The sequence below is a fragment of the Labrus mixtus genome, chromosome 7, assembly GCF_963584025.1.
Source record: "Labrus mixtus chromosome 7, fLabMix1.1, whole genome shotgun sequence".
Lineage (NCBI taxonomy): Eukaryota > Metazoa > Chordata > Actinopteri > Labriformes > Labridae > Labrus > Labrus mixtus.
In genome coordinates this window covers 26,643,542-26,745,715 of record NC_083618.1, presented here as the reverse complement: position 1 = coordinate 26,745,715, position 102,174 = coordinate 26,643,542, and the positions used below count along the sequence as shown (strand labels likewise).

The window sequence follows — 102,174 nt, the reverse complement described above, 5'->3', positions numbered from 1 at the left end:
ACTGTGAGTTTTAGTAAAACGGAAACAGAATATTTTAACTTTTATTTGCATTTTCTTGTTTTTTTGTTTTTTTTCGTATTATTGTACATCTTTATCTTTGCTATCATACTGCTGTGTAGTATAATAGCCTATTTAAGGCTTTAGAGCCGAAATGTTAAATTGCAATGACGATTTACGACGGTCTTTGAAGGTATTATCTAACCAGCTGAGTAAAGTACGTCATCAGTGTGAGACCGAATAGGGTGAAAGGTGTCCTGATAGTGGTTGTGTACATGAGCAGGGTAAAGTAGAGGTCTATACCAGAAGAAGAATGATGAATGTAAATAGATTAGTGGTCCTTTCTAAATCTGTTAAAATCACAAAGCGGCTCCTCGTCTCTCATGTGCGACCAGCTGGGAAACAAGAACTACAGATTCAACAACAGAGATCCATCAGAACTCACTCCAGAAACCTCGCTTATGCCAAAGATTTGTTCCTGGGCCAGGTGAACAAGGTGAGTGAGAACCACAATAACCTTACAAGACATAGATATAGATATATATAGATAGATTGTATATAGAGAGATTATAAGGAACACAGGAAGTTAATTTAATTGAATAAATATTAATTATTGAGCTGTGGAAAAAGGGGTAGGATTAAATAAGTTTTATACTTCTTCCTACTCCTACTACTTTTTTTGTGAAATAATTTGAACATTGTTTTGTTTTTTTGTTTATTGTATTTTCGTGCTTTTCATTTTGTTTTGTATTTTTGATATGTTTGATTTTATTTGATATGTCTGAAATAAATTTAATCAATCAACCAATCAATCAATCAATCAATCAATCAACCCTTACCTGGTATCTTGTTGGTTTTATCAAGTTATAACCATAACGCAACAGAAGCTGTGAGGTGTTATCTGTCAAAAATCTGTCAGTTTTAGGGGGATAGAAACACTGTTGGAAAAGGGGGATAAGATGTGGTTGTACAATCTGAAAAATATACGAAGCTGCGGGGCTTGACACAAACCAAACCGGTGACCTATGATGGCTTATTTGAACTAATAGCAACTTAAAAGCTGGTGGCAACGCATTTAATCAAGATGTTACTGTGTTATATCTTTCTCTTAAATAGTCAATTCATGTTTTATCCAGAAAGCCTGGAAGTATAGCCTAGAAAAATAGGACATGCATGAAGTATATAAGAAGATGTTATTAACAATGATACAAAGCAGTTATATTAATGTAGCTACACTAAGGATGGTATACGTATACCTCTCATCACTGTACAACCAGGCCCTGAAAATAATGGACAAAAAAACCTGTCCGGTGGCGTCACTGTCACATACTGAAAAAAAACACAATCTACTCAGTTTTGAGAGCTTTACGCACTTATGTTTCCTCAAACAAATGTATCAACAATCTGGCCCCTGAACCTCTCTCCAGATGCGTTCAAAGACAGGACGGAAACAGGGTAACGAGAAGCACTGTGAAAGGCGACCGTAGCGCACAACGTGGTAGATCTGCGTTTTGGTCAATCAGCCTTCTCCATCGAAGGCTGCAAACTCTGGAACACTTTAAACACCTGAAATCAAATTAATCTCCGACTTAAAATCTTTTACAAAACAGGCGAAATGCTCAAAGCAAGCCGGAGCTGTTCCCACTTTTAAATAGTATCTTCAAACTTTATTTTAAACTAGTTTATAGCATTTGTATTGTTGTACATGTATTTTAATGTATCCTCATATCGTGTTATGAATGTTGTACATTTTAATCTGTTTGTTTAGGCCCGACTGGGGACACGAGTTGGAAATTAGCAACAGCTATATACTCTTTATGCAACACATCAGTTTCATGCTTTGTATTGAAATGATGTTAAATTGCATTGTCCCTATTAAATAAATAAATTCAAATTCAACTCGTCTAATTTGGCATACTATAGTATAGTAAAGTTAAAGTACAATATAATATTGGAGCCCGACTGATTAATCTGCCAGCCGATAATATCGTCTGATATTGTCATATCAAGTGATTTATTTGTAACACTTTATAGTTTTCACTGGAATGGGATGTTTACTAAAGTCATAGACACACAAGCATACCACCAAAAACACAAGAATATTATTTTATATCTGAATATTTTTAGGAACTGTGTCACACTCTTACAAACTGAAATGTCTCTTCTTCATTGTGAGTGTGGATGAACCCTGATTGGTGCGTGGGGCAGCTGTGGTTCAGATGATAAGAGTCGGCCGTCTCTCAGAACAAGGAGGTTTGGGGTTCTAACCCCAGATCATGCAGTCACATGCCGAAGTGTCCCCGGGCAAAACTCCGAACCCCACAAATGATGTTGATGATGATGTTTATGAATGTGATTACTGATGGATGCTTTGCATAGAAGCCTCTGTCATCAGTGTGTGAATGTGACCTACGGTGAACAAATGGCTTTGAATAGTGAGAAGACTAGAAAAGCTCAAGCCCATTTACAATGCTTCATGAATGTTTTCCACTGAAGCCCAGCCCACCGTCTCTAATTTAGACCTCATTACAATACAAAACAACAATACAATACTTTATTGTCTCCCAGGGGGAAGTTTGTTTTCACAGCTTTGCAAAGTACACAGGTAAACATATATGATGATGATGATGACATTACACACACAGACCTCCCTCTACATGAACAGTAACTCATCATTTCCTCATTTTGAAAAAGAAGAGTATACTAATACTACTACTAATAATAATAATAATAATAATAAAACATTGGATTTATAAAGCGCTTTTCTGAATACTCAAAGATGAAGAAACACTAAACATTCAGTTCACAGCTATTCTTATCGTATCTCCTGAAGCTGGTCCAACAATGATTTAAGATAAGATGAGATAAACCTTTATTTATCCCAAAACAGAGAAATGAACAGTGTTACAGCCGCTAAGGGGAAAAAAAACAACAAAAAATTCAGTGACGGCAGGAACCGACGTAACAAGCAACCACTAGTGTGGCGCCGTCTTGAAGAAGATCAGTGGTAGAGTTTACTTAAAAATACAAAAATATATATAATAAAAATGCTTTTGGTAGCAAGTGTGAGTACAAGTTGTGCATTCTCCCATTTGAACTTTTATTAATATCTAATCAGTTATTTAGTCTCAGGCCTTCAGTATTTGACTCAAGTAGTTGGTAAATAATGTGTTAGTCTGAATTTAGCACACAGCTAATGGAATTGGAGTGGAGTTTCTAGGATGTGTTTGGATGAGACATCATTCATCATCTGCTAAATTCTGCCAAGTAATTTTGAGAGCCTAATCTAAATAATGTCTCGGGTATTGATCACTCTGCAGTTTTGCCATCTGAGCTTGTAAGTAGTAGAGCCCTTGTTAGCTTTAGCTGTTAATGGCTGTGGATTTCATTTCTTAAAGAGTCATTTTCCCCTTACAGGCCGAGGTCTTCCCTTATCCAGAGATTGGAAATGAGGAAGTGGATGAGCTCAACCAGCTGGTCGCTCCAGTGGAAAGATTTTTCAGCGAAGAAGGTGAGAGAGCAGATCTCGTGAATGCAGGAGTCAATTAAATAAAATTAAAAAAAAAAAAAGTAATTTGTGCCTTCAATCACACCATTTTAATGCAGGGATTGGGATCTTGTTTTATGTTGCCTCTGATTAATTAGATCATCTGTTTTTCTTTGGCCTGGTCCTCAGTTGACTCTGCAAAGATTGACCGAGAAGCCAGGATCCCTCCAGAGACTCTGAATGGGTTGAAGGAGCTCGGGCTGTTTGGAATCATGGTCCCTGAGGAGTACGGTAAGAGCTGTGTGCTTTACTCAAACTTAACGTGACTCATTATGATGGGAAGGGAAACGTGCATATTACACAATGAGTAGGTTACACTATGCAAACAAAGTCTTGATACAGTTACTGACATAGATTAAAAAAAAACTGAACGAGGTTAAACTGCTGTTATTACACAAAATGACATCAGAGTTACACGGTGAAGTAGATGTAATTGCTGAGTTATTTGCATTCTAAGGATAGAGAATAGATAAATAAAAGCTATAAAATAGTCGCTGATGACAGGCGAATTATCTGATTAAAAACAACTATCAGCCAATCAGCACCTTCAGGTTCTTATGTGGTGACCAACGTACCCTGAAGAGTCACATTTTGACTAAAGGCAGAGCTAGATGAAATGTTTCAGTGATCATTAAAGACTTCATACTGATGGGATCGAAGGGGTGTTGAAATGAATTGTGTCTGGGGCGCCGATAGCCCAGTGGTTAATGATGCGTGCCCCATGTACGGAGGCAGTAGTCCTCAGCACAGTCGCCGTGGGTTTGAATCCGACCTCAGCCTTTGCTGCATGTCACCCCCCCGCTCTCTACCCCCCATTATTTCCTGTATCTCTAAAAAAAAAGGCAACAAATATCTTTAAAAAATAGATAAATAAGTTAAAGCGTTTTTTGCAATGTGGTCGATTCAGCATCGGTGCAGTGACAGAACATAAAACCATTATTGCATCCTGACGTTGCTTGTAGATTTTCCAGCTGCAGCCGGACCTATATAAGGAATTTATTTTGGTTTACAATGTAAAAACACTTAAACTAGACCTTAAAATGGGACAGGCTTTTATTTGAAGTTTTATTATACGTTCACTTACCTGTTCATGTGTCTTGCTCTCTTTTCATCAACCGAGTTTAAACCCATTTCTGACTTTAAAACACCTCCACGACTATTTCTCTCATTTCTTTTGTTGTAGTAAGAAATACAGATATTATTTGATTAGCACTGAAGGCAGTTTCTCGTGTTTATCCTGCCAGGGGGTCTGGGACTGTCCAACACCATGTATGCGAGGCTGGCAGAGATCACCTCATTAGACGGCTCCATCGCTGTGACTCTGGCTGCACATCAAGCTATCGGACTGAAGGTAAAAAAAAAAAAAGCGGCAACATTGTATAACAAAGTTGTAAATGAGACTTTCTGGCAAAAGTCTGGGCTCATTATCTGCATGTTTGTTATGTGGACAAACTGCAGGGAGAGTGTCAGTCTATGATAACTACATTCCTCTCTGTGCTCTGCATGTGCTTGGTGTTTCAGGGGATTCTGATTGCGGGAAATGAGGCCCAGAAGGAGAAGTATCTGCCCAAACTAGCCTCAGGAGAACACATTGCAGCTTTCTGCCTCACGGAGCCTGGAAGGTAAAAGCTTCGACCCTTTCATTTGCATGTCCTCCACTGTCTGTGTAAATGATGTGTTCTGTTTCTCCTTTGTGTAAAAAAGTCAAAACCACTCTAGAGAAATGTGTATTTATATATTTGTTCTTTGATTTCAACCTCTAGTTTTGCTGTCATTTGTCACCAAACTGGTTGTTTTCCTTCTGCCTTGTTTGTCTTCCTTAAGTAAGCGTTCTGTCATAGGCCGAAAGTCACACAGCCAGAGAGCAACACAACACAAAATACACAGAACAGAAGAAGTAAACTCACTCATTGTTTTGTGGACTCTTATTGAAGCTCAAGTTTGACATTTTGTACATTGCCAACATACAAAGGCTAGGTTCGAATCCCACCTTTGGCTCCTGTCCTGCATGTCATTCCTCACTCTCTCACTCCCTGATTTTCCAACTCTATCCACTGTCCTGTCTCTACATTAAAGGCACAAAAATCCCAAAAATAAATCTTGGGGGAAAAAAAAAAACTGTACACAGAACAAGGCACTAGTCGGGTCACTGCTGTAGCGACCTGTCAGTCAAAGGTAGCTACGCAAGAAGCTGTAACCTCAGGTGTTGAAAACTTAATTGTCATTGCAGAATCGCAACAAAACTGCAGTTCCTTGAGTCTCCACTTGAGGCCGACTGCAAAAGCCAAAGAATCCCCATTAGGTCCATTGTTAAAATGCTCATGTTCACAGCAGAAATAAACATGTTTACAGCCTGGTTCCAAAATAAATTTAGTAGCAATAGCTCATTTCTTAGTTGGTACACACTGGGGCTGAACTTTGCTATAACTAATTTTGGTTTTATGAAGTTATGTTTTAACTTCTTTGCATAATTAGAGGGGTGGCTGAGTTGACTGACAGGTGGAATGCGTTGTAGCTGTTTTCCAGGAGGCCACAGCTCAAAAGTCAGGTTGAGATAGCATTTCCTTAATTGAAACCGCCATCCGCTCTTCATAAATTCTCTTCATAAACCAATGGATGAAGTCACTGAGACTGTGTCTATGTTTTATACAGTCTATGCTGTGCACTTTGACACACCCTGCTTTGTCTTGTATTTTACTCTAAATGGGACAATAATGTACGAACTGGACATCACGCTGTATTGGAAAGACTTAAAACTAGCAATTTACATAATAGACTCATTAAGAAAATACTAACTTAAAATAAAAAATCTACTTAGACCAAACTGGCATACTTGAGTTAAAAATTTCAAAGGAAAGATTGTACTCATTATGAGGCCTTCTTTTGGGTTTTCTTTTGACATGATAGTTTATATAGTCTCTGTTGAATCTACTCTGATTAAATGTAATAAGATCAAGACTCTGCAATCGTTTCAGGTTTCTTTACTGTTTGAGTATTTGGTGTATTGTGAGATTTTAATGGTCAAGCTGAAATTGTGACAGCATCTACATTTTTGTCTGCATGTGGTTGAATTACCTTGACTTACGCTCAGTTCCACCATTTCAGTGGAAGTGATGCCGCCTCCATTCAAACTCGGGCAACCCTGTCAGAAGACGGAACACATTACCTGATCAACGGCTCCAAGGTGAGAGGAATTCAGTTTGGACGTTGTTTAATCTGAACTTCAAATGACCTTTTACATTCTGTTGTTTTGCCTCAATTCTGAAGCTCCATTGTGTTTGTGTTTGTGTGACCAGTTTTGGATTTCGAACGGAAACATGGCAGATGTTATGACAGTGTTCGCCAGGACAGAGGTGGTTGTAGATGGTGAGAAGAAGGATAAGATTACCGCATTTATCGTGGAGAGAGCTTTTGGCGGAGTCACCAACGGCAAGCTTGAGGACAAACTGGGCATCCGGGGATCCAACAGTAAGATCTGCATTAAGAAAAACCTCTCGGAAGGATAAACTCTCAGCAATGGCTTTTCATACATTATGTGCCTTTTTCTGTAAATAGTAATGAAACTTTTTGCCTTTTTCAGCTTGTGAAGTGAACTTTGACAACGTCCCAGTGCCAGTGGAGAATGTAATAGGAGAAGTCGGAGGTGGATTTAAGGTAAGCTCCATCCTCTTCTTCATCACTGTATCTGGACGGTCAGATTCATTTGTTTACCTCATTTCTTCTTTGTGTTGAACAGGTGGCCATGAACATCCTGAACTCGGGGAGGTTCAGTATGGGGAGTTCCTCAGCAGGAATGATCAAAAAACTGATAGGTAAACGTTCTCTACGGCAGCTGAGATTTCTGTAAAAAGAGCTTTCATGCTTTGTGTTTTTAAAAACGTAATCAGTTTTACATCAGCTGTGTCCGGCTTTCTGTAGAAATGACCTCTGAGTTCGCAATGACCAGGAAGCAGTTTAACAAAAGGCTGGGCGAGTTTGGTATGATTCAGGTAAAGTTTTGCTGCTTTGAGTTGCGTGATCTTAACACCACCTCTCGGTGTGGTCAGAGGTAAAACAAGGTGTGTGTTTGCTCTGTAACTGTAGGAGAAGTTTGCACTGATGGCTCTCAATGCCTTTGTGATGGAGAGCATGGCGTACCTGACGGCAGGGATGATGGACAGACCGGGCCTTCCAGACTGTTCTCTAGAGGCCGCCATGGTTAAGGTGAGGTACCTTTCTGATTGAATATGAAACAAGTGTTAAACTGAAGAACTCGTTAATTTGAATTGTCCATCTGTTTCCTCAGGTTTTCAGCTCAGAGGGGGGCTGGATTTGTGTCAGTGAAGCTCTTCAGATCCTCGGAGGTCTGGGTTATACAAAGAACTACCCCTACGAGCGCTTCGTCAGGGACTGTCGTATCCTGCCCATCTTTGAGGTATGGTAACACCTATTCTGTCATTAAATCCAGGGCTGTAGTCACACTGCTTACAACAAATGTCATGTTATCACAGACTTTTGTCACCATTTAAAGAGCAAATAAAATAGAACATGTAAAAGTGATTCATTCCCAGTGTAGTGGAAGTAGAAAAGGCTCTTCAGGCAGCTGATCGGAGCACTGCAGGAGGAGGAACACCCGCCCACATGTGTGTGTGTGTGTTGTGCATGTGTGTGTCTGTGTATGTATGTGTGCAAAATCCTGTTAAAATAAAGTGGCTTTCTGATCTCAAAGTAAATCAGTGGAAAAATGCTAAGTTAAATGTTTTTACAATTACAGGTGTAAATGTGGGATTTGCTGAAAATAATCGAAATGTTGTGATGAAACTTACCACCAGTAACGATGTATAGCCGCTGTATAGACTTCTGTGCTGCTACTCGAGCAAGTTTGTCAATGTTCAGACCAGAATCTCCCTTAGGTAATAGACTTACTATTAACAAGTAACTCATACATCCCCACTTCAAAATATTTCCCCCTGGAAATTACTTTTAAACAACATTTAACTGCTAAATTAGTCATCCCTTTTTTGTTATGGAACAGTGATATGTTGTTCGTAAGTTAAAACTCGTCAGGTGAGAGGTACTTTGAACTCCAGTATTTCAAAGAATCCTGGGTTTATACATTTTGTTCTTCTTGTTGGTTTATAAAGCAGATCAATTCTGTCAGTGGCCACCAGGTGGCGTATTTAACTTTAGAAACAAAGTCGAGTGAGAATGAGAGTTCTTTTGAGTTGGGGCTCAATGATTTATCCATTCATGGATTAAGTAAGCCTGCAGCTAATGAGGCCTTACATTTTTTATATGTATCATACAATGACAATCAGGTGAGAATAAATCAAAACATTTTTTTTAATGTAATTATCCAGGTTTTGACCTCTCATATGATTTAAAGCCATTACGAATATCAAAATGTAAACTAAAGTCCAACTGAGTTGTGTTCTTTAGTGGCTGCATGAAGGGTATACTATAATGTAATACATAATAAGATGACATGCCACTATATTACTTAACATTGTTTATTTTTAGGGGACCAATGAGATCCTGAGGATGTACGTCGCTCTGACTGGAATGCAGTATGCCGGAAAAATAATCACAGGAAAGATAAAGTAAGAATATGATGACAATATGATGATGAGACATAAGATGACACTAAATATTGTGATTGTAGTTCGTAAAAAACATTTTGTTAAAAGCTGCATCAACCAGTTTTTTTTCCAATCTTTAGCCTCCCAGAAACTCACACATCTTAATATTCATATTGTAGATTTTTTTTGTTTTTGTCTTGATAAAAAATGATCACCTGATCCATCCCCTTTCACCTTGTATATAAGTATTTCCTTGACCATGGTTGTTATAAATAAAAGATATGATTTATTTACTCAGCTCATAAGCTTCTGATTATGAAGGTTTAACTTTGTGTGGCCACGCTAACTGTTTGTAAAACTCATGAAGGCGTCCAGTTACATCTCAAGCTGTTTTCTGAGACCTCCTTCTGCTCTGTCTGCAGGGAGATGAAGAAAGGAAATATAGGTCTGGCTATGGGGATGGTGGGACAGAAGCTGAGGACCTCATTAGGGGGTTCAGTGGACCTCGGCCTGACGGGAAAAGATGGCGTGGTTCACCCCAGCTTGGCAGTAAGAATTTTAAAATGAAACATTTTGTGCATGCTTTAAATCAATTTTGTTGTTTTGAGGAGACTCAGGAGTTTTCTGTTTAAAGGAAAGTGCAAAGAAGTTGGAACTGAATGTCAGCCTTTTTGGATCGACAGTGGAGAGCCTGCTGTACAGATTCGGAAAGGTAATATTTGATTGATTTTACACTCTGGAAAAAATACCCTGGGATGTATTTTCTTAAATGTTTCCATTTAGCCTTGAACAACATTTCCATTTCTCTCGAACGGCTGAATAAACAAGCTGTTGTAGAGATCTGTTCATATCTTCAGTGTCTCTTAAGTGTTTGTCATACAGCTGCTCCAAAGAGTTCTCTTTTTCTTCTTGGACCGGGCTTTTTGTAATCACGGCCTTCCCAAAGAAGCTAAGAATCCCTTGGAAACAGATCAGCTTTCCAAGTCTCCACTTCCTGTATCATTTAAATCCACTGAATCAGAGCATGAGATGTGTCCTCAGAGGGCCTTCCTCACCCTGCAGTCCTCAGCTGCTTTAAAACAACACATTAAACATTGAAGTTCAAAGCACTTATTTCAACATGTCCCATTTTAGGAAAATCACAAATGATAAAAGCCGGTGAGAATTTAATTCAGTGGGGGGATGGTAGCCTGGCGGTTAGTGTCGTGCCCCATGTACAGAGGCTTTAGTCCTCAAAGCGGGCAGCATGGGTTCAGATAAAAGCATAAAAAGCTCAAAAGCCCAAAAATGTATCTTTAAAAAAAAAACTGAATATGTTGTAGTTTGATAGCTCTTAGGCTAACAGTAAAAGACTTCCAGATTTTTCCTGATTATAGTAACACAAAGTATAATGTTGACTTCATAGAATCAACTTTTTTTTTGGACATAAAATAATCACCCTGAACTTTCCACTTCTTACCCCTAATGTCCTCAACTTCAGCTTAGTTCCTGTTCCTTTTAGCTGGAGTGATATGAATCACATTCAGGGTCTAATGTTAACATCAGTGTTCTATCACAATCTGATCCCAGACAGATCTATTCTCAGCCAATTCAAGCTTTTGCTTTAAAAAAAAAAAATTTAAAAAAATTCCCAGCCAGCAGCAAAATCCGACCACGTTTGTGGAAAAAAAGGCAAATAGGACCTCTTAAAAGAAAGCAACACTCTGTATAATACAATAACAGACATGCTAGACACACATAAGCAGAAGTAAGGGATCTGTAACAACCATCTGTGACCAGTAATGATCAGACATGGGACACGTATGATTTTTGGACAATCAGAGCACAAGTCAATCAATCAATCAATTTTTATTTGTATAGTGTCAACTCATAACAAGTGTTATCTCGAGACACTTTACAAAAAGCAGGTAAAAGACCTTACTCATTGTTATGTTACAGAAAGCAGGTAAAAGACCTTACTTATTGCTATGTTACAAAGACCCGGCCAATCCATCATGAGCACTTTAGCAAAGCAGCAGAAGTTACAGTGGTAAGAAAAAACTGCCTTATTAAAAGGCAGAAATCTTCGGCTGGATCGCCGGCTCATGATGAAACAGCCTTCACGGGACTAGACTGCGCCGGGCTTGGAAGGGGATAGGGGGAGAGATGGGATACGATGCAGGAAGAGGGATAGGGAGCAAGGGGGTGGTTCTTTTTCACCAGCAGAGGGCGGGCAGCATCATCACTCTCCAGAGTGTCGAGTGGTGACGCACGTATATGCACAGTTACTTTCCAGTTGAGTGACCATCTTGTCTTCATTATATAGCTTTTCCACAAGTTAGGGATCAACGCAATAAATGTGTTTATCTACATCTATCTACCTCTAGAGATATCATACATCTAAAAAAGATATCGTCCGATAAATCGATAAAGTATTTTTTCTCTCAACCAATATTGATATCGGTATCTGCCCAAGAAAATCTCATATCGGTCGAGACCTACTGTGAATTCATCTAAATCTTTACGGCAAAGCCAGGAGTACAAACTTCAGTCGACAGACAATCCACTAGATGAAGATAAAAATGTCTTCTATAATAATGGAAGATTATAACTGACAGTTTAAACTGGGTGTCTGTATTCTAACGATCTGCCTGCTCATGTTTCCTGCTCTCTAATCCCTGACAGAAGAGAGAGATTTTTTAAAAATAATATTCCTTTCAATTTCCATTTGTCATTATAATATTAGCTAGCAGAGGCTTACCTGTTTTTGCTTTATAAAATGTTATACTATGCACCAACACAGTTATTTATGTTGGAACAGTCCAAACTCTAAACCCCTCCCACCGAGAGGTCAGGTTTGATCTTAGGCCTCAGAAAGATTTGAAACTGGCAAAGAGAAGGGCATCCTGCCCCCCCCCCCCGTAGTTGAGACACCATAGGTATCACACATTAGCCGAGTATTAATCATGGTGTCTGTCTGTATGGTCTATGACTGAAAAACCTCCAAACACAGGAAGTCATTCATCACAACTTCAGAGCAAAATCTAAACTGTTTCCTGACGAGAGAGTGAGTGTCTGATGTAGGAAAAAGCTGCAGTCTTCTTGGTACCAACCACAAATGTGCCATTATTCCATGGCATATCAGAGACACGCTTAAGTAGAATTAACTTAATTCATTTCTGGGCTTGGAAATGAACGACGAGTGAAGTTTCTGTGTGTTTGTCGTCTGACGTTTTCAGAGCATAGTGGATGAACAGCTCATGCTGAAGAGGGTAGCAGATGTGCTGATCAACCTCTACGCCATGACAGCTGTCCTGTCCAGAGCCAGCCGCTCCATCAGCATCGGCCTCAGGAATCACGACCACGAGGTGAGAAGACCGATCGAACAGACTGCAGTCTTGTTATTAACGGTCTAGCTTTCGAAGTTAAACCATTTATTGGTCTAGCTACAAAATCACGTCAACAATGAACATCCCTTCAGAGCACTTTTCCATTCAGCAGATCGGCCCACACTTTTCCTCTAATTTTAGACAATTTCAAACTGACACTATGCTCCCAGCATTTATATACAGCCAATTTGGTGGGACATGCAGGTTAGCAGGGCAACAGCAGCAATTCAATTATCAGTTTGAATATTCTTAATTATCTCGAAATTTAATAACAGACCCATGGGACTTCATGTTTAAATTGTTCTTACCAGAGCTTCAGTTCAGGCCTTTGCAAGAAACAACAAGGCTACTTCGTGTATGGAAGGAAGGATGGCTGAGGCTTTCTAATTTCTGCTTAGAAATGTTGTCCTCTCTGAATAAAAAGCAGTACCTGGTTTCTGCATTGAAGTTAATATCAAGGAGTCCCATTAAAAGTTTGAAGGACAGCAAAGAGGTATCAAATCAGTCTGCTTTATCAATTAGTCACATCTGCCATAAAGTACAAGCGTAGTAGCGGGCAATATTTGGTCCATTTATTACTATTTACTTCAAATAACACTGACAATAAGTCACAAGTACCTCATAATTAGAACCTCTTATCATTTGCTTGAATTGTGTGGTTGGGTTCAATGGAGTGCCTCTTCTATTCGTGGAATCACACATGCATTACAGTCACGCAGTACCAGTAATGAGAGAAACCAGTTCATTAAGTGGTTTCATTCAATAACAAAGTATTAATAGAAAATCCTGTCTTTGCTAAATTCAGTGAAGTTTGGGGCTTAACTAAACACACATTTTTTAACAATAAGGTGAGGCTGGTTTCACTCACGAAAGCAAGTCTTAGTCTACTGAAAGCCATTAAAGCAGCTTGAGAATGTCACGCATGTTCATGGAGCGTACAGTTCGTATGAGAGCAGACGGAGGTGAAGGAGGACACAGGACGGCAGAGCGTAAACACGGACTGCAAAGTGGCCGTGTGTGTAATCAGAAACAGTGATGTGGAACAAAGCACCGCGCAATAACCCTCAACAGAGAGACATTAAAGAGGCCAGCGAATGCTTTGCGTTATCCTCTTTGGCAACACTCTCCTCTGTGTTTCAGATGGGCAGTCCACTGTAGCTACAGGCACAACGGACTACAAACAGGCAGTGGTCCACCCTTTTGTAGTTTATGCAAAACACACAGAGACTGCAGGGATCCTGTCCAACTGAATACCATCCAAAGATTTGTGACTTTAATAAGACTTAACGGTTTTGCCCGAGGATCAAAAAGAAACACAAGGTTCAAAGATGTGAATAATTTTAAAAGCAAATGTGGCTTAAAATAGGCCTCACTATGATTGTAGAGGATTGTAAATTTTGAAATATTTACATGACAAAGAGGAGACGTGTTGACCTGGTTTTATTTTAAATAAATATCAAGGCCAAGGTTTCTTTATTCGTCTCCCTAGGGAGAAATTTGTCTAGGATATGGGATATTTTTAGAATGGAGCATGAAGTTTTCAGTTGTTGTGTTGTGATGTTTTGCACCATGTCAGCGGATAAACTTGGACAGACCGATGTTTTCAATCTCATTTCACATTTGATTAAATTCTGCGCTTTAATCTGCCTCCTGCATCTTGTTTAGTCTTCTTTTTTTCCTGTTTGAATTCATGTCAGCACGGTTTGATGAATGGCTGTCCCTTTTTTTTTTTTTTTTTTTTAGGTACTTCTAGCAAACACGTTCTGCAGCGAAGCTTTCTTCAAGAACAACTACTGGATGACTCAGTTGCAAAAACGTAAGTACAATACATCACGGTAATTGAGAACAGCCACTTGCTTTTTTTTTTTTTTTTTTTTTTTTTACTGCATCTCAAGTACAAAAGACTTGCATGTGTTGCGGAATTTCCCCACCAAGACCACATACCAACACCCAGACCCCCCCGCTGCTTTTCATTTTCACACTGCGCATGTTTTTTAATGACCTACATGTAATGCAGGGCTTTCCGGTGACATGATCCAGACTTATGAGAATGTTGTGTTTCGTATTTAACCAAACGAAGGCGGCTTGTTTTGTAATTCTCATCTCAATTTGTTCCAGACGCTCCTGAGAACAACGATGCCAACATCAAGAAGATCGCCAGGGAGGTCTTGGAGAACAGAGCCTATGTCTGCTCTCACCCTCTTGAGAGAACATACTGAGCTCTCCCATGTCACTCTAACACTTTGCCTCCTCTATTCTGATTGGACAATATGAACAAGTCATATTAGAGATTCTAATTATTTGTTTGGGCTCTTCTATTCGGACTGACTTCATTGATATTATTCGTATACATTAAGAGATTTCTTGCTTTAGTGACTTTATTTTGTTAAACATTGAATCCAGATAACATCAGAGGTGTGATGACTTTCTATGAAGTTTAATCCAAAGCACTTAATGAGCTCACTGCTAGTTTTATTCCTCTGAGCCTATTTAGTGTACATGATCAAGTCTTTGTGGGTTCTAGCTTCTACAATGTTCCGTGAAGGCTGGACGTCTGTTATACGTGCCTTTGTCTCAGGTGTGTACTTTTGGAAGTTGAAGATACTCTTCTCCTCATCTGTCAGAGGCAGGGCGGTCCGTTTATACAGGAAAGAGTGCTGCTTACTGAATCCACTGTAAGAGTCGGCACAAAAAAAGAAACGAGATCATTGTGTATACTGTCTGCTTAGTGTGTTTGATCTTTTTGAATAAAAGTGGTAAGTTAAACTGACTTGTAGTGGTACTTGCTGTACTGAGAGCTGTGTCTGGGGATAGCATTGCTTTTGCTGCTGAGGCTGCAGTCCGCACAGGGGCCTGGACCCAGGGCCGCACTCTTGTCTTCAACTAGTTTGTCATCTTCAAAGTTGATCACAGACAGTTGGGGCAAAGGCTGCAAAACAAAACACTGCTGTTGGCTACAGACTGAAGATTATTACTGTCTACTGACCAAGAAAAAAAACAAACATGTGAACTCTGACCTGACACAACAATCTCTAAACTATACCTATTATAGAAATGTATTACATGGCAAGCTGTAAACAATGTGAAAGGGGTCACAGTGCAACATAAAATGTTTTTTAATGAACTTACATGTTTTAATGGGCATAGTATAATTATTTAAAAAATAAACTGCAACTTATATTTGTTTAAATTAACATTTTGAAAATGAGCTAGATTACCCCCTGCAGTTCTCTAGGTACTATCAATAGTGCTGTCTGAGAAATACTGCTACAGGTGGACTAATACTTTAGTGTCCCTTCATAGCAATTTGTCTTGCCTCGAATGCACAGAAATATAGATATCCAATTAAATGGTAAAGCAGCTGTTAACATTTTTGATTTGGAGGTTAGCCCATATCACCTGAAAAGGTTGATTCATCATCCCTGGAGCAGCCAAAAATGTGAATAAAGGTTTAAGAAATGTTCATTTGTTTAAAAAAAAAAGATGTCCTGGGACAAGAATCTGCTGCTTTAGACTCTGTACACTTAACACGACTTCCCATTTCTGTGCATTGTCTTTATTGTTTATGCCGAAATAAAAACCAGACAACAAATACTAAATGTGTTTTTTTAATGAAACTCATCAGTCTAAGGACAGAGGACTTATTAAGATGGAAATAATAAACATTATTCAGGGTTAAGTGTCTTGCCCCAAGGACAAATTAGACATGTTGCTGCAGGAGCTGGGGATCGAACCCTCGACCTTCCGGTTGAGAGACAATGACTATACTAACTGAACCACAGCCGCCCCCTAGAGTCACACCGATGTCTTAAATTTGTCATTGTCAGTGATAGATAACCAAAATATATCTAAAGTTAGAACATTTTAAATGTGTCCAGCATCCCAAAATGTGTCGCTGTCAAAATATAACTGGGACCTGAAGTTTTTGTTTTGTGCCATTTAATGCAAGCTCAGCCAATGAAAAACACTGTACCTTCAATGTCATGCCTGGTTTCCTGAGTGAATACTTCTTTGGCTCGTCTTTCAGTATATCCTGTGACTTTCCTCCCATGTGGCACTTAAACTGTGGGAACGGGGTGTTGAAGTTTCCTGGTGGTTTGCTGCCTGATAGTTGGGGAAGCTGCTCCTGCTTCAGATGGTCCCCTGAGGATCCAAAGCATAAATTTCACTGTACAGATCTAAATCTCTTTAGACTCAATGCTTCACTATTCATAAAACTATAAAGGTTATCAAGTGACTTCCCTTGCAGGATGGTTTGACAGAGACACCATCACAAATAGATGCAAATTCACTGCTGACATTTTTGAAGATCCTCCTTCACTAAATGTATATTTCAGAGTGGTGCGGCAGTGTGTTACCATAACGAAGACACTTATCAATATTGCCCCTGAATGCTGAGCAAACATTTACAGCCCAGACAGTTAGAGAAAGAATTCAATATACAACTTAGTGCATTAAATTAGTTTGAGCCTTCTCTGTCACATCTATCTATCAATTTGTCAGAAATACTGTGTGTCATCACACAAAGCACAACTGTTCAATGGTTAGTTTGAAACCCAACTCATCGTTGTCTAGTATGTGCACATAAAGAACTGTTTGTCCAAATTCCATTAAAACAATTTTTGCTTTTTTGCCCAACATGCCTTAATGTGTCGAAATCCATACTGTTGTAATTTTCTCCAAATACAGATCGGCCTACATGTGAGATACTAATTACTTAGCCTAGAACACAGTGGTGTAATACATTTTATTATATTCATGTCAGACTTTCTGCCTGACCACCAAGACTATCATGTGAATGCATTTAGTTTTGGGTGTAGTTGACTAGCAAAATATTTTACATGAAATCAAATGTATCAGTCTTGTGAGAGGAAGACCTAATTTCTCATCCTATCCCTCACCACATATATATATATATATACAGTATATACATATTCTCTCTTCCTCTCAGTACCCTGTTTAACATGGTTATGAATGCATCTGAACTGCACTTTTGTACTTGAATCAACTCCAATACTGTAAAAAATGAATTTCCGTTTTGACATGCATACAATTGAGGAATGTTTTGCTAATAGTTTCCTGAAATTGTAAAAAAAAAAAAAAAAACATACCAAAGGAAAAATACTTCCCTGACACAATGAGGTCTGAAAATAAAAAAGAGGAACTGATATTAAATAAGGATGTTGTACTCTGTTGTGAATGTTTAAAACCTTTTTTATAGTGCTTTGTTGTGGTTTTTTATTGACTGGCTCCATTTGCTGCTGTTTATTTCTGTCTGACAACCTGCCTGCTGGAACATTATCAGACCTAAACCTCTATCATGAAGAGGAGGATTTAACTAAAATACAAAACCTCAAAAATATCTGGAGGGCTTGAATGTAAACATAATGTATCTAAATGGGTGCAACTTCAATTGCAGTGTTACATGCCTTCATAAAAGTATTATTCTTTGATATTTCTCGGTCGTTTTCAATAATAAAGAATAGAACCATGGAAAAACAAACAAAGAGCAGGAATGCCTAGTATACAGTGGGCAACAGAAAACAGCTGTTGGTTCCTGTGATGGATCTCTACTTATTTGCCGGCTGAACTTCAGTTTAAAGAGCTCTTCTCTTCTGATTCTGACACCAAATGCTGACATTCACACCTGTGTGCTTTGATGGGTATACTGGACATATATATCTGTCTGACATGTGGATGTTAACATTTGGCCAGTTACTCATGGGAAAAGAAAAATAAAAAACATCATAAGACCAAATAACCCTGTACATAAAAGCTGCACCACGTTTAGCAGTCTCTAGTGTTTTATGGTGTAGTGTTAAAGTGTGTAACCTACCAGCCAGGTATATGGAGGCAGGAGATGGGCTGAAGAAAGTTGGAGGTTTGCTATAGAGCTGAAAGTCCTCATGGCGCTGGTTCCAGGCCAATCTGTCTCGTGAAAGTGTGGGCTTCAATATGTTGGCATGTAGGATGTTCTCTCTCCAAGGCTAGAAGCACAGTAAACGGTAATATTAGAACTTGAACCCTCAACAGTTAACTGGACAGCTCCAAAGTGAACAGTAAGGTTAACATTACTGACTATGTAAACAGCCATTAAAATGTTATCCATGTGCCAAGATTCAAGGAATGCCCATAAACTAAACATTCCTTTTCCTGTGAAAACCCACACTACTGATACATGAAGATCTCACCTTCCTCAGCTCCTCCACTCGAGCCTCATCTAGATGTCTAGGGTGCTCTGTGGGCCTGTCGCTGCTCGTAGTTGAGACCCAAACTGGAGTGGTGGCAGTGGAGCTGGAGTCAGGTTTAGTGGTCATGCTTCCTGGCTCCACTGTAGCACTGTGATACTGCTGACTGTAAGTGAACCTCCGCCCTGGCACCTGAAGTTTTCACCACAAAAAGCACATTACATTTATGGTCATTTCTCTGGACACATTCTTTCTGTGTCTGCAAAAAGATAGCCTAACAAATAAAACCAGTTTCATCTTTGAAGTTTTTTCTTTTTGTGGATTTATGTATAAAGGTTTTCTAATTATTTGGCCACCGTTACGGGATTACAAATTGATAATTAGTGTTTATACATGTTACCTTTTCATTGTGGGTAAATGCAGTCAAAAGCAGGAGCAGGAGATATTGGCCACTAAGCAGAAATGAAACAGGATTTGATGGCTTACCTAAGAAAACAGCTAATCTGTTACATGCAACTCAGTTCTCTCTCTCTGATTCTCCATCCTCGCTCCACCTGCTGCACACCTGAGTGCAATTTGCACTCAAGGGAGGGGGAGGGGTATTGAGAGGAGCAGGTAGAAGTGGGGGGGTGTTAGAAAAACTCGAGGTTTAAACTGAAATTCGTGGCGTCCTGATAAATTTCGGTCTCCATTTTCTGAGTCTTTTGGTTTAACCATTTTGTATTCCAATGCCAGCAGATGCAGTTTCTTGTTATTCACCGTCCTTTTAGCTCTTTTTAGGTCTTCACAAACTCCTGAGAGTAAAGTTCCCCACACTTAAGCCGCCACACTCTCCATTATGTTCACACTAGCTAAGTTAAATAGCTGAGGTTGTAAAACTTAACTAGCTGAAAAAAAACTACAGGAGTAAATTCGGATTCACTTTGCTGTTAAGAATTTTTTTTTTCCAGTTCCATTTGCGGATTCCTAATCGCTTAAAATAGTTAATCCACTTTTTATGTGCTATCCTAGCACTGTATATATCAGTAGCTCAATGTGTTACAGTTCATAACCACCCTGATGTCTGCAGCTGATTCTCTCTTCAGTTAGTTGCTGGTTGACCTGATGTCCTGTTGAGTACAAGCTGAGGCCTAATGAATGTATCATATAAAGTTACTTGTGATCTCTTTTCAGACAAAAACAAAAAACAAGAAGACTGCACAAACATGCAACTATAATCAAGCCACCATGCTACATCTCGATATATTAAGATGTGTAGCACCTGTAAAAGTACTTATTTTTGTTAATAATGTCCAGTCACTTTAATTCAACATGTTGTTAATTACATACTGTGACATTAATAGCTTCTGTTCAGTTAACTGTTTTTACATTCACCAGCAGGTGGCAGCGTAAGCTCTTTTGTGGCACATGAAAGTGAAACTTAAACAAGTGGCTGGAGAAAACAGTCTGAGCTGGTGCCGATGTACCTGGCTTCTATGTTTTGCCGTCCTTGCCTTTGGAGTAATAAAGCGAACGTTTTCTACACCGTGAGTGCCGTTGCAGTCTAAGACTTGAGACACTGAGAGACGCGGTAACGAGCCAACGTTAGCTACAGTTGAAGTTAAGCTAGCACGACACGGTCTCGTTTTGTTGTTTTTCAAGAGTTTCGAAGTGAAGACGGCGGTGAAAAGATGTCGGAACATCGAGAAGAGTTCATTTTGGAAATAGAAAAAAAAACTGTTGGAACTGACTGTTAAAAAAAACTGCAAAGAGTATGTGAATACTGCAATATATCAATCAATCAATCAACTTTTATTTGTATAGCGTCAACTCATAACAAGTGTTATCTCGAGACACTTTACAAGAAGCAGGTAAAATACCTTACTCTTTGTCTGTTAACATTACAATATAGCAGGCATAGACTCTGAGGGTATTGAAAATAAAACCCGCCGTGCACTGATTAAGCACATTACAAAGTTTTGTGAAAGTGAGGAGTTTCTGGAAAGGGAAGATGAGGGCATGTCGGTGCTGTTGGAGTTGAACGATGCACTGCGAGAGGACTCGTCGGAGAACAACGACGCGGGAGAAACGCCATCTTCTCCTCCACCGGCCGGCGCCGAGGGGGGAAAAGGACGCGGTTCATCCAGCTCAGCCGACGTCGGGACAACATCGAGGGGATGACACACTGCTCCTGCCGTCGCTGAAGAGACAGGTTCTGGCGAGAGGGCGAGAGGACTCATCACAGAGGCAGAGATTCCATCGGCAGCAGCTGCTGTGCTTCCGCCAGTGGTTTCAGAAAGGACTTCAGAATAAATGGACATGTTGGTGAGTCAACTTCAAGAGACACGTTGAGTTTCAGTAGCCTTGAACATCAAATTGAAAGTGGCCTAAGAAAGGGATATCCAGAATTGGAAATTATGGAGACAGTGATACGTTCTGTGAATCCTGGATTAAAACTGAGGAGCTATTTAGAAGGAAAAACTACTCTCAGACAAATATTAAGAACTCAGTATGCAGAAAAAGATGCAACCGTCTTGTACCAACAACTAACAAAAGCTGTACAAGGACCTGGTGAAACAGCTCTTGATTTTCTGGTCCGAGTACTTGATTTACGCCAAAAAGTCCTGTTTGCATCTGAGCGTTCCCAGTCTGGCCTGAAATATAACGAAGAGCTAGTTAAAAGCCAGTGTTCTCAGTCCATTATGACAGGCTTGATGAATGACAACATGAGGATGTACTTGCAGGATGAGAAAAGTAGTGACGAGGTGCTCCTGCAAAAGATGCAGATTGCTCAGTACAATGAAAGTGAGAGAGCCCAAAAGATTAGAGTCACAAACAAAGCAATACATAGGGCAAGTCTCAACTCTGTGGAGAGAAGTGGGGGATGAAAATGACCCTGTAGCAACATCAGCCCCACCTAAACCTAGTAAAGTGATCAAAGAAAATCCCTTATTTAGAAAAATGGAGGAGAACAACACGGCAATCAGAGAGCTCACAGGCAAAGTAGCGTCACTTGTGCAGACGTGAGAGGAAAAACTGTTGATGAAAATCTAACTAAAGCAACTGCGAATGCTTTTAGGAGAACCAAAGAGACAATGTGTAGCATGTCAGCAGGACAAGAAGGACTGTAGTCATTGTTTTAAGTGTGGCAGTGGGACACATTGGGCAAAAGGGTGTAGAGTAGTGGAAAGACAGAAACCGTCGGGAAACGGGCAGAGGTTGTGACTCGGGGACGGGCCATGACTTCAGAATTTAAGTCCCAGAAGGACGCAAAATCTGAGCTGAAATCTCAACCTGAGCCTCTTGAGAAGCCCACAGAAATGGAGAAAAAGAAAAACTACACACAAGTCACCCTAATAAAGAGCAACCCTGTCACTTAAACAAGAATGGCTCAAAACGTAAACAAGTCGCACAGCTGGTAGGGAAAAGGTGTCTCGTCTGGTTTAACATGAACAGTGTGAAGACACAAGCGTTGTGGGATACAAGAGCACAAGTTTCCATCATGAGTGAGGCGTGGAAGTCCAAAAACTTACCTGATGCGAAAATAAATCCTATAAGTGATTTGTTAAATGATGATGAACTGCTGGACTTGAGAGCTGCAAACGGCTCACAAATACCTTTTCAGGGTTGGGTCGAAGTTAGTCTCAGTCTGTGTGATCCCAAAACTAAAATGGAAAGCTCGGATGAGATACTAGTCCTAGTGCTAGTAAGTAGAGACATAATGCAGAGACCAGTAATAGGTTTTAATGCTATTGAGGAGATAGTAAGAGACAATGCAGACCAAGTTCAGCTAAGTGAAAGAGTAGCTTTGCTCAGAAATTCACTAAGGCTAGGATCAGGAAAGGCAGAAGCTCTACTTAACATCATTCAGGGAGCTACCAACGAAAATGTCACTTACCCAGTCAAAACAGGACGCTCATCTGTTGTAGTTCCGGGGGGACAAATAACGTGCATTAGCTGCCCTGTCAGAACCGATTTCAAAGTTAAAACTGAAATGCTCTTTGAGCCTGAGGAGAACCTCTCATTGGAGGAAGGACTTGAAATTACCTGTCAGTTGGTAAACATTTCCTGTTCCTCACGTAAGGTCAGTATCTATGTCAGAAATATGACACATCATGACATCACAATGCCAGGCAAGACAGTGATAGGGAGCATACAGAGGATAGCAGACTGTTACCCAGTGTACTCAGACGAACACCAGGTAAATTCAGTATGTGTTGAAGAGCCTCAGACTCCTCTAAACACCACCACAGAGACTTTCCAGGATAACCCATCAGATAAACAGTGGGATCCACCTGTCAATCTTGATCACCTGACAGCTGAACAGCAAACACTAGTCAAACAAATGCTCAGGGAAGAATCAGATGCATTCGCTAAGCACAAAGATGAAATAGGATACATCAAAAACTTGAAAATGGACATTAAGCTAACAGATGATGTTCCTGTTGCAAAAACATATAATGCCATACCTCGACCATTGTATGATGAGGTTAAGAACCACATCCAGGATTTGTTAAATAAAGGATTCATTCGCAAATCCACCTCCCCATACGCAGCTGCAGTAGTTTGCGTGAGGAAAAAAGACGAGAGCCTAAGATTGTGCATTGACTACAGGGGGCTTAATAAAAAGACAGTTCCAGACAGGCATCCTCGACCCCATGGGGGCTGTATGAATGGAACAGAATCCCTTTCGGCCTCACTAATGCGCCCTCAGCCTTTCAGCGCAGTATGGAAGAGAGCCTAGAAGGTCTCAGGGACAATATATGCATTCCATACTTAGACGATGTCTTAGTCCCCAGTAAAACTTTCAAGCAGCATGTGGAGGATGTGAGATCTGTCCTCCAACGACAACAAGCCTGGGGAATTAAACTGAGGCCAGACAAATGTGACCTGTTCAAAAATGAGGTCCGTTATGTTGGAAAAGTGATCTCAGCCGACGGCTACAAGATGGACAATAAAGAAGTTGCTGCAGTGCAAGCACTGAAAACAACCCCACCTACAAATATTAAAGAGCTACGGAAACTTCTGGGTTTCTTAGGGTACTACAGAGGGTATGTGCAAGATTTCTCTCATCATGCCAAATGTCTGTATGACCTACTTTCAACAGACACTGACTCAAGTCCTAAGTCTAAGTCCAAAAGGACAGGACAGCTCCCCCCACATCAGAAAATAGTGTGGACTGACACTCACCAAAAAGCTTTGAACTATCTTGTTGATGTTTTGACTAACCCACCTGTGATGGCATATCCTAGGTTTGAGGATCCGTTCATTCTACACATCGACGCCTCAGAGCAGGGTCTGGGAGCAGTCTTGTATCAGAGACAGGAAGGTAAACTCAGAGTTATTGGTTACGGCTCACAGACATTGACACCAGCAGAAAAGAACTACAGACTACATTCAGTGAAGCTTGAGTTTTTAGCACTTAAGTGGGCTGTTACGGACAGGTTTAGAGACTATTTGTTTTACGCTCCGTCTGTAACAGTATACAGCGATAACAACCCTGTCACTTATGTTTTAAGCACAGCTAAACTGAATGCGACTGGACATCGCTGGGTCTCTGAACTGGCCGACTTCAACATAACATTGAAATACCACCCAGGAAAAGTGAATACAGACGCAGATTTCCTGTCTCGAATACCTGTGAGTATGGACTCTTACATGAGTGAATGCACAGAACAATTCTCCCCTGAAGTTTTAGGTGCAATCCTCAATGCAGTGGAGACACAGGAGCAAAACCAAATTGATTGGGTGTCAGCCATCACCTGCAGCCCACAGGTTCAGGAGATAGGTACAGATAACCTGCCAGATATAGTGGTCACACAACAACAGTTACTGCAGGCACAGTTGCAAGATCCCGCCATATCTCTTGTTCTTCAGTGGAAAATGTCTGGGGGAAAACCGGACAAAAGAGATATGAAAGCACAGACACTTAAACAACTGCTGCATGAGTGGAAAAGACTGCATGTTTCACAAGAAGGCCTGTTAAAACGAAAAACATCAACAAGGACTCAAATTGTGCTTCCAGGAAAGTACAAAGAACTGGTCTACAAGTACCTCCACTGTGAAATGGGTCACTTGGGGGTGGAACGGGTTTTACGTCTCGCCAGACAAAGATTTTATTGGCCAGGGATGCAAAAAGACATTGAACATTACATCACACAAGCTTGTAAATGCAACTTTCAGAAAAAACCTGCAGTGCAAAGCAGAGCTCCCATGTGTCATGTACCTGCTACTGCGCCGTTTGAAATGGTTTCTATAGACTATCTTCACCTTGAAAAAAGCAGGGGAGGGTATGAGTATATATTAGTGATCATTGACAACTTCACTAAGTTTGCCCATGCCTACCCAACCCGTAACAAATCAGGAAAGACAGCGGCAGAGAAAATCTTAAATGATTTTTCACTTAGGTTCGGTTTTCCTGTTAAAATACATCACGATCAAGGTAGAGAGTTTGAAAACCAGCTATTCAGGCGTTTACAGAAATACACTGGCATTGCAAACTCAAAAACAACACCTTATCACCCACAAGGGAACCCATGTGAAAGATTTAATCGTACTCTGTTATCGATGCTGCGTACTTTGGATGAAGATAAAAAGGGAAATTGGAGTGATTAACAAATGCGAGAAGCATATGACATTGCATCTAAAAACAAACAACACAAGACTACAACTAGAGGAAAAACACATTATGATCAAAATAGGCAAAGTGCAGTGCTTTCCCCAGGTGATCGGGTCCTTGTAAGGAACATGTCAGAGCGGGGAGGACCTGGAAAATTGCGTTCATATTGGGAGGATCATATACACATTGTGGTCTCTCAAAAAGGTAAAGACAGTCCAGTTTATGAGGTAAAGCCTGAGCGTGGTACAGGAAGAGTCAGAATCCTTCATCGCAACATGTTAATGCCATGTAATGCTCTGCCACTTGAGGAGCACCCTCAAAACACTGTAAAAGAAAAAAATCCTCACACTCAACAAAAGAAGCGACACAAGGAGATTAGAACAGAAACATCAGAGGACTCAGACAGCTCAGATGAGGAGGAACATCACTGGGCTCATAGATTGAGACACCATCACCACCAGCCTGGAGAGCGAAGTTTTGAAACCACGCTGACTCCTGAAAGCATACCTCAGCCTGGAGTTGTTGCTGAGGCAGAGGAGCCCAGAATGGAGTGTCCAGTGCAAATGCTTTTGGACAGTGACACTGATGGACACATTACTGATGGATGTGACAATCAAGAGGTAACAGAGACTGTTCAATCTGCAGACCTGCCTCTTCCTCATGAATCAGAACCGTCTTTAACAGAGCCGCGCAGGTCAGAGAGAAAGGCGCCCTAAAGAGACATTGACCTATGAATCATTAGGCCAACCCAGCCAACGTGTGATAGGGCTTCATGCTAACCCAGTGTATGTAAATACATTGGCACCAGGATATGAACAATACAGTGTGCTCTGGCCTACTCCACAGATATTTGGGACACACTTTGTTTATCCAACTCTGATTCCCGTGGGATTCTACTGATAGGCTGTGATAAGATTCAATATGGATTCAGAAACATGGACGGTTTGTGAACTAAGTGGTTATTGTCCATTCTGAGTAATTTGGAAAAACTAGAACTAAGGTGAACAGTTGAAAAAGAGACACTGACCAAATGTGATGAAAAGGTATCTGTTGAGATCACACTGTGAAGAAAAACAGGGTTAGTGTGTGTTAAGGGTACTCAACTGTGTTATATAGCTAAGAGGACATTCTGGTCATAAGGTATATGATTTTGTCATAAGTAATGTCATTGAAGTAAGGGTAAATAGACCAAATGTAACACTGAAGTGTTGTTGCAGTAAAGTGTGATTATATCACATGGTATGTGATAATAGTGTACTCGAAGGGTTAAACCTGTTAAAATGCATTTAAAACTGTTTACTTCTTCCAAACTTTCAAGCGAAAGCAGTTGTCATTACGTGGTAAGGTTAACCCACCAATTTATCTTTAATGTTGCATTCATAAGTTGGGTATTATCTGAGTATTGTGAAGACATTCTATCCTATGTTTGTGCTGCATTTTAATGCTAATGTTGAGGACAACATTTATTTTGCAGGGGAGGAATGTAGCACCTGTAAAAGTACTTATTTTTGTTAATAATGTCCAGTCACTTTAATTCAACATGTTGTTAATTACATACTGTGACATTAATAGCTTCTGTTCAGTTAACTGTTTTTACATTCACCAGCAGGTGAAGGTTTTGTGGCACATGAAAGTGAAACTTAAACAAGTGGCTGGAGAAAACAGTCTGAGCTGGCATTCGGGCGTTGCTGCTGAGGCGTGCGCATGGTGCTGATTAAGGGTGCAGAAATGCAAAATGTTCTCTAATTGATTACTCTTCCCATTGTTAAAGCGAGTACTCGAGTAATCGTTTTGTAGTTCTTTTTTTTTCTGTGATTCTTTTCCTGCACGGGAGGCCCCGCCCCCAACTATGACGCGATGCCGACCGTATCTATTGATTAATTTGAATCTTCGGGATTTGAATAATTGTTAGTAAGGGCGCGGTCACACTGGCCATCCGTACCATGCTGTACCCAAGCACGATTGCCCCCCGCAGCGACATTCCCCCGCTGGCCGGCGCGGCCTGCGGTCACACTACACAGGACTATCCGTGCCTAAGCACGATTACCTCTTGTACATAACGTCTTAATACAACACATGCACGCTTTATGTTATTATGAAGCGTGCTCAGTTTACAAACAAGCGGACGAGAGAGAGAGAGAGAGAGAGAGAGAGAGACGTGCAGTGGAGTCCACGTCTGCACATCAGAGAAAAACACAGAACATGACAGCTACTTTTCTGACTTTACAGCTTATTTTAAGCCATTTTGATCAGACACAGCAATAAATAAATTAAAAAATAAAATAGACGCGAGGCCGAGTCCACAGGCGAGTCCGCAGCCGCACATCGGAGGACAACACAGAGCATGACAGCTACTTTACTGACTTTACAGCTTATTTTAAGCCATTTTAATCAGACACAGCAATAAATTAATGAATTGTTCTCCGATGTGCGGACTCACGCACGAACATCGGAGAACAACACAGAGCATGACAGCTACTAAGAGGTCTTTGTATTAACATTCAAATATGACATTTCTTACTTCAACAGACAATAAACCTCAAATAAAACTTCACACAGACGTATCTTATGACCGTTTTAACACTTTATTATAAATAGAGCAGTGAGTGTGGCGAGGAGGACGTGCAGACATCAATGCGCACTCATCGCACGTTGAAGCTGTTTTGACAGCAACATTCTGTTAACAAAGACTGCAGTCTGCAGTGTAGAGCACACTTTACTCTGGGAAATTAAGTTACAATAGAACAGGTGAACAATTTAAGTGTCTGTCTGTTCCATCTTTCTCCTCTGTGCGTAATGACACTTTCGCTCAATCTCGCTCGTCCGTCCGCTATGAGCTATTTCTCCCTATAAGGTTGTTCTGTTTTGTAGTTATTAAGAGAATAATCGTCTAAAATTCCAAAATATAGGAAAACATCTAGTTATGCTGCTCTGTCCTGGATGATCAAACGTCGTTGGTTTAGCGGAGTAAAGCGTTAATCACTGAAGTGAAAGTCCTTCTTTTTCTGTGGACTAAAAAGACAATTTGAACTGAACTTCCGTAGATCATATTTCGTTTGTTTGGGACTTTTTGTTCATTGTGAATTCATAGGGGGGTAAATTAAAGGGATATTTTTGTTAGGGTAGCAGCGTACGGATCAACAACAGACGCGTTTCAGCACAGAGCCTTTATCAGCGCTTTGTTTGTCATCTATTTTCTTTTTGCGCTCGTGCTCCTTGTTTTCTGTTTTGAATTAGACCTATCCTAGAACCCACAATGCAACAAGAAACATTTACAAAAATGTGGACTACAAAACGATTATCGATTACATTTTTTTTGTAACCGATTATTATTTCTCGGGTACCCGAGTACTCGTTTGCACCCCTAGTGCTGATGTACCTGGCTTCTATGTTTTGCCATCCTTGCCTGTGGAGTAATAAAGCGAACGTTTTCTACACCATGAGTGCCGTTGCAGTCTGAGTGGTGTGACAGATGCACGGTATGCAGTATGTACTTCTTCTATCGACCAGCTGTTGTAAATATTATACAACAAAATGATCGAACCTTGGCCATCTCTTTGCGGATCAGCTCCATGGCTTGTTCCTTTGAGTTGAGGGTCTGGATGCTGTAGTTGTGTGCTGGTCTGTTTGTGCGCTGGTCCATCCTTAACACTGCAGCTTCAGGCTTCTGCAACCGCTCACTTTCCTCATGCACCTTTTTAATATTGTCCTGGAAAATAACACAATATATAAATGGCTCTCTTAATAAGTTTGAATAAACCTCAGAGTGATTCAAGCCTACAGACCTGAATGAAGTCCTTGAACTGGTTTTGCCTCAGCTGCTGGCTGCTGTGCCTCCATTTCATGTACTCGCTGTTGTGCATGTCGAGCGACGCATGTCTTTTCATCCGGACAGGCAGAGAGGGAAGGTCAACCTCAGGTTCAGCAGTTGCTTTTTGCTCCCACTGCTCATAGTGTATCCCAAATTCTTTGCTCATGCTGAGAATCATGTCAGCTGTGGGGAAGATGTTGTACTGCATCACATCTTTAAGTTGGCTCATTTGACAAATCTGGCTCAACCTAGAAAAAATACAAAGAATTCTCAGAATGACATAACTTATCTTGATGAAGTCTACTATGCAATTTATATTAGATTTCATAACAAAACATGGCTATCCATTCAAATAATAATAATGCATGAGATAAAAGGAACATCACTTCTAGTCTTGGCCACTGAACTACAAATCAGGTGGATACCCCTAAGGACAGCGAATAATGTTTTCTTCAGACATGCTAGAGGACACTCTACGACACTTTCTCCACTGAACGGCACTCTTAAAGGCACACTATCATGCTTTATCTATAATAGGGGCATTCAGGGTATTTGTTATGCATTTGTTCATTATTTGCTTGAGGAAAAATTGTGTTATTCTTCATTTAAAGTAACACAGGTTCTTCATCTTTAAAAATATGTTATAAAATCTAGATGGGATTGTAGTTCACAACTTGAGAGAGTTTTAAACACTAAGTAGGACTCACTTAATAACAAATAAACAAAGGCAGTAACTAGCTGTTCAACACATTTGGCAGCTATGGAGCCAGTTTTTTCTGGCAGCAGAAACAAAATAGATGATGCTGATAAATCATAGTCATGAATTAGTGTTAAACATGCTCAATTGTGCTTACTGTGTAAACACAGTGGTATAATGTCAGTGTTGTGCTTACAGCGTGTTCCACTTCTACAAAGTGACCAAAAACCACTCTAGCTGCTTCAAACATAACAGCATGATGTGTTTGTGACGTAAAGTATTTTTGATTTGTAGTAAATGGGGTAAAACATTGCAGTATAACTATCTGACCTCGTACCTTGTCAAAGCGTGGAAGCAGGCTGGGGAGACTTTGCCTCTTATGTAGACCACTGGCTGTCTCATGATGGTCTCTAAAGACTCACGTAAATGAGTGGGACTCAGGCTCACATCTAATGAGTCATAGATGCGCTTGAAGAAACCCATGTCTGAGTTGTAGCGGACTATCACATGCTCCTCCACACTCCCACTTAGCCTGCAACACATCACACTGACTTTAGGATTCTCACTGGAATTTAAACACTCAATTTCAGTAGACAGAACAGCTGAAAACTGTTAGTTGGCTGTTTGGCAAGATTTAGTTCTTGTGCTTACTTCATCGGAACAGCCTCCCAAAGTCTCTTCACTGCTTTATGTTTCAGCCCTTCAAGAACAAAGATGTGCGTCCTCTTATCTACCACATGGAATCCGGTAACGAAGTCCAGATCCTGGCTCTCATCAAGCTTGAAATTCATTATGTCATTTGATAGGGCTTTCTCTATATTTTCCTGTGAGCCCACATGGAAGGCTGATGCATTGATTCTGAGGATCTCTGACCTCAGCTTGGTCATCACAGACAAGTTGTTGTAATCAAAAAGGTAGATGATGCGCCCAAATGGCCTGTAAAAGGGGTCTAATTCACAACTGTCATTCTTATTATTTAGTGGACAAGCTAGCTCAACCTTGACTTTTAGTGTGGAATTGGCCTCCAAATAATGTCCTTGTGGCATGGGCTCACTGTGTGCTAATGTATCTGACATAGTCCTGCTAGGTGCACTTTGCTCCCAGTGCTGCAGTGGAGTGGGTGGGCAGCATTTTATTGGCAAATGCACGTTAAGGCTTTTCTTTCCACATAGCAGCTCACAGAGGTTCAGGCTTGCAATTCCATAGGAGTTCATATTTGCTGTCGTCTGTTTTGATTGTGCCATACCACACAGGGTGTCATCATCTGACCCCATGCCAGACTTTACTGGAGGTTTCGGTTGTTCTTCCAACTTTCTGTCTCGATCATGAACCTCTATCTCAAGAGGTGGACCAGAAAGGAACAAAATGAGTTCTTTGGGACTCATCAAGCCAGTCAGGATAACATTCACATCTCTGAAGTAGATCTTGGCTCTGTGCTCATGATGATGAGTTCTGTGCATAGTCAAGTTATGGAACTTGTACTGACAATATACAGGCAAACATTGTTCCTGAGAATATGAAAAATTAATAATTATGTCAAGTCATAACTCCTTTCTAAATGTCCAAGCTAGCAAATCAAATATTATTGACACTTAAGACTTCACAATTGTTCTTAATAGTAAATGAGGAGACAATGTAATCAACACAAAAAACCTGAACAAGTAATGTTTGAGTTGTGATGTTGTAAATTCTGTAAACACTGAGTGTAAGGCATACCTGTAGTGTGTGCAAAGGGACTGGAGATGACGGCATTGAACTGGCTGACAAAATTGTGATTACCAACGGATTGAGTTCAGCCCTCAGCTCTTCAGATATTAAAGGTCTGTCCAAAGAGAAATTGCACATGACCTCAAATACACCAGCTGAACAGACTGGGAATTGATCAGTCAATGAAGTCGCACCTAGCAAACACAAAAAAATATATATTTATTCATTTTTTTGATTTATGTATTTTATAATTTAAAAAATGCAATCTGTTTTTTTCCTGCTAAGGTGAAAATCTGTGATTGGCATGTTGTTCAACTATATGTTCCAGACTAAAATATCTCAACAGTAATGAGATATTCACAGGGGATTATCCATCAGATTTTGTTCATGTTGGTACTTTTCCTTGAGCATGATTGTAGAATAGACTATAATAGACTTTGTTTCCAGTATTAAGTTTCAGCTACTTTAAGCTAATTCAATTTTTTAAATATATATTGATGCTTATGAAGCAATTACTATAACTTGCTAAATGTTGCTAAGAGCTACGCTCATGATGGATTAACGGTGGGTCTTTGTCATAAAGCAATGAGTATGGTCTTTTACCTGTTTTGAGATTACATTTGTTATGAATTGGTGCTATACGAATAAAGATTGATTGATTGATTGATTGATTGATTGACCTATGTCCTATGCCGAAAAATGTCATTGTTTCTCTAACCCAAAAAGACATGATAATATAGTAGGAGTGAGCAGTTATTCGGCAACTTGAACATTGGGCCCCACAAATTAAATCTGAGTGGTTACAAAGTGATGAACAAATAGACAATAGAAAAACATTTCTAATACAACTATAGTGAGGTTCAGTTTTTCATTCTTTCCTTTCATCTTGGTCCTTTTTAAATATAATTGCTGGATGATGTAAATATCTGTAGACCTCTCAAAAAACAATAGAAAAAAAGTGACCTTGTGGTTGATCTGGTCAGTCATTGTTTGTTTTAAAGTCTGGAAAACACTGTTTTAGGAGCTTATTGTTGATAAAAGCCTGACTCACCTGCCAAAAAATGAATGGGACTTATTTCAGCGGAGGCCGTTCCAATTTTGTTGATACTCTCAACGTCAGAAGTATCAACGGTGGATTTTTTAAAACCTGATTCCAAGAGAGGTGCAACATTATTTGACATCATAGCTTACAGCAAAGAACATTAAAATGTTTACTAGCAGGTGGATTTACCTTTTTCTTGCACATATGAATGGCAACCTAACAAGATATCTTTTGTTTTCTTTTTGGACACGTTTGGTTTCCTCTGACATGACCTTCTCATCATGTTAACCATAGACTTGATTCCACCTTGGACTGAATGAATCATTCCATTTAACACAGTACACACAATATGTATAATTTCTGGGTCATGTTGGGGCAAACTGAGATTAAAGCTTACTGTCTGTTGCATCTTCAAACGTATCCTGTGGCAGTCTGAGGGCTTTCAGTCTGTCATAGCGGGCTTGACTGGACAATTTGCCCCTCTTGTTCCATACCTGGAGCTTTATCTTATGAGATAGTAGACTTATCAGCATATCCCTGTTAACCCTGACATTGACTTTCTGTATCAAACCAATCCATATCTGATCCCCCTCATACCATGTCCTCAGAATCTGAAACAAAAGTCAATCAGTTATTGTTTGCATTAAAAGTATCTGCTGTTCTTTTTTCTTATCATCAATGTTTTGTTGAAGACATCATCATCCATAATTAAATGTAACTCTAGTCAGTGTAGGCGCTTTATCGTTGTTCATTCAGGATATTCATTAATTGTTGATTAAGTTGAAACACACAGACACAGTCATTCACCAGGTCATGGTTACCTTGACCTCATCCTCTTTGTACATTTTTGCCACTGGTCCAAACACAAGTAGATCCACTTTCACTGTCTCTGTATCACCGGGCAACAGCTTGTATTCAATATGATACAGGCTCTGAGCTCTACAGGTTTTCAAGACAACAGATGAGTCTTCATTAGATTTATTAGCCTTTTCTGGAGTTTCAGGGAAATCCGCCGCTTCCCCTAACAATGACAAAAATGGAATCATCAAGGATCAAGGATGAATTGAAGATTTTCCTTTGACTTGAAGAAATTAGAATTTTATTTTGTATTTAAGCACGCAAAGACTGACATTCTTACTAATCCTACTTTAGGTGTGATTATTATTTTTTTTTTTTACAAACTAATGAAAATTGTTTACACATTCTACGCAGCAAACTTACCTCTTGGGACAGCTAGGGCAATGTAAACTGTCCATGTGATGTAATAGGAGCTGTCATCTGTGTGTGTTGGGATATCCTCTGTAGAACCTGGCCTATTTTCCAAACCACGCTCTGTTGACAACATATCAGTACCAAGGACAATGGCATCTTCTTTTCCGCCTTCATCAGAGTCTGAATTACAACGACCCGTCTCTGACATGGTCTTTGATTCCATGGTAATACTTTCCATGAAAAACACTGTGAAAAGTGTAAATGAGAAATAACAGCAGGAGGTTGTATGTGTTTACAGTTCACATCAAGTCTGTAATAAGAGCAAACAATCAGCAGAGAGTTAATCACAAATGTTAGGCTAATACAAGCTTATAAGAAACCAAAAAAACCTTTTAAAACATGTAGTTTAACTAGATACACGCTAAACAGTTTTATATATTGTTATCAGAGTAAAATGTATGAGTTCATACATACATTGTCAGATTTGAGATAGATATGTGACAAATTAGTTATTTGAAATGTTGGGAATAATTAACTATGGGGTTTGATTTTTTTTGTTCAGGTTGCTTAAATTATATTTCAAGTGAAAATAATGAAATAGGAATCGAGTAACCTACCCTAATTTGATTATAAATTAAACAATGAAGTGATAATTATATAGCATGACGCTGTTTTTAAAGTTTTTCTCTACATGGACAAAAGAAGAGGTTAAAAAATGACACAACAAAAAATAACATGCGGCATAGGTGTAACACAACAATCAATCCATGAGTTTAAAATGAACTATTAATATACGATATTAACACTTTAATTTATTTTGTAGTCTTGTAAACTCACCTCAGCTTCCGTTGGTTAGAATATGTGACACACAAACATTACACCTACACTTTCTATAACTTTACTAACACAAAAGTCTAAAGATGATACCTCAGCGAACTAAAAAAAAAGAAAAGGTTTTCTGTCGTAGTAAAGACGTGAAGTGGGCCCAGGCTGTCACACAAACTTCAAGCTGTCCAACTATTTGATTTCAGTGAGAGCCCACGCGTCACCATGACAACCATTGTGGTGAAGTGGCGCGTTAGTTGCCCTCACGTGCTTCTGAGACTGTCGGAATTCCTCACCAACAGAAAGAAAACGATAGGCTTGAGTTTTTGTCCTTCCTGCATTCAATTCACGAAGATTTGTATGCCACATCAAGGAAGGAAAAAGTCTAAATAATATTCACAGTCTATGATTAGCCTAACTTGGCCTATATGCCGTAAAGACCTAGTTTGAACCTTGCGTTTTGACTAACAGGCTATGGCGCAAGTTCATTTATTAAGCCTATATTTTTTTATACTTTTATATGTAATAAGAAAGTAAGCCCCGCTATAGACTCGATTATGCCAGTTGCAGATGACATTATTGTTGTCGACAAATGTGTTTCCAAGATCATAATAACATGTGTTTAAACAATTAGATTCGGTGTTATAGTGTAGGCTAGTTGAAGGATTGTTACTGGGTCCATTTGGACGTGGAATTCACGAAGTGGACTTGAAGGCAGCACTGATTATGCTAATGAGGAGACATCGTTTTAATGGAAGTATGGATTAGGATTAGTTGTGGACTAATTGCCTATAGGCCTGTGTTTGGGGAAAATAATTGTTTGAGCCCTGAGTGCAGAGACATCTTATTCAGAAGTTGCGAAATTTTAACTTAAAACAAATCAGCTCATGCACAGGAAATGCTAGGGACAAATTAAGGGGCAAATAGTGCAAAAAATAATAATAATAATAATAATAACACAAGACTAGCCTATGTAGTAAAAATGCTTCCGTTGAAAAAGGACGGAGCACCTCTGCGCCACAGCATATAGGCTATTAGTCTCTTGGGTATCTTACATCTTAACAAGGTCTAACCCCAGTGAATGACAAAAGTTTACACACCTGGTAGCAATTAGGCTGCACTCCTGCAAACGGCAGTAAGAGGCCGTTATAGTAGTGTAACGTGAGGGTCCGATGTGTGGTGGGTGGATCACTCTAGTTAAGAGAAACAGAAGGATGGAGACGGATAACTTTCTCAGCAGCACTTTACTGTCATCCACATTGTTCTGCTACACAACAACAACAACAACAACAACCACCACACTTCCTCGTTACCCATCACGTCCCGTCATTAGCCAATCAGAGGTTAGGATGATTAAACTCAAGGCAAACATTATGACAAACACAGAAGTAGATTCAATATAATTTGGTCACAGTTACTAGGTGCTACTGCAAACATTAAAACATGTAAATATATCATTAACTATAATTATATATATAATAAACTATATATTAACTTTGTAAACTCAAACATGTAAATAGTTCACTGTATAAATGTTAACTTATTTTTAACTTAAACTTAAATACATGGATTAACTCAAATATATGAATTTACTTCACTTTTAAATCTTACAGTAGGCTATGTGTACGTTGCAGGTTCCTGGTTGGGACCCCTGCTTTTAGATTTGGGGGGCAGAGCTTAATTCAAATCTGAGCTATGTTTTAACACACGCCTCGTTTCTGCTGCGCCAGTCTGCTCCAGGTTTCTAGTGAGGGGGATGAACACGAAACACATTGGACGTTATAGAAGAAGCAAAAAAGTAACCGGGCAAAGTTTGTGGAAATATGATGTTGCTCTGCAGAAATGATGGATGCAAAAGACTCCATTGATCCATACAGCCGACCAGCGCGCAGGACACAATGGATAGTCAGCACTCTGGCTTACCATTACGGACTGGACCGGGGAGTGGAGAACGAAATCATTGTTTTGGCAACCGGACTGGATCAATACCTCCAGGAGATTTTCCATCATATCGACTATCAAGGAGGTGGGAAGATCCCTGTGGAGGATTTTAACATCTTGTGTAAAGTTTTGGGACTGAACAAAGACGCGGAGGATACAGAATGCGCCGGGGTGCCGGACAATTTACCCAGCGAGCTCACCTTCAGACACTTCCACGCCAAACTGTGCGGACACTTCAGCACCAAGGCGGGCTGTCAGTATGAGAACGGTCGGCTGCTGGTCGGGAAAGACAGCGAGCACATAGAGACTCAGATCCGCCTCAGAAGCCCTCTGAGGAGGCGAGAGAAGCTTCTGTCTGTGGGTGTGAGCGAGGGCTCGTGTTCCTCCACGGAGGGACGGCACGCCTCTGGCTGCAGACTTGGATCCTGCTCCAAAGAGTGCTATGAGGAGATAGTGGCACTGGAGGAAGCAGAGGACCGGGTAGCCAAACTGGAAGACGAGAATGCAAGTTTGAGGGAGCTGATAGAGGATATGCGAGCTGCACTTCAGAGCAGTGATGCCCGCTGTTTAGCTCTGCAGGTAAGAGTGAAGAGTAGATTTAACATTTAAATCCCTGCTCTAGTGTTGCATTTGATGTCCACATGTTATACGAATCTTATCCTGATATATTCATCCCCTAAAAGAACAAAATATAGTAAGGCTACACATTTTGCATAGGACCCCCTTCCTTACCTTGTGTGCGCGCGCGCGCGCGTGTGTGTGTGTGTGTGTGTGTGTGTGTTAGGAGGGGTGTTCCAAAATGAAGTTCTTTAAAGTGGTTATAAATGCCTTATGATTTACTTTAAATGCAACAGTGCAAACATTGGTAATATAGTTATTCCTTACAAGTTGGACAATCTCTTTTCTCTCATGATAAGTGATGCCCAGGTTTTATGATAATATATTATTTTAAATGTTTATGAAATGTGATGTTTTTTTTTCTTCATTTGGATGCCTTTCATGAAATAAGGTAACAGGTAAGTTCAACAGTCCACTGGAGGAGTGTTGAACTCAAGAGGTAACTGAACACACAAAGTCAAACTGTCATTCTGAAGGGAGGTAAACACCAGCCAGGGATTTTCCACATCCTGGCAACCAATGATTACAACTGATGTGCAAAACATTTGTAAATGGCTTATTTTAGATTAACTAAAGCGTCAATTACAACATAGACTCTTTTCAGAGGACAACATCCGGTTTGTAGGACTTTGCAAGAACATGTTATGGAATAATTGTCATCTGCAGGTTCAAAGCTTGTTATCTTTCTCACTCATGTTCCGACAACCCGAATTATGCTCTTATAAATGGCTTTTTACTCAGACATCAGGCATCAACTCATTATTAATTATCAAGTAATAAAGCATTAGTTGTAACTTATAAACCATCATCATGCCTTATTGAGCACTTTGTGCAACTCATGCAAGTTATTCAATAATTGTATGAACATGTATAACTGCAGATTTAATAGCTTATGACAATAGAAGCGAACAATCCAATATTTTTGGAAAATAACTTAAAGCTGAACTTTTTACAAAAAAAAAAAAAAAAAAACTTTAATACAAGGAAAAACTTTAACTCAAACATGTAAAATACAAATTTCTAGAATGTAACCAAGCAGATGCAATATTGGTTTTAGGGAATAACTTAATTTGATCCCCTGAATCATGTTACCTGTTTCATTTCTCTCCAGGTAGGACTATGGAAAAGCCACTCCAAACACAAACCAGAGGAGGGCTGTTTTGTTGCCCAGCAGAAACAATCTTCCCCGCAAAGTATGAGCAACACAAACCTGAAAGGCAGCACCTACAGTAACCTGACGAGTCTGCAGAACCTTATCCAAGAGATAGAGCTTCTGCAGAATTCCAGAGACAGACAGGTAGAGGAGGCAATGCTGTGCAGTCAGAGACTGGAGAAGGAACTGTGGAGCTCTAAAGAGACTGTGGCTGCTCTGGAGGACTGCAACCAGTCCTTGAAGAGGGAGCAGGTGGGCATGAGGAGGAAGGTGGAGGAGGCCAGGCAGGCGCTGCTCAGTGGCCTGAGTAAGGTGAAGGAACTGGAGGCCAAGGCCAGTCATGTTCCAGCCCTGCAGAGACACATCCTCCAGCTGGAATCAGAGCTCCTGTACTACAGGTAAAAACACTGGCAACACTGTGTTGTATTAAGCATTATAGTATCAACAAACCAAAAAAATTATACATGAATGTTGAAGCATTTGTTTAACAAACCAGTCGGGAATTTAGCAACTTAGCACTCCCAAGAGAAACTGGGTACTCTGTGAAGTCATTTCATATCAAATTATGCAGATTTTATTCTACAATAACCTGAATTCACACATTGTTTCACTTAATTCTGATTGACATTGTGTTCATGTTAGACATTATCCTGTTGTTAGGACTTTTGTTTTATGGGTTGTAGCCACTACTTTGTTATGTGGTCTCTTAATGTTCCCTGTAGAGTTATCTAGTAACACAAGTTATGTTTGGTTGAAGTGTCTTTGGTTTTTGATCAGCAGAACATAGGTGGCCTGATAAAAAAAGATTGGAATACCACCCATGAAAGCATTGCTCCATAACATAACTTGTGGTCAAAAACCACACACGGTACCTTTAATTTGTTACCTTGATTGTTGTTATTTCTGAACATCAACAATCAACCACTTAAGTTACATCTTGTTGTAAAGAGGCTGTATAAGAAAATCACATCCCAATACATCATCCTTCCCACTAAGCCTTGTTTGCTCACTTACTCTCCACCTGCTAGTAAAAAAGCACCAGACATGTTTGAGTAAACCTGAGATGAGAGTGCCGCTTCATTACTGGAACAAGGCTTATGCTACACAGTCACATGCTAACTCGTAGAAGATAACACTTAAAACCTCTTTTTTAATAGCTGAATTTGGGATGCGTTGGATGTTTTTTGTAATTTTTCCAAATCATTTTCAACTTCCACCACTTTCACTCAATAAAGTTAAACTCAATGTATTATGCCTTTTGTTTAAAGTGCTAATGCGCTATTCTTCTGGTGGTACTTTAGCTTTAGCATGTAGCTTTAGAGCTTAAGAGACAACACCACTACCGTAAAAAGTGGCATTACCAAATAAAAAGTGGAACAAAGCAGAAGGTGGGGGATGACATTTTGAAATAAAAGTAATTTTAAAAAGCTCCTCAAAAACCCAAGAGGGAATTATATTTCTGGACAATGAGTAGAATTTAAATAATTTAGTCAATTATTTCACATTTTATTGCTTTATTATATATTTTTAGTACGGCGCTGTGGTTGTTCACATCATTACTTAACTGTCCCATATTGTTCACTAACTCTGAAAACTAGTTTGTTTGAAGAATACTGAGATGTCAACTTAAAAGGCAGTGCAAAAGAAGACGGTGGTAAATGTTTGTGATTGATTTTAGTTCTTCCAAAATTACTTTGTAGTGAACTACAGATATTTTATGAGTTCACATTAATGATGCATCAAAAGAAATACTGCCCTAAAGTCAGAGAGAGAGTATATACACTTACACAAAGATGCTTTTATTTCCTCTTCATTTGCTCCAACAGGCTGTCAAACCCTGAGCAAAGCAAGTGTCTGGCTGTTCATCATGTCATGAGAGTGAGGGCTTGTTTTGGCTGGTTATTGAATTAAGAGGGCTTTTTTTGGCTTGAATGAACCATAATGAATTATAATTTGTCGTACAATAAAATGAATGAACGTTGTTTAGTTCTGGCATCATGCCTGGAAAAAATCTGCCATGCTGCTCACGATGGCTTGATGTGGTTTGCTATTGTAATTTTCAGCCTCGTTGTGATTTACTTTATTTAACAGGCATCGTGTGTGGCAGGTTGGTTTCGCCTGAGCTCCGCTACTGTTGGGAACTATTCATTTTGGTGGAAGTAAGGGTGTAATTGGACTTTTTAAGTACAAAGCTGTTGGTTTAATGTTTATCTTTGTGTCTGTTGTCCCTACTCCAACCATATAATCATTGTCTGCAGGTCTGGCTTTCTTACGTAACTGATGTCTCTAAATGGTGGTAAGATGGACCTAATGCTGTTATTATGAACTCTCAAACACAGTCAGACACAACCAGACACATATGATTGATGGCTACCTGCCTTAAGGTGATTCTAAATAACAAATCACATCAGCACAATACCCCTTCTTTAACCCAAAACTCCACTAATCTATGCAGACTGCGTTCCAAAGTCTTTTCACTGCCCTTCCATTGATACCCTAATGGCAAATAATTCAACACCACAAAGGCCCTGACTTGTCAAGAGAAAGCTCCATTGAGTGAGGACCTCAACAGACTGACCGTTCTCATCAATCTCTGCTCACTTCTTTTGCTCTCCTCCCCAGTGAACAATACCACATAGGCTCCCCGGTCTTATAGATCTTAGCAACCAAGCTCCATGAATATCCCCCCTTAAATCCCCAATGCTCGCTTGGTTACTTCTTATCCAAGGACATGGCTTGAGAGAACTGTATAGGTGGTTTTTAATATCTGACTGAGAAACTGTGTAGAAGACACACCACCGCTAATATACACTTTTATCATTCTGAATTTCCTCAAAATTAAGTGCATTTTCTTGCATCCAGCTGTCCCAGTGTCAGATGTCTCGGGTCATATGTAATGGGTTTAGAGAAGCATGTCAAGAGCCCTGATGAAACGATCGACTGTCACTTGAGCCTTGAGGCATATTCTAAACTGCTGTGATGAGAAACGAGATTAACTAAGATGTTTCTGGATCCCAAGAGATACTGGGTTGCAGGGCTGGGGGTTGTTTGGGAGCAGACATCGCTTCTTTGCTGTGGATTCCACTTGAACACACTGACGATGAAGATGAAGTTCAAGGATGCGAGCAGCCTAACATTTTGTGAAATAAATGTATTTTTGCAAGCGAAAATTTGATAAGAAGATTGAAACCACTCTTACTGTCGTTTCACTAACTATGAAGCTATGGCCAGTTAGCATAGCTAGATATCATATTACTGGAAATAAACAAGTCAGAGTGTCTAAAACTAATACAAGTTGCCTTCAGAAGCTCTTAAGCTAACTGGTATCCTCTGTATATTGTATTTGTTTGATGAGGTGTATGCTAGAGTGTCATGTCTCTATTCAGGCTACCTCCATTTTTCTGCTGCTATATGCTAAGCTAGCTCAACTGAACAAATATTTCTTATCTAACTCTTGGCATAAAACATATACGTAATCTTCCTTAAATGTGGAACGTGATTTTTGTCTTGATTTCCGCTTTTAGTTTTTCCATCTGGATGCACAATTTTCTCATCTACAAAATCCCCTTTCGACTTTCCGTCAACATCCAAGTAGAAGTCAGTTTATAAAATGTGGTCATCGGTATGAAACCTAAGATGAGTGGGTGTTGTTGCGTAACTTGTCTGTGATTTCTTTGGACTGAGCACTAGAACAGGGGGGCAGATGGGAGCTGCACCTTTAACAGGGGATGATTTGCACAGGGAGGTCTTTGTAGGCTGGAATTGTCTAACGGTGTCACTTTTAGGTTGTTGTTTTTTTTGTTTTTCTTACACCAGAAGGTAAAAAGAGTCTAAATCAGTCACTGTAGCCTATAGAGCTCTGCGGGCCAGAAGGATTAGACAATAGGAAACACAGCGAGAGGAAGAAAAAGAAATGAGGGGGAGGAAAGTCTACCATCTGGAGGAAGAAGCAAACACTCAACTGTTTGTTCATGAAATGACAGACATGTTTTTCAAGGCACACAGGAGAGGAATGGCTTCATTAAACATTCCATTTTCCTTTTGTGTTACAAAGAAACGATGTAGTTTTGAACTCCTTGAAATCAACTTTGCTCATCCGAAACTTTCAGTTAATGTCCATGGATTTCCAGAGAACTTACCCACGCACATGTGTCCTAAATTTAAGTGCAAGTTTAAAACTCAGGTCTCGTTTTATCGGCACGCCTGCAGACTTTTTCTCTGTATGCCGCTAACCCCTGGCCCACTGAAGGCAGGCCCCATGGGAGGCATAATCTCCCAGCCTTTTCATGCTCCCTGCGTGGCGCCTGAGAGCAGAGGGAAGAGGAGGGTCCAGCAGACCATTTATCTGCCGCTGCACAAGAGCTGCGGCATTGTGTGGAGCAGGTGCTGCCACGGCATTCCTACCCTTTAAATAACGCGGAAAGGACACACTCGGGAGACGTGTGGGACCCGTGGCAGTCTGCTGCTGCCGCCTTACTGTTTTTCTTGAACAGCCATCAAAAAACGTACACTGCCAAGTGGGCTCATTTCCACGTTGAGCAGCTGCCCTGCCCTCAGTCTCTCCGGTTTTGAAGTATGCTTACAACAGCAGAAATATATCACACACAAAATATCTTATAAACTTGTGCCACCCACCATTGTTGGACTTCTCTCTGTATATAGTTCCCTCTTCTTTTGATACCTTTGTTTGTTTGACTTTGGATTTCTTTGCCTACATGCCCTCTGTAAATGTTACTGCCTTTAGCTGTTGGATTAAGTCCCCCGTTTGCTAAACATCACTGAAGTTGCTTTATTTGTATCCCAGAAACCGCCTCATTGTACGGGTGTTTCCCAAGAGGACTTGATTAATAACCGTCAGCTATGAAAACATGACCCCCTCACCCGTCTCTGTCATGGCTCAGGGCACCTATCTGCGCTGAACTTCAAGTTCAAGCTCAGGTTTACAGCGTGCCCTCATTTGTAACCTCTGCAGAGCAAGAAGACTGTCATTGACCAATGACACCTGAAAGAGGAAACTGCTCTTCAGGGATGAGGGGAAACATTGAGGGAAAGGGGGGGGGGGGGGGGGGGTCATGTTGATGGAGCTTTCACTTCAGCTCCATACTGTAATAAACATAGAGAGGACTCTGGGTGTCCTGGCTGTAACAACAAACAGCTGTACAGGCCTCCACAGGCTTACAAATGGCTTTAGGGTTTTACTAATAGGGCAAAATACAGGATCCTATTAATTAGAAATCCACTGACAAAGCACAATAGAGCTCCTCGTGTAAAACTTCACTCCTATATGTGTGTGTTCCTAAGTGATGCAGTAATAATTATGCCCACAAAGGCTACAAAACGCATTAAATTATATCTAACTACATCACTGGAGCGTTTTCCTTCCCAGGGGCTCCAATTTGGTACTCCAACAATGTCCCAATCTAAGACTCATAGGATTATATTTTCACCTGCAGTACAGAGAAGTTAATACACACTCCTTAATGTTCCCTTCCTTTTCATGTGATTTTAATTTTAAGCCTATTCAATTTTCATTTTGGCTACAAAAGAGCCAAGAAGCTGCTTTGAAACAGGAATCAAAGACGAGTAGAGGACACAGAGTCAGAACAGGAAACGTTAAATTGATTATCTATACGCTCCAATTACATCCTGAAAACCACTGGTGTTGTACGCCACTAGATTCAGCTCTGATATGTTTGAGCTGAGAAAATTAAGTTTATTTTATTTCCGTGTTCTTTATCTTTCTCCCCTGGAGTACAAAATGCTATAAGTTCTTTTCCTCGTCATGCTTAAGGCAGCTGTAATCAGTTTTTGGAAGCACTTCAGTAGATTGAGATACACGACCCTGATGTTATGTAGTCACCATATTAAGCTGAAATTGACACTTGCTTGTCTATAGCAGAAGTGGGGTGACATTATCATTAAGTTGAAGTTGTGTCAAATGTGTTCGCTGTCCTTTTGGCTAGCTGCTGCTTCACATTGGAGTTTTGTCGATGCCTGTCTCTAGCTTCGTCTGTTCACTTGGCTACACGGTGTTGAGCTGGATTATCAGAACTTTTTTGTTTTTTTATCAGCTGCTGTGTTGCAGCTAAAGAGACCAAAACAGCTTGCATGAACATTAGCATTGACGTCACACGCCTCTGTCAAATCTGGAGGAAATGTTAAGCTAAATGCTAGCTAGCCTTTTTTTTAAATCAGGTGACAATTCTCTATGGTCTATATTTTGTCTGTGTAAATGTACGTTGTGTTTACAAATACAAGAAGCTTTGCATCTTAGCTTCCTGCAGCACACTGTGCATGTAATTGCATCTTTTGTCCTCTAGAGGTCTTGGTGAATCTGTAGAGTATCGCGGATACAGTTGAGGTAAAGAGTAAGAAGAGATCCATGCAGGATGGAGTGTGACACGTCCGGTCCATTGCCCGACTCACCAACATAACAAAGTATTTCATTTTGCAGTTTTAAGTTTTATCAGTATATTTAAAAAAACATGCACAAATATTATTGTGAAAGTCTAAAATGTATTAGATATCAAAGATGTGTCATTACTCACTCTTTGTGGGAATATGAACTCTCATATAACACTTAACAGTCTGCAGTGTATTTGAACTTCTCCTTCTCTTTAGGATAGGCAAACAAATTGATATTTTCATTTTGGCAGGTCAAACCCAGCCATGCTGGTTTTGCGTTTGGTCCATTGGCAGGAGCTATCATGCATGTCTAATGGAACGTTTATCAAATCATGCCTGTGTCTACAGCATCCCGCAGTTTGACTGATATCCAGGGTGTCTGTCTGGACCACTTTCAGGTGTCTGTGTTCATTCAGTCGGAATTCCCATGATCAGCAATACAACCAGACCTCTTTTGCTGTCAGACTTTGTGATGAATTACATGCACAGTCAAACTAAACCAGAACTAGTTTTTATGTGACATTCGGGATACTTTTAACCAGCATCAAAAGCATTGAGGAATTTTTTTTGTACCAAGGCACAAAGCAAGACTGATTTTTCAACCTCCAAACATGTCAAAGGCAAGAGCCAGAGGCTGTGTGCTCGCTACAGTATCCACTGGACACAGGCTTCAGCCTCTCTCAAACAACTGTCAATTAAAGTGCAATTAGTCACACCAGAGCCTGCATTTGAAAAGGCCCTCAGCTCATTCCAGAGTCCCAGCGTCTCCACAGCAACCAGGAAAGTTTTGTGTATCTTCACGTCTATGCACCAGTCTCACGTTGGCTTGCAGCTGCTGGCCCTCATGAACTAGCTCCTTCTTTCCTCCAATGTGGCCCCCACTAACTCAAACATGACTCTCTGATTGATTGCCTGAAATCATGCTGCAATTATTGACTTTCACTGAAGTCAGTCATTTCTCGCCAGTTTTGCACAAACTGAAGTAGTGCACAAATGTACAGTTGAAAGTTGTCTTACAGCATAGTCAGTCTTGTGCCAAGAGGATATAAGCATGAATGCTCAGTTTTTTTTTCTTTTCTTTTTTAAACACAGTCAGGCTGTTGAAAACCTTTTTTAGATTTTCTTCTTTTTTTTTCGGCAAGACATCATCATCTGGAAACACTTACTCTGTGATTTACGAAGGCCCCCTATCGGATTTCCCCCAACACAAAAGAGTAGACAGCAGGAGAAAGCTAGAAAGCTAATTCAAACCATTACAGAACAATTGATCGGCACAAACTGCAGTCTCAGACTTTTTTTCAGTGACAGATGTTTGAATGTGTCTTTGCAGTAAGGAACTACATGAGATGTTGAATAAACCTGCTACAGATCTTGTCAACAGCAGACGTGTCTTAAAGATTTTTAATGCACCTAAAACCGTCTGTGCTCTCATTTTATTTCACTCTTTTCCAGAGTTTTTAGCTTTCATCTTGCAGTGCGTACTGCACTGTAACAGCGCCTGTCTGCCATTGACCCACTTTACTGTAAAAATGCCTTAAAGATACAATGTCTGGCTTCAATTACCCCACCCAGATTTGGCATACAACATCACAGGCCTCTATAAAATTATCATGGCGGTTGTAGATGTGCCTTAATACACACCGCCTTGTGATACTTGATATGTTCTCTCAGAAGTCCACAAATGGTTTGGACTAAACTTTTCTCATTGGTGAGAATTTGAAGAGCAGTTTGAGCCCCTTCATCAGTTGAACGTAGCATGAAGACTTACAGTGCAGCATTTACAGACAACATGCAGTCACACAGCTATATTAAACTTACAAAAACGCTCTTTCAGGTCGGAGGTGACAAAACTACAACTCCCAAGCAGCACCGGTGCAGCGCCGCCCCTGAGTGTTGGCAGCAGGCCGGGCCAAAGATGCTGCTCGGGGTCCCAACATGACCGCTGCTCACCAACAGGACGAGCTGTGACGACCCCGGATAAGAGTAAGACATGTTTGTCAAGCGCATCACGCAGTGCTAATGTCTCATTACTGTACAGGGGTGAGGAGAAGAACCAGGTGATTTATGATTTTTACATTTATAGGAGTAAAGTCAGAAGTCCTAAAATTGTATACAACCTTGGTACTGTTGTTAATAAGATGAATAACATCGGATTGGGAATTAGCAATCATCTTACGAAAGTTACCCTTCATGATTTAAGAACCAGTCTTATTATTTGTAAAAGGTTGGGTGTGCTATTTTGATCAATACCCTTTAACTAAAATTGAGTAAGTATCTCCTCATGGTGTGTTAACTCTCCTTGTACACAGCCCTCTCTGTAATATTGACAACAAACAAATGGGCCTGTAGCGAGTCCTCTGCCAGCTGCTCTCCTTATGCCACTTACTCACTGACAAGAAAAAGAAAAACACCATTCTAGCAATTGGAAATTCTTCCCTGAAGTTTCCCCTGGCAAAATGTGTTATATATTTAAGGGGCGGAGGGAAGGAGGTAGTTGTGAGGGCTTGTGGAATTCGTATATCAACAACATTTCTCCAGAATTGCTTGCCACATGATGTTGAAATTGCCCATGACACACTTGGATTTTGCACAACATTTGTTAAAAGGTATTCCGTGGCATTTTTGTAGGGTTAGTCAACACAGGTGCCCCAAAGTGCTCTGCAACAACACTAGAAGCATTGGTTTGCAGAACTCAGCTAAAACTTACTGTTTTTTTCTTCTTTTATAAACTTTTTAATTCCTTTAATGCTAAATCAATCCAAAAAAATAAAGAAAAGTCGTGAACATGAACACATTGTAACCTCATAGAGCCCAGTGTGCAGTCTCCTTGTTGAATGAACAGTAAACACCTTAAAAGTCAGCTATTCAATACACAAATCTAGAAGCTGGAGGAAGAGAATGGATAATACTACCTATAAAAACAGTGTAAACCAATTAATGACATCATTCATCTAAGTAGTAAACTTTTTAACTCACCAGCTTCAGTTTCTACTTTGCCATCAGGACTTCTCCACTACAGTCCTCTGTTATAATGATAATAATCTATATATGTGTGTTGTGGTATTTAGTGGAGGAGCAGCTTTTTCGGTCTGTGGAGGGCCAGGCAGCTTCTGACGAGGAGGAGGACAAGTGGACCGGAGATCAGCAGAGGCAGGTGGCTGAAGTGAAGAGGATCTTAACCAGGCTGTCCTGCTGTGGGGAAAGGTCCTGCACATTCATATCATCACTATATGTTAAAGCAGCGCACCAGATTATAGAAAGCTAGTGGCAAACCTGGCACTACTTTGGTGTTGCTCAGCTTGCTCTCCATAACAGGATAGCTACAGCTCAAGTATTTACATTTTACATTTTAAACTCACTCAGATACATAAATAACACATTGTTTTAAAAGCTGCATAAGGCTTGTGGCAAATCTGGCAGAAGGTCACCAAAACACACTGACAGACACACACAGTCTAGTTTGATTAATTTGCATATGTGGCAAAGATGTAAGCAAACGATGTCTATACACGTCCAAGCTCAGGACAGAATGAGATTCATGCAGAGTCGGGCTCTGTTTGACCAATTCCTAATAATAATAAACCTTCAACAGCTAGCTCAGCTGCTAGCTTTGCTTGTTTGATGCGAGCAGGTAGTGTACAGTGTTTGTAGGTGTCAGTGTATGTAAATGTAAACGTGATGAGATAAATGGAGCTGACTCACTAAACTTGAATGAAATCAGCTGCCTTTTGGTGATAAAAACAAGGTTGATGAAAGCTTTCAGCAAAATGCTAAAAGAGTCCAAAGAGCTCAGTAAAATAGCTGCATTGAGTCACAATCATTTCTCTGTCTAGCACTCTGAATGTCTACATCTTATTCCATTTATTGTTAATTGAACTAAATGCTGACATGAGTAATACTGAACACAAATAATACTTTTGATCCGGGCTCACAGGGCTGCATGTATACTGACACCCACATTCACATTGTCATTCACACCTATGTGCGAACATATATTTCACTTTTTGGTCTACGAGTCCGCCAGATCAACAACTTCAATGGGAAATTGTGAAAAGTTTTTTTTAAATTGAACTTGACAAAACATCTGGAAAACATAGCTTCAATTGTAATATTTTAAAACAAGTCAAAAGACTAACAACATCGAATTTTTTCCTATTGTGCTTCAATCTTGCACAAGAAACTGAACAAAGGAAAACAATGTCAATGTCTTTAACTCAGACTTGACTTTCCACAAGAAACAATACTAAACCACATCATTTGAAAACAAAATGTGTCAGTCTTGATTATGTGACAGCTACTGAAACTCTCAGCTTGACTTATATTCTGTCCTGTGCTACATGTCGTTGATCAGGTGCGACGATAAGGCATTCAAGAAGCTGATGTCTAATTTCGGGAGCTCGAGGAGCGAGGAGAGCTGCAGTGCTGTGGTGGAGCTTCTGGAGAGAGTGACCAGGTTGCATAAACAGCTCGAGCTGAAGGAGAGCCAGGCAGAGATCGACATGGACCAGGTACAAACCACCACTGACCTCCTTCTCGCCAGGGTGGGCCGCCTAAGTGTCCTCTGAAAACTGTTTCTTTCTGGACATCTTTCTGCCCTGCTTTACATCTTTAGTCATTTTGTGGCTGTTTTTGTGGTGTTTAACTGGATTAGAGAGGACTGGTAATGGTTGTTATGACCGTGGAGGGCTTCAAAGACTAAACCACAGCTAGAGGCTCAATCCTGCAGCTTCAACTTAACCAAACCACCAGCAACGTCACCAGAGACACAGGGCGTGTGTGTGTGTGGGTGGGTGTGTTTGCAGCTGCTTCTCACTGGAACCAACCACAGAAACACTCCCCCAACATTGAGGAATATCATAAATTAAAGCTCTCCCGTTACAGTCGAGTAGTTTTTTCACAACACAGGAAGACAGACAGAAGGGGAACAGTGATGTAATGTGTTCCCAGAACGCCTCAGCACTCGGAGAGGAAAAGTTAAAACTAAACAAAGTCCTGACTGTGAGGCTTTGTTTATGTTCAGGATGTATGGGGTGAGACCTTTGTCCTTCAATACGCTTTGACGTAACGGCGCACTGCTGGGATTTCCAACTTTTTTGGAAGGCCAACCCACGGTACCATAGTGTGGGCCAAACACGTGACTCTAACCTCGACATCTGACATAAATTTACAGAGGATATTTATTTTGTTTTAGCATGTTTAGCAGACCAATGTTGTAGCATGTTACATCTGGAAGAGTGACATACCCAGTTGCTCTTGTAACAAGTCTGGGTTGGGTCTTTTAGGCATAAGGCTGATATTATTTTAGGTTTTTCTTATTTTAAACAAATCATCAAGTATAAAAATTCAGAATCCAGCACTGAATTAATCACATTAACAAGTACTGGTTATGTTTCCAACATCAAATGTATCTTGTTCCTTTGTCCAATCGTAAAAAAGACTTTGAAAAAAAGATCTTTGAGTTATACATTTTTGCACTTATACTCATGTTCATTCTTTACCTTGACCAACACTACAGCTCCAAAAGAACATCACTCAGCTCAGATCTTATAATCTCATGTTAGTTTGGGCCTTTCCATGGATGTTGTAGACTTTGTATAAAAATTGTGCTTTGTATCAATTTTCCCACAATGGAATTAGAAAATAAAGGAGTTGCTCATAGTTAAAACAAAAAAAACACAGGAGCGCTGGTTGCGCCAGTCCATGTATGAAGGCCATGGTCCTCCAAGCAGGCAGCCCGGGTTCAAATCCAACCTGTGGCTCCTTTCCCACATGTCATTCCCCACTCTCTCTCTCTCCCTGATTTCTGATTTCCACTCTCTCTATCCACTGTCCTATCTCTGCTATAAAGGGACAAAAAGCCCAAAAATAAATCTAAAAAAAGAAACATAGGGGAGATATTCCCAAAAAGATTCTCCCCCCCCCCCAAAAAAACTGAAATCTTATAAATGAAAAAAAAAAAAAACACTATCCATACTTTACAATATGATCAAGTGTTAGTGCTCCAAGGTCCAAGTTTGATTGTTGCCAGTTGACTCACATCTTGTTATTGTTGTTTCTTGTTTTGGTAACTGAGAACAGGGAAGGACAATGCTTTCTGGTATATAATCACTCAAAGAAGCAGACTGCTATGAAAATCATTTTAAAAATTCACAGCAGACATTTGTGTCGATGACATGGACAGTAACGACCAATAAGGTAAAAATAGTGCAAAAACAAGAATTCATTAAGAAAAACCTAGACCAATAAACCATGTACAGAGGCTGTAGTCCTTCAAGCAGGCGGCCCGGGTTCAAATCTGACCTGTGGCTCCTTTCCTGCATGTCATTCCCCACTCTCTCTCTCTTCCTGATTTCTCTATCCACTGTCCTATCTCTAATAAAGGCATAAAAAGCCCAAATATACATTAAAAAAATAAAAGTCAGGTTACAATTAAATCGTCATAAGGACTGCAGTTGTAGAGTTGAAGATGTTTCACCTCTCTTTAAGATGCATCATTACTTCAGGGCGCTCACAGGCAGTTAAAGGCATTTTTAAGCTCTCTGGGTTGTACCACCATGATGTCATATGAGTCTTTTAAAGCTATTAAGGCCACACGACGCTGACTTCATAAATGACTTCTTCAAAATACTAGTATTAGGTATAAACTGTGTTTTTCGGGTGTGTGCTATGTCTTCCAGATGAAGGACTCTCTGTTGCAGGAGCTGCAGCAGAAGGCCGAGGAGACTGAGCTGCTTCAGATGGAGCTGCAGATGCTGGAGACAGAGAGGGTCCGTCTGTCGCTGGTGGAGGAGAAACTGGTGGACATCCTGCAGCTCCTCCAGCAGCTCAGAGACCTGGTTAGTCACAGTACATCACTTATCAGTCAGAAGAGGTCGAAGCTGCTAAACGTAAAAGCTGCGTGTTTATACTTAACAGCTTTCTACTGTTAAGGCTCAAACACATTGTTTTGATTTTTAACACAATGAAAAATCTTGACAAAAGCAGTTCTTCATCATGTGAACAGAAACTCTTCACAGAAACTGAAGTAATGAAAATCAGTTCGGCCCAGAGTTTAGGGAATTCCACCCACGCTGCACGGAAATTATTTTGTTCTGGTGAATACAGAAAGTATCCTCTAGAATGTTTCATCAGAGAGAAACTTATTTCTATTTTTAGAAATAAGAGTCCACTTTAAGCCATTAAAAAAGCCGTGTGATATACTGTACATACATGCCTGTCACAAGACTAGCATGGGACTTTGTTTATACCATCGTGATGTAACGCTAACAGTCAGGGGTTGATTAAAGATCTGAAAGAAAATTAATTTCACTTGTTCGACATGTAAGAGCCTCTGTGGTAACAAGAGTCAGATTGCCTATTAAAGTGGCTGTTAATTGCCTGAAAGCCATCTGAGAATTCTCTCTCTGTTGGTACAGAACGTCTCACGCAGGTCTCTGGGGAAGATCTTGCTCAGCACTTTGGAGTCTTGTAGCGACCCGCAACACGGTAAGTAGAGCTCACACGCCCCAATAAAATCAATACAAGTCCTGTGAAATGTGATAATGACATTTTACGGTTACCCAGGGCATGGAATTGAATTGAATTCTCGTTCACTCAGCGGCCACATCTGTTTTCTCTTTTTGCACAGGGAAAGCCCACATTCTGGAGGTGCTCAACGCTCTCTATCACGAACTGGCTGCCTGTGAGATTCTGTCAACTGGCGGCCCTTTGGAGCGAACACAGAGTCAGCAGTCTCTGAACGCCCTCATCATCTCCTGCTAAACATCACTGCCTCCTGCTGGGCCAATCACCAACCAGCAGCCTTTTTAAAGGACACTGAAAAGTTGAACAGTTGTCATAAACCAAGCTAATTACTGTGTATAGTGTATCATATGTCTCATATATATTCCTCAGGCCCTATTATCTATAAAGGGATGTTAGTCTAGAAAGTTAATTAGTGCAGCAAAAGACTTTCTACATATAAAGGAAATTCTTTCTTATATATTTTTTCAAGATTTTTATATTGCACATAACTCATTCATGTTTCAATAAGGATTTTTCCCCCAGTGAAGAGTTCTGAATGTGAATATGTTGATTTAAGCTAACCCTGATGTATCATGTCAACTGGTCTGTGAAATGTATCTGGACAAAAACATCCCTTATAGAACTGAATAAATTCATCTCAATCTTGGAGATTCATCAAACATGCCTGCCTTTCAAAATCCAATCTGTCATCTACAGAGTGCGACTGACGTTTGACCAACTGGGGGGACTGCCTTTTTTTAAATGATCACTAAGCGATCCTCTTGATGCCTCAGGGTTGTTCTGACATCAATATTGCATTCAGGGGTTCATATTTTTGCTATATATACACCCCAAGAATATAGGTTAACTTAAAAAGTACAACAAAAACACAAATACTGACAATTAAAAACGTGTTTCTGTCTTTAACAAAACAGTCTATGCATAAAGTCACAACAGTTATATCATAGTAATTGTCCAGTGTCAGGGGAGGCAGCTTTCTGATGCTTGAATAAGTTATTTTTACCATGTGGGGGTATGAGGGTGTTTGATGAAAAAAACACTCACTTGTAATATAACATTGAAGCCTTTAATTGACAAAGTTTAGATAATTCTTATTGATTTAGGACTGTGAAAAGCAATGGCAAGTATTTTGTGGGGCTGTTTGCCTTTTACAGGTTAGCTTGAGAGAGACTGGAAATATTGGGAGAGAGTACTGGGACGGTACGCACCATATAGCTGCAGTGCCAGTAGTCTAACTGGAACCAGTGTGACAATGACTGTAGCCTCGGTACATCACATGGGGCTCCCTGCTGTACAAACTGAGCTCAACCAGCACTGCAAAAGCAATGTCTTAACTCCCCTACCCCTCCCCTCCCCCACAAATAACTCCCCCTGCTGTCAACTTTAATAACTTGATTCACTTCCATGCTGCAAGCATTAAGAAAATAAATGAAACATTGAATACTTAAGGCAACATGACACACCTTTACAACAGTTACATGTTTGATCACTCAATTTATAGATATTTTTACAATCAATAACACACAACCTTTAATCAAAACTTATATTGATAACAAATGTAACTGTACTCAATGGATTTTCTGGTAGCCTATACATCCTATGAAAGATGTATTTTAGCATTTATTAGTAGGAGATTCACATTGCTGTCTGCACCTTGATATGTTCTTACAACACCTTGATAAGTTCATAAGTTATGTAATGTCCTGTCCTTTGACTCCTTTTCATGCAATACAAATCACACGAGCATTATTTTACTTCTACTTGTTTCTACAATTCCACTGGATTCTACAGACACCTTCCAAACATCGGGTCCTATAGAGCCAAAGGCACAGGTAAAAGACGGAATTAGGCCTTGATCCCACAAGAAAACCATGTCAATTGCTTCATTATCCAAGGACCTTAATGGTAACCTTATTTTCAACAAAATCACAAAAATATAGCCTACTGCAGACCTCACATAAAGTGTCAGAAATTAAAATAAGAATATTCCTTATGCTAAAAGGGCCTTGTGCAGAGGATATATTTTTATTATATTTTAATTACTCCAGCTACAAACTACTAACTTTAGCCTCAGTGATAATTGTAACAATGTGCATTGTTATTAAAAAGGTTTTTGTTTAGAAAATCTCAAACAGACTACCAGGAAGGTAGGCTATTTGTTGGCCTCGTGGTGTGAAAATACAAATGTGTTGATTAAATATGATGAAACTCTCTATAAAGGTGTAATGACCTCAAAATTGAAATCATTAACCTGCTATGCTAACTTTACATTTTCCCACTGAGGGCTTGCAAGGATTTAGCTGAAATAGTTCAGCCTGTCAGTGATTAGAAATACGTCGCTAGGCAACGGCAATCCTGCGAGACGAAGCATAACAAGGCGTGAACCTTTATAATAAATTGATTAATAATTAAGGCTTTACTTGAATATTAGGTGCAAAGAAAACACATAGAAAAGTTAAATTATTGAATTTAAGATGTAACAAGAACTGCTGTGGCGAAGGAAATTGAAAACAGTTGCCGTGTGGGTTGCCTAGCGACCAGACTCTAACCACACCAGCAAGCATACCTGCCAAGGCGCGTTTTGCTCAGAGTGACGCTCGTTTCTGGCTTTAAAAACTAAATGCATGTTTATCAGTGGAAGAAGTTTTTGCATTACCTTTGTTGATTTAATTAATTCAAACGTCGTTGTGTAAGAAAAATGGCCTCTGTCGTCGCACAGTCTCATTTTATCTTCGGCCTACGGACAGGTGTGGGTAACAACTTGAGTTTTGTCGATGAGCAAACTGTAGTTTTCCCGAGCGGAAACAGCTGTGTGTGCTACAACACCGTCCAAAGATGTCAGAGATTCATTCCAGGTATGTTAAATTACTTTTAAGCCCTTTTTGTGTTTTATATATAATATACAAGTTAATATTTTCTTTTCTGCCTAGTTTTTAAGCCCGTTTTTTTTTTTTTTTTTTTTTTTTTTCACCCTATTTATGTAATTTCCATTGTTTTTGTGTCTAACAGGTTCAGAGAAAAGCCGGGCCATGCATGCTCTTGCCATCAGTGCCAACCGGCGTTACCTGGCAGTATCAGAGAGTGGAGAAAAAGCCACCATCACTGTGTTTGACCTGCAGCATGAACAGGGCAGAAAAAGGAAAATCCTCACTGTAGGAGACATGCTTGTTCAAGAGTTTGTTTGCATGGCTTTCTCACCTGACTCCAAGTACCTAATAGGCCAGACAGGTGGCCCGGATTGGATGCTGATCTTCTGGCTTTGGGAAAAACAGAAAGTCCTAGCCACAGTGAAGACCAGCAGCTCAACCAATCCTGTGTCCCAGGTGAGACATTCATGCTAAATCATAGCAGCCTGCAGCTCCCTGTAAACACAAACATTCATGCTCTGAGAGTGTTTTTATTTGTTCATGTCCCATCAGGTCAGCTTCAACCCTTACAACAACATGCAGCTCTGTGTGAGCGGAACTGGTGTGCTCAAGCTTTTCCGCTACGCAGAGGGAGCCCTCAAACAGAACAGCTTCCCCAAAGTCGAGTCCATCAACTTCCTGTGCCATGCCTGGACGTCAGCAACACGGGTGATTGCTGGGACAGACACAGGCAGGCTGCTGGTGTTTGAGTCTGGAGAGCTGCGAAGAGAGATCGACCTGGCTTCTAAGGCTGTGCAGGATCCGTCTGATAGGTCAGAAGGTGGACTACATGAAATCCACACATAGTCGACTCTTACACATGAATGCTTAATGTAATTGTGTAGCATAAGCCAGGTGTTAAATGTAATAAGAGTACAAATCACTGACATGGAGTCAGAGGTATTGCATTTTAGACTTTTCATTTTAGAAAAATAATTCAAAAATATAATAATATAAATATAAAACTTGATTTAGTTAAGGTTGCATGATTACTTTTTAGACTTCAAAAAGCCAAGGTGTTGTAGAGTCGACTCGTTACTTCATGGCAAAGACCTAACACTTATTTGAGACTTTTAAAAACAACATCTTAGTCCCACCTCTGCTTTTGATACACTAATACAACTTTATTAATCCAAGGTCAGATACATGTTACATGTTACCCCACAAACACCCCTGAAAAATTGTTTTTTCAATATATATCTAACCATGGGAAATGTGATCACACTTACAGATAAGCACAAGTATAACAGAGCGTTCTCAATCACAGCTGATTAATCTGTATACAATGATAAAGATAGTGAGTGAGATGTTGCTGAAAGCTCTCTGACAACATGAATTGATCCTGTGGTGTCAAACTGATTATGGGTGTATTGACAGATTGTTATTAAACTATTTCAATTAAGCAAATTTTAGTTGTAAATCAATAATCCACATAGCTCTAGCAGTGCATCCTAACTTTTGCAGAATCTCACTGTTGCTAATTGTATTCATTCACTGCACAGACAACTGGATATGAAGAAGATCAAAGACGATGATGTGGATGAAGGTCCCGATGTGCCTCACATCACAGCCATTGTGTCGTACTCAAAGGGCTTTGCATGCTCTTTCGGGCCAGGCACTGTCTGTCTTTTTGAAAAGAACGAGGACGAAGGTTACAGGAGAAGCAGCGAGATTCAGGTACAAGTTTATTCAGGTAGCAATACTACAACGGGCTCTGTGTGTATCACAAGTGATCATTTGTATATTTCTCTCTCAGATCCCTCCAGACCCAAACTGCAGTGAGCTAACCCCGGCTGAATGTCAGTTGATCGACACAATGTGCATCAGTCCAGCAGAGGAGACTTTGGCCATCAGCACAGACAGAGGACAGCTCTACAGCTTCAGCCTGTCCTCTGTGGAGACAAACAAGGTATAACAGTCACACCTACCAGTTTACTGACTTTGTCTACACCATCACTGTTAGTTTGTTTAAAACAGCCTCCTTGTTTAATAAACATGCTACTAAAATACTTTATTATAAATGTCACTGCCAAAACTAACATTGTGCACATTAGTCTCTAATCTAAATATCAAGTTAAAGTCAGTTATGTAGGTTTCATCTTTGCCTACCCTTATACATCACAGAATCACTAACATGGCTCCAAAGATTTGTTCTTCCCGTCTTGCTCTGCTCTTCCTCTCTCCTTCATGTTCTAAACTTCAAATTAACTTGCACTTAAAATCCCTACGGTGAATGTAAAGTTCGTCACTCAGGAGGAGCATTTTGAGTTCCTGTCGCAGTCCTTCCACTCCAAGTCAATCACCGGTTTGTCCGTCTGCGTTCGAAAGCCTCTTGTGGCCACCAGTTCTCTCGACCAATCTGTCCGCATCTGGAACTATGAAACAAAGTAAGAAAGTAAGAGACAGAATCACACCAAAATCTGTTGCTTTACCTATGTCAAGTGTTGGTAAGGCATTCAAATCTAAACAAAGTGGACTGAAATATTTTTTTACTGCATATTGAAGTTTGATGAGGCACAGAGGTAAGCCTGAGACAGAGTTAAAGAGGGAGTTATTTTAAAGTCCTGGCTTGTAGAGGCCCCAGCAATCAAACAGAGCTGTTATCAAAATCTGATGGAAGACAGCAAATTTGCAGCAAATGCAAAGCCCAGGTACAGTATACTAAGAGCACATGTGTCTCTACATTGCCTCTCAATGTGAATTGTCACCAGAGCGTTGGAGCTGTACAAGGAGTTCCAGGAGGAGGCCTACAGCGTGGCTCTGCACCCCACTGGCCTCTTCGTTCTGGTGGGCTTTTCGGACAAACTAAGGCTGATGAACCTGCTCATTGATGACATCCGCACGTTCAAGGAGTTCACTGTACGCGGCTGCAGAGAGGTGGGATATATATTTTGATTGTGTGTTCACTCAATTTGTATATTGTTTATTTCACAGCCACATGATGCACTTATCAGCTCTTAACATTTGTCGAATCTTCTCTCTCCACACCTCAGTGTTCTTTTAGCCATGGTGGCCACATGTTTGCAGCTGTCAACGGAAATGTCATCCACATTTACTCTGTCCTCTCTTTTGAGAATATTATCAATCTGAAGGGCCACAATGGAAAGGTGAGTTATGCAGATGTGTTTATCTCACAGCAGTGAGTTAAAAAAAATAAGTTGAGCACCTTCCCAAAAAGATTTAGTAAAGTGGAAACTTTTTATGCAGGTGCATGGCATTGAATGGAGTCTGGATGACAGCCGGCTCGTGTCATGTGGGGTGGATGGTGCAGTGTACGAGTGGAACATCCAAACTGGCAAGCGAGAGTCTGAGAGCGTCCTAAAGTCCTGCAGCTACACTGGTGTTGCCTTCTCCTCAGACTACAAGACAATCCTGGCTGTGGGGACAGACTTCACACTGAAAGAGATCCAAGATTGTCAGGTCAGTAAAAAAAACATACTACTCTGTCTCTTCTGAGACATAAATGAAAAAGCTTTGGAGAAAAAAGCTTTGGAGAAAATCTGAATTTTTGACAAACATTCTTCAAAGGGAGTTGCTAGTGCAATTACAAAAAATTTATTAAATGTATTTTGATTAAAAAGTGTATCTCATGAATTACAGGCTTTGTGATAATTAATCACATTTAATTGCATATATAAATCAAGGAATGCATTACAAATAGATTTACAGCTTATCTAGTTTCTTCTTAGTTATTTATAGCTTCCACATTTGAATTTCACTCTGTTCTTCATGTTTGTAAGAGGTAATTATAAATAAAAGCTCTCTGGGAGTTTTTAAACATAAACTGAAGACCTGCCTTTTTAATCTGGCTTTTAATTAGGAGTGATTTTACTGCTTTTACTTTTTCCTTTATCATTGTTTTTGCATTTCTTTTCTCTCTTCTTTTTATGTCGTTTATTTAATGTCAATACAAAAATGTCAATTCTTTGTATTTGACCTTCTTTGTGTTTTAATTCTGTTCTTTTCTGTCTGTTCTTTTGTGAAACACTTTGGGCTGCATGTTTTCATGTATGAAAGGTGCTATATAAAGAAAACTGAGTTGACAAACCACTTTAATCACCCTACACACACACACACACACACACACACACACACACACACACACACACCCACCCACACACACACACACACACTGTACTGCTTGTCTCGCCCCTCTTATCTGTTTGCCTCTCTCTCACTTCATTGATGTTCTTAGTCTCATGAGTATAGTTTTTTTTACACGTGATTGGTTTTCACTGCACACTTGGAAGAAGCCTCTTGTGAATGATGTAATGACACTATATATAAGAACGTGGTTTTGTCATCTATTTGACATCAGAACTTTGTACATGCTTTTGAACCAGAAACAAGAGTAGATTTATTTTAAAGGGGAAAGATTGCACATCAACAGATGTATTGTCAAAGTTTGGACGTACCTCATCAGGTCTCTATATGTCTGTGTGTGCGTGCCTCCTCGACTGTTTAATCAATCTATCCTGGATAACATTGATCTTCTGGACAGATAAAATAATAGAAATCAAAAAACCTATGACATTTTTAGCATATGTTTTCATCAAGTTTACAAAGTTCTGTTGATGGTTATATGATCACTGATGTATGGCATCAGAGTGCAATTAACCCTCGTCAATTTTTTTGAAAATAAAGACAACCTTTAGAACACATATGTATGGACTTTTAAATGATTATGTTATCTGTTGGCGGCTGTGGCTCAGTTGGTAGAGTGGTCGTCTCTCAACCGGAAGGTCGAGGGTTCGATCCCCAGCTCCTGCCGATGTGTCCTCGGGCAAGACCCTTAACCCCGAATTGCTTGTGTATGAATGGGATGAGTTACTTATGATGATCACTTTACATAGCAACCTCTGCCGTCAGTGTGAATGTGTAGGTGTGACCTGTGGTGTAAAAGCGCTTTGAGTAGTCAGACAACTAGAAAAGCGCTGTACAAGCTCAGGTCCAATTACCATTTGTTGGATGTGCTGGTCTTTGGTCCACAGGTCCTCAGGGAGGTTCCTGGTGATGACGTAGCTCACACGGCTGTGGCAGTGTCTCACTCCGGAAGGGCTGTCTTCACTGGGACTTCCAGTGGAACCATCAGAGCCATTAAATACCCGTTACCCATCCAGAAAGAATGGATCATGTACCAGGCCCACTGTGGCCCTGTCACCAAGGTTGGTCTAACACTGAACTGACAGGAAATCAGTAATCATTCATCTTTGAGTATTGGTTGAAAACTATAATGTTTGAGAACTACAAAAAAACAGTTATGTCTGCTGTTATAAAACTAAGTCCATCAGCTTACCTGGTTTGCTTTCAGATGGTGATCACTTTTGATGAACAGTTCCTGCTGTCTGCGTCTGAAGATGGCTGCCTGTTGATGTGGAAGATCATCGATAAAGAAGGACGCGGACTGAAGAGCAATAGGCAGATGATCCACACTGAAGAGGTCCTTGTCACCAGGTCCGACCTGGAGGAGAAGGTCTGTTGGTGTGTATATGTGTGTTATACCATGACAGACAATTCCGAAAGCTCTGTTCCTGTGAACCTGTGTCTGTGTTGCAGATCCAGAACATGCTCGAGCTCCGGATGCGTCTGGAGGAGCTGCAGATGGAGAACGAGTATCAGCTACGCCTGAAAGACATCAACTACAACGAGAAAATAAAGGAGCTTTCTGACAAGTTTTCTCTTCAAATAGAATCTCTGAATGCAGTGCAACAGGTCAGCTGATTGTCGCTACCACACAGCTGTGCTTGTATCAGTGAAGGCCTCAATACAATACAATCTAACATGTACTGTATGTTTAGGCCATGGAGATGGAGATGGAAAAGCAGGAACGTGAGCACCAGGAGACTTCTGCAGAGGTCACAGTGAAACACTCAAAAGAGCTGAAGGATTTGGGTAAGAGAAGGACAGGATAGTAGATATGATCAATGTCAGAACAATCCAGGGACAGTGTATCTTTGTCCTACATGGATAAATCATCTTGTCTCTCTGTCTGTTACACAGAGTTATCCTACAGCCAGAAGCTGATCGTGGAGCACGAGAGGTACCAGGGTCTTCAGCAGAAATATGAAAAAATGCAGGAAGACAACGAGAAGCAACTGAAGGCCGTAGAGGAGAGCAGAATCCGAGCCCTGGAGGAAGTGACGCAGATATACGAGGCCAGGCTGCGGGCGAAGACTCAGCTCCTGTCTCAGGTTAGTCAGTGGGTGAAGTAGGAGGAAGTGGCAGAGCTTTAGAGACATCATATAGAGCAGTGGTTCTCAACCCGTCTAGCCTCAGGACCCACCACCAACTGATAAACAGCGACCCAAATTTCTGATATTTTTCAACCAATCATATTTGAAATAAATAAAAATGTTGCAGTTTGCAGCTTATGTCGTATGTTTCGTACCTCAGATGGTGCAAAACATCTGACAGAAGCAAGAAACTGAACAAGACAAACGTGTTTAAAAAATAGTTTGTACCAAACATAGTCGTGACCAACTGAAAACAGCTCCGCGAGCCACCAGTTGAGAACCACTGATATAGAGTATGACTTCTTCGATTTTCTGCAGTGTCAGGAGGAACCGCAGCAGCAGATCCGGGAGTTTAAAGAGATGATAAGACAAGTAGAGGAGGATGAGGAGAGGAAGATCCATGACATGCAAATGAAGTATGAGAGGAAGCTGCACACTGAGAAGGAGTTCAGCACAAATCTGAAAGCAGAGACTGGTATTGTTTCACAAAAGGTGAGCCAAGCTCCTGCTATTCACTAAAATCTGAACTGTTGTATTTTCAACCAGGCTTCTTCTTCTCTTATATTTCACATCACTATACCCCCGTTTGCCTCCTCTGTTATTTCATTTCTTTTACTGTGGGTATGCTTCTTCTCAGGTCTATACTCTACAGAAACAGATCGATGAGAAGTGCACAGACATAAACAAGATGAAGCAGGAGCGCCAGAGGCTGACGGGATTGATCCGCTCACTGGAGAGTGACATTGAGGAGCTGAAGCGGCAGATCTGTGGACACGAAAAGACCAACCAGGACAAGGTAGCTGATATCAGGGGTTTGACAGTTTAAAATAGATTAGATTAAATCCAGAAGAGTTGTTTTTATTTTCATTTAGCGCCATAACCACAACATACTGCCTCTATCCCCCGTATCCATTTTGCTCTAAAATAGTTTTAAGCTAATCATCAACCAAAACGATAGACAGAAATGTAGGTAATCCACTACATATCTCTCCCTCTTACAGGATAAGACCATCTCCAACCTGAAGGAGAAGAACCAGGAACTGGAGAAGCTGAAGTTTGTTCTTGATTTCCAGTTAAATGAGATGAAGAAGCAGACTGAGCCTCAACAAGGTGACATCAATAAAAAAAAAGAGAGGATCCATCTGGTATGTTTACAACCCCTAAGTGTTCTACAGAGCTGCTAAAAAGTTAGGCTTCACTTCCAAAACATATTAGAGTTATGTGTCCATGTTAGGGAGTTTTTTGTGTTTTTTTTTAATCTGGTGTTACCGCTCCCTTGGACACCACTGATACCCCTGCATTACTTTACATTACTTAATGCCAAGATGAACTGAAACGTTCTATTGACAGTGAATTTGTGTTTGACAGCTCGAGGAGGAGCTGGTGCAAACCGACAACAGCAATACTCAGCTGAAGCTCACTGTCTCTGAGCTGAGGCTCAAACTGAGGACCAGAGACAAGGAGATGCAGAAAGATATGCAGAAGGTAATGACACACACTGTTGATTATCTAACCAAAACTGCAATGTAAAACTTACTGTTATAGTCAGGAGTGTGATGTCTTTGAAGATCAATCTGAGCCTGTTAATATAAACATGAGCTCTCTTAGTGGATGTTCTAGTTCTCCCTGGACGATTACTTTGCACTGTAGCCGTTTCAATTCATGTCACCAATGCCAGAAAGCGTTGTTCTGGGACGATACAAATACTTTTTATCATTGGTCAATTTGAAAGCAAAATATTTTTTTGACCAGAACAAAGATTTGGAGACACAACTCCAGCGGATCAAGTCAGATCTCCATAACTGTGTTGGCTTCATCCAGGAGCCAAAGAAACTAAAGGACAGTGTGCAGACCATCTATACCCGCTATGTACCACAGTCTGATCGGGTAAGTGCTTTACATAGAGCACTATATGTTAACAGCTTATTGCAGTGACAGTATAAAACTGTGAGAGTGCAGGATATACTTATTAAACATGTACTTATTTCCACATTACTTAAATAGTCTTCTTAAGAGTTGTACTACATACTATGTGTGTGTGCTGTTTCCAAGGTGGAGAAGAAAGCTGTAGACGAAGATATCCATAGGGCCTTTATTCGTCAGCATGATCACATGGAGAAGATTATTGGCAGTCTGAAGACGAGGCTGGCAAAATCAGCTCAGGATCACGAGAGAGTCTATGTCAAGATGATGAAGGTAAACTATAAAACAAAGGGCATTACACGGACAATTCTTAAAAAAGTGTATGGGTATTTAAGACTTGTGTTTATTAGAATTACAGAAACAATATGATACTAATTGCATTCAGCATGTCTTCTTCCAGTGATGAAAGTCTGAGCAGTTTTATGTATTTTTTTTAATATGTTTTCGGCAGGAGAATGTGACTCTGATTGCTGAAATCAATGAACTGCGGAAGGAGCTGTGGCTGATGAGGACTCAGGTCATAGACTACAAAGCTCAGCTGGCCTTCTTCAAGAGGACCAACAAGAGGCATCCTAACACAGTGGAAGGACCAAAGATGGCGCCCACACACGAAGACAGCCACTAAAAATGATTTGTAAAAGACGTAGCGGCGATTGAAAACACAACTCCCCTCAGGAGATGTTAGTAGCCCACAGTGAGACATGCTGAGGATTTTACTCTGTTATGCTGTCACAAACACACGACCCACAGGCTCTTTTTTTCACTACAGGATTTTCTTGCATTGATTTGCCAGCACACGACGGGCTCTCCAAATTAGAAGTTTTACCTTATGCTTATTTGTCTTGAATGTACTTGTAATTAACACTTTCTGGATAAGTGATTGATATTTTTAGCAACAAGAAACCAAAACTACCCCTCCCCCCTCCTACTTACTATGGAAGCATTATGAAGATAAGAATATTACTGTATTGAAACCATTCTTCCATCGCTTGCCTTTATTTCAGTCAGACAATTCACACCTGTAATGGTATTAAAATAACATCACACCTTGCAGCTTTATTTCACATGCAGAAATCTGAGAGGTGATGAAATAACATTTGAAACTACGTAGCCAGAGTCTGCAGGTGGATGCTGGAGGGGCTGAAGGTTTGATCGCAGTACTGGTGTAGGGCGACGCTGGCAACAATAGAGCAGAGAGAGAGAGACCAGAAATCTAACAGCTTAAATAGAGCGCCAAACTGGGAGGATGTTTGCCAGGTGATTGTGGTGAATGACACGAATGTGAAATAAGTGCAGTATGAGTCACTAGCCAGAACTAGTACTTAAGCGTTGATTACTTTATTCACCATGAACACCACATGGGACCTCCACCAGCAGCAGGTCTCAGAAGAATGTTTGGATTTCTAGACTCTGAATTTTCATTGGAATCACAAAGATCTATAGATAAAGAAAGCTATATAGATATACTGCAGATGTTATACATAGATCTATTTATCCTTATGTGAAAATAAAATACTGACTGAATACAGACTCTGATATAGTGTCTGAAACCAACTTCATCTAAATATCCACATCAGCTTCCCCCTAAGTTTTATCAACTTTTTAACCCTTGAATTTATGGATACTTTTCATGACTAATTTGCAATGATGGCTGTGTTTGGACTGCTGGTCAACCTGTTTTTCTTGTAAATTTATTTTTAAATTGGTATGTTGCGTAATCCATTGCCACCTTTCCCACCAAACAACTGGAAACTGGTTTCTACCTTGGAATCTTGAAGAATTTAATCACTTCATTTTCAGCGGATTTAAAATGTGATTTGAATGACTTATTTATGAAAGACTTTGTTGTCAGTTGAAACCAGGCGGTTAATGCTCAGAGTCTCAGTCAGGGAAGATAGTTTAGAAAAGATTGTTGGTCTTTTCTTGTGATCCTCAAATAATGAAGAAATAACAATGTAGATCTTGTGCTTCTTGGGTTCCTATAGCCCGTTTAAGCACATTTTAGTTGCCTGTAGATATTTCATTTTTAAATAAAATAAAAAGACACTTACTAATTTAAAGTATTAAGTCATTTTAGATGTTTTTGCTAAGATTATGAAGGTTTTAGAAAGTATTAACTCTGAGCACAGAACAAATGTTTAGAATCTATGATCTGTACTGAAGAGTAAAGATTTATTTACATTTGAATACAACTATATTTTAAATTGTTAAATATATAGAAAAAAACATCAACAGTTTAAAACGTTAAAAAAAACACATTAAAAAGAAGTTAAAGACCACAAAGTAATATCATGAGAGAGGTCGAGGTTTAGATCTATTAAAAGTTTACAGACATCTTTGTGACGTCGAGCTTCAGGTCGACCACATGCATCTCGATCCTCCGGTGCAGCTCCTCCAACGAGGTTGACAGGGTGTCAAACAGAGCCTGCGCACAGTGAAGTGACACGTTAGTCTTAAGTATTGAATGAAACAAAAACAAAACGCGCAGAGGAGGAAGTGGTGGTACCTGAGCTTTCTTTGTCTCTTTGCTGCAGACGTCTCTCAGGCTCTGGATCTTTGCCTTCAGCTGCTGCGACTCTCCGGAGATCTCCTGGATTTTGTCAACCATATCTTCTCGTTTCTGATGGATTTGGTTACATTGCCTGGAGAACAGGAGAGGATTGTCATTGTTTTATTTTTCAGATTTATAACTGTAAATCATGCTATTGTAAAAAAAAAAAAAAAAAGGTTGTTGTGACTAATAATGTGGCATGAACATACCCCAACACGTCTTGAACGTGCTGCTCCTTTATCTCCCTCCTCTTCTGCCTGCGGATGTTCTGTTTGGACTCTTTGTCCAGCTTCATGCCCAGAGCTCGCTTCAGCTGACCCTCCTCTATGCAGAGGTTCTTCAGCTCCTTCTGCTTCTTCTCATACTGAGCTGTCAGCTCCTGGTGCTGCACACAAACACATGAGCAAGGCAAAAATAAAAACACTACTGCAAACAATTCAAGACGGCAACCTGTTCAGAAAAGCATTACTGATGGGGCTCATGTTTCTTGATCAGTCTGTGTCACAACAATACACTGATTTCTTTTTAGAAATAAAGTACATCTCTACAGGAGGCTGTATATCTTTACATGTCTGCACTTCTGATGTGTCTTTATTATTATTATCAGTGTTTCCCACAGAATGACGAGATACCTGAGTGGTGGAGTACTCGTCATACTCTTATCTTAGGGTATATATCAGGTTTGTATTTATATCAAATGTGTTTTCCTCTATAAATCAGTTTTGTTTTTGCAACAGACAACTTTAATCTGCTCAATTTACCCACACACACCCGCACAGACCCAAACACGACGACTACCTACGCCTTGCGAAGTTCCACTCGATATTCTGTTATTTATGAGTCCAGCACAGTATCAGCAGCAAGCAGCTGCACATTAACATTTTTAAGCCATGAGTTTCAGTTTTGCACGGAGACGAGAGGAGATGGAGCTCTCTCCCGTACGCGCAGCAATTTTATGAATAAATGAAAAATTAAATAAAAACAGGTCGGAAATATACCCATACATTCCACAAACTGACCCCATAGTATCTGATCAGATTGATATAGAAATTGATATGTGCCTATTATCTAACAGATTTGGTTTAGGAGACCATCAGAGTGCCTTTACTTACCTCCTCCTGTCTCTGTTTTGTCTTGTTCATGCTGCTCTCCAGGTCCTGCAGCAGATTGTACATCTGTTGTATCTCAGTGTCCGTGTGGGTCACACTCTGCACCATGCTCTGCAGCTCCACCCCGCGCTCATCTGTTTCTTTCTGGAAACAACACCGTCACAATCACATGACACAGGTGAGTGAACGATCAGTCACATACAACAAAGTGACCTGTCCTCTTTTCTACTCACAATGGAGTTCTTGATGTTCTTGACATTCTCCCTCATCTTCTCCATCTGACTCTTCAGCTCCTCTGGAGACTCCACGATCTGAGACTTAAGCTTGCCGATGTCTTCTTTCAGGTTGCTAACATCAACCTTCACCTGGGCCTGACACACACAGATGCACCCAGCAAACATCAGACGCCAGGCCACAAATTGTTTTAAATCATTTTTAACCTAAAAAGAGAGTGTTAATGGTTAGTTTAAAATATTTACAACACAGCAACCTACCAGTTTCTGAGTCTTCTCTGCAATTTTGGTTTTCCACTCTGCGAGGCTGTCATTTTTTGCATTCTGAAAGAAGAGGCATTTGTCACCCAAAGGCACGGAAACACAACAATGGTTTTAATATTTTGATGTTTTTTTTTTTTTAAAACCTACCACTTCCTGGTATTCATGCATGGTGTTGGTCTGCAGCTCAGAGAGAGCTGCTGCCAACTCATCGGCCTCGGCCTGCTGTTCAGGAGGAATGGTCCTAAACAAGCAGCAGGAAAAAGTGAATATTATTATTATTATTGAGACATTTGGCTTATGATCTTGACATAACATTGATTTCAATTGATTGCAAAATAGATTAACCTTTAATTTAAGTTTAGGGATGCAACTAAAACATTATTTTTAAAGTTACTGTCATCATCTGTAATGATACAAAATGTTAGAAAATGTGTTTGAAATTGTCTTAAAATAAAGTTTATATTCAAATTTCCTGGAGCAGCGTCATATCAAACAAGAATAAATAAATCACATGAATTTGATCAAACACTTACGTCAGCATCTCGATCTTCCTCTCTGCTTCCAAATTGCCTTTAGTGTAAGCCTGCAGCCTGTCCATATCTGCCCTCTGACAACAGACACGAACTGTTAGAATACCTGCAACTCCACATACACGCTGAAACCTGGATAAAACTGACAGCCTTGACCATGTCTTATGAGGACTAAGATAGCTCAAAGGGGCCATTATTTAAAAAAAAAAAAAATACAACTAAAAACTGACATCAATTGTAGGTTTGTGTATGTACACTTGTTAATCTAACATACAAATTTGGCCTGCTTCTCCAGGATCACGGCCCTTCTCTGCTGTCTGAAGTGAAGGAAGTTCATGATGGCGCTAAGCACAGTCAGAGTCTTCTGCTTTTCTGGAAAGAAAGAACAACAAACGTTATCCAGGTTACCTTGAGATTTTAAATTTTAGATTAGATGTCAGATGTGTGAAGATCTCTGGAGTGAAAGAAAAAAAACATTCTTACTTGGAGCGAGAAGATCATTCAGTGAAAAATCATACACCAGGCACATTGGCAGAAACTGACGCCTAGAACAAAAACCCAGTGTTGTTAAAAAAACATGAATACAGGTGAACAGTACAGTTCATGCATAATATAACGCTGAAACACGATTCTTGAGCTGGCAAAGTGTTGACATTAGAATGACAGAAATGCATCTCTCTGAATAAAAATCGTATGTTATCAGATACATCATCAAACACTTAATCCTGTGGTGGTTGGTTCATGTTGTGTAACATCCAGGAGAGACCACATGATAACTCACATGCGCATGTAGACACTCATGATAGCAGTCGCCCCCTCATGATAAGCTGGATGCTGAATGTTCTCCAACATCGGAACCTGTGGGAGAACAAAAAGGAAATCAGGCCCTTTAATGAATGAAAGTCAGCTTTTACGTCTATTTTACAGACAATGTCGTTGTATCATGTGTGTGTTATTTCCTAAAAGCCTAACCAGGGACAAGGAGCCATTGGCAAGACGTCATACATACATCGGTTGCACTTTAATTAGATGTAGCAATGCCTACATGTATTGTCCTGACAAATGAACAGAAAATAAATCAATTACAACGAAGTGTGCGACAGTGACTCATTTGTGATGTATAAATGGTACACAGGCTTAGATGTCAGACAGTCAGATAGCATTACAGTAATGTGAAGGCTTAAACAGATTTTACGCGTTACATTAAGGCTCACTGGACTTTGAATACCTCACCTTTTGTCTATTTGTGTTTTTACATTGTTTATACTCTATTAAAAATAAGTAATTGCTTCTTCTATTTTATTTGTATTTAAGTTCTTGATATTTTTGCCTTAAATTTCCTTAGTTAACCGTTTTGCACAAAAACACCAAGTCAAATTCCTTGTATATGCAAATGTACCTGGCAATAAAAAACAATTCTGATGTTAGCTGTCAGTACTTACCATCGAGTGACACTCAGGTCTGAAGCGATACAGGAGATGCAACACTCTCATGTACAAGGTTTGGACGGTCTCTGGCTGTAAGAGAGATGAAGAAAAGGCGATGTTAATGTGTTTGTAGTTTATGTGAGCACAGAGGACTGACAGCTGAAGCTCAAACATCAAACATTGAAACTGGCTGTGAGTGAGATGAGACCAACAGTAGCAGTCAGAGAGTAGGCGCAGCGGCGACAGAATAAAACTTGATTATTGACTGATCCCCTTAAGATGTTAATCAAATGTTTTTTTTGGCATGATTTAAGCAAAAATGTATCTTAAATTGAATAACTGATTGAAGCTCTCCAAGTGTGATAAGATAAGATATATTAATTTACAGGAGCAAACCTGTAGATGCCTTATAGAAGAAGTGATATGTGATTTGAAGCTTTTCTGCGTGATACCTTATTGTAAAGGTAGAGGAGGAGGAGGAAGAGGAGGAGGAGAAAGAGGAGGAAGAAGAAGAGGAGGAAGAAGAGGAGGAGGAGGAGGAAGAGGAGGAGGAGAAAGAGGAGGAAGAAGAGGAGGAAGAGGAGGAGGAGAAAGAAGAGGGGGAGGAAGAGGAGGAGGAGGAAGAAGAGGGGGAGGAGGAGGAGAGGAGGAAGAGGAGGAAGAAGAGGAGGAGGAGGAAGAGGAGGAGGAGAAAGAAGAGGGGGGGAGGAGGAGGAGAGGAGGAAGAAGAGGAGGAGAAAGAAGAGGGGGAGGAAGAGGAGGAGGAAGAGGAGGAGGAAGAAGAAGAGGAGGAGGAGGAGGAGGAGGAGGAGGAAGAAGAGGAGAGGAGGAGGAGAGGAGGAAGAAGAAGAGGAGAGGAGGAGGAAGAAGAAGAGGAGAGGAGGAGGAAGAGGAGGAAGAAGAAGAGGAGGAGGAAGAAAAAGAAGAGGAAGAAGAGGAGGAGGAAGAGGAGGAAGAAAAATAGGAGGAGGAGGAGAGGAGGAAGAGGAGGCGGAGGAAGAAAAAGAGGAGGAGGAGGAGAGGAGGAAGAGGAGGAGGAAGAGGAAGCGGAAGAGGAGAGGAGGAGGAGGAAGAGGAGTACCAATAACCGTAAACAATAACTATTGAAAAGTTGATAATTAAAATACATATTTTATGATGAAGGTTTAAAACGGTCTGATGCTCTAACAAACGTGAGAGATAATCGTTGACACGGATTGTTTAATTTCAGATTGAAATGTAAGGACTTGAACGCAACATCGTCGTAAATGTTACGTTAAAAAAAAAGTATTTGTCTTAAAACTGAATATATATTTGAACATTACCGGTTGGTGAGAAACAAAAGTTAAAGTACTCAAGATATCTTTTTAATTATTATTAATAACAATAATAATAATAATAATTGTTGCCAGTATCTGTTAGTAAAGGTAAAGTTACCTTGGGAGCAGGCGTCAGGTCGTTTTTCGTGAAGTGTTTCGCTTCTTGTCCGGTCAGAACTTCTGTTCGGTAAAAGTTCACGATAGCGTCCGCGGTATAGACAGGAAACGTGTTTTCAGACATCGTCGCAGCGTTTAGTTTCGATGGAAAAGCTGGAAAATTAGGGTACAAGATACAGAAAATGTTTTCCAATCCAGACGACGAAAAAAACAAAATTGGCGCCTTAAATCCACTTCCTTGTTGATTTCCAGACTGCGCATCTGATTGGTCACTTACTTCTTCTACTGATGTTTGACGGATGATTCAATACTTTCTACCGCCCTCTACTGCATTTACGAAGAAAAAGCTTAATTTATTTCACCTCTTAATTTAACCTTTAGACCTTTTAAAAACACAGGTTTACAAAGTGCTTTGACAAACAGCAAAAACAAGAACAAACTAAACCAAACACAGAAGAACATAAACAACAGCAAGAACATAACAAATGTAAAATACTAAAAATAATTAAATACAATTCAACAGAAAAGAACCCAAAGTGCACGATACCCAATAGACATATATAACCCGACCATCGCAAGAACCATGATAAGAACCCAGGCAACACAAGAACCCAACAACACGAGCTGAGACCAAGAGGAACCAAAGATTTAAAAAGATGTAAGAAACTATAAGAGCTAAAAGCAAATAAAAAGATAACAGCAATAAGAAGGTAAGAGCAGTAAAAGAAATAGAAACAAGTGGATAAAAAAAACTATAATATTAATTTAAAAAATAAAAGTAAATATAAATATAAGACATAAATAGACAAAGTAAGTAAGATAAGAAATTACCAAGTTAAAACATAAGAGGAGTTAAGATAAGAGCATAAAAACGAGATAAGAGCATAAATAAAGAGCATATGTATATGTATGTTCTGCTTACATACATACAACTAAATAAAATACATAAACGATTCAATAAAGCATAAAAAACAAATCAAACACAGCATTGCACAACCTCAAAACACACATGAAGCTATGTAAAAGGGATATAATCTACCATTTTCAGTCTTTGGGGGATAATAACAATGCCCCCTTTCCAGGCAATAGGTTGATGAAGACAATTAAGGAACAAAAAGCCATTATAGTTTGGTAGAGAACAGGGATAGGTCTGGTGCCCTTTTTAATTTTATGACTGTACAGAGTCAAATCTAGATTAAAATACATTTGATTAGACTGGATAAGTATAAACCTTAAATTCAGTTTTCTTAAAGGCTGTTTTAAAACTAATCGTATAATACCCTTTGCTGTCATTACATTTCCACATTTTTTGTTTTTACTTCTCCCATTAATATAGAAGTTGTATTAATTTTGTGATGTGTTTTATTGATGATGATGACCTCTTTGAGTCGTTTTAAATGTAATTGCAATGAAAAGCCTGATAAAATTAAGATTTGTGGTTGAATAACTCTGACACGCATGACTCTCGGTCCTCACTCCAAAGCAGCAGGGGGCGCTGTTGTCACTGTGCAAACATGAAATATTCACGTGACACAACCACAACAAGGAACCCATCGCTGTAGGTCCTCTGGGTTGTCTCGGATGGGGGGCTTTGTGATCATTTTAAAGTTTAAGTTTACTCTCTGTTATTACTTTTATTGAGTTGTCGATGGTGACAGTTTCCACGTCGCACAGGTTGCAAATTTTGAGCCATAATGGCGGCGAACTGGGCCGAGAGGATCTCCGTTTTCTCCAGCAGCCCGTCTCGCTTCCTCTCCGGCACAACAGCTGACGCTTTCCTTGCAGAGCTGCTCCGTGAGCTCCGAGATGACAGAGCCAGTTACAGTGTCAAAGTAAGAGGGAAATGCCCTTAACTTTACCCCCTCCCTTAAATGTGTGCCTGATGTTAATCTCCATTTTTATGTGTAGTTGTTTTTGATCTTCTCTGCAAAGCACTTTGGTCAACATTTGTTGTTTTTAAACGTGCTGAATATGAAAAAAAAAAAAGACAGGTTTTTTCTGGATGTTTATTGACCAATTGGTTCTTTCTTTTTTTACCCCATCTCAGGTCCTCCTGTTGTCCCCCATATGCGAGTACCCGACTCTGCTGTGTCCATCAGACTCAGTCGGAGAGGAGACCGCCCTGGAGCTTATGTCAGTGTTCGCTCAGTGTCCTTCCAAATATGTCCAGTTTCGTTGCCAACTCCTCCTGGCCCTTACCTCTGCGCTCATCTGTACGTCCTGCGTGAGCAATCAATCCCGTGCGTCTCAAGATTTCCTGGACCTGCTGCTCCAGGTAGCCCAGGACACCAGTGACCTTCAAGGCGATGGAGCTCTTCGGTCTTTACGGGCCGCCGCCTGCGACTGCCTGCGGGAGCTGGAGGCCTGCTCTCCAGGCCTTCTCTCCCAGCACTTGGAGCTCTTGGGCGGGCTACGTCAGCGGGAGGGCTCCAGACTCCACCAGGCCTATGCTGGACTTCACACCCTGGTGCTCAGAAATTCTGTGTATCAGCTCACCCAGGAGGCTGGAGCCGGTGCTGAACATCTCAAGGCTCTTCTGGGAGGAAACACGACCGTTGCATGGGAAGCAGAGCAGGACTCGGGCCGGACGAAAAACAAAGACTCCGCCCTCTTGGCCTCGGTCATCCTGGGGCCCATGGGTACAGTTCCTACCCTCCAGACCGGCTCGGATAGTAAGGAGTTGCGTTCGGTGCTGTCCTCTCTCCTGGAGGAGTCATACCTCCTCACTCCTATGTGCCAGGCGTCACTGCTTTACAGACTGACGGAGGTGGTTGCCATGGTCCCTGGTGTTCCTCCATCTGTATTCAGAGCTCAGCTGCTGCGACTGCTGGGCACGAGCGAGGTTTGTGTTGAAAAGAAATGAGTGAAAAAAAGGGTCTCTGATTTTTATTTAAGATTATTTTTGGTCATATTTATTCAAATCAGTATCTCAAATTCTCTGACAGTCGCTGCCTGGCTGTTGCAGACATGCAGACCTACCCCAGTTTTAACTACTTCTATTGAAAGCTGTATTCAAAGAGGTCAGCGGATTATTCTTTGCAACTATGAAATTGCCTCAGAATGATCTGCTGTTGAATTTCAAGCACCAGAGATTGACATTTCAAAACCGTGCCTCAACTTAAAACAATATTCAGTCTGCTAAGTTGGTGTATTTCATGTAAATATTTGTCTTAAAGAGCTTTAATAGCATGACAGCTTCTGTTTTGACAATACAAAATAAGAGCAGCAGCTTCCTTTTAGAGGGCAGTGAAACAAACTCCAGCTAAGATGTTCTATAATTGGCCTTTCATGGACACGCCATCTGCATCCACCGACCGACTTCATGTTGCTAATCGAGAAGAAACTCTCAAAAAGCAGAAGCAGAAGTAGGGAACGGTTAGGATGGTTAGGTTACGTTGCTGAGTTGAGTTGAGTTGTGCAACCTGTCGACTCTCAGTGGATCCTGCAAAAACATTTCTTTAGGTATTTAAAACAATCCAGCGTGTCTAAAGGAATACATTATTAAGAGATTTAATTCGATTTTTAAATTGATTGGCTAAAATGTGCAAAACCACTGTCTGACATTTTTAAGACTTAAAGATATTACTTTGCTTAAAGTATCTATTGAGCTGATTAGTCCATGAAATCTTGAAAAAAAAAATAAATAAATAAAAGCTCTCACGATGAAAAGTGCAGAAAATGACTTTTTGGTGAAAACTGTCAGATGCTTTGGGTGAAAAACATGTTGTGGTTCCTTTGGCTGTTTCATAAAATCAGAAGTGTTTTGTTAGATTAGAGAAGAAAAGAATGTAAATACATTTATGACACTAAAATAATTTCTTCCCTTCTCTGATCTTTGGTTCACCTCGCTGCTCCCTCCAGGTTTGCCTCCTTCACGCCACTCTGCTGATGAAGTGCGCGTTCACAGACAGCCTTTTCAGCGCCGAAGACGAAGCGTTCATCCTCAAGCGGCTGGTGGTTCTCTCGCAGCACCCGCTGCTGAGCACGCCCGAGAAGCTCCTCTACATGGACTGTATCCTGCACTTCCCTGAGAACCGGCCCATCGGCTGCGGCGACGGCGACGAGACCCTGCCGGTGCTGCTGACCCCCCGGCTCGCCTCGGCCCTGCTGCCCACCGTGTTTAACGACAGCGCCACCATGCTGGCTCGCCTTAACCTGCTGTCTCTGGTCTACCTGGAGGAGGGCGAGGAGGGCGAGGAGAGTTTAGGGTTGGCCTACCTTTACGAACATCTGAACTCGCTGCTGCACATCGTGGAACACGGGGGCGGCCGAGAGATGGTCGTCACCTTCTTCAGAGCCACCTTCCTCTTCCTTTTCTACTTCAGTCACTTGGAGCGCTTTGCCAACAGGCTGCTGGAGAAGTTGTGCACACTCTACTTTAGCCACACCCACCTCGCTCCACAGCTCATCAACCTGGCCGACCAGACCCAGGAGAAGCTCCCCGAGTCCAACTGGGCGCTGAGGCTCCTGAGCGCTCTCCGGGGAGTCATCACCGAGGCCCCGCTCGCCCAGCTCAACTCGCAGGACCTCAGCCAACACCTCAAAATGCTTGCCCGCGTGGCCGAAGAAGGAGAAATCCCGCAGCAGAGCACCCTCAGCTTCCTCTCCCGCATCCTCGCCCAATCGCCTGCGTCGCTTTTCATGAGCGGCGACTGGCGTCTGGGGAACAGCCTGCTGGGGATTTGTCGCCGCCTCCTCGACCACCCCAGCCTGGACTCGCTGCTCATCCCTCAGGCAGACGTCCTCCAGCATCTGGCCTGCAGCTACGGGGACACAGACATCCAGGACCACGCGCGCCTCTACTACGCCCTCCTGACCACGCTGTCCCGAGAAAAGCTGGTCAGCGTGTTGGCACAGGGTTTGACTGAGGGGGGGCGGCAGGTCAAGAAGAGAACACTGTCGTCCATTATGGCTGATAGCGAGGGGCTGACGAGCACGCTAAGCATCCACCAGACAGAGAAGGCTATAATTAAGCTGGTGGAGGCCCAATCTGAGCAACAAGAGGCAATCCAATCGGATATGGACAGCGACCAGAATCAGACAGAGAACTGTCCCAACACACTGACGGCCTACAGAGCTCAGTTTGATGAGTCCAGCGTTGCCTCTGATGTCACCTTAAACTACCTGCTGATGTGGGGAACAGACAACTCCCGCTTTGATCAGCTCTTCAGCATCCGCCTCCACTTCACCCTCACCGATAACCGCTATGAAGAGCTGAGTGATATCAGTGTCCCCTGTTTGTTCAGAGAGAGACCGGCGCCCGTTGTGAAGCTGAGACTGAAGCCGAAGCGTCCGTACCCCACCGTCCTCCGGGTCAGCGCCATCTTTACCACCCAGGACGGGCTCTCCTGGCTCACCGTCCTGCCCGATATCCACGTGGCTTTCCAACAGACCTTCTTGCCTCCACCCGTTCCCCTGGCCTGGGGACGTGGCAACAAACTGAGCTTGTTTGAAAGTTTATGGGATGAAATAAACTCTGAGAGTGGAGAGGAGGACCTACAAGACTGTGCCACCAGCCTGTTCTGCTGCCAGCTGGAGGAGGACGCTCTGGTTGCTTTGGTGAAGGAACATTTCCTTCCCTTCCTTATATCAAAGTTTGAAGAAGAAGAAGAGACCAAAGTGCTTTTCTTCCTCCCTCCTCAGTCTCACGTGCTGCTCAAAGTCAAGTCTGAGGAAGACGCTGTGCACTTCAAGATCGCAACGGACGACTGGCAGCTTCTGCCTCACATAAGTTCTTATCTGCTGACGATCACAACCTCACAAAAGAATCTCAGAGTCGACTGTGAAGCATGACACTGGCTGGTTTTTAATTAGCAGCTTACTTTTAACAAAGTCATTTAACTCCAATTGGGCTTAAAGCTTAACTGCCAAACACACATGATTGAAAATAACATTTTTGCACTTTAATTTGTTGCCAATGTAATAATAAAACCAATGCTTAAAAGCTGATGTTTTTGTTGATCATTTGCCAAATAGTTGGGGGAAAAAAACTACATTTTGGTTAGTGTATAACTTAGGGTGTCACTGATATAATATGGGTTGACCAAAATTGCTTTTCCCTTCAACAAAATAAACAGCTCAAGAGTTAAACTACAAGTTGGCAGTGGGATACATTTACCAAGAGCTGTCCTACAACAGTCAACATTTTAAACTATCATTTGAGATTTGAATATCTCAGCTTGTTTATCTTTTTTTTTTTTTTAATACTATCACTGTACACAGAGCAATAAAGGAGCAAAAGCATCCCAGGCTAAAACTTTTACAAAACAGACTCCAAAAAATGACACTTTGATCTTCATCTTACACACGTTTGTATCCCGGAGCTGATTTATCCACCACAAACAAATCAAGTGATTTAAACAGATACAAATAGGAATACTAATAGTGTACTTAAAATAATATTGAGAAAGTTGTCTGCTGGAAACATTTTACTGTCCAGTAGCTGGGAAGACCCCTCTGAGGTCCGAGTTTTTTTTGACTGTTTACTATAATCCACATTTTAAGTACGCTAAAGAAAAAAACTTTTCACCATTTAAGTGCCTGGTATTGTTTTTTTCAGCACAACCTCACTTTTATGATCAGACCATTCATTAGTACAGTATATCACCTTGAGATACTGTATCCTCACACAGGACCCAAACACACACACACACAAGAAAAAGATTGGTTTTAAGAAATTGATAATTTTTTTTATTCTGAAAAAATGAACTTCAAATCTATAAAAAAAAAAAAAAAATATCAAAAGTACATTTAGAAAAAAATGTGAATTGATTCAACTATTTACAAAAAAAAGCAGCAAGTGTTTTTATTTTTATTTTAAGGTATGCCACTACTCCAAAAAGTTCCTGCCACTGTGACATAGCTAAAATAATAATAATAATAATAATTAAAAGTAAATGAACTTTGGAACAGAGTTGAAATGTGTGTGTGTCTACAGATGCCACATCTCAAAGCAGTTCCTGTCCACTATAAGGCAGAGTGATATGTCACAGGCCTTGCACTTCCACGGTGTCGGGTTTGTCTTTTGGTCCTCTAGGCCGCAGCGATGACACTTTCTTCTTTCACACTTTCTTTCTGCGATGGGAACGGGAAGATGGTCATAGCTCCTGCTGCTGTTGCTGGGAACACCCTTCTCGTCTGTCCCACACAACTGGGCTGTCAGCTCCTCTAAGAAGTTCTTGCGTGTCATTGGCTTCACTTCTTTGGTCTTGCTGATGTCACAGTGGAGGACGTAGGCATTCGTCGTAGCACTGTCCAAAAAGTGAAGGAAGAGGGTCTGATACCAGCGAGATGTTTTGTGATGAGAGGAATAGTACTGTGTCAGTGGGTCTGAGGGGTCAACTCCCCCCATGGACTTCATCTTCTGATTATAAGCCGTGATGGGAATGGGGAAAGGAATGTCTTTCGCACTCCAGCGTCCATCTCTGCCCTTGACTTTCCTTTTGACCATCTCACCAGAGAATGCTTGGTGAAGTGTGGAGCACATGGACACCTCATGTGTGTCCATCCACTTCAGAAAAAGCAGGGGGTCCTCTCTGATCCATCTCGTCGATCCTCTCTGTGATTTGCTGTTGAGTGGACTTGCTCTTCCAGAGGGACAGCCTTTCCTGTCGTCACGGTAAGCACCGCATGCTCCAATCATGATGTCATTCAGGTCAGTAAACAGTTTGGGACTGGTATAGAAACTGTCAACATAAAGGTGATATCCAGTCCCAAGATATGATGGTGTGATCAGATCCATTACACTGTCATAGGACAACCCATTCCCACTGTGCGACTGTTCTTTCACGGTGTAACCATCGCTGGAATCAAGCAACACAAAGAGCTTGAACCCCCACTTTGGCGGCTTACCCGCCATGAATTGCGCCCGTTTTTGCTTTTGTTGCCTCCATCCGTTCATCGATTGACCAAATTGATCCGTGGGTGGTACTGTGTCTGGCGGGAAATGCGGATCTCATCCAGCAGAGGCCTGAGTCTAAACAGCTCGTCGTGCTGTGGAGTTCCCTTCTTCTTGTCGTTCTCAACATCCTCATCTGGATCGCTGAGATGACAAACGTGATGATGACAATGATAAACCGATCCCTTGCCATGATAGTGGCTGGAAAAGGCACTGAGAAGATATGGTTCCTTTTCCAGTAGTCCTGGACATTAGTCAGTGTTAGCATTGAGGTGAACAGCAGGAGACCAATGAACTTCAGCACTTCAGCAACTGAAACATCTGTCCATTGGTATTTTTTCCCCTTTGCAATATTTTTAGCTGCATTTTTGTTGGTGTTTTTGCAGAGTGTACTCAATGTGTCCAAAGAGAAGAAAAGCTGGAAAAGGTCCAGGGGGGATTGTGGTATGGTTGTATCCACCTGGACCCCGGGAGTTCTGCGTGGCTGGAATGTGGGTGTTTTGGGGCGGATATCCGGGTCCTTTTCGGTTTTCCATGCCTGTGACGAGTGGTCTGGCCGTGTTGGCTGAGCTGTTGCAGATTCTACCCGACGACGCTTTGCACTCTGTCTAACCCTCGTTGCGGGGGGGGAATGGATCTCCTTTGACGAAGCCTCATAGGATTAACATTGCTCTTTGCATCCCTAGGCAGATCATCTTCCTCTCTGTGGATGTAAAATGTCAAATGCAAAGAGAGCACTAAGCAAAGGTTTTCCATAGTAAAACAACAAAATATTTCTTCTTTTTCACGAGAACATTATTAAATAATTATTTGAACATAGAGAAAAAGTGTATGATTTAACTTAATGCAAATATTTCAACAGTACAAAATGTATTTCAACAAAGTAATGATAAAATAATAATTATAATCCATAAGACAACTTATAGAAAACACAAAGCAAAAATGTGTCTTACCTCTCCTGGAGGGGGTCAATGTTATCCACAGGATCAAGGACTTCGCCATCACTCCCAGGATCACCACGGCTGGTTGGGATAGCTGCTGCGGTCCTCGGCTGGTCATCTTCCTCTCTGTACATAAAATCAAATGTAAAAAGCTTGTTTACAAAGAGAGCACTTAGGTGGACTGAAACTTGGACAACACAGTATTTTGGACACTTTATCTTCCCACCCAAAGTACATGAATAAATACTTAAAGATCACAGACAATATATAGGCATCTCTCTCTCTCTCTATATATATATATGTGTCAGGGATGGGCAACTTCGTTCACAGCAAGGGCCACATTCATTTAATTCTCACTGCCAGAGGGCCAAATTGTAGTATACAAAAAACGATTACAGTCAATTATGTCTCAAATTTAACACATACCAGTGATCAAATATTATTATGGACATATTTCTGGTTTTCATGATTTCATGGCAGATTTTGTCATGTTTTCTTCATGTTTCCAATTCATTGATATGTAAAAATTGACCTGAGGGCCACATTGAGGGGTTGATGGGGGCTGCCAGTTGCCCACCCCTGATCTATATATATATACCGGTATATATATATATTTTTTTCTTAGGTTGAGATAATATACATTATTTGATTTAATGCTAATTTTATTTATATTTACAATTTGTACTTTACAAGAGTATCTGTTTGATATGATGCACTGTGCCTTTAAGGTTACCCATGGTTACGGTTGGATGAGTGATATTGCTTTAAGACAAGTAAGGTGTCGCTGTTGTTGTTGTTCAGTCTTGATGTCATGCTCTGTATACAGGTCGACTAAAGACAATGTTCAACAAAGCAATAATATAATATTTATAATAATCACCCATGAGACAATTTATTTAAAAAAACAAAAAAAAAACAAAGGTGTGTCTCACCTCTCTTGTAGGGGGTCAACACCATAGATTAATTCGTTTGCTTCGTCGCTGTCCTCACTCTCTGGAGCTGAAGATGAATTGCCAGAATCTTCTTCTTCTTCTCCTCCAAGTTGGCAGGACAGGTCGGTTCAGTCGTCGCTGCATTTTGATGCTTGGATGTTTTCTGTTTCCTGAAGTCAGCTGACCTGTCTGCAAACTGTTGTGTCGCTGTTGTTGTCGAAAGAAGCAACGTGTGTGTGTGTGTGTGTGTGTGTGTGTGTGTGTGTGTGTGTGTGTGGGTGGAGCCGTATAAAAGCGGGAATACTGGTGCATTCACGTGGTGTCGGACACATCGGAAAAAACAGCTTCCGAGTTGTAAAATGCACATAAAGATAAACTTTATTGATCCCCGTGGGGGAAATTTGTGCATTACAGCAGCTCCAGAAAACAGGAGAATATAATCATTAAAAAATAAAAATAGAAGTTAAAATCAAATCAAACATATTTACATCAGTTAAATAAAAAAATACAATAGTGTAAAATTACACAGTAACTACACAGGAAAGGGTTATTGTTCTTAAAAAAAACACACACAGTGTGTAGCATGAGGTGGTGATGCTGTTAAAGAGGGGTGAGAGGTGAGAGGGGTTGTCCATGATGGATGTCAGCTTCACTAGCATCCTCCTCTCACCCACCTCCTCTACAGAGTCCAGAGGACAGTCCAGGACAGAACTGGCCCTCCTGACCAGTCTGTTCAGTCTCTTCCTGTCTCTCTCTGTGCTCCCTCCTCCCCAGCAGACCACTGCATAGAAAAGTGCGGACGCCACCACAGTGTCATAAAAAGTCCGCAGCAGAGTCCTGCACACTCCAAAGGACCTCAGTCGTCTCAGCAGGTACAGTCGACATTGGCCCTTCTTGTACAGGACGTCGGTGTTGTGTGACCAGTCCAGTTTGTTGTTGAGGTGAACACCCAGGTATTTGTACGTCTCCACCCTCTCGATGTCCGAGCCCTGGATGTTCACCGGTGCAGTCTCCTGCGGAAGTCAATCACCATCTCCTTTGTCTTGCTGGCGTTGAGCTGAAGGTGGTTGAGCTCACTCCAGTCGACAAAGTCCATGATGACCTGCCTGTACTCCTGTTCGCTCCCCTTAGACACACACCCCACGATGGCTGTGTCATCGGAGAACTTCTGCAGGTGGCAGCTCCCAGAGTTGTAACAGAAGTCTGAGGTGTACAGGGTGAAGAGAAAAGGGGAGAGAACTGTCCCCTGAGGGGCCCCTGTACTGCAGACCACCATGTCAGACTCACAGTCCTGAAGCCTCACGTACTGTGGTCTGTTGGTGAGGTAGTCCGTTGTCCATGCAGCCAGGTGACAGTCCACTCCCGCCCTCTCTAGCTTCCCCCTGAGCAGTGCAGGCTGGATGGTGTTGAAGGCACTGGAGAAGTCAAAGAACAAGACCCTCACAGTGCTGCCGGTGTTCTCCAGGTGAGTCCAGGATCTCTGCAGCAGGTAGATGACGGCGTCATCCACCCCGATGTTCGGCTGGTAGGCGAACTGCAGAGGATCCAGATTTGAAGTCACCAGGGGGCGGAGGTTGTTGAGGACGATCCTCTCCATGGTCTTCATCAGGTGAGAGGTGAGGGCCACAGGTCTGAAGTGGTTAGGCTCCCTGGGGTGAGATGTCTTTGGGACTGGCACCACGCAGGACGTCTTCCACAGAGTCGGTACCCTCTCCAGTCTCAGGCTCGGGTTGAAGATGTGCAGAAGGACCTCACAGAGCTGGTCTGCACAGTCCTTCAGGAGTCTGGAGCTGATGCCGTCGGGACCTGTGGCCTTCCTCGCCTTGGTCTTCCTCAGCTGGCTTCTCACCTCATCAGCTGTTATGGAGAGGCCGTCGGAGGAGGAGGAGGAGGAAGAAGAGGAGGGGGTTGTTGGGGGGTCGTCTGGGGAGGAGGAGGAGAGGGCTGTTGAGGGGGGTGGCAGGGTACTCAGGGTACTCAGATGAACACCTACTCATGTCGGAACAACAACAACTCGGAAACTCGGAAAGCAATTAGGTGCCCGACTTGCCGTCAGAATCGTCATCAAATGGGGGGCAAATCTGTTTTCTGAATAGTTACATACCTTTTTATTAATTAGCGTATTGCACATCAACTTTTTGCTGAAATATAACTTTCCACATAACTTCTTCGTAGCGTCAACGCTGTTTTTTTGTAGTTCTTACAACATTCCCACTTTCCAAACTGACATCACGAGAACACACTGAAGTCGGAAGAACGACTTCCCAACTCGGAAACTGAGACCGACCGAGCAGCACATGAACGCAGCATTGGCTCTTTGTTTCCCCGTCGTTCAGATTGGTTCTCTGTAACCACATTGTCGGGATCTACATCAAAGTCGATGAAAACAAATGACGTAATTTGGAAATGCGGGCGTTACCGCAGACCTCAGAGGGGGTTTTAAAAAAATATATGACATAATACCGGAACAGAAGCTTAAAAAAATGTTTCCTGTAGTTCAGTATGGCATTTGTAGTTTTCGTGATTAACCCTTTCAGTCTATTGCCATAGAAGCCATTTTTGTAAATATACAAAAAGTAGTCCAATGTCATATAAGACAGTATCATTAAGTGAAATGAATGTGTACATTTTTATATTGTTTTTAGGCTGTTGTATTATTTTGTTTTCCTAGTTTTTGGATAGGTTTATTAGTGTGTGCGTGGCTGTCGCTACGTTATATACCTAACTAACCACCTTAAAGAACAGTGGGGGGTCCCCAGTTTCTGTCACCCTTATTTTGGGGGTCACGACCTGAAAAGTTTGGGAACCCCTGATTTAAAGGATTACAAATGTTTTCTTACCTCTGAAATAACTGAACTCTAGCAGTATTGCAAGAAAGATTAGTGCTGAACTGTCCACATTTTTGTGGTTTTCATTTCTGGCCCTTGTTTATTGTATGTTTCTGTCCTTGCTCCAGGTTTCTATCTGATTTCATTTGCCTGATGTATAATATTTAAATAAAATAGTCTTACTTTGTTTAACTTAGCTTCTTCTTTGACTTAAATTTGTATTTTTCTGTTGTATGTTTATCCTCTACACAAATTTTTAATAGTATTATTATATATATATTATAGTATTTAATATTTGTTGTATGTTCTGAACATAGACTGTAAAAATATTTTTTTTAATAAAGTTCTGAATGTGTCAATAAAATAAATAAATGAAAACCACCACAAAATTAAATCTGTGATTATTCTCCAAGTCTGCAGATTCAGCAGGTGGTGACGGCCAGCCCTCAGACGGTCGAATGCATCTCACAGGAACAACATGGAATCGTGTAGGCCGAAGTGTGGCACTGAACAAATAGTGAAGGCGTGCTTCAAAATTCAATTTAACTGACTACATTGGAGGTACCTTGTGAATTACTGTAGAGGAATTTATTGATTTGGGGTCATTTTAATCATTCAATTATAAGGATCTACAGTCGGGGCATGCACAACCTCCAACAAAATTAGTGAATAAAATTACTTCTGGCACACAAAACTACGTAGCCCTTGAAGCCCCGAAAAGTAAAAAAAGAAAAAATGTGCACAATTTAGATGACATCAAGTTAGTATCTTGCGGACAATATGTGTTTTGTGTTTCAAAACACAGAAGCTAAACTGGACTTTTTGGTTTTCAAGAAAACTCGACAGGGTGGTCTTAAATCTAATCCCTGTAATTAATTTAAGATCACCATTAAAACACAAGTTAAACAACTAAGATAAAAGACTAACTGACAGGAGTTTTAAAGCTTTATTTGTTGGTGTCCATTCACAGGCTTGTCCGAGAAGCCACATTTGAGATTTTCAGAAAAGCATCCTGAGATTGAAATGATGAACATCCAGCATCAGACGTTGATGTGCATACAACAAAAACTTGCAGTAATGTATTATACACCGAACTCAGTGTATGAAAGTCACCGTGTTACGTAAGTATGTTTTCACTCTGTTTCAGAGAAAGTTGTAAATGGCAAAACACAACAAATTACAGAAAGTCTAAAGGACTGTTTTGATTTCAGCGATTCCCGTCCATCGATGGCGTTGTCAGTTTGTATATTAATGTTAAGACTATAGTCAGCATCTGCATGTCCTTTAAAAAGTATTGTCCTTGTTTCCTTGTAGTCCTTTAGTCAGAGAGGCCCTTGAAGCTGGGTCCTGTGTACGGCGGTAGAGCTGTCTGCTGGCTCAAAAGTTTGTCCATGATGGCGATCTCCGAGTCCCTCTTCTCCACCTCGTCTATGGGGGTCCAGGACATGTCGTGCTGAAGTTTGAATGCACCGACAAACGTGTGAGGGCAACTTGGACCCCATTCCTTTAGAAGAGAAGGAAAAGATATTTGGTGAGAAGTCACACATGAGAACTATTTTCCTTCAGAATTCACTGACTTTCCTTTAATTATCTGACCATGAGAGACCCTCTCTTTAACTGCAAAACAAAATAAACAAACCAGTCTTATCCCTCCTGAACGGCTTGCCTTTTTGCCGCTTGCTCACCCTAACCTATCTGAGAAATAACATAGACTTTGAACACCTCTTAATCTCATATAACATTCACGTGCTCGCAGGTGTACCGTTATCTGTGCTGGTCTCAACCTGAGAGGAAGATAAGTAACAGGTACTGTGCATATGCCATACTCAGTGTAAACACAGAGTGACATAACGTCAAAGGCAGATAAAAAAAAAAAAACATCCTTGTAAATGCATCTGCACCAGTTTGTTCACTCACATTAGGAGAGATGATAGAAAAATATTTCTGTCCCGATTGCCGTTCGTAGAGGAAATACATGTTGCCTGGCTTTTTCACAATGTTACAGGCAGCATGGTGGAGGTCAGCATCTCTTTTAGCTTCTTCTAAAACCTAGAAAGAGAAGGACACAAATGTTTACTGAACAGAAAGCATGTCTTCTTTTTTCCCTACAAATAGTTTATTTCTGTAGTCTGTTTTTTCAGAATGGCTGATGATACAGATCTAAATATTATCCACTGATATTTTTAACAAGCTCTCTCTGAGACACAGTTTTATATAAAACACATCTTGTCCACCAAAATATTTATTTTATTTATTTGTTAGGGACAGTGCATATTAATGAACAGCTGTAACAATTACAGCTGTAAAAATGCCAGATTATCGTAGAAGTGCTAGTTTCCATCTGTAGATTTTTGGGTGGATTAAACTTTCAGTTGATGCATTCTGTCTTGGTGAGCTAAAATGCAACAGAAGTAAGATAAGATAATCCTTTATTTATCCCACAACGGGGAAATTTACATTGTTACAGCAGCAAAGAGCAAAGACTGCAAACAGAAAGTGAACACACTACAATTTGAATAAAAAAAGAAAAATTAAGAATGTACAAAAAAATAGATAGATACTAAAAAATAGATTTAAAAAAATAAAAAATAGATCAGCTATTTGACAAAAGTGTAGTCCGTAACATTCAGTGTAACACAGACATGCACATAAAGTGTAACATGTTATTGCACAAAGTGGTTTGATAAACATAATATAACATTAATATAACATTATTATTGCACAATGTCAGAGTGAATTGTCCAGTTGTGTGTGTGTGTGTGTGTTTTGTGATCTACTGGGAGCAGATATTGGCAAAAACAAGGTTAACAGCAAAATGTGTGTATGCTATTCATATGAAATGGTAGTGAACAATCACTATAATATTCATATGAATAGCCTGCTCAGCGTACATACTCTTACCTTTTTTGCCTGCTCCTGTAGGTATCTGATCTGATCAGCGATGACTGTGAGTCTGTTGCAAGCATTGGCTTTAATGAAATCATCTCCCTAAAAAAAAAAAAAAAAAAGATTTATATATATATTTTTTCAAAGTCAAAGTCAACTTTATTGTCAATTTCAAAATATGCCAGACATACAGTGGGATCGAAATTGCGTTTGTCTCCGTCCCGCGGTGCAATACAACCAAAATAAGGTAAAATAGATCAAATATTTTATATTTATTAACATCAGGATGTCATGTAATGATTTTTTTCCCCTTTATTCTCAGTCCATACCTTCTGAACTTGTGCAGCCAGGGACACCAGGTCCATGGGGTCTCCCACTCTGTGTGTCTGGTAGGAGCTGACCAGTTCCAGCCCGCTGGGGGCGCTGCTGCTCTCAACCAGAGTTACTAAACACACACAGGGTTACATCACAATTAAGGTTACATCACGTTAATAACAGTAACAAAAGTAATCAGCGAGGGGAATGTCACTGCAAATGTTACTACTACTACTACTACTACTACTACTAGACTGTTACTGCAGCTGCTGTAATCCCACATCCTCTGCGACTATTTTAGCTTGTAAAGGCAGACATGCCAGAGTAACATGACCTGACACCAAACTCACCATTCAAGTCATTTTAGCCTCTTGTGCTGTCGCGCCTTTACTTGAGTATAATTTTAAACAACAAAATTAATAAATTGCAGCAAAAATCCAATGCAAAAACCAGAGTTCAAATAAAATTAATAATTCACATGTTATAAGAATTGTAAGCACATACATGCATAATGACAATAATGACAACAAACGCTCAGTGTGCTGCACAGGGAGCTGTAAAGCTTTCACATTATGTTTAAAGTGAGAGTTTTATGTTACCTTTGGTGGTTTTGTCCGGCTGGTTTGGGAGGCTGACCGTCCTGTCCATGTTCTCCGACTTCAACTTTTACTTTAAAACACGACTGTCGGTCGGTTTTCACCAATTTAAACACGCTCACCCGGCTGGTTTTGTAAGCAGCAAATATTTGACAAGAGGCGTTCAAGGGGTCCTTAATCTCCGCCCCCATTCTGACAAAATGGTAGTCTTGATTTCTGCCTGGCTCATATCATAAAACAAATAGGGCAGGTTTATCTATAAGATACAGTAATAGATTGAACATACATCATCGAGAAATTAGTGTTAAAATCAACATTTGTGCTCCAAATTTTAATTTTTTAATCCACTTGCGACTTGGTTTTGTTGTCAGGCATGCCAAAAGCAGCTCAGCTTTGGTATAGAAATACTAAAAACAGAAGATGTGTCATAACTAAGAGAACAACGTGGTAGTCTTGTGAAATAGCCTAAATCATTATCAGCAAGAGAGGGTCACCTCTCCTACACTTAAAACACTTTTTCTCTCGGTTTTGTGAAATATGTAATATAACATTTACTTATTGTAACTTTCAAATGTGATAGCAACTTGATTTTTGGAAACTTTGTTTAAGATTTTTCTTTTGCTTTTAGAAATGCAGAGTTTTTTTTATTTTTATTTCTGTGCCCCTTCATATCCTGCTACCTTTAGCCTATAAGAAAATAGAGCTGCTCATTTCTCTCATGAAAATATGTGTTATAAACATGTAATAGCCCACCTGTCCATTTCAGCCTTATAACTGTATGTTGACATTTTTCACAAGAAGCCAGGCTACAATAATTTCTTTGCAGACAAATGTTATTCGTCTTGATCAAAATGATTAGATACTTTAAACACAAGGTTGCATGTTACAAGTTTGGAGAGAGGGGTGCTCTATATTTCAAGACATCATTTTAATTGGCTTAGTTGATTATGAAAGTATATACACCTAGTATTTAGCAGCTTATGTTCTGTACTTGTTTTATTGTATTTAAAAAAAAAAAACAGCTGTTGCATTTCCATTGCATGCTTTTGCAGAGAGAGTTACATTTGAGAACAATAATTTGCATAAAAAGCACTGTTAACAAATCATTTAAATTACATGTCTGTAGGCTGAAATGGAAATGAAAGCAAAACTGAGCTCATAAGGATTGTGTTGTCTCGTTTTTTTTAATTTTTGACTCATGGTATCAAACTTTCAAATAGAGCTGCGCATTCAAAAACAAGAATAATTCAAGCAAGTTAATCATGTTTTCTCTGCATATTTACTAACCCTCTATTAACATTTAATCCGAATTGTCTATTATTACTCTCCTACTGATCTAAATCTAAGTCTCTAAGTCTCCATTTAAGGAGACAAAGTAAAAATTAAAATGGTTCCTGGGTAGTAAATGTGACTTTAAATCCCTAAAACACCGTTTTATGTGACAGCAGTAATAAAACCTAAATGTGAGAGATTCTGGGGGAAGGGGGAGGGGGGGGGGGTCCACTGTTGAAATCCCACCTCCAGTCCAGACAAGTTGCTGCTGGAGAAAAGTTTCACCTCCTCCTCTCTTTACCGGCTCCTATAGTCCTCCTGGCTCAGACGCCGCCCCGCTGCTGCAGGATCCCTGACTTTTTCCAGCATCATGGAGCTCCGTTATGTACTCATATGCGTCTGCCTGAGTTCTCCTCTGTGCTTTTCGGACAACTCTCAGAGCAATCGCTTCGTGTTGGAGCCATTTGATTTCCTCTTCGACACGGCGGTGGACGCGTACAACAAGGGGGAATGGTTGTCGGTCATCCTGAACATGGAGAAGGCTCTCCGGAACAAAGCTACGGTGCGCAATGTGAAGGCTCAGTGCCGGCTCAGCTGCGCCAACCAGACCGCTTTCGGACAGCGCCTGGACGGCCCGGGAGTTCCCATACCGGGGGCCGGGTCTGTAGAGGACCTGGGCTTCTTCCAGAAAATCCTGAAACGGGCAGACTGCGTGAACTCCTGTGAGTTGGAGAAACTGGGTTCACCGACTCTTCATGAAGTCACTGCAGAAGTGGAGCTGGAGTTTAAGAAGAGGACCCCGTATAACTACTTACAAGTGGCATATTTTAAGGTATAAAGTTTCCAGTGGACTAGAAGCAACATGCGTAAAGCTGGGGCTGCGATCACTGTAGCAAATCAATGCATCACACATAGCAGATATTAATCTTTTCTTGCAACTTCTTACTAAACACATTGATGAATATGAACATTTAAATCCACGTTGTAATCTCACTCAAACGTTCACTCAGAGTTTATGTGGAGTTGGATACTGTAAATGCCCCAACCCCCCCCAAAAAAACCAAGACTCCCATGCCACGTCTTAAGGTGGAGTCTGCTTCTCTGTGTGAAGTCTGACGTGAGGACGTCGATGTTTGGGATCCAGCGGTTTAAAGGCCCAAGTGCTCAAACTGAAGTCCTGAATGGCTCAAACTTGCAAAAAAAGCAAATCAGTTATTGCTTCGTTTGTACATCGGGGTAGCAGGGTTTTACTGGATAGCAAGATGGGCCAATATTCTAGCATTAGGCTGTACAATTCTTCTTATACATAGGCTGTGTCTGTATTCTAAAACACTAGTTTCAGACAGAACTTGAAAGCAGCTGCATATTAAAAAAGAGGAGGTGCAGAATTTAAATCTGTGCAACTAGAAGAAATATCTTCACACTTTGCATTACTGAAACAACTCTTTAGTTCAATCGTGAATCAGAAAAGACGTTGAAAATGAAAACAACACAGACTGCTATAAAGCTGCTTAATCTCAGATTTAGTGAGCATCAGTTCCATTGGATTGAAGCTCAAAGCCATGTTGGTCTGGTCCCTGTTGTGAAAAGACCTCTTTCTTGTTTGTTTTAATTATAGCCGTAAAAAAAAAAACCCAACCTAAAATAGTTGCTGTATGATTATGTTGAAGGAAATGAGTGGTTACAACCAGTGGTGTAGCGGTGCCTGAAGAAGCCTACTCTTAATGTGTCCCGTCCAGCAGAGGATAAACGGCCTCTGTTATAAACAGGGACATGTAGGACTCCTCTTACATTTTAGTCATAGTCAATTAGAGACAAAGAAAAATTGCAGCATACTACTGAATATTGTGAATCAATAAATGGTGTGAATCAGAGGTTTAGAAGTAAGTATATCTTATAGAAACATCACTGGTTACAGCTCTTGCAGGTCACAGTTAGAGGTCAATATAATGTTAGCCTTCTTAAATGTCAATTTCAGATGAACTCTTTTGCAGCCACAGGTCTATTCATAACTTGAACAGGCCTGATTGGCTTCGACAGCATAAAGTATCTCTATTCGACACTAAAGTGATGAAGTTTAGTTTCAGTTTAGTCAGGTTCATTTGACAAAATAAGTCAAATCCTTATATTACGGACAATTGACTAATGACTATGTAGTTTAAATAGAAGTGGGATTCAGACCCTGCTTTTGGTTTGACCTCCCTCTGTACACTTTTGATTGACACTCAATCCTAACATTGTTTTTAACAAAAAGCTCTGAAGTCACCCACTGTATGCTTGCTGCCTATAACGTCAAACAGCAACTCGTGAGTAACAAAGTCAGCAGAAAAGGTCCAGGGTCTGTTAAGTATAATGCAATTAAGCAGCAATGCACAAGTTATATATTTAAATTACTTTGTATTGTGAAAAGAATGAAGGAACTGTCAGCCCTTTGTTTTAGTTTTACCCCCAAATTTACAGTTTGGTTTAACTCGCTCGCTTAGTATTATTTCCAGTAAACGGCTCTAAACCCTACAGAATGATTTTCTAAATAGGCCAGAGACCAAACAGCAACAAGCAACTTAAAGCTCCAGCGAGGAACTTTCTGTTTTTACATTGGTTTTTTTTCACAACCATAAAGTTGTACCTCTTTTCTCTTCTCTCTCTTTCTTGCCCATACATTAGTGTGAAAAAAAAACTCCCCCTTCCCTCTTTACACAGTCAGACGTGTCACTCAGTGTGAGTCTGTAGAAAACATTAAAGAAGGTTGTAACGGCAGCATGCTGTCACTCAGTGTGTCTGACACCTGGCCAGCAGGTATCAGTTCTGTCATTTGTCGTCTTGTTGGCTTTTAAAGGTCAAATAGAGGCCTCTGTTTTATAACCAGCTAAAATTAATTACAGGAACTTTAAGAGAAACAGAAGTAGCATACAGGTTAGGTCTTGGACGTGCTGTAGTGACAGGTTCAAAGAGAGTAAGTAACTTATTCCAAAGAGGACATAATCGACTTAAAATGAATGATATTGTTGCTTTGAATCTTCTAAAATTGTCGTTTTCAGTTGCATGTTGGCTAATGAACTTAATACAGTCATAACAGGGTTGTGTTTATAGTTTATTCCATGCTCCAAGGGGGGCGAAAACAATTTTAGATCTGACAAACACGTTTTGCCAAAGCGCCTGTCAGTAAGGGTTAATCGGCTCTTTCTGATTAAAACACCTTCAATCAAAGAGGATGAGCTGAACCCGTGTTTTTTTTTTGTTTTTGTTTTTTTTTCAGATCAATAAGCTGAACAAGGCGGTGGCAGCTGCCCACACATTCTTCCTGGCCAATCCCGATCACGTGGAGATGAGACAGAACCTGGAGTTCTACAAGATGATGGCAGGAGTACAGGAAGAGGACTTCAAAGATTTAGAGGCCAGGACACATATGGTGAGAGCAAACCCCTCATCTGATGACTTTAATGGGATTTTTTGTCCTCAAAGCTAGGGTTGAGTGGGGGAGGAACACCATGTAATTCATGTATATTTTTGAGTATGTGGTGATTCTTTGTTGCATGCTTTGCAGGAAGATAACACACGGTGTCATGCTGCAACCGGCCAACTCTAAAGTTTTAAAATAACATAACATGTATGGCCTATGGGATGATGACTGCAAAGACAAGTTGCAGAAAATGAAGTTAAGAACGCACTTGACGAAGGTTCACAGATGATGTAGTAGAGTAGTGTGCAGGATTTTTCTTTAGAAAGGGATAGTTTGATGTCCTACGCACAAACTTCATGAGTCATGAGATAGTTGTATGAGCGAACACCTCCTTTAAAATGTAGAAAAGAAAGTTAAAATGTCAAAACCACATAAATCCCATAAAGGGCCTTGTGTGCACTTTGTTTTTCCTGTTGTTGGAGTCAAGAAAATGAGCACGGAAGGATTTGAAAACTGAATTGAAAGGATGCTCTTTTACAAAAACCCTCCTCTGTGATGGTGACCACCTCATTGGATGCCCACTCCCTCTCTCGTCAGGCGGAGTTCCTGCTGGGAAAGAGCTTCTACAGCGACGACTCTTTCGGCCTGGCGGCTGAACACTTTGAAGCGGCGGTGGCCGAGTACTTCACTGCCGATAAGGAGTGCAGAGCGCTTTGTGAGGGAGCGTACAACTACGATGGCTACAACTACATGGAGTACAGCGCCGACCTGTTCCAGACCATGACAGGTGAGAGAAAAACACTTCTATGTTTTTTTTGCGCAGAAAAGATTCACATAAAAAGTGGAGAATTGAGATTTCCTTGTTTGTGTTAATGTGTTTGTGTGTGTCAGACCACTACATGCAGGTACTGAGCTGTAAGCAGAACTGTGCGGTGGAGTTGGCCACCACTGCTGGAAGAGAAAAGCCATTTGAGGACTTCCTGCCGTCTCACTTCAACTACCTGCAGTTCTCCTACTACAACAGTAAGTCTGTCGGTGTTCTTCTGTCTGGATCGGGGGGATCATTCATGTCTTTATGCAATGTCCTTGACAACAATGGAAATTACACCCTAGAGCCAGAGACATTGAAAGGATAAGTAATACATTATTGGAAAATTATGAACAGAATTAGGCTTTTTTTTTAAATTATGAAAGGACCTTCCTGTAGAGTTTCCACAGCTCTTTAGATATTTGATAAGTTTTTCTCATTTATATAAAAAAAAAAAAGTTTGATAGATTGGTAAAGGGGAGCCGTTTTTGTAGGCTAGATGCAGGGTTTTAAATTTGATGTGAGCAGTAACTGAGAGCCACTCACTAGCAAAATGATTTAATGTTATACCTTAACGAAGCAGCAGGGTCATTTTGTCCAAAAGTTACTTGACTGTCGCGTCATTGAGTTGCATTTTTTATTCAATATAAAGTATGCACTTTTAAGACATTTCTACTCTGGTTTCATTTCCACTTCTTGAATTTAGTCTATGGGGTCTGACTCTGAGAAAAAAAACTCTAGATGTCACAACATATTTTCTCAAACTTGATGGAATAATTCAACCAGTGAGGCAGTTTGAACAGGCTGAGTAGTGCCATCCACGACAAGGAAGCTGAAATTTGGGTGCAAAATCTGAACCTTGTGTATAACCATGAATCTTCATGCGCACCAGAAAGTCTTGAATCTCTTCTGATCACCTTCTTGTGACCTCATACCTGCTGTTCACCCCCCCCCCCCCCCCCCCCCCCACGCCTACATTTAACTCTCTCCAGGTGAGAAGTACGAGCAGGCCATAGAGTGCGCAAAGACCTTCCTGATGTTCCACCCTGACGACGAGGTGATGAACCAGAACCTGGCGTATTATTCTGCCGTGCTGGGTGAGGAAAAGGCGCAAACCATATCAGCCAGACAGGTAGCGTCTCTTTTACTCACTCTTTGTTTTGTGTATTTTTCTTCTGAAGAACGCTGTGAGTGTTTAAAAAAAGAGTGTTAACCCAATCCATAGCTGTCAATAGTAAATAAACCGCAAAGTGCTGGACGGAAAACATAACCTCCATTAGTACTCCGAAGTACTCAGGGGGCACAGGCAACATTAAAAAATCCCTGAAGGGAATGAAAAGCTAATAAACATTTGCTATATAAGATTTGATCTGCCCCAGGCTCTTAATATTCATTTTAGGCTATATTTATAGTGGGATAACTGGGCTGTCAATACCAAATAGTGATAGTTTCTAACGCTGCTGAGGTTTATTATAGGGTCCAAACTGATCATGATAAATACATAAACAATTTATTAAATAATGATGACATGAAATGTGAAATGAAACTCAGAAACAGAGAATGACAGAGCACTCTTTAAAACAGCTACTACATGTGAAGTCGTTTTTTTATTCATATCAAGCCTGATTAAAAAAACTATTCATTTCATTGTCTATCTATGTGTTTCTTCCCGTGCTAAGTAATCATATATTTTAACCTGTGTACCATCTGTGCAAAGCTGTTCCCCCTGGGGTACAATATTATAAGTATTGTAAACTCCTGGTCAAGGTTTCTTGCATTCTGTAATTCCCTCTCTTTAAAGGAAGAATGTGCGACGTTTTGATCCAGCATGAAACCAAAACAAACTTCTGTCTGGAGACACCTCCACTATTACTGAAGCCTCCGCTCTCCTCTAGCGGCACACCTCCAACCCCTCTCCACTCGCGGTCCCACGAAGGAGTTATGAATTAGAACGCACCATAATTAATCATCATTAAGAGCAACAATTGTCATTTGGTCTGCATTACTGTGTTAGCGGGCTAACGTTAGCACACTTTGGTTAACTCATAGCTTCAGATTGCACATGAATTGACACAGAATGACCGTGATCTAAAACTACTTATGTGACATCCAAATAAGCATTGAGTATGTTATTCTTCTTTTCTCTAGTCCTTGACTAAAACAGCTTTATACTAAAGGCCGTCCCGTCCATGTAAACGTGTAGTAAACACGGCTCTGACAACAACACAGCTAGCATGATTCACACCTCCACTCATTGTAGACAGTCATGACTCAGAGAGACATCTACAGAGGATATACTTGATTTCTGCTGTATTTATGTGTAGTTTTAAGGTCCTGCCATTGTTCATGTTGGCTAACTGTCTCACGATCATAACTACAGAGTCACTTGATCATAAGAAATTCAATGTTTTAAAAAACATTTCTGCCTCTACTATTATCTTATATTATTACCGGCTATCTGTTTTTGGTCCTCTGCACTCATTAGCCCGTGTTCTGTTGATATACATCTGCTGCAATGTAAGGTTAATGCACAATCTGTCCGGATAACTCAGGAGGGAGCAAATTTATGTCTTATGGGTGCTGTTTCTGTTGCTCACCAATAGAGGGCACTCAGAACCAGAGATTTCTAAACATCTCCTTTAATCTCACTGTTGTCTGTACTTGATAATACAGTTGAGCAGAGTTTCTTTTGGATATGTCTCACTGAGCTCTATCAAAGAGTGTAATCAAGGATAATGTGATTTTTACCTCCAGGCGGTGAAGCTGCACATGCAGCAGTCCATACTGGAAAAAGAGCTGCTTTACTTTGGATATGAAGCTTTTGGAATCACATTTGTTGATCCGGTGAGTGATTAAGTCATTTATTTTAAACCTACACATTTCTCTCATTTGATGAAGTACGAAGGAATATTAGGGCCACATTAAGGTGGGAAAAAATCTGAGATTTTGAGATTTAAGTCATACATTTATGAGAATAAACTTGGAAATGTATAAGAATAAAGTCATTATTTTAGTCAGTTGTCATATCAGAAGAGCAGCAGCTTGTACAAAAATTAGCATCTTGTGAAGTTATACTTTTGTATAGGTTTCACAAATAAGGAAATACTTTTGGCACATCTGCATCACAATGTTATGAGTATCAGGACCCTAAAAAGATACTTCAAGAAACTTTTCCAAAGAAAGAACCACACTGACGTGCAGGAAATTGTCTCTTTAGTGGCAAAGGAAATGTCTTTACGGGTTCTCATTTCATAATTTTTGCGCAGGCGGATGGCCGCTCCTCTGATAAAAACCTGTCAGAATAATAATACCATAGCTAATTTAAATCGATTTACGAATTTTATAGCAGAAATTTACAACTTTATCCTCGTAAATTTGCGACTTTTATCTTGAAATAATAAAAAAGTCTTTAATGTGGACCTCAACTTGATGGAGTGGGAAATATTTGACTTGTTCTTTAACTGTCATTTTGTAACCAGGACACTTGGACCCCTGAAGATGTCATGCCTATGAAACTGAGAGAAAAGCAGAAGTAAGATTAAAGACACTGTCACACACATTAACATAGGGTGTATAAAGAAGTTTATTGTTAAGGTGATATTATGGCGTCTGACATTCTACCTTTGTGTCTCAGAGCGGACAGAGAGACTGCAGCCAGGATCACAGAGGAAATAGGAAACCTCATGAAGGAGATTGAGACTCTGGTTGAGGAGAAGAAGAAGGATTCTTCTGATATTGCCACGATAATAACACCACAAGAAGCTGACCCTCCTCCTCCAGGTGGCACTATGGTTTATGATGACATCAAGGTGACAATGACGTCCAAGCTAATGAACGGCTCTCAGCGGGTGCTGCTGGACGGTGTGCTCAGTGATGACGAGTGTAGAGAGCTGCAACGCCTCTCAAATGTAAGTAATGTAAAGAAAGAAGCTGCTCACGACTTGAGTTGACTTTTTGCCAGAAAAACAAAAAGTGTTTAAATCTCTTTTGTAGTGCTAAAGGATGGACGGGCTGATATGCAAAGTCACATTATTATTAAACCATCATATGAATAGATGAAAAGAAAATACACAGATTACAAAGTTATAAGACAGTTAGTTCAAATCATGTGCCAATACTGTTATCATATTGGGATGTGATATTAGACTCTCTGACTGGTTGATATGTTTTCTACATGCTACATGCTACCTGGCTTTAACACATCAAGTACGAATAGAGCTAAATAAAACACCAATTGTATCAAATGTATCTTCTCTGCTTATAAAACACGTTTGTTGAACTTTAGATCAGACAAGAGTTTCACAACGCTTCTTAAAAGTCCATGTTGATCTTGTGGTGTCCCACAAGGGTCCGAGCTAGGCCCACAACTGTTCATACTGTATATAAATGACATCTGTTATCACGAGACACTTTACAGAAGAGCAGGAAAACAACCATACTAATTGTTATATTATCTACAAAGACCCAACATCAATCCACCTTGAGAACAGCACTAAGCAACATTTAGCAAAGTTACACTGAGGGGAATAGGTGTTTCAAAAACTGACAATGACAAATATAAAGCAGGGACGTGTAAATGTCAAAGGGGTCAAACTTGTGGATTAGCTGTGACAATGAATTAAAAATGTTCAATTTTATTATTCAAGAAACTGTTTAAAAATAAGAGCTGATTTTAACAGAGAGAAAGAATGTAATGACTTTGGATGAAAAAGGAATCACTCCTCATTCTGAGCTCACAGAGAATTATTACATAGCTTTTGATCATCACGTAGCTTTTTTGCTTCCACCAGCTCATAGGGATGGAACATTTCCTCAGGTGTAGGTGGCTAAACAGCAATTTTTAAAGAAATTAACATTGTTAGCTTAAAGTGACATGTTGCAGTAATAATGTCTGTACTGATAAAGTGTAGTTTTGCATAGCTTTTACAACAATTTAAGAATGTAACTACAACATGAAAATCACTCAATTTGAGTTCTTTTTACATTTGAGGCAGGGAATCTGTGGTTGTCATTATTTTTAAATCTTAAAATAATAAATTAGTATTTTTTTCATTTTTGACATTTAAAAAAAAAAAAACGAGTTAAAAGAACCTGATTATCTGTCACCTTTGCCTATTTCTGTCCACGTATTGTTTGTATATGTTGTATATGTGGTGGTCAGCCCACCATATCATTGTGTTGATGTTGTGCTTATTTTCCAGGCAGCTGCTCTTGGTGACGGCTACAGGGGGCGCCCTTCCCCACACTCCCCCAGTGAGATGTTCCAGGGAGTCACTGTCTTGAATGCTGTGAAGGTCTGTGCTCCTCAAACATAAAACAGAGCTTCAAGTATTTAGGAATCAAGCTGTGATGTTGAACACAGTCCTATTTAAGACCGTGACTGTAAATTGGTTTCATAATTGTGTCTTCTGTGAACGACTCTTCCCACACCACAGCTCGGACAGGAGGGGAAGGTTCCAATGAAGAGCGCTCGTCTGTTTTTCGACCTCAGCGAGAAGGTGAGGAAGGTGTTGGAGTCCTACTTCCGTCTGGAAACTACGCTCTACTTCTCCTACTCCCACCTGGTCTGTCGCTCTGCCATCGATGGTGAGTGTTTCAGCGACAGTTTGCTGTTAACTTGTCTGTGGAACAGCCTTTAATTACACAACATTTCTTTTTTTAAATATTTATTTAGGGCCTTTATTGGAGATATAGGACAGTGGGTAGAGTCAGAAATCAAGGAGAGAGAAAGAATGGGGAATGACATGAGCCCGGAGTTGGACTCTAACCTGGACTGTAGCACTTACCTCCGTGGATGGGGCGCACGAACCAACCACTAGGCCAAATGCCCCGTCAAGAAGATTACTTAACTTTTCCCCCTGTATGTTTGTTCATTCAGAGAAGCAGGAGGGCCGTGAGGACCTGAGTCACCCTGTTCATGCGGACAACTGTCTGCTGGTCTCTGAGCTCAACGACTGTGTAAAGGAACCTCCTGCATACACACACAGGGACTACAGGTGAGGACACACACACACACACACACACAAGTGCACTACAGAATCTATCCACTTCAAGAAAACCTTGAATCAGAACACCCACCAACATCTTAATGTTTCTTCCCTGCAGTGCCATCCTTTACTTGAACGATGACTTCGAAGGAGGAGATTTCATTTTCACCGAGCTCGATGCTAAAACAGTGACGGTAAATATTCAGTTTTTCTCCATAAACTATTTTTTTTATTATCTGTATAAATACAAGTGCTAATAAATGCCACTGCTCTTGAATGTTAAACATGTATTTCCTGTCTCCTCCAGGCTGAGGTGCGTCCGCAGTGTGGCCGGGTGGTGGGGTTCGGCGCGGGGAAGGAGAACCCCCACGGTGTCCGAGCCGTCACTAAGGGTCAGAGATGTGCTGTGGCCCTGTGGTTCACCCTGGATCCTGCACATGAGGAGAAGGTACGGCTGGTTTCTGAACTATAACTGCATCAGTATCTGCAAATTTAGTAGGAGCACCCAGGAGTGTGTCAAGAAAATCTCCCTAACATTTCAAAGTAGGAACACAACATTGACTTTGTTCCTTCCCTCTGCATTTACTAAAGGAGAAAAAGGAAGACATACTTTGAAAGGGTGTACTCAAATTGAAACCTCATTATTTTTAATTAAAGAGTAATTTGCACTGACATTGACCAACATAAATGTGGAAGAAATTACCAAGTGTTTGTCCTTCTCTTACGGTTTTCCTCGAAATATCAAAGGAATCTCATTCAGTATGAACCGGGTTTTCATCTGTCTGTGGTTCTGACATTTTAATTCTTAATTGGCTCATTTTGCATTCTGTTTTTCCCCTCAAATATTTCCTATTCTGTGCCGTAGGAGAGAATCCAGGCCCAGGAAATGCTGAAGATGTTTTCAACCCCTGTGGATGCGGATTTCATCAAAAAAGAGGAGACCGACACCCCTGAGCCGCAACAGACAACACCAGAGCCTCCTGCTCAGGCTGACCAGGAAAAAGCAGACAGTAAACCAGATGATAAACCAGCAGAGCAAAAGCCAGACAGTAAGCCAGAGGATAAACCAGCAGAGCAAAAACCAGAGGATAAACCAGCAGATCAAAAACCAGTCACAACAGCAGACACACAAGTGGACAAATCAGCTGACCCTCCAAAGGCCAAAGCAAAGGCAAAACCGGTCAGCAAAACAGCAAAAGACACTAAAGCTAAAGCCGCTCCTAAAGCAAAAGCCAAAACTGGAGAGCAAGCCAAGGCCAAGACGGCAGAGAAAGTCAAGCCTGCCACCAAAAAAGACGGGAAACAGACGGTTACAAAACAAGCCAAGCAGGGAGATAAAAAAGACGCAAAACCTGCTGCAAAAAAGACAGTGAAAGTTGCTGCTGCCAAGAAGGACTCAAAAAAAGCCAAAGCTGATGCAACGTCAGCCTCAGACTCTCAGAAAGGCAGAGTGGAGCTGTGATCAAAGCGCCTGCAACCGTGTCTGTGTGGTGTCTGCTTTTTCTACAAGTTCTTTTTATGCGGGTGGCTGAATGCAAACAGAGTGAAAGGTTGAGCTATAAAATGTTTTTTGTCTTTAAAGTCACTGGTTATGGTTGATGATTTTATGTTTAAAAAAAAAAAAAATGTCTTTACTGAAAACACAGAGACACTGATGTTTCACGGCAGCCATCTCTGACATCGTTACTTGATTACTTGTTGATTGACAATCTGCAAGAGAGCCTGAATCACTGTCAACGTCCTTATTTGGCATGCAAAGCTTTGGCTCTGTATAGATGGTGTTTAATTTAATCTCTGTTCAGGAAAACTTAAATCCACTCTGTGAATCAATGAAATAAAAGTTCTGTTTCTAACTTGCAGTGATTTTTTTTCACAACAGAAGAAAGAGTGAATGCAGCCAGAGCCCGCTGCAGTACTTGCAGCCGGCACTGGGTGTCAGGATGGAAGCATTGTTCAGTCATTTGTCACACACTCTCACAGCTTATTTAACAAAGCATTACAAATTCACTTTAAAGAGTAATCCTCAGGTAGTGAACTTCAAGATTTGGGGAAACTGGGTTGCTCCCCTGCTGTGATTGGACTACAGCCTGAATAATTCAAAGCCCGGGTGCTCATTGTTGTACTGACTTCCCTTTAGCTCAGCACATTTCTGCACCGTCACTTTATAGAACGGAGAGGCTGCTCAGGAAAACTAACATGTCAGCTTTGTGTCTGTGAGCCTGCACCGGTGTATCTGCTTTCTTTGTGCATGTTGCTTTTCAAAGTCAACTTAAAATTCCTCCCCTTCAAGAAGTCAACCACCAGTTCTGTCAATCTCAACCGATAGAAAACACAGACATGGTGCCTCTCAAGTGGTGCAAAGTAACAGCAAACATTTTGTAAATGGTAAATTTACTTGAGCTTGTATAGCACTTTTATTGGCTTTTACCCATTCACCACGATTCACACACTGTTGGGAGAGGTTGCTAAGTGTCCATCAGAAGTAACTAATCCATTCATACACATTCACACACCATCAACGATGCAGCAGGAGCAACTTGGGGTTAAGTGTCATGCCCAAAAAACCAAGCGGCAACCTCTAGTTTTGAAAAATGAAGCCAATGGGGAAGTGCAAAATCCTGCAGTTTGTTGAATGTCTGCTTGAAGCCGCCTCCAGGAACACCGGAAGTCAAAAACACACAACGGGCAAAAAAGCTGTTTTATAATAATGTTTACAGCCTGGTACACAAAAACGAAATAGATGTGATTAGTTATTGTCCTCATAGGAACACACTGTACGAAGTAAAAAAAAATTAAATATGGCTCCGTCTTGATTTAATGAACGATACATGTTATCCATAGTTAGGTACGTAGCTGACATGATTGACAGGTGGGCGCGATGTAACGGTTCGTCAAGAGGCTTAAAACCCGCCTCAGCTCCAGCTCTCAGCCTGTCGTTAGGTTGACTGAAAGTTAGACTGAGACAGGATTTCCAGCATGGCGGCTGCTGCCGATGAGCCTCCAGAGCCCCCCTGCTGTAACAGATGGCTGACGTCACTCAGGCTTCGTCCATTTATATTTACAGTCAATGCCAAAAAAAACATCGGACATGTGGGGATCGAACCCCCAACTTTCCGGTTGAGAGAACTCCGACTCTACCAACTGAGACGCTTAAGTGTTGTATTAAAGTATTTCCATTTAATGCTTCTTTTTAATTCACTATCCAGGGAAATATTTAATTCGTCTTTCATTCTACAACTTTATAAAGTATTGTTTTTTTCTCAGTCCAATATAAAATTAAATTCTCATACAACTCAATGTTGAAACAAAGAAATGTTTTATTGTCTCATTAACATAGCCCCTGTAAAGATAGTTTTATCTCAGGGAACATTACTACTCGTTGCATACAACACCTTTGGATGTGTGATGTTGAGTTTGTGTAGGGTCAGACAAACACACACACAAAAACCCTCCAACATGGTAGCCCAGTAATCAGCACACATAAACAATACAAGCGGACTCCCATGGGAGGCGTATAGAGGAGGGGGTTT

At 40.7% G+C, this 102,174-nt stretch overlaps 9 protein-coding genes across 9 annotated transcripts; 5 read left to right on the top strand and 4 right to left on the bottom strand.

The window, feature by feature from the left end:
- Window positions 1-262: 262 nt before the first annotated feature.
- Window positions 263-15,918, top strand: acad9 (acyl-CoA dehydrogenase family, member 9). The gene is made up of 18 exons (XM_061041434.1): window positions 263-493; window positions 3,415-3,508; window positions 3,674-3,775; window positions 4,789-4,895; window positions 5,066-5,166; window positions 6,650-6,728; window positions 6,841-7,012; window positions 7,125-7,198; window positions 7,281-7,356; window positions 7,463-7,533; window positions 7,628-7,747; window positions 7,830-7,958; window positions 9,044-9,123; window positions 9,525-9,651; window positions 9,737-9,814; window positions 12,321-12,449; window positions 14,214-14,286; window positions 14,589-15,918. The coding sequence occupies exons 1-18, from the start codon at window positions 311-313 to the stop codon at window positions 14,687-14,689; spliced, it is 1,896 nt and encodes a 631-aa protein (XP_060897417.1). The 5' UTR covers window positions 263-310; the 3' UTR covers window positions 14,690-15,918.
- Window positions 14,957-29,318, bottom strand: cfap92 (cilia and flagella associated protein 92 (putative)). The gene is made up of 7 exons (XM_061041718.1): window positions 29,042-29,318; window positions 28,801-28,965; window positions 18,662-18,850; window positions 18,307-18,457; window positions 16,444-16,613; window positions 15,242-15,399; window positions 14,957-15,143 (listed from the first exon to the last, which is right to left on the bottom strand). Exons 1-7 carry the CDS (start codon window positions 29,294-29,296, stop codon window positions 14,957-14,959), a joined length of 1,275 nt encoding a protein of 424 aa, XP_060897701.1. The 5' UTR covers window positions 29,297-29,318.
- A 789-nt stretch (window positions 29,319-30,107) lies between these two features.
- On the bottom strand, window positions 30,108-31,224 carry LOC132977250 (uncharacterized protein FLJ43738-like). The gene has a single exon (XM_061041717.1). The coding sequence runs from the start codon at window positions 31,222-31,224 to the stop codon at window positions 30,412-30,414; it is 813 nt and encodes a 270-aa protein (XP_060897700.1). The 3' UTR covers window positions 30,108-30,411.
- A 5,008-nt stretch (window positions 31,225-36,232) lies between these two features.
- On the top strand, window positions 36,233-52,852 carry efcc1 (EF-hand and coiled-coil domain containing 1). Its single transcript, XM_061041433.1, has 8 exons — window positions 36,233-37,070; window positions 38,221-38,660; window positions 46,502-46,650; window positions 47,736-47,871; window positions 49,019-49,175; window positions 51,345-51,503; window positions 52,083-52,152; window positions 52,295-52,852. Exons 1-8 carry the CDS (start codon window positions 36,393-36,395, stop codon window positions 52,426-52,428), a joined length of 1,923 nt encoding a protein of 640 aa, XP_060897416.1. The 5' UTR covers window positions 36,233-36,392; the 3' UTR covers window positions 52,429-52,852.
- Window positions 52,853-54,888: 2,036 nt separating this feature from the next.
- On the top strand, window positions 54,889-64,146 carry cfap57 (cilia and flagella associated protein 57). The gene is made up of 21 exons (XM_061041432.1): window positions 54,889-55,046; window positions 55,201-55,514; window positions 55,611-55,870; window positions 56,600-56,774; window positions 56,854-57,006; window positions 57,339-57,484; window positions 57,809-57,974; window positions 58,091-58,204; window positions 58,305-58,517; window positions 60,089-60,262; window positions 60,409-60,570; window positions 60,654-60,809; window positions 60,896-60,989; window positions 61,098-61,288; window positions 61,649-61,822; window positions 61,968-62,126; window positions 62,332-62,475; window positions 62,699-62,815; window positions 63,083-63,217; window positions 63,383-63,526; window positions 63,705-64,146. The coding sequence occupies exons 1-21, from the start codon at window positions 54,890-54,892 to the stop codon at window positions 63,876-63,878; spliced, it is 3,522 nt and encodes a 1,173-aa protein (XP_060897415.1). The 5' UTR covers window position 54,889; the 3' UTR covers window positions 63,879-64,146.
- A 1,294-nt stretch (window positions 64,147-65,440) lies between these two features.
- On the bottom strand, window positions 65,441-71,032 carry nuf2 (UF2 component of NDC80 kinetochore complex). The gene is made up of 13 exons (XM_061041431.1): window positions 70,784-71,032; window positions 69,383-69,457; window positions 68,722-68,798; window positions 68,424-68,485; window positions 68,215-68,312; window positions 67,944-68,017; window positions 67,558-67,651; window positions 67,408-67,470; window positions 67,147-67,284; window positions 66,917-67,057; window positions 66,014-66,189; window positions 65,760-65,895; window positions 65,441-65,678 (listed from the first exon to the last, which is right to left on the bottom strand). The coding sequence occupies exons 1-13, from the start codon at window positions 70,904-70,906 to the stop codon at window positions 65,571-65,573; spliced, it is 1,365 nt and encodes a 454-aa protein (XP_060897414.1). The 5' UTR covers window positions 70,907-71,032; the 3' UTR covers window positions 65,441-65,570.
- A 1,262-nt stretch (window positions 71,033-72,294) lies between these two features.
- ap5b1 (adaptor related protein complex 5 subunit beta 1) lies at window positions 72,295-76,731 on the top strand. Its single transcript, XM_061041430.1, has 3 exons — window positions 72,295-72,614; window positions 72,830-73,624; window positions 74,644-76,731. The coding sequence occupies exons 1-3, from the start codon at window positions 72,477-72,479 to the stop codon at window positions 76,573-76,575; spliced, it is 2,865 nt and encodes a 954-aa protein (XP_060897413.1). The 5' UTR covers window positions 72,295-72,476; the 3' UTR covers window positions 76,576-76,731.
- Window positions 76,732-84,295: 7,564 nt separating this feature from the next.
- Window positions 84,296-87,340, bottom strand: c7h1orf50 (chromosome 7 C1orf50 homolog). The gene is made up of 5 exons (XM_061041429.1): window positions 87,181-87,340; window positions 86,596-86,711; window positions 86,282-86,368; window positions 85,298-85,429; window positions 84,296-84,884 (listed from the first exon to the last, which is right to left on the bottom strand). The coding sequence occupies exons 1-5, from the start codon at window positions 87,227-87,229 to the stop codon at window positions 84,699-84,701; spliced, it is 570 nt and encodes a 189-aa protein (XP_060897412.1). The 5' UTR covers window positions 87,230-87,340; the 3' UTR covers window positions 84,296-84,698.
- A 1,356-nt stretch (window positions 87,341-88,696) lies between these two features.
- On the top strand, window positions 88,697-100,497 carry p3h1 (prolyl 3-hydroxylase 1). Its single transcript, XM_061041428.1, has 14 exons — window positions 88,697-89,281; window positions 91,706-91,858; window positions 92,447-92,636; window positions 92,741-92,872; window positions 93,650-93,789; window positions 95,412-95,501; window positions 96,137-96,189; window positions 96,292-96,565; window positions 97,859-97,951; window positions 98,093-98,243; window positions 98,536-98,653; window positions 98,763-98,838; window positions 98,952-99,092; window positions 99,510-100,497. The coding sequence occupies exons 1-14, from the start codon at window positions 88,820-88,822 to the stop codon at window positions 100,104-100,106; spliced, it is 2,670 nt and encodes an 889-aa protein (XP_060897411.1). The 5' UTR covers window positions 88,697-88,819; the 3' UTR covers window positions 100,107-100,497.
- The last annotated feature ends 1,677 nt before the right edge of the window (window positions 100,498-102,174 follow it).

Coding starts and splice junctions, on each gene's coding strand:
- acad9 (XM_061041434.1), top strand. CDS start 311: ATGATGAATGTAAATAGATTAGTGGTCCTTTCTAAATCTGTTAAAATC. Junction 7,199..7,280: donor AAGTCGGAGGTGGATTTAAG/GTAAGCTCCATC, acceptor TGTGTTGAACAG/GTGGCCATGAACATCCTGAA. Junction 7,748..7,829: donor TAGAGGCCGCCATGGTTAAG/GTGAGGTACCTT, acceptor CTGTTTCCTCAG/GTTTTCAGCTCAGAGGGGGG.
- cfap92 (XM_061041718.1), bottom strand. CDS start 29,296: ATGAGCCAACTTAAAGATGTGATGCAGTACAACATCTTCCCCACAGCT. Junction 28,966..29,041: donor AGTTCAAGGACTTCATTCAG/GTCTGTAGGCTT, acceptor GTTATTTTCCAG/GACAATATTAAAAAGGTGCA. Junction 15,144..15,241: donor TACAGCAAGTACCACTACAA/GTCAGTTTAACT, acceptor CGACTCTTACAG/TGGATTCAGTAAGCAGCACT.
- LOC132977250 (XM_061041717.1), bottom strand. CDS start 31,224: ATGCACAGAACTCATCATCATGAGCACAGAGCCAAGATCTACTTCAGA.
- efcc1 (XM_061041433.1), top strand. CDS start 36,393: ATGATGGATGCAAAAGACTCCATTGATCCATACAGCCGACCAGCGCGC. Junction 38,661..46,501: donor TCAGAGCTCCTGTACTACAG/GTAAAAACACTG, acceptor ACGCTCTTTCAG/GTCGGAGGTGACAAAACTAC. Junction 49,176..51,344: donor CAGAGATCGACATGGACCAG/GTACAAACCACC, acceptor TATGTCTTCCAG/ATGAAGGACTCTCTGTTGCA.
- cfap57 (XM_061041432.1), top strand. CDS start 54,890: ATGGCCTCTGTCGTCGCACAGTCTCATTTTATCTTCGGCCTACGGACA. Junction 57,975..58,090: donor CTGTACGCGGCTGCAGAGAG/GTGGGATATATA, acceptor TCCACACCTCAG/TGTTCTTTTAGCCATGGTGG. Junction 60,571..60,653: donor GGTCCGACCTGGAGGAGAAG/GTCTGTTGGTGT, acceptor TCTGTGTTGCAG/ATCCAGAACATGCTCGAGCT.
- nuf2 (XM_061041431.1), bottom strand. CDS start 70,906: ATGTCTGAAAACACGTTTCCTGTCTATACCGCGGACGCTATCGTGAAC. Junction 69,458..70,783: donor ACCTGACGCCTGCTCCCAAG/GTAACTTTACCT, acceptor TCTCTCTTACAG/CCAGAGACCGTCCAAACCTT. Junction 68,018..68,214: donor TGGAGAAGCAGGCCAAATTT/GTATGTTAGATT, acceptor GTCTGTTGTCAG/AGGGCAGATATGGACAGGCT.
- ap5b1 (XM_061041430.1), top strand. CDS start 72,477: ATGGCGGCGAACTGGGCCGAGAGGATCTCCGTTTTCTCCAGCAGCCCG. Junction 72,615..72,829: donor GAGCCAGTTACAGTGTCAAA/GTAAGAGGGAAA, acceptor ACCCCATCTCAG/GTCCTCCTGTTGTCCCCCAT. Junction 73,625..74,643: donor GACTGCTGGGCACGAGCGAG/GTTTGTGTTGAA, acceptor TGCTCCCTCCAG/GTTTGCCTCCTTCACGCCAC.
- c7h1orf50 (XM_061041429.1), bottom strand. CDS start 87,229: ATGGACAGGACGGTCAGCCTCCCAAACCAGCCGGACAAAACCACCAAA. Junction 86,369..86,595: donor TGGCTGCACAAGTTCAGAAG/GTATGGACTGAG, acceptor TTTTTTTTTTAG/GGAGATGATTTCATTAAAGC. Junction 84,885..85,297: donor TTTCTATCATCTCTCCTAAT/GTGAGTGAACAA, acceptor TCTCTTCTAAAG/GAATGGGGTCCAAGTTGCCC.
- p3h1 (XM_061041428.1), top strand. CDS start 88,820: ATGGAGCTCCGTTATGTACTCATATGCGTCTGCCTGAGTTCTCCTCTG. Junction 96,566..97,858: donor AGCTGCAACGCCTCTCAAAT/GTAAGTAATGTA, acceptor CTTATTTTCCAG/GCAGCTGCTCTTGGTGACGG. Junction 97,952..98,092: donor CTGTCTTGAATGCTGTGAAG/GTCTGTGCTCCT, acceptor CCCACACCACAG/CTCGGACAGGAGGGGAAGGT.